This window comes from Dendrobates tinctorius, unplaced genomic scaffold, assembly GCF_039654945.1.
Source record: "Dendrobates tinctorius isolate UK_male_01 unplaced genomic scaffold, ASM3965494v1 ptg000027l, whole genome shotgun sequence".
Taxonomy (NCBI): Eukaryota; Metazoa; Chordata; class Amphibia; order Anura; family Dendrobatidae; genus Dendrobates; species Dendrobates tinctorius.
In genome coordinates this window covers 18,219,769-18,357,500 of record NW_027361695.1, presented here as the reverse complement: position 1 = coordinate 18,357,500, position 137,732 = coordinate 18,219,769, and the positions used below count along the sequence as shown (strand labels likewise).

The 137,732-nt window shown below is 44.1% G+C and overlaps 2 protein-coding genes across 3 annotated transcripts; both read left to right on the top strand.

Moving 5' to 3' along the window:
- The first annotated feature begins 16,585 nt into the window (after positions 1-16,585).
- On the top strand, positions 16,586-97,594 carry DNAH12 (dynein axonemal heavy chain 12). Its single transcript, XM_073569820.1, has 73 exons — positions 16,586-16,758; positions 16,839-16,929; positions 17,717-17,743; positions 19,390-19,579; positions 22,036-22,111; positions 22,202-22,360; positions 22,477-22,672; positions 23,776-23,964; positions 24,718-24,874; positions 25,332-25,423; positions 26,785-26,963; positions 27,208-27,343; positions 27,737-27,862; positions 28,183-28,317; positions 29,413-29,606; positions 30,835-31,084; positions 31,623-31,808; positions 32,638-32,838; positions 33,119-33,313; positions 33,588-33,709; positions 34,556-34,838; positions 35,096-35,215; positions 38,310-38,466; positions 42,405-42,577; positions 42,705-42,857; positions 42,951-43,190; positions 44,489-44,734; positions 45,641-45,760; positions 48,871-48,980; positions 49,080-49,260; positions 50,484-50,624; positions 51,212-51,295; positions 52,650-52,838; positions 52,929-53,048; positions 53,666-53,854; positions 54,191-54,342; positions 54,798-54,936; positions 55,482-55,648; positions 55,748-56,003; positions 56,182-56,481; positions 56,778-56,956; positions 57,918-58,110; positions 58,191-58,352; positions 58,761-58,955; positions 59,046-59,179; positions 59,737-59,899; positions 60,516-60,596; positions 62,758-62,934; positions 63,008-63,139; positions 63,211-63,300; positions 63,387-63,527; positions 63,625-63,866; positions 66,529-66,676; positions 67,122-67,267; positions 67,397-67,611; positions 70,022-70,214; positions 74,620-74,812; positions 75,876-76,048; positions 77,032-77,172; positions 77,262-77,420; positions 79,496-79,640; positions 80,187-80,337; positions 82,399-82,655; positions 83,717-83,857; positions 83,936-84,073; positions 85,667-85,900; positions 86,353-86,541; positions 89,465-89,568; positions 89,992-90,196; positions 90,653-90,790; positions 92,096-92,187; positions 92,956-93,023; positions 95,961-97,594. Exons 1-73 carry the CDS (start codon positions 16,601-16,603, stop codon positions 96,149-96,151), a joined length of 11,889 nt encoding a protein of 3,962 aa, XP_073425921.1. The 5' UTR covers positions 16,586-16,600; the 3' UTR covers positions 96,152-97,594.
- A 134-nt stretch (positions 97,595-97,728) lies between these two features.
- ASB14 (ankyrin repeat and SOCS box containing 14) lies at positions 97,729-114,780 on the top strand. 2 transcript variants are annotated; one of them, XM_073569819.1, is made up of 11 exons: positions 97,729-99,342; positions 99,634-99,692; positions 100,810-100,940; positions 101,069-101,121; positions 103,607-103,738; positions 104,055-104,213; positions 104,684-104,929; positions 105,596-105,767; positions 108,677-109,220; positions 110,505-110,658; positions 112,274-114,780. In XM_073569819.1, exons 3-11 carry the CDS (start codon positions 100,819-100,821, stop codon positions 112,450-112,452), a joined length of 1,761 nt encoding a protein of 586 aa, XP_073425920.1. In that variant the 5' UTR covers positions 97,729-99,342; positions 99,634-99,692; positions 100,810-100,818; the 3' UTR covers positions 112,453-114,780. The 2 variants fall into 2 exon arrangements, with proteins under 2 accessions (XP_073425920.1, XP_073425919.1); XM_073569818.1 differs by having other exon boundaries at positions 97,729-99,692.
- Positions 114,781-137,732: the final 22,952 nt, after the last annotated feature.

The following is a 137,732-nucleotide window of genomic DNA, read 5'->3' as shown; positions in this document are numbered from 1 at the left end:
TGCCCCACTGTATGTATATATACTGTATATGTGTGTCTGTATGTATACTGTGTGTCTATATATATTTACACTATATATGTGTGTGTCTATATATATACTGTGTGTCAGTGTGTCTATACATATACACTATATATGTGTGTGTCTATATATATATATTTATATATACTGTATATGTGTGTCTGTATGTATACTGTGTGTCTATATATATATACACTATATATGTGTGTGTCTATATATATACACTATATGTGTGTGTCTATATATATATATATATATACTGTATATGTGTGTCTGTATGTATACTGTGTGTCTATATATATATACACTATATATGTGTGTGTCTATATATATACACTATATGTGTGTGTCTATATATATATATATATATATACTGTATATGTGTGTCTGTATGTATACTGTGTGTGTGTCTATATATATACACTATATATGTGTGTGTCTATATATATACACTATATATGTGTGTGTCTATATATATATATATATACTGTATATGTGTGTCTGTATGTATACTGTGTGTCTATATATATATACACTATATATGTGTGTGTCTATATATATATACACTATATATGTGTGTGTCTATATATATATATTTATATATACTGTATATGTGTGTCTGTATGTATACTGTGTGTCTATATATATATACTATATATGTGTGTGTCTATATATATACACTATATATGTGTGTGTCTATATATATACTGTGTGTCAGTGTGTCTATACATATACACTATATATGTGTGTGTCTATATATATATATTTATATATACTGTATATGTGTGTGTCTCCTATATATACTTACTGTATATGTGTGTATATACTGTATGTGTGTGTCTATATATATACTGTGTGTGTCTATATATATATATATATATATACTGTATGTGTGTGTCTGTATATATACTGTGTGTCAGTGTGTCTATATATATATATATATATAATAATAAATTTTATTTCTATAGCGCCGACATATTCCGCAGCACTTTACATTTCAGTCACTATATATGTGTGTGTCTATATATATATATATATACTGTATATGTGTGTGTCTCCTATATATACTTACTGTATGTGTGTGTATATACTGTATGTGTGTGTCTATATGTATATATATATATATACTGTATGTGTGTGTCTCCTATATATACTTACTGTATGTGTGTGTGTATATATATATACTTACTGTATATGTGTGTATATACTGTATGTGTGTGTCTATATATATACTGTGTGTGTCTATATATATATATATACACACTGTGTGTCAGTGTGTCTATATATATATATACACTATATATGTGTGTGTGTCTATATGTGTATATATATATATATATATATACTTACTGTATATGTGTGTGTCTATATATATATATACTTACTGTATGTGTGTGTATATATACTGTATATGTGTGTGTCTATATATATATACACTCACTGGCCACTTTATTAGGTACACCTGTCCAACTGTGTGTTAAGACTTAATTTCTAATCAGCCAATCACATGGCGGCAACTCAGTGCATTTAGGCATGTAGACATGGTCAAGACAATCTCCTGCAGTTCAAACCGAGCATCAGTATGGGGAAGAAAGGTGATTTGAGTGCCTTTGAACGTGGCATGATTGTTGGTGCCAGAAGGGCTGGTCTGAGTATTTCAGAAACTGCTGATCTACTGGGATTTTCACGCACAACCATCTCTAGGGTTTACAGAGAATGGTCCGAAAAAGAAAAAAAATCCAGTGAGCCGCAGTTCTGTGGCCGGAAATGCCTTGTTGATGCCAGAGGTCAGAGGAGAATGGGCAGACTGGTTCGAGCTGATAGAAAGGCAACAGTGACTCAAATTGCCACCCGTTACAACCAAGGTAGGCAGAAGAGCATCTCTGAACGCACAGTGCGTCGAACTTTGAGGCAGATGGGCTACAGCAGCAGAAGACCACACTGGGTACCACTCCTCTCAGCTAAGAACAGGAAACTGAGGCTACAATTTGCACAAGCTCATCGAAATTGGACAGTAGAAGATTGGAAAAACGTTGCCTGGTCTGATGAGTCTCGATTTCTGCTGCGACATTCGGATGGTAGGGTCAGAATTTGGCGTAAACAACATGAAAGCATGGATCCATCCTGCCTTGTATCAACGGTTCAGGCTGGTGGTGGTGGTGTCATGGTGTGGGGAATTTTTTCTGGGCACTCTTTGGGCCCCTTGGTACCAATTGAGCATCGTTGCAACGCCACAGCCTACCTGAGTATTGTTGCTGACCATGTCCATCCCTTTATGACCACAATGTACCCAACATCTGATGGCTACCTTCAGCAGGATAATGCGCCATGTCATAAAGCTCGAATCATCTCAGATTGGTTTCTTGAACATGACAATGAGTTTACTGTACTCAAATGGCCTCCTCAGTCACCAGATCTCAATCCAATAGAGCATCTTTGGGATGTGGTGGAACGGGAGATTCGCATCAGGGATGTGCAGCCGACAAATCTGCGCCAACTGTGTGATGCCATCATGTCAATATGGTCCAAAATCTCTGAGGAATGCTTCCAGCACCTTGTTGAATCTCTGCCATGAAGAATTGAGGCAGTTCTGAAGGCAAAAGGGGGTCCAACCCGTTACTAGCATGGTGTACCTAATAAAGTGGCCAGTGAGTGTATATATACTGTATATGTGTGTGTCTATATATATATACTGTGTGTGTCTGTATATATACATATATATATATATATATATACTGTGTATGTGTGTCTGTATATATACTGTGTGTCATTGTGTCTATACATACACTCACTATATATATGTGTGTCTATATATATACTTACTGTATATGTGTGTGTGTATATATATATATACTAGCTGAAGAGCCCGGCGTTGCCTGGGCATAGTAACCAACTGTGGTTATAACAAATTATGATGATTATATTGCACATAAAAACATTTCACATCATATATTCTAACACTACAGATTTGCAACACAAATTAACTAAACGATTACCCAAGTACTGATAGTATTTTATTTTCAACTCATTCAAGATTTTTGGTTTTTCCTTTCGGTGCAAAGATGAACAGATTTTTGGCAGTTCCAACTCTTGAACAGACCACGTAAAGTTGACCATGAGAAAAGCATAGAGATTGCAAATCGATCCCTACTACTTTCAAGGACTGTCCCTGAGCATTGTTAATGGACATTGCAAATAGCAGTTGAACTGGAAACTGGAGGCGTATAAAATCAAAAAACAAATCAGATGGAATGAGTGGAATTCTTGGAATGAAAATGTCCTCTCCTTTGGCACATCCTGTTTCTGAGCCGTGTATCTAACACTATCCTGTGTGATAATGTCTGCTGAGCTGTGTATCTAATCCTCTCCTCTGTGATATTTTCTGCTGAGCCGTGTATCTAATCCTATCCTGTGTGATACTGATTGCTGAGCTGTGTATCTAAACCTCTCCTGTGTGATACTTTCTGCTGAGCTGTGTATCTAATCCTCTCCTGTGTGATACTGACTGCTGAGCCGTGTATCTAATCCTATCCTGTGTGATACTGGGCTCCCCCTGCAGTCTGTGTCAGAGGGTGGTCTGTGTTGGCACGGTAATAAATTGTGTTATTTCCAGCTTTACAGAAGGACGATAACACCATAGAAGTGATAAGAATAATAGGCAAAATTGGTGAATTGGAACGCGCAGTGTTAACGCTCTCGGGGTCCAGACAAGTGACTGTGCAAAATTTTGGTGCTGTAGCTGCGACGGTGCAGATGTCAATCCCGGACATACACACATACATACATATACACACACATTGAGCTTTATATATTAGATATATATGTGTGTGTACTGTGTATATATATATATATATATATATATATATACAGTACAGACCCAAAGTTTGGACACACCTTCTCATTCAAAGAGTTTTCTTTATTTTCATGACTATGGAAATTGTAGATTCACTCTGAAGGCATCAAAACTATGAATTACCACATGTGGAATTATATAATTAACAAAAAAGTGTGAAACAACTGAAAATATGTCTTATATTCTAGGTTCTTCTAGACTACCTCTTGAAGCTCATCAAGAGAATGCCAAGAGTGTGCAAAGCAGTAATCAAAGCAAAAGGTGGCTACTTTGAAGAACTGAGAATATAAGACATATTTTCAGTTGTTTCACACTTTAATTATATAATTCCACATGTGTTAATTCCGGTTTTGATGCCTTCAGAATGAATCTACAATTTTCATAGTCATGAAAATAAAGAAAACTCTTTGAATGAGAAGGTGTGTCCAAACTTTTGGTCTGTACTGTATATATATATATACTGTATATGTGTGTCTATATACAGTTAGGTCCATATATATTTGGACAGAGACAACATTTTTCTAATTTTGGTTCTAGACATTACCACAATGAATTTTAAACAAACAATTCAGATGCAGTTGAAGTTCAGACTTTCAGCTTTAATTTGAGGGTATCCACATTAAAATTGGATGAAGGGTTTAGGAGTTTCAGCTCCTTAACATGTGCCACCCTGTTTTTAAAGGGACCAAAAGTAATTGGACAATTGACTCCAAGGCTATTTCATGGACAGGTGTGGGCAATCCCTTCGTTATGTCATTCTCAATTAAGCAGATAAAAGGCCTGGAGTTGATTTGAGGTGTGGTGCTTGTATTTGGAAGGTTTTGCTCTGAAGGAAACATGCGGTCAAAGGAGCTCTCCATGCAGGTGAAACAAGCCATCCATAAGCTGCAAAAACAGAAAAAACCCATCCGAGAAATTGCTACAACATTAGGAGTGGCAAAATCTACAGTTTGGTACATCCTGAGAAAGAAAGCAAGCACTGGTGAACTCATCAATGCAAAAAGACCTGGGCGCCCACGGAAGACAACAGTGGTGGATGATCGCAGAATAGTCTCCATGGTGAAGAGAAACCCCTTCACAACATCCAACCAAGTGAACACCACTCTCCAGGAGGTAGGCGTATCAATATCCAAATCTACCATAAAGAGAAGACTGCATGAAAGTAAATACAGAGGGTTCACTGCACGGTGCAAGCCACTCATAAGCATCCAGAATCAAAAGGCTAGACTGGACTTTGCTAAAAAAAACATCTAAAAAAGCCAGAACAGTTCTGGAAGAACATTCTGTGGACAGATGAATCCAAGATCAACTTCTACCAGAATGATGGAAAGAGAAAAGTATGGCGAAGGCGTGGTACAGCTCATGATCCATACCACATCATCTGTAAAACACGGCGGAGGCAGTGTGATGGCTTGGGCATGCATGGCTGCCAGTGGCACTGGGTCACTAGTGTTTATTGATGATCTGACACAGGACAGAAGCAGCCGAATGAATTCTGAGGTATTCAGAGCCATACTGTGCGCTCAGATCCAGCCAAGTGCAGCCAAACTGATTGGTCGTCGTTTCATACTACAGATGGACAATGACCCAAAACATAAAGCCAAAGCAACCCAGGAGTTTATTAAAGCAAAGAAGTGGAATATTCTTGAATGGCCAAGTCACCTGATCTCAACCCAATTGAGCATGCATTTCACTTGTTAAAGACTAAACTTCAGACAGAAAGGCCCACAAACAAACAGCAACTGAAAACCACCACAGTGAAGGCCTGGCCGAGCATCAAAAAGGAGGAAACACAGCATCTGGTGATGTCCATGAGTTCAAGACTTCAGGCAGTCATTGCCAACAAAGGGTTTTCAACCAAGTACTAGAAAAGAACATTTTATTTACAATTATTCTGTCCAATTACTTTTGGTCCCTTTAAAAACAGGGTGGCACATGTTAAGGAGCTGAAACTCCTAAACCCTTCATCCAATTTTAATGTGGATACCCTCAAATGAAAGCTGAAAGTCTGATCCTCAACTGCATCTGAATTCTTTTGTTTAAAATTCATTGTGGTAATGTCTAGAACTAAAATTAGAAAAATGTTGTCTCTGTCCCAAAATATATATGGACCTAACTGTATATATACTGTATATGTGTGTCTATATATATATATATATATATATATATATATATATATATATATCTATATCTATCCAAGAAGAAAAGAAGACCACACTCCTGGAGCTGGTGGAAATAGTGTTGTTGGATTTATTGGCACATGTTATACATGTCGGCCGGGGGAGTGATAACAGGAGAGGGAAAACAGCTGACAACGGCTGTTTCACGCTACCACAGCGCTTCAACAGGTTCCATACAATGGGTATGGGGGCCAAGATCTGCACAGGGGCCCACCGGGGGGGGGATTCCCCTGTTACCCTGTGGGCCAGTCCGAGCCTGTATATCAGTGTGTGTATATATACTGTATATGTGTGACTATATATTGTATGTGTGTATATATATATATAGACTGTATATGGGTGTATATATATAGTGTGTGTGTGTGTATATATATATATATATATATATATATACTGTATATGTGTGTCTATATTTATTGTATATGTGTGTCTATATATGATGGTATTACTGATTGGGTGGATCAAGGAAATGCTGTAGATATAGTATATCTTGATTTCAGCAAAGCATTTGACAAAGTCTCTCATACAATCCTTATTGAAAAAATGGCTAAGTATGGAATGGACAAGGCAACTGTTAGGTGGATTCATAACTGGCTTAGTGATCGGACCCAAAGAGTGGTAGTAAATGGCTGCACATCCAGTTGGAAGAATGTCTCAAGTGGGGTACCACAGGGCTCTGTCCTGGGCCCTGTATTGTTCAACATCTTTATCAACGATTTAGATGAAGGAATTGAGGGTAAACTGATTAAATTTGCTGATGACACAAAGCTAGGAGGGATAGCTAATACTAGAGAAGAGAGAGAGAGGATTCAAAAAGATTTAAATAAACTGGAGAAGTGGGCAGCAACTAACAGAATTGTTTTTAACAGGGAGAAATGCAAAGTACTACATCTGGGCAATAAAAATGAAAAAAGCATATACAGAATGGGAGGAATAGGGCTAAGCAACAGCACATGTGAAAAAGACTTGGGTATACTAATAGATCACTGACTGAATATGAGTCAACAGTGTGATGCAGCAGCAAAACAGGCAAATGCAATTCTAGGATGTATTAACAGAAGCATACTGTTACACCGCTCCGCCATACTCACCCGGCCTCCGCTCCCACGCCGCAGCCTCTCTCCACCCGACGGCCGCGGCGGTCACCTGAGACAGACCCGCGACCGATGCCTTCCCTGCATGCTATGCGCATGCGCCATAGGCCGCGGCCGCGCCTCCTTCCTGCTTCTTATGCTCCGGCTGTGCCCTGACCCGGAAGCACATTTGGACCAATGGCTGACCAGACGGGGCCATATCAGGCCGCTTCCCCCTGAGGGAGGCGCCTGATCGTTGTGTTTCCTGACACTCTGGCCTCGCTCCATCGTGCACACTCTGCTCCTGCAGTTCCTGTCTCGGCTGCTCCTCACAGCAGCTTCTCAGTCCTGCTACCCGTGTTCCTGTCGTCCTACTCCAGTCCTGCCTTGTGTTCCTGCCGTCCTACTCCAGTCCTGCCTTGTGTTCCTGTCGTCCTACTCCAGTCCTGCCTTGTGTTCCTGCCGTCCTACTCCAGTCCTGCCTTCACTGTTCCTGCCGTCCTACTCCAGTCCTGCCTTGTGTTCCTGCCGTCCTACTCCAGTCCTGCCTTCACTGTTCCTGCCGTCCTACTCCAGTCCTGCCTTGTGTTCCTGCCGTCCTACTCCAGTCCTGTCTTCAGTGCTCCTGCCGTCCTACTCCAGTCTCAGTCTTACTCCGGTCCATCCTGAGCCGCCCCTCTCGGTACCGGCTACCGTGGTACTCGAACCCCTGGGCCTGCTCCTAACGGTCCCTGTATAGGGGTCGGTTCCACCTGGCAGCTCGCCCGGGGTCCCTCGGTGCCACGGTCCAGAGGGTCCACTCTCGGAGCTCCCGCTCCTGACCACCCACGCTAACAGTACGATCAGGCCATGGACTCCGCCGGTACTACGGCTGCTACCCAGAAAGAGTTGCTATTCCTACGGGAGAATCAGGGGCGCATTATGTCAATCATGAAGTCGATGGACACCCGTTTGTCTGCCTTACAGGTGGCCGATCCTGGAAATGCCACTCAGCTGGCCAGTCTCCAACAGGAGCTGGGCCAGCAGCAAGATACTCAAACCCACATTTTGTCCTACATGGCCTCCTTTGATAGTCGCTTGTCGGCCCTCCAGGCTGCCGCTGCAGTGCCGACTCCTCCCCCTGCGTCTGCTGCTCATCCGACGCCCCGCCTCGCCAAGCCGCCTCGTTTCACCGGGGATCCCAAGCTCTGTAGGGGGTTCTTAAATCAGTGTAGTCTCCACTTTGAATGGCTGCCGCAGCAATATCCCTCGGACCGGGCCAAAGTGGCCTTCATCATGTCCCATCTGGAGGGAGAGGCCCTTTCTTGGGTAAACCCGCTCTGGGAACGTGACGACCCGGTCGTTTCGAGTCTCCCGGTTTTCCTGGATACGTTTCGTAAGGTTTTCGATGAGCCGGGCCGGTTAGCCTCTCTCACTGAGTCACTCTTTAACTTACACCAGGGCTCTCTCACGGTCGAACAGTACGCTATTCGCTTTCGCACTATTTCCTCTGAGCTCGGCTGGAATAACCCAGCTTTGGTGGGGGCATTCTGGCGCGGTCTTTCTAGTAAAATAAAGGATGAACTCGCTGGTCGAGATACCCCGTCCACCTTAGAGGACCTTATCTCGCTGGCTATCCGCATTGACCTGCGCTTCCTGGAGCGCGCTCGGGAGTCAGTGAGAGACAGGCGCTCCTCCAGGTCAGTTCCTCCTTTCGCTCAGTCGGCCAGCTCACGTTCAGTCGGATCTTCTTCCCTCTCTTCGGGTGAGCCCATGCAGATAGATCATCTTAGGTTGGCCGAGTTACGTCAGAGAGAGAGACGGGCACAAGGTCTGTGCCTCTATTGCGGTCATTCGTCACACTATATCCGCACCTGTCCTAAGAGACAGGGAAACGACTCCACCTAGGTCAGGTAAGAGAGGCCTTCCTAGGTGATGATGATGATTCCTCTCAACCCCTTACGATTTCTGTGCTTTTGGTTTCAGGAGGGAGGCGTGGTTCCGAGGTGGCCTACGTGGATTCGGGCTCAGCGGGTAACTTCATTCGGCCGGAAGAGGTAGACAAATACCAAATTCCTGTAGTCACTCTATCTAACCCAATTCAGATTGCCACCGTGGATGGCAAACCGCTACAGGTGACCGTCACCTTGGTCACTGAAGAGGTGGAATTGCAAATCGGAGCCTTACATCGAGAGAAGATAGCCTTTTACGTTTTACCTAAGCTCTCTCACGCCATTCTACTCGGTCTTCCATGGTTAAGGACTCATCAGCCTGTTCTCGACTGGTCTTCTGGGGAGATACTCCGCTGGGGGCACCCGTGCCAAGCTCGCTGTCTGACTCCTGTCCGCCTGGCGGCCGCTCCACGGTCACCTCCAGACCTCCCGGGTCTTCCTCCAGCTTACAGCTCCTACGCCGATGTTTTTGATAAGAAGGAAGCAGAGGTCCTCCCTCCACACCGGCCGTTTGACTGCCCAATTGAACTTGTTTCTGGTTCAACCCCCCCAAGGGGCAGAATCTACCCTCTGTCTCCCGTGGAGACCACCGCCATGTCCGAGTACGTCCAAGAGAACCTCGCCAAAGGCTTTATACGGAAATCCTCTTCGCCCGCGGGAGCCGGGTTCTTCTTCGTCAAAAAGAAGGACGGGACTCTACGGCCATGCATTGACTATAGGGGCTTGAATGAGATTACCATCAAGAACAGGTACCCTCTTCCACTCATTCCGGAACTGTTTGACCGTCTCAGAGGGGCTCGGGTCTTTACCAAGCTGGACCTCAGAGGAGCCTACAATCTGGTCCGTATCCGTGCAGGTGACGAGTGGAAGACCGCTTTCAACACTCAAGATGGCCATTACGAGTACCTGGTCATGCCCTTCGGTCTTTGCAATGCTCCTGCAGTCTTTCAAGAGTTCGTCAACGAGATCTTCCGGGATCTCTTGTACTCCTGTGTGGTCGTGTACTTAGACGACATCCTCGTCTTCTCGCCGGACCTCTCGTCCCACAGAAAGAGTGTCCGCCTGGTGCTTCAGCGTCTTCGGGAGAACCGTCTGTATGCAAAGATCGAGAAATGTCTCTTCGAACAGACCTCTCTGCCATTTCTGGGATACATTATCTCCGACGCTGGTCTAAGGATGGATCCCGAGAAGTTGTCTGCCATCCTCAAATGGCCTCGCCCCGTCGGATTAAAGGCGATACAACGATTCCTCGGGTTCGCCAACTATTACCGGCAATTTGTCTCCCACTTCTCTGCGATCACAAGACCCATTTCTGTGCTCACCCGTAAAGGGTCTACTTCCAAGGATTGGTCTCCTGAGGCAGAGGAGGCCTTTCTGTCCCTAAAACGGGCTTTCTCCACGGCTCCGGTCCTGCATCGCCCTGAGAGCGATCGACCTTTTGTACTCGAGGTGGACGCTTCCTCGACTGGTGCCGGGGCGGTGCTGTCCCAGAGAACCGCCTCCGGTCGCCTGCACCCTTGTGGCTTCTTCTCGAAGACCTTTTCTCCATCCGAGTGTAACTACTCGATCGGTGACCGGGAACTTTTGGCCATCAAGTTGGCCTTGGAGGAATGGCGCCACCTCCTGGAAGGAGCTGTCCATCCTTTTGTCATCTTCTCGGACCACAAGAATCTGGCCTATCTCCAGTCTGCCCAGAGACTAAACCCTCGCCAGGCCAGATGGTCTTTATTTTTTGCCCGATTTGATTTCGAGCTCCGATTCCGTCCCGGCAGCAAGAATTCCAAAGCCGACGCCCTGTCCAGGGTCTTCCAACCACACGAATCCACGGAGGAACCGTCACATATCATTGATCCCACTAGGATCATCACCGTGGCTCCAGTGAACTGGCTTACTCCTCCGCCTGGCAAGACGCTTGTGCCAGAGAATCTCAAGCAAAAGGTTCTTCTATGGGGGCACTCCTCCAAACTGGCCGGCCATGCCGGAACTAAGAAGACCCTTGATCTTATCAAACGTCACTACTGGTGGCCCTCACTTCGCCAAGATGTACTCGATTTTGTGGCTTCTTGTCCATCCTGTGCAAAGAACAAGGTACCACGGAGATCTCCATCTGGCTTGTTGCTTCCGTTGCCTGTCCCTACGGTTCCTTGGGAGAACATCGCCATGGATTTCATCACCGACCTACCCTGCTCTGCGGGCTGCTCAGTCATTCTGGTGGTGGTGGATCGTTTTTCCAAGATGGCTCACTTCATCCCTCTGCCCGGTCTTCCCTCAGCGCCGGAGCTGGCCGAGATCTTCATTCATCAAGTCTTCAGGCTTCATGGACTACCTCGACGCATTGTGTCTGACCGAGGGGTTCAGTTTACCTCCAAGTTCTGGCGTTCGCTTTGTAAGCTTATGAACGTTTCCCTCGACTTCTCCTCGGCCTACCATCCACAGTCCAACGGACAAGTAGAGCGTACCAACCAGACGCTTACGGGATACTTACGCCACTTCTCTAACGCCCACCAGAACGATTGGGTCAGCTTACTCCCCTGGGCAGAGTTTGCTTATAACAACCATGCTGGTGAGTCTTCGGCCAAGTCTCCGTTTTTCATTGTTTTTGGCAGACATCCTGGTGTCCCTCTTCCGATAACCCCTGCCTCTGAGGTACCCGCGGCCAATGCCTTGTCCTCGGAATTTTCTAAGATTTGGGCTGAGACCAACACATCACTCAAGAGATCCGCTGATCAGATGAAGAACTATGCAGACAAAAAGAGGTTGGATTCTCCTCCGTATCGTGTTGGCGACAAGGTCTGGCTCTCCTCCAAATTCGTCCGACTAAAACTGCCCTCCTACAAGTTGGGTCCACGCTACATCGGTCCGTTTGAAATTCTGGGACGTATTAACGAAGTTGCCTACAAATTGAGGTTGCCTGCTTCGCTCCGGATCCCGAACACCTTTCACGTCTCTCTCCTGAAGCCTGTGGTGCTGAATCGTTTCCATTCCTCGCTTGATCTTGGTCCTCAGCCGGTGGGTGCCGACAACGTTTTTGAAGTGCAGGACATCCTCGCTGTGAAAAGGGTTAGAGGTAGGACTTTCTTTCTCGTTGATTGGAAGGGCTTTGGTCCTGAGGAGAGATCCTGGGAGCCTCGGGAGAATATTAATGCTCCCCGTATCCTCAAGAGGTTTCTTGTTAATCTCCGGGGGGGGCGGCTTAGGGGAGGGGGTACTGTTACACCGCTCCGCCATACTCACCCGGCCTCCGCTCCCACGCCGCAGTCGCCCTCCGCTCCCACGCCGCAGCCTCTCTCCACCCGACGGCCGCGGCGGTCACCTGAGACAGACCCGCGACCGATGCCTTCCCTGCATGCTATGCGCATGCGCCATAGGCCGCGGCCGCGCCTCCTTCCTGCTTCTTATGCTCCGGCTGTGCCCTGACCCGGAAGCACATTTGGACCAATGGCTGACCAGACGGGGCCATATCAGGCCGCTTCCCCCTGAGGGAGGCGCCTGATCGTTGTGTTTCCTGACACTCTGGCCTCGCTCCATCGTGCACACTCTGCTCCTGCAGTTCCTGTCTCGGCTGCTCCTCACAGCAGCTTCTCAGTCCTGCTACCCGTGTTCCTGTCGTCCTACTCCAGTCCTGCCTTGTGTTCCTGCCGTCCTACTCCAGTCCTGCCTTGTGTTCCTGTCGTCCTACTCCAGTCCTGCCTTCACTGTTCCTGCCGTCCTACTCCAGTCCTGCCTTGTGTTCCTGCCGTCCTACTCCAGTCCTGTCTTCAGTGCTCCTGCCGTCCTACTCCAGTCTCAGTCTTACTCCGGTCCATCCTGAGCCGCCCCTCTCGGTACCGGCTACCGTGGTACTCGAACCCCTGGGCCTGCTCCTAACGGTCCCTGTATAGGGGTCGGTTCCACCTGGCAGCTCGCCCGGGGTCCCTCGGTGCCACGGTCCAGAGGGTCCACTCTCGGAGCTCCCGCTCCTGACCACCCACGCTAACACATACAGTCTAGATCACGTGAAGTCATTATTTCCCTCTACTCCTCTTTGGTCAGACCTCATCTGGAATATTGTGTCCAGTTTTGGGGGCCACATTTTAAAAAAGACATCAACAAACTGGAGCAAGTTCAGAAAAGAGCGACCAGAATGGTGACCGGTCTGCAAACCCTGTCTTATGAGTAAAGGTTGCAGGATTTGGGAATGTTTAGTTTGCAAAAGAGAAGACTGAGAGGAGACTTAATAGCTGTCTACAAATATCTGAAGGGCTGTCACATTGTAGAAGGATCAACTTTATTCTCATTTGCACAAGGAAAGACTAGAAGCAATGGGATGAAACTGAATGGGAGGAGACACAGATTAGATATTAGAAAAAACTTTTTGACAGTTAGAGTGATCAATGAGTGGAACAGGCTGCCACGAGAAGTGGTGAGTTCTCCTTCAATGGAAGTCTTCAAACAGAGGCTGGACAGACATCTGACTGGGATGATTTAGCGAATCCTGCTTTAAGCAGGGGGTTGGACCAGATGGCCCAGGAGGTCCCTTCCAACTCTACGATTCTATGATTCTATGAATGTGTGTATATACACTGTGTGTGTGTGTGTGTATATGTGTATATATATATATATATATATATATATACACTGTATATGTGTTTGTATATACAGTATACTGTATGTGTGTCTATTGTGAGACAGTAACCGGTATTGTTGCAAATGGCCAGTGTGTTTCGCAGCGGAGGACGTTCCACAAGCCTTGTTTTTGTATATAAAGGGGGGCTTACAGGGTTAGCCGGAGAGCTGGGCGGGACTGGCTAACTACACACGCCTCCCACCTATGGGGGTGGTTTCAGCTACATAATGTGACTGTGGTTTGGTCACATGATCTGTGTTGTAAGGTCCTGGAGGTGGACCTGAATGGTCTCTGTGTTGGAAGGTCCTGTGAGTGGACCGGATTCCTGAAGAGCACAGGTTGAGACTATGCATCTGCAGAGCCTGTGATGGCTAACTGTGGTGGGGAGGCTACGGTCCTTCTGAGGATCTGCACTGTTGGGTTTGTCCTGTGGTACAAGTCATTGTCCAGGACAGTGATCCCTGTAAGGCAGCTTCCCCAGAAGCCAGGACTGACAAAAAGTCAGTGTGTGTGCCGGAGCTCCTGGAAGGTAACCCAGAGTATGGGGGACTGTGTGCACTAAGGAGGGTCAGTTAATGAACTGTGTGGTCCCCCACATAACTTGACGAAGTGAGGTCCAGCGTGTGTAGTGACTGCAACCTAATGTCGTGTGTCATGGAGTAAAGTTGTGAGAGACATTGGCACAGCGTGCGGTTGCCCACGGTAACTGGACAAAGAGAAGAAGTCCAGCGTGTTTAGTGACTGCAAGCCAGCAGCTTTTGTTTTGGCCAAAAGATTTTTTAAGCTGCCACCACAACAAGGTAGACTCTTGGCCGATCTCTACTCTATCCTATTAATCATTTGTTAAAATATCCAATACAATTAGGTATATTTTTATTAATTTTTAAAATGACAAATAATATCACCTACAAGGGACAAATACCACCGCACCATGACCAGATCACATATTACCACCACATGGTGACCAGTAATACCACATACAAGGAACAAATACCACCGCACCATGACCAGACACCATATTACCACCACATAGAAACATATAATACCACATAAAAGGAACAAACACCATGTCCAGACCACATATTACCACCATAGTGACTGAATATCACATACAATTGACAAATACCACTGCACCATGTCCAAATCACATATGACCATCACTTGGCGACCAATAATACCACATACAAGAAGCAAATACCACCACACCGTGACCAGACCACATATTACCACCACATCGTGACCAAATAATAGCACATACAAGGAACAAATACCCCCACACCATGGCTGGACAACACATTACCACCACAGAGTTACCAAGCTCTTTCTTTTATGGCATGTACTACACTGTTGATTTGACCACTCCTAACACTTCTGCTATCTTTCTGATCGATTTCTTCTTTCTTTTTTTTTCAGCCTAATGATGGTCTGTTTCTTTTCAATTTTGACCGCATTTTGTGAGTTCACAGCAACAGCTTCCAAATGCCAATGTCATACCTGGAATCAGCTCCATACCTTTTACCTGCTTAGCTGATGATGAATTAATGAGGGAAAAGCCCATTATAGAGCTTTTGAGATACCGGTAATTATCCAATTACTTTTGGTCTCTTTAAAAAGAGGTAGCTACAAAATGAAGAGCTGTAATTCCTAAACCCTTACTACAATTAGGATGTGACGTCCCATAAATTAGAGCTGAGAGTCATATAAATTGAAACCCCCAGATTGTTGTGCATTTTTTTTCCAAAAGCTAGCCACCTTAGATCACACACCCTATGTCCATCTTCATGAAACTGTTGCGCTACCTTTATTTCTCCGAACTTTTTTTTCCTATTAATTTAATCCTCATCCTTCTTTGTTTATTTCTTCTCTTTTTCATTTATTTCTTTTCTCATATGAACAAATCGTCAAACGATGTTCCGCCAAGCGGATTTTAATTGGACGTGACGTTTCGCTCCACTTAGGCTTTTCCACAAGGGCAATTTAAAACATAAATTACATTCGCAGTATTGCAAGCATATAAAACCTTTCACTGGACTTTTAGAAATTCTGCCCGAATCAGTTGATTGTCCAATGATACCCCCCTTGGTGGGTAATCTTTAAATAAAGCCTCAAATTTAGTGTCCTTTTGTAACATTTTCCAGTGTTTTTTTATGACATATTTAATCAAACGGATGCAGAGACAATCAGAGTATTATTTCACATTTTAGTGTTTTTTTTCACACCTTTTCATCTCGTCCCTATTTTTTTTTTTTTACCTCTCTCTTCACCAATTTTGTAAAATTTCCTCTTCATTATTTCCCCTTTTAACAAACTTTGTAATGTGATCCTTACGATAATGATGATTTCTCTCCTCACTACAAAGTCTCCGGACACTGGTAAATTGTCCTCTAGGGATACTTTGGAAGACTTGAGGGGCATGATAGCTGTGTCTTTTTAATAAGTAATTATGGTCAGAAGGTGTAGACTATAAGGTAGTTCGCAAATTTCCATCAATTTTATTAATTTCAATATCAAGGAAGTGTATACTATACGAGGAGGCAATGTGTAATCATTGGGGGCGTGGTGGCTTTTTACTGCAGAACCAACGAGGCGACACATATGGCCATGCCACCGAGTCTCGGGCCGCAGCTCAGTTGTGTGCCTTTTTATGCATTTTGTTTTATATAAAGCAATCAGTATCCTGCCTGGTCAAAAAGGGAGCAAAACCCCACATAGTTTTACAGTAAATTGTTGCAGTTTTACAATACAGTTTTTGATATATGAAATATTTTTCAACAGGAAAAACTTCCCAGCTAGAAAGCCGCAGTGTAAAACCATTCCAGGCAGTGAAGTCTTATGTCTCAAAACTCGCCTTTACATGTGTCAGGCACCCACCTCCTCAAGGTCTCCTGTATTTATCCTCAACCCCTTTAATATTTCCTTAACGTTTGTTCCTTTAATAGATGGCATCCAACAGAACCTCGCGCCTGCCACCTGCGGACCGCCTCACCGTTCACCTGCCTCCCCTCCCCCTCCCGACCACCTCTCTGAGCACTACAGGCAAGAAGCTGATGAGACACAAGAGAAGCCGGGAGACACAGATGACCCTCAATGGCATCATGTACGTTACTCGTGATGGGAGTCAGATGTGTAGTCGTCTCTCCTCTTCTCATTTCTTACCGTCATGTCTTCCCTTTACAGCATGAAGGAGGCTTTAAAAGCTTATGAAGAAACTGTGACCGAACAGAAGCGCAGAATCCCCTCACCCCCTGAGCCGCAGTTACCATCTACTGTAAGATCATATGTCTGTTTTCACTCAGATTAGATCACTTATCCAACTAATTAGTAGTTAAAAAAAAAAAAACACAAATAGAAATAGTACTCACCCTCCTCCTATCCAGCGTTTGGCTGCAGCGGTAACATAACCACTGCTACCAATCACTATGCTTGGCGGCTTATGCCGTTAGCAACAGCAAAGCAAATACGTTCTGTGATTGGCCACAGCAGTGATGTGCACTGTAGTCATGATGTTACCGCTGCAGCCAAACACAGACGCCACCGGAAATGACAGGGATCAGAGGAGGGTGAGTACTGTATCTGTTGGTTTCTTTTTACTGCTATCTGATTGGTTGAGGACTACTTTTCTATAAGGAAACCCCTTTAATAATTGTGTATTTTGTGGTTACTCCATCTGGAAATGTAGGAATACATTGACAAATGGTCGCCGCCGTTCTCCTCTCACACTTTCTGATATAGGAATACACGGCTTTTGTGACTTATATAGAAGACAGAAATGAGTGTTGGGATTTTTCTTCTTCTGATTCTCTTATACCCGGGGCGGGTGCACCATTCAGTGATTAGGGCCGTACCGAAAAACTGCAAGTGATAAGTGCGACTTTTTAACCCAAACCATGTGAATCTTGATTGTAGTGATGGGTAGTACAGCACACCTGTGACCCGCAATGCCCCGATCACCTCCTATACTACTCTCAGGAATCATCTACATTACACGTCTCTTGTTATTGATAACATTTACTGTATTTGAAATATTTCATGTGAAATTCTATTTTTTATGACAGATGAACAGTGAACAGAGAAAGCTAAGGGTGAGTTTTACTTAAAGAATACCTATGTTTTTTATTCATTCCCTTTTCCTAACTTACACGTCCTGCAGCTGAGTGGGGTCCAAGACCTGAGATCTTCCCTGATTGCTCAAAAAACACTTGGCAGCAGCTAATCAGCACTAAGATCCTGCATGAGCACAGACACAGAGCGGAAGTGGGCTCATAGACTTTCTGTGCTCAGCGAGTGAGATGCTTTTTCTATGTATTTCTTATCCTGTACTGATCCTGTCTTACATCCAATATTATACAGCGGAGCTGCACTCACTATTCTGCTGGTGCAGTCACTGTGTACATACATTACATTACTGATCCTGAGTTACATCCTGTATTATACTCCAGAGCTGCACTCACTATTCTGCTGGTGCAGTCACTGTGTACATACATTACATTACTGATCCTGAGTTACATCCTGTATTATACTCCAGAGCTGCACTCACTATTCTGCTGGTGCAGTCACTGTGTACATACATTACATTACTGATCCTGATTTACATCCTGTATTATACTCCAGAACTGCACTCACTATTCTGCTGGTGCAGTCACTGTGTACATACATTACATTACTGATCCTGAGTTACATCCTGTATTATACTCCAGAGCTGCACTCACTATTCTGCTGGTGCAGTCACTGTGTACATACATTACATTACTGATCCTGAGTTACATCCTGTATTATACTCCAGAGCTGCACTCACTATTCTGCTGGTGCAGTCACTGTGTACATACATTACATTACTGATCCTGAGTTACATCCTGTATTATACTCCAGAGCTGCACTCACTATTCTGCTGGTGCAGTCACTGTGTACATACATTACATTACTGATCCTGAGTTACATCCTGTATTATACCCCAGAGCTGCACTCACTATTTTGCTGGTGCAGTCACTTTGTACATACATTACTGATCCTGAGTTCCATCCTGTATTATACTCCAGAGCTGCACTCACTATTCTGCTGGTGCAGTCACTGTGTACATACATTACATTACTGATCCTGAGTTACATCCTGTATTATACTCCAGAGCTGCACTCACTATTCTGCTGGTGCAGTCACTGTGTACATGCATTACATTACTGATCCTGAGTTACATCCTGTATTATACTCCAGAGCTGCACTCACTATTCTGCTGGTGCAGTCACTGTGTACATACATTACATTACTGATCCTGAGTTACATCCTGTATTATACTCCAGAGCTGCACTCACTATTCTGCTGGTGCAGTCACTGTGTACATACATTACATTACTGATCCTGAGTTACATCCTGTATTATACTCCAGAGCTGCACTCACTAATCTGCTGGTGCAGTCACTGTGTACATACATTACATTACTGATCCTGTACTGATCCTGAGTTACATCCTGTATTATACTCCAGAGCTGCACTCACTATTCTGCTGGTGCAGTCACTGTGTACATACATTACATTACTGATCCTGTACTGATCCTGAGTTACATCCTGTATTATACTCCAGAGCTGCACTCACTATTCTGCTAGTTTCCATTTGTTATTCTCATTAAGCCGGTTGACAGACCGGACTTTCACTTTCCTGATCACTATGCCTCACATTTATTTGGGTGTCAGGGTTTGTATTTCTTTTGTGGTCAAGTTCTTATTGTCTCTTGCAGATGAATTATCTGTTCATGAAGAAGAGTGTAGAGAGCAGCCCCGTGGTGCCCATCCAGAAGCACTGGCTAGACGCCATGCTCAGCTTTGTGCCACAGTCTCTCCAGAAGGGAAAGGCTAGAGAGGCTCTGGTCGCAGAATTGTTGGAGGAAGTTTCCCAAGATTTTGAGAAAAGTATGAAGACACACTTGGGTGAGTCCATCCTAAATCTAAATGCCCTGCAGGCAAACATTCCCCCGTACTTGTAGACTAAAGCCCCCATTACTTATCATCTAATGGCAGCACCATTTGCACAAAGCCAATACTGCGGCCCATGGAGCCGCTACAATTCCATATTAGGACACATGCACATAGAGCATCAATGCGGCACAAATCTGCGCAGAATATATGAGGCAGATTACACCACCAGCCACATATTGGTATTTTTTAAAATTCACAATATGTCAATTTCTGTTGTTGTTAACCCCATTTTTTAATGTTCAGGGGCGTAAGGGGTAACTTCTCTCCTTGTGCAGAGTGACATCCTGACATTGTCAGTGTAAGGAGACTTTTAGGCCATGCTATGCTCCACTAGCGTTCTAGTCCTCTGATGAGGCAATTTACTTACGGTATTTAATGTTGAGGGGTGAAACGTCAGTTTTGCCATCTTAACAAGCCCAAATAATATCTGCCTGTTACGCACATTTGAAACCTGTCATCAGAAAATGACCTGTTGATTAATTAGGTTGCTTCGTTAGGAATTTCTCGAAAAATTTGAATTTATTTGCTATTAAAAATTATCTCTCAAGAACGGAGGAATTTTTAATGTTATAGATTACTGCTTGTTGTCTATGTTGACGGCCGCCACTGCAGTCTATCAGCCCTGGCCGTCCTCTTGGCAAGGAGCGCAGTGTTTACAAGGTTTTCTCTAGAAAGCTTACATCCAGCCAGATTCAGTGCCCCTGTGCGCCCCTGATTCTGCTTCGGAAAAAGCACAGTACGTTACAGCGACGCCACCATACTACTGGTCAAAACTGCTAGTCAGGTGCGCCAAATCTCCTGGCAAGCAAGCTGCCGGGAGGCAGGAGATTGGTGCTCTCTGGGACACAGGGGATCATTGCGCTCTGGGAAAAATAGGGGATCAGAGCTCTCCGGGAGGCAGTGGACCAATGCGCTCTGGGAGACAGGGGATCGGTGCACTCCTGGATGCAAGTTATCAGTGCACTCTGGGACGCAGGGGATCAGTGCGCTTCGGGAGGCAACAGATCAGTGCTCTCCAGGACACCTGGGATTAGTGTGCTCTTGGAGGCAGGTAGTTAGTGCTCTCCAGGAGGCAGGAGATCAGTGATCTCCGGGAGGTAGGGGATCTGTGTGCTCCAGGAGGCAGGTGATTAGTGCATGGCACCAGTGTGCTCTGGGAGACAGGGGGTCGGTGCGCTCCGGGAGATACAGGATCGGTGTGCTACGGGAGGCATGGGATCGGTGCACTTCTGGAGATAGGGGATTGATGCACTCCAGGAGGTACAGGATTGGTGTGCTTCAGGAGATAGGGGATTGGTGCGCTCCGGGAGGTACAGGATCAGTGCGCTTCGGGAGGTAGAGGATCGGTGCGCTCCGGGAGGTACAGGATTGGTGCACTCCAGGAGGCTGGAGATCAGTGCGGTCCGGGAGACAGGGCATCGGTGTGCTCCGGTAGGCAGGGGATTGGTGTGCTCCGGGAAGCAGGGAATCGATGCGTCCAGGAGGCAGGGGATCGGTATGCTCCTGAAGAATGAATATATGACAACTCATTTAAGCAGGGGATCGGTACGCTCTGGGAGGCAGGAGATCAGTGCGCTCCGGGAGACAGGAGATCGGTGCGCTTTGGAAAGCAGGGGATCGGTGTGCTCCGGGAGGCAGGAGATCGGTTTTCTCTGGGAGTGAGAGGTTTGGTCCGTTCAGGGAGGCAGAGGTTTGGTGCGCTCCAGGAGGCAGGGGATCAGTGTGTTCCAGGAGGCAAGGGATTAGTGTGCTCCAGGAGGCAAGGGATTAGTGTGCTCCAGGAGGCAGGGGATCAGTGTGCTCCAGGAGGCAGGGGATCAGTGTGCTCCAGGAGGCAGGGGATCAGTGTGCTCCAGGAGGCAGGGGATCAGTGTGCTCCAGGAGGCAGGGGATCAGTGTGTTCCAGGAGGCAGGGGATCAGTGTGCTCCAGGAGGCAGGGGATCAGTGTGCTCCAGGAGGCAGGGGATCAGTGTGCTCCAGGAGGCAGGGGATCAGTGTGCTCCAGGAGGCAGGGGATCAGTGTGCTCCAGGAGGCAGGGGATCAGTGTGCTCCAGGAGGCAGGGGATCAGTGTGCTCCAGGAGGCAGGGGATCAGTGTGCTCCAGGAGGCAGGGGATCAGTGTGCTCCAGGAGGCAGGGGATCAGTGTGCTCCAGGAGGCAGGGGATCAGTGTGCTCCAGGAGGCAAGGGATTAGTGCTCTCCGAAACACAAGGGATTAGTGCACTCTGGTAGGTAGTTAGTGTTGTCCGGTAGGCCAAGGATTAGTGCGCTTGGGGAGGCAGAGGATCGGTGCACTCTGGGAGGTAAGGGATCCATGCGCTCCTGAGAATGAATATGTAACAACCCATTTAAGCTTTCTGCTATGTGGAATAATTTACATCTTTTTTTCCCTTTTTACATTTTCAGTGAAAAGTATTCTAGTTAAGCCAGAGGTTAAAGGATTAGAAGCAGAAGAGTCGGGTCTATTACCTGAATTTCCCACGTGAGTCTTTCTTTATCTGCTCCTTACGTCATGTCAGACATGAGCGCTCATTAATCAATAAATCTACAATGTTATTTCTTGCCCTTTCAGAGGTCTGGATTTCTCCAAGCCGTGGCATCAGAGCTTCCTCCAAGCAAGAAATGAGATCATGAAAAACCTACATCTGGTCCACCCGACCATTCGCACCATGCTTGATTTGGGATACACAACTTTCTCCAATCTGCTAATTGTTGATCTGTCTGGATACAGGTTGGACAGATGTTGATTGATCCGTTCCCCCATTTTTATATATAATTTAGCAGTTATAAAGGAATTAGGTATGCGCTGTCATCACAAATATGATAAAGTTCTTTTTTCTTTGTCAGGTCCAGGGGTCCTGTAGAATGTGAATCCCTGAGGAACAGCGTTTCCTTGGCGTGTGCCAAGACAGAAGAAAAGTTGCTGAACACCTGGTACCCCAAAGTGATCAATCTGTTTGCCAGTCAAGATGCCCTGCAGTTGGTTAAAGCGGACAAATGGGATTCTTTTTATAACTGCGTCTCGACGCTTATGTCCAACCAGGTAAAGGCGGCTGTAAGATCTGTGATCTATGAGGATTCATATTCATTATTGTGTCTCTGGATCAAACATAGACTCAAAGGGGTATTCCCATGTTATACATTTATGGCATATCCACAGTCCCCTCTCCGATTAGCCAAAATGGCACACATTTGGTTAATAGGGACAATGAAAGAATACAACAGACACATCGTCTGTGACTCCATTCACTCAGTCATCCGCTCTCTGTAGCCGTGATTGACAGGCTTCCATGTATTCAGTTACACAGCAGAGGGGATCATTATACAAGGAAGGGGCACAGGATGAGGGACAGTATACCAGAATGGGGGGACATTGTTAAAGGATCGGTGACGTTATGCCAGTAAGGGGCCCAGGATGTGGGACATTGTTATAGAATGGGGGATATTATACCAGAATGGGGGACTTTGATACAGGAAAGGGACAGAATGGGGGGTATTATTACAATAAGTGACCCAGGACCAGGGACATTATACCAGGAAGGAGCCCAGAATGGGGACAATATTGTTGAAAGGGGCTCAGGATGTGGGACATTATACCAGGAAGGGGATATTATTACAGAAAGAGGCCCAGCACTTGGGGATATTATAACAGGAAGGGTCACAGGATGGGGGACATTATACCAGGAAGGGGCCTATAATGAGAGACATTATTACAGGATGGGGGCTACCACGGGGGAGATTATTACAGGAAACAGCTAGAATGAGGAGAACACACATGTTGTTAGGATCTAGAATGTCACAAGGGCCCATACATCTGACTAACATGCAGGTGGGGACTCAGTTCCAAATTTTGCACATACACAGGAACATGACATATGGCGTACCGTACGAGTATGTCATATGTGGGGAAGGGGTTAGGCGACACACATGACATAGCCTCTTGTAGTTATATAAATTGAAAAATAAAAAAAATTGTGGCTTTTTAAAAGAAGGGAAGGAAAACATGCAAAACAAAAAATAGCACAGTAAATGTCTGTCAGCCAGTTTTCTTCTCCTCTTATAGCCGAGACCGTCTCCCTGTTTTCTGCACCACTCTCTCATGGATTTGATTTTTCTCATCAACACTAATATTTGCTGATTTCACAGGTGAGAGACCTTCTGCAGAAAACCGTAGAAGCTTTTGTCCAGTTATTTGACCTGAAAGACACGCAATTTTTACCAATCTTCAAAATGCAACTTACATTTGATGACGAGAAAATGGATTTCTATCCAAGCTTCCAGGACGTAGAAGAAGTTGTACTCTTTATAGTAACTCGGATCTCCAAGACCCTTCAGGTATTTGGGATTTTTTTTTTGTCTGCAGCCACCACTAGAGGGAGCTTGGGATAAGACTGTATACTATGATATCATTGAGCTCAATGTATAGCAGTGTGCATTCAGCTCATAAATGATGTCTGTCGGCCCAAGACTCAAATTAAACCACTTATACATATAGGGGGTGTTTATCGCCTACAAAAATCATACCTGTAGTATAGATTTCACTCATTTCATTTTACATAAAAACAATTTTGTCACATATGTAAATGAGGGGTTTTCCCGGCGCGCTCATTGCTCCGTTCTGCCCACCCAATTGCAATCCTGTGCACCTCCTCTTATGTTGATTTACATTGCTCGCTTTGGCGCGCTTACTGAATTGAATCCCTAGCCCTGCGCACACTGACACTGCAGGAGCCGAGAGCACACAGTGTCGGTGTGTGCTGGAGCATTCTCATTCCTCTCCTGTCTGCAGCTGCTGCTGACAGGAGAGAGGGATGCGAGTGCACACAAGCTGAAATTGTACACTTGCGCGCTCAGCTCCTGTAGTGTCAGTGCGTGCCCGTTCTCCTCTCCCTCGCCTGTCAATATCGGCCGCCTGCTTACTTTGTGATCCTGTGTGCAGCAAGCAGTCGCTGCAGACAGGAGAGCAAGATCAGAGCTGATCTCCACTGACACTGTGTGTGTTCTCTTCTCCTGCAGTAAATCGGGGGGTTTATATTATCAACTTCTGCAATAATCATGTCATTTTATAAAACGTTCTTCTTTGTCCAGAACATTCAGACGGTTCAGTCGTGGCTTTCTGGTAGTAACACGGTTCAGATCATCGAGGCCAAACTCCCTGATTACATCTTTGATTCTGCCGTGCTGAAGCTGAAGGAGGCCGTCAGCCACAATCTACGCGAGCCATTCAGGCATTTCCAAACGTACGGTAAGCTGGACCTAAATCATTAATGGAATGGTACATACAGTAAGCTGGACATGGGTCTTAAGTATTAATGGGATGGTCCATACAGTACGTAAGTGGTTGGAGCAATCATAATCAGAAATCTCCTGCCGGCACTTGGAGTGTACTCTACCTGTCCATGCTTTGATCCTGATATCTTTCCAAAAGCCATTTAACCCAGGGTCAGGGGTTCCCAGACTGAGACATTCATCTGTCAGACATTATCCTTCAGAAATAATATACATATGATTGGTCTAAAAGGCACGTCAAAGAGCATCTGTCACTAGATTTCACTATATAAATCTAGATGATTAAATTGATCTCTTAGACCTGATGAAGCAAGTGAACTTACTTTTAAAAATATTTTTTTTTACGTTTTCTCCGCCTGATATTATGATGAGTCTAGATACAACTAGCAATTCTCTGTTCTATTATTTGATAGTTGAAAGCTTCAGCTGGCTGGTGGATGGTTCAGCCGCCGAGAAGGTAGAAACTTTCTTATCTGAAGAGCACAGTTTTGATGAATACACAGGGGTACGTATGTGTGGACCTGCTTGCATGTTATCTCCAACCGCCTTTATGTTAAATTGGCTGATTTCTGCACGGCAACACTGTCATTGATGTTTCTTGTAAAAATCGACTGCTTATGCACCGTTCATCATATGCAAGTTATCTAGGACTAGTCCAGCGGCACATCACTTCCCACAGACAAATCCGGTCTCAGATGCTGTGATCACACCCTGGGGGGCATGCATGATTGGCATCTTAGAACTTACAGAAATTTCACCTGCGTCCTGCTTTCTTACCTGGGCATGTGCAATGAAGACAGGCTTACGCTTACTGGTTTCATTGGCACACTGAGCATACTCAGGAAGGAATATCGACAGGTATATTGACGCCAAGTCTTGCTCAGGCCAGCAACCGCAGAGGAGATCTTTATATTTTCACAATGCGTCGCTCTCCTTTCCTGAGCATTCACAGTGCACCAATGAATCCAAGGAGGGCACACCCAACTTAAGGGTTAGGCTTACCTGGTGAGGTGGATCCTCTAAGTCTCAGGTCCGGGTGGGCACACGGACCCCGAGTGTAGATGTGGCAAGCAGGTAGGCACATGGGAAGCAAGGGCTTGGCACACTCAGGAATTAGGACAGATGAAGCATAACCCAGCAGGAATGGAAAAAAATTTAAAGCAAAAGGTGGAGCACACCAAACAAAAGTCTAAAGACTCAATCCTAAGACCCAGGCGTTTGTCCTACTGGTCCTTAAACAGAAATGGGGAGAGGTGTGTCTCTGAGCCACTCCGGAACACCTGCAAAACCCGACGCGGAGCACAACAGAGGGCAACAGACCAAGGAGGAAAGAAGCAGAGCCCAGAATACCCGGGATAGGTGTGTAATACTTAATAAACACATGCCCAAGCAAGCAGGACATAAGTGACATTTCCAGCATTCATAAGATGCCAGTGCTAATTTGCATATGATGACCGTCATATAAAAAGTTTTGTTTTGCAGTTGAGAAACATTTTTGATAGACATCAACTGTGGACGTCAATGCAGGAATTTTCCATTATAGTAGCAGTTTGGCAAGCCTGGGGGACCTGAGAGGTTTACTTTTCGGGCGACCCACTTTGGTTCATTGGAAGAGTCCCTTGATAATAAGAGTGCCCCAACATCAGCTGTAGTCAGGAAGGGACGGGGGGGACACAGCAGCAAGGACTAAGTTGTGCAGCAGGAATCATTTTCTTGCCAGTCCCATTAGAATCAATACAGTTCTAAGTCCTACACAGCGAGGGGCGCTATCTAACCAATTACCCCCGATCAGGATAATAACTGAGGGTCAAATCAGAAATCTAAAGGGTAATCGAGACTGATTTATATCATCGGTTTGTATTTCAGTTTATAGAACAATTTCACACCCTGGCCAGAGATATCATGGGACTGCCCACCCGCGCTTACTTCACGATGGTCCACCTCGACTGCGATGACTTAAAGCAAGGCCTGGCCGACAAAGCAAAAAGTTTTGCTAACATATTACTGGATAGACTGGTGACAAACCACAGATTGGAGAACGAAGAGTGAGTAAAATCCTGGATTTAATCCTTGTGGCACCATAAAAAAAAGAATCTGTAATGGGCCCTACCTACCGTGTACCATTCAGGGGCCCTTGGGTTCGAGGTCAAGTGCTACTTCTGCTATGAGTTCATAAAGTCATATATAGATGCCGATGCTCCAATTATGAGTCTCACGTTACTTTCCTTATGATACTACAAAATATCGTCACCTTCCAGTGTTTAATACTGTATATGTAATAATCTTTAGGATCTGCATAGAATTTGAGAAAATCAAAGAACAAGCATTAAAGGTTCCCGAAACTACTGAAGATGTCATAGAGGAGATTGCGTTTGTGGAGCAGGCGAAGAATAAAAGCCTGGTGGAGCTAAAATCCCGAATTGCTGTACGTACGTCCCTGGGTACAATTAATTTATAATATGTAGGAATATTCCGATATTTCTTGTGTTTTGTTTAATATGTATTTTTTTCATATAGGTCACGTCATAGTAGCTATACTAACCAGTCCCCCTCCAGGTTCCAGTGATGAGATCTCCCAACAGGATCATGTGATTGCTTCAGCCTATCACAGACTACAGTTGTAACCTTCTACAGCTAGTGATTGGCTACAGAAATCACATGTCCACATAGAACAGGAAGAACACAAGTCGATGGGAGGGAGCTGGAGTTGTGGAGCATCAGTATAATTTAATAACCTAATATAATTAGTTGGACAACCCCTGTGATTGTAGATGTTAGATACATTAGTACATTGTGATTTTCATTTTTTTAATTTCAGGAGTGTCAGCGGAGGATGAATTATCTTCTAGATGTTCATTTATTTTTACCTGAAGATATCGCCTTGAACTCAACAGTGTTACTCTGGCCCAAAAATATCAACCCAGTGTTTGATGAAAATGACCAGGTATGTGGGTTCATTTCCGAAAAGGGGGTCTCGGGTGCCAGCGGTGGGTTTACGTGCTCCTCCCGCAGCAATGCTTCCAATAATAGTATGGCACAGCATTGTACTTTTAGATCGCGCTATATGAACTAAATACGTTTTATTTTTATAGTTTATAATCAAAAAATGTAGTTACATAGTTTGTACGGTTAAAAAAAAGCCACTAGTTCAACCTGGGAAATGGAAGAGGAAAAAGGGAATGGGGGTTAGGGACATCAATAATGCACCGGTACAACATATGTTTATTCTAAGAGCGCTTTTCGATAACTGTTCCTTGCTAAAAGCTGATTGAAAACGCCAAGCGTAAAGGAGAGAGTGAGCTGCTGGGGAAAAGAGAGAAACTTATGCTGGAACTGGAGAAAATCTCGCGTCGGATGGAAGAATTTGCAGAGTGCTCCGAGCTGGATATGATGCAGCAGGTATGATAATCATGGGCACTGTTATAGTTTTCCCGCTTCCTTTTTTCATTACTTTAAGGCCGGGATCACACTTGGGAGTGCAATGGGAGAAACACGCGCGAGTCTATCTCCTCGATACCCAGCACTGCCGCCAGCGGTTCGGACCGGAGCGTTCAGCTGCATAGAAATACATGCAGCCGCACACTCCGGTCCCGAGTGCCGGTGGCAATGCTGGGTATTGAGGCGAGTTTCTCGCATTGCACTCGCAAGTGAGACCCCAGCCTAAGGCTCTGTTTATATTTGTACAGGTCCTTATTACTCAAGACAATGTGATGCCGAGAACAATGACTTTTTGCTCATTTCACCCGACGAACAAGCTTTTTGCTCATTCGTCAGTGATTGGCAGTCTGTTTATGCTGCACAATTATCCTTAAACGACCGTTCAGGGGAAGCAGCTGTCAAATGCTCACTAACTCTGGTTTGGAATTGTTTTAGGCGTTTTTTTTTTTTTTAAACCTTTTTTTTGAAAGACTAAGAATATTGAAACTACGGCCAATGGTTTAACTTGAAGCTTGTGGGCTTCAGTGCAAAATTTCCATCAGGACCCCCAACTATTGCAGGTCTTTAATAGTAGTGGTCTTCTCATATGAGCCAAACAGATGTTTTGGGCACCCCATTAGCTCCAGGTGCGAACTCACTGTAGTTAGGCCCTTGACTGCAGCATTGTTTTTGCTGTACAAAAAAAACCTATAAAAAACATAAACCCTACTGAACATCATTATCAATCAGAACAGCCTTTATAGAGGCAGTCCCTGGTGCTTAACCAGAAGTGCAATCAAACCAAGGTGGGTCCTAGTGGACCGGTGTATAAAAGCGTCTACTAGGCCTGAAACGCGTTAGCGACTTTTGGAATTACACCTCTGTCATCAACTGTCTATTAAGTGGAGAATATAGGAGTCTGTATTCTGCAAGCGAGAAGTAAAGGACAGACATGAAGGAAGCAGCGGTGAGATGTCCCGTCTCATACAATAGCTTGTGAATGTAGAACTCATTTTCTTTAATGGAGGCAGTCCATTTAACCCTTTATTTATCTGTGTTTATTTGGTCTGGTTTCAGTACGTGACAGATGTGAGGACTGTACAGAAGCGAATAGCAGACGCAGAGGAGGCGGTGTCATATATTAACAAAGAGGAAGCCCTGTATAAATGGGATCTTACTACGTACCCTCAGCTGGATTCTTCGAAAGTCAACATCGAACCATACCAGAAGCTTTTTGCACTGATTTACAAATGGCAGAAAACTGAAAAAAAGTATGTGCACCGTATTGGGGAATTCTGAGTTAACTCTTGGCATACCTTCATTTAGTATCACCATAGCGCCATACTTTATTTGAAGTGGAGAGTAATTGGCACGTCTAGATAAGCTGATAATCATTCCCAACTATCGGCCCTTGTAAAGGTGCCTGTGATCACATGATGAGCAAGCAAAACACTAATTTGTCTGGATCGGATCATTTATGCCAGCAAAGATGATCTTTATTGACAGCACATCCCCCCTTGTAATGGCATGGGATAGAGCCTTTCTAATAACTGATAGTTCTGTCCCCATCACTGTTCTTCGGCCTGTGTAGATGAAAAAGTGCCAACGTCGTGTATATTTTACAAGGGCATTATGTGTTATTAAAGGTGTTTTCCCATAAACAGCACTGAAGGGGTTGTCCAGCCTTGGGGTACAAGTCTGCAGTCTCTCCATGTGACTGCAGACATGTAAATCCTCACAGCTATGAGAATTCTCCGGCAGCAGGAGCAGCAGGCGTGCAACCGCAAGTTTGTAATTTGCATACATGCGGTCACATGCCAACTAGACTTATCTGGCAAGTCTATTGATTGAGACTGGACACGTCTAGTCGGAATGTGGTTGGAAGTATATAAACCACATACTTGCCAGCACTAGAAAAACTTCACATCGTGCAGTGCTTGCAATGTGATGATTTACAAGTCTGAAGACCCGCAGAGTGACTGCAGCCTTGTACCGCAAGACCTTACAACCCATTTGACCCAATCTGCAAGATAGGTGATAAATGTTTGATTGGGAGCTCAAACAGAGACCTCTAGTAATCCTGAGGACAGGGGTCCAAAAGTCTGCTGTGTGAATGGAGTGATAGTGCACATGCCATAGCCAGTGCTCCATCCACTTCTATAGGAGCAGTCATGCGCATGCGTGACCACCCCTCCCATTGATGCACGCATGCTTCAGTCACAAAGCTGTCCCTAGGACCATCACTGCTGGGGGCTCCTGCAGTCGGACTCTCAGCGATCAGACATTTATCAACGACCTTGTGGATAGGTGATTAAACATTATTTATGGGACAACCCCTTTAAGAAAAATAAAATAGCCATAGATGAAGAAGAGGAAAAAAAGCAGAATAGACAGTAGTAGATGAACTGAGGTTGTGTTTTAGCTTTTAGAACCCAGTAATCTATAGATAAAAACACAAAACTTATCAAAATATGTCTCGAAAATATCTCATGCTTCCAGGTGGATCGACGGCGCTTTCCTTGACCTGAACGGAGAAAGCATGGAAGCAGAGGTGGATGAATTTTTCCGAGAAGTCTACAAGATGATGAAATTTTTTCAGCAGAAGCAGAAGAAGTTAGAAGAGGAGAAGAAAAAGGCGGCTCAACACCGAACACTGTCTGAAGATAAAGATGCGGTGGACGAGGAAAAGAAGGAAAGTCGCATAGTTCTCATGTGTTCTGCCGTCACAGAGCAAATCAAAGCTTTTAAGGTAGGCGCATCAAATAATGGATATATCAGTAATCCGGGCGAGGTTTTCTGGAGCGCATTGTTACCTCCTAATCCCAGCCAATTTCAGCTTAGTGCTTACTAGCCAGACAGCAGTGGTGGTCGGTCTCCTAGGCAACGATCTATGAACAGAAGAAAAGTATTGCTAACTCAAGAACGGCTGCAAATTGTAAGAAGCAGTAAATTGCAAAAGTGCTTGTTTCTTATAATATCTATCTAAGAAGATGAGGATATTAGAAAAAACTTTTTGACATTGAGGGTGATCAATGAGTGGAACAGGCTACCACGAGAGATTGTGAGTTCTCCTTCAATGGAAGTCTTCAAACAGAGGCTGGACACACATCTGTTTGAGATGATTTCGTGAATCCTGCATTGAGCAGGGGGTTGGACACGATGATCCTTGAGGTCCATTCCAACTCTAACATTCATTGGTTATGTGATTCAATGGTTATGTGATATCCTTTTAATTCATTTTTGTACCTGTAATCCCTAGACACTGATTGTGATTGACTCCTTTGCAGGAATATATCCCTCTGGTGAGCATCCTTTGCAACCCAGGAATCAGAACCCGACATTGGCTCCAGATGTCTGAGATAGTTGGCTATGACCTCACTCCGAATTCTGGCACCAGCCTGAGGAAGGTCCTGAAGCTGAGCCTGGATCCGTACTTAGACCAGTTCGAGCAGATTAGTGCGGCAGCTAGTAAGGTAAGCATCTTTGTCTAATAAATGTGTATCAGTGGTCGAAAATAATATCGAGTGATTTAAATTAATAGCAAAGAATGGAAAACGTAAAAAAGAATGAAGAAAAATTGAGTTAAAAAAACCAACAGCTGTCAGGGATAACAGCTTGAACTTTTTACATTTTAGCAGTTTTGCAAGTGGTTATCTCAAGAGTGTACAGGTTTCGCCTGTGGCTCTCTCAAGAGTGTGGAAGTTTCACCAGTGGTCCTCTCAAGAGTATCACAGTTTCGCCAGTGGCTATCTGAAGAGTGTGACAGTTTCGCAAATGTTTTCTCAAAAGTGTGACAGTTTTGCCAGTTGCTATCTCAAGAGTGTGACAGTTTCACCAGTGGCTTTATCAAGAGTGTGACAGTTTCGCCAGTGGCTATATCAAGAGTGTGACAGTTTCGCCAGTGGCTTTATCAAGAGTGTGACAGTTTCGCAAATGCTATATCAAGAGTATGATAGTTTCATCAGTGGTTATCTAACGAGTGTGGCAGTTTTGCCAGTGGTTATCTCAAGAGTGTGACTAGATGATCTTTTTTAAGAGACTGAAATCCGCTTACTCTACTTTTCATATACAAGACATATGTATGCTCAGATCAGATGAGCATTCATGTGTATTATGAGAGATGGGCTGGGAAAGATAGCCTTAATGACCAACCTAAAGCTTGCTCCTGCTAATGATAAAAGTCAACTATAGATCAGCCAATGATCTAATGTGTATGAAACCCCCCTCGCTATCCCCTGATGGCAGATGTCGGAGGAAAGAGGAATCTGCTACTAACGAAACGTTTCTGTGTTTTCTTCTTAGGAGTTTTCCCTGGAGAAAGCAATGCATACCATGGAAGAAATGTGGGAGTCCATATCCTTTAATACTAGCGCCTATCGAGAGTCTGGGGTTTCTATTCTATCAGCAGTGGATGAAATCCAAACCACTCTGGATGACCAAATTGTGAAGACTCAGACGATGAGAGGATCGCCTTTCATCAAGCCCTATGAGAAAGAAATCAAGGTATAAAATATTCACTTCCGTATTAGCAGATGCTAAGGTTTCATTAGGAGCTCTGAGGCTAAAGTTACATGCGTCTCCAGCTCACATACAGTGCATGTAATGGGGATGGCATCAAGGAATCTCACTCAACTTTGCCGACAAATATCCAACAATGTCCAACATTGATAATTTATCTTTTAAAATGATAAGACTTTTTTTTCCCATTAATTTGCATATTATCAAAATTTTCATTTTTTGTGTAATTAGACTTTCTGTTAACTTTTTACTCTTCTCCTTTAAGCAATGGGAGGAACGACTGATAAGGATCCAGGAAACCATTGATGAATGGCTGAAGGTGCAGGCCCAGTGGCTTTATCTAGACCCCATCTTCTCTTCTGAGGACATCATGCAGCAAATGCCTGAAGAAGGACGGTTATTCCAGACCGTGGACAGAAACTGGAGAGAGATCATGAAACATTGCGTTAAAGACCCGAAGGTAAATGGATGCTTCATAGTGGAATGATACAAGAAAGCAAGGTCATCAATCATGTATCCAGCGTTGATGAAATCCGACGTTGTCCACGTTCATCTAGAAGCTCCTGATACTTCCAGGACTCGTGCGTCATGCTGCATCTTCCATTTTCTATCCAAATAGGTTTTAATATTTTTTATATGAACTTTCAGTACAATATTTGATGAACGCGGGGTTTTTTTCAGTCTATAGAACTATATAATCGAATCTTACTTATGGGCTATCTACTTTGTTTTAGGTTTTAATTGCGACTTCTCTGACCGGACTTCTGGAAAAACTTCAGGACAGCAATGTGCTTCTGGATAAAATCATGAAAGGTCTGAATGCCTATTTGGAGAAGAAGAGGCTTTTTTTCCCACGGTATAGTCCTTTCACTTGTTGCAATGGTTCTGTATATTCTTTAAAGTGGTCATTTTTATTTATTTTTTTAAAATCATTTTTGTAATTGGGTTTTATTAAAAATGATGTCCCGTTTGCTGTCTATAGACTCTGCGTGGCGCTGGCTATTGTTGGTTGCAAAATGGGCTTTTTTTTTTTATCTGTCTTTTTTTTTTTTTAGCCGATTTATGACCACAGACCACATCAAAGCTGAGTGTGCAGGAAACAAAGAGCCTAACGGTGCAACATTTATAATAAAACTGAATTGCCGTAATGATTTTTAGCTGCAAATACTCGCATTTAGGTAAAAAAAAAAAGTCCTCAAAGCTGGACAGCCCCTTTAAGCTGATCATAAGATATGAGATACCTGTTGTCTGAACAGTTATGTGTTTTTAATGGGGAGAGAGGTAAAGCCAGTATCGGACACATCTGGCATCATACCGGGTATTGATATTCCAACTGCGTGATCCTTGTGGCCCTGACATCCTCAATTGGGGGAGAGTCGGGAGACCCCCATATGCCCATCAGTGGATAGGCTGGTCTTGTGGCAATCATCAGGTTTGACCTACTTTCATCCAATGTGTATAGGGACCTTTAGAACACATTAGACAGTCGACCGGTCCCACCAATACCAACAGTTTTTCCCGAAATTCATCTCCTGCACCCTATGTGTTATTAGTCTAATTAATAGTATTTCTCAAGGTTTCAGTAAACGCGGCTGAATCTTTACTGTTAAGCTTTGCTTTTCTAGGTTCTCACCTAGACATGGCGCCTGACTCAATGATTTAATGACATTTTTATCACATCGCACATTTTTTTTTGTTATAGCTTTTACTTCCTGTCCAACGACGAGATGCTAGAAATTCTCTCTGAGACTAAAGATCCTCTGCGGGTCCAGCCACATCTAAAGAAGTGCTTTGAAGGGATCGCAAAACTAGAGTTCCTTCCTAACCTGGATATCAAAGCCATGTACAGCACCGAGGGGGAACGTGTAGAACTCATCCAGACCATCTCCACCTCTGAGGCTCGGGGGGCCGTGGAGAAGTGGCTCATCCAAGTGGAAGATGTCATGTTAAGGAGCGTGCATGATGTTATCGCTCGGTCACGAATGGTACGGATCTACGGACGGACCAAAAGCCTTAATTGGAACTAATCTAGTACTTTTATATTTCTATAGATAGAATTGATTATCTGGCAGCAGTGAATGATTTGGGGATGATGTAGAGGTATCTTCCACAATGGAGCCGGGTAGTAGATCTTTTTAGGGTGACACTCCAAAGAGTAGAAGTTCATTTGCTGGGTAATATTTGTAAGGTTGTCTCTCTCTTAAATGTTTTTATCAATGTAATTTAACTTTTTTTTTAAAAGGCATACCCTGAGACTGCAAGAAAAGACTGGGTCAGAGAATGGCCCGGACAGGTTGTGCTCTGTGTGTCTCAGATGTTCTGGACAAGTGAAGTGCATGAAGCTATCAGCAGTGGCCCAGAGGTATGGTATAGGGCTCCATCAAGTTTACTTCACTATATATGTGTATACACAGTGGGTACAGAAAGTATTCAGACCCCTTTAAATTTTTCACTCTTTGTTTCATTGCAGCCATTTGGTAAATTCTAAAAAGTTCATTTTTTTCTCATTAATGTACACTCTGCACCCCATCTTGACTGAAAAAAAAACCCAGAAATGTAGAAATTTTTGCAAATTTATTAACGAAAAACTGAAATATCACAGGGTCATAAGTATTCAGACCCTTTGCTCAGTATTGAGTAGAAGCTCCTTTTGAGCTAGTACAGCCATGAGTCTTCTTGGGAATGATGCAACAAGTTTTTCACCTCTGGATTTGGGGATCCTCTGCCATTCTTCCTTGCAGATCCTCTCCAGTTCCGTCAGGTTGGATGGTGAACGTTGGTGGACAGCCATTTTCAGGTCTCTCCAGAGATGCTCAATTGGGTTTAGTTCAGGGCTCTGGCTGGGCCAGTCAGGAATGGTCACAGAGTTGTTCTGAAGCCACTCCTTTGCTATTTTAGCTGTGTGCTTAGGATCATTGTCTTGTTGGAAGGTGAATCTTCGGCCAAAGGCCCTTTTACATTTAGCGATGCACCAGCGATCCGACCAGCGATACGACCCGGTCAGGATCGCTGGTTCATCGCTAAATGATCGCTAGTGAGCTTTCACACAGAAAGATCTCACAGCGATGCAGCAGCGACGCAGCGGACGATACTCACCTTTCACAAACAGCGATCCTGACGTCCTCCCGCCCGCCTCCAGCGTCGCTCGTCTCACACAGCAGGAAGCGCCCGACGAGAAATGGAGCCGCCCGATCTCGCGCGATCAGCGACAGTCAGTGGGGGAGCCGGTCGGAGGTAAGTATCACACATAGCAATATCGCTAGCAATATCGCTAGAACGTCACAAAATCAGTAACGTTTTAGCGATATTGCTAGCGATATCGCTATGTGTAAAACCCCCTCAAGTCAGAGGTCCAGAATACTCTGGAAGAAGTTTTCATCCAGGATATCTGTGTACTTGGCCGCATTCATGTTTCCTTCAATTGCAACCAGTCGTCCTGTCCCTGCAGCTGAAAAACACCCCCATAGCATAATGCTGCCACCACCTTGCTTAACTGTGGGGATTGTATTGGGAAGGTGATGAGCACTGCCTGGTTTTCTCCACACATACTGCTTAGAATTATCACCAAAAAGTTCTAACTTCGTCTCATCAGACCAGAGAATCTTATTTCTCATAGTCTGGGAATCCTCCATGTGTTTTTAGCAAACTCTCGGCGGGCTTCCATATGTCTGGCACTGAGGAGAGGCTTCTGTTAGGCCACTCTGCCATAAAGGCCCGACTGGTGGATGGCTGCAGTGATAGCTGACTTTGTGGAACTTTCTCCCATCTCCCTACTGCATCTGTGGAGTTCAGCCACAGTGATCTTGGGGTTCTTCTTTACCTCTCTCACCAAGGCTCTTCTCCCACGATTGCTCAGTTTGGCTGGACGGCCAGGTCTAGGAAGACTTCTGGTGGTCCCAAACGTCTTCCATTTAAGGATTATGGAGGCCACTGTGCTCTTAGGAACCTTGAGTACTGCAGAAATTCTTTTGTAACCTTGGCCAGATCTGTGCCTTGCCACAATTCTGTCTCTGAGCGCCTTGGCCAGTTCCTTTGACCTCATGATTCTCATTTGGTCTGACATGCACTGTGAGCTGTGAGGTCTTATATAGACAGGTGTGCGCCTTTACAAATCAAGTCTTATCAGTCTAATTAAACACAGCTGGACCCCAATGAAGGAGTAGAACCATCTCAAGGAGGATCCCAAGGAAATGGACAGCATGTGACTTTAATATGAGTGTCTGAGCAAAGGGTCTGAATACTTATGACCATGTGATATTTCAGTTTTTCTTTTTTTAATAAATTTGCAAAAATGTCTAGATTCCTGTTTTTTTCAGTCAAGATGGGGTGCAGAGTGTACACTAATGAGGGAAAAAATGAACTTTTTTGAATTTACTAAATGGCTGCAATGAAACAAAGAGTGAAAAATTTAAAGGGGTCTGAATACTTTCCATACCCACTGTACTGTATATATATTTATAGACAGAATTCATGCGTTCTCCTGCTGATAGACCGTCATACCTAGGGACGCAGCATATAGGGGTTGCCGGGGGCGGACATACCAATGGTGCAACTTGTGCAGCCACAGGGAGGCCCAAGAGGTAAGGGGGCCACATCCACATCAGAAGATGCAAGCAGCTTCTGCCACGGTACATTATGAGACTGCAAAGGGCCCACGTACTGTTCTTGCTCAGGGGTCCTCTTCTGTATGTGACCACCCCAGGGGGTTGCAGCTGTACATTGGCTCAATATCCTGGACGTACCCAAAAGGTCCCTCTGTCGCACAGTATTTGATAGATGGGATTTTGCATTGATTCTTGCCTCTTGTCTAGAGATGAGCGAATACATTTGCAGAATCATGGTCCATCGAGCAGGTAAGTAGTCTATGGCTGCTGGATGGGAGCCTTGCCAACCTCCCTGTGAATGGTCTCCTACCTGCCGGCATCTCTGGTTCCTCTTTTAATTAGCCGGCCGGGCGCCATGTCATTTGTGCATCACACCACAACTATGACATTGCGTCAAACCGGCTAACCAAAAGAGGAGCCACCAGGGATGCCGGCAGGTAGGAGGCCGTTCACAGGGGTCCGATCCTGCAGCCGTGGAATACTGACCTGGCCGCTGGACCAGAGTCCTGCAAATCAATTGCTCATCATCTTGTCATATCTTCCACTAAGGGAGGACATTGTATGGAATTTCCCATAGTATTTGCATAAAATTAATCCATATATTTTGAGTTTTCCCTGCAGCGTGACAGAGTTTTCTAGTTTGTGAGGTACAGCTGGGTATTTGAGCTCCAACTTCCATAAAGATATGTTGCAAAATTCCTTTGTACATAATAAGTGACTGCGTATTCTGGAGTTCTCACTTTAGGGTCCAGGCTTATAATTTGTATATATTTCAGCTCACTTGTAATATGCATGTTTTGTGTGTGTTTCTGCAGATGATTTTATAATTTTACCGTTACATCCTTCTTCTAGGGCCTGAAAAACTACTACGAAAAGCTGCAGCTTCAGCTAAATGATATCGTTGAGCTTGTGCGAGGCAAATTGTCCAAGCAGACACGTACCACGTTGGGAGCTCTCGTCACCATAGATGTGCACGCCCGTGACGTGGTCATGGAAATGATCGAAACAGGTTCTTGCAAAAATTATTAATGATATGAAAGTTTCCAATACAGTGTTTCTGTATTCTACACTACATGGATAAAGGTGTCGTGTCCCCTCCACATTACACCTACAGGAGCTTTTATAACATCCTATTCTAAATCCATATACAGTATAATAATAAGGAATCGGTCCCGCTGCAGATATAAGAGCTCCCGCTCTTCTGGGAAGGTTTTCTACAAGATTTTGGAGAGGTCTATGGGAATTTTTGCCCCTTCATCCAGAATAGCATTTGTGAGGTCAGGCCCTGATGTTGAGGAGAGGTTGGTCTCACAATCTCCGGTCGAGACCATCCCACAGGAGTTTAGTGGGGTTGGGGTTGTGTGAAACAGTCATGTTCTTCCACACCAAACTTACCCTTTCCTATTTCCTTAGGGTTGGAAGTTACAGTTGTTTAAAATGTCTTTTGCTGAAGCATTAAGATATCGTTTCATTGGAGCTCAGGAGCCTAGATAAACTCTTAAAAACAAGGTCATACCTCCAGGACCAAACTGTACAGCGGGCACAATGTAGTCAGGCGGGTAACGTTCTCCTGGTGTCACCAAACCCACACTCGTCCATCAGATGTCAGATAGTGAAGTGTGATCCATCCCTGCATAGAACACATTTACTTCAGAGTCCAGTGGTTATACCACTCCATCCGACGCTCGAATTGTGCAGCTGATCGGCCATGAAGCTCCTGGCGGGGGCACAGTGTTTGTGCTGATGTTACTGGGTCGCCCTCCCAGGGCTGTGGGGTACTTGGTACCGGGCCGGTGTCAGGGGGATGTGTCACAGCAGCGGTGACCCGGTCCGTGGCCCTGGGCGCCTAAGCAATGGGGAGATGTAGTTAATGGTAGGATAGTTCGTGACGCCACCCGTGGTGTTTGGCAAATATGGTGTTAGGCCAACGCTGCATACAGATCCGCTGGGACTGATGTTATGTGCAGCTTAGATGGTAAAGCTCCCCACAGGTGGAGCTGTAGTCCTAGGGCAGTGTAGATGTAGCTGGCACGGGGATGTAGCAGTGCCAAAAGCGTAGGGAACAGACAAGACACAGCGGTTGTAGTTTCTTTACCTTTACTGAGTATATGCAGTCCAGAGTCCTGATTACAGATGGTATTGGAGCAGGCTAGCCTGGAAGCAGATCAGGATTCTCTCTCAGCAGAAGGGCTGTGCAGTCTCCTTCCTAGCGCTTTGTAGTGTGAAGCACTCCAGTACTTAGTTACTCTGAAATGCCTCTGTTCAGATGTTCCTAGAACTTTACTTGTATGACAGACACCTGTAGCCTCTCTCGGGGACTTCTCTCCTGAGTCCTGGCTCACTAGTCAATTGCTGTTGTGTCCCAAGTCTTTGCTGGGAGCAGGGCATTTACAGTCTCCTACTCCTCTGGTATCTGTGGTAGGACCGTCAGTATCCGTACCACCGTGGAGACCAGGCTCCAGTTCTGTGCGCTCTCAAGCTGAGGGAGCTCGCCTTCTGCAGCTCAACCTCTCAGCTTCGCACCTCCCGTCTGCACACTTCACCCTCCGCAGACTATCTGATCTCTTTTCCTCCTGACCCCCAGAGGACACCCCTTTCTAGAATCCTGGTTCAGAGTTCCCCCTGCTGGCCCGGAGTGGAACTGTGTTGCATGCATTAGGTTAACTGCTGGAGAGACCCATCACTGCTTCCAAGCCTGGCATTACCCTCCCCTGGAGGAAGGCAAAGCCAGTGTGGCGACCATACTCCTGGGGGCGCCACATTAACTCCAGAGGTTATTTGTACTCTGAAGTTTTGGAGTCAGCAGGACGTTGGTGACTTTTCTGTCCTCTGCCCCTCAGCACTTAGTGACCCCGCTGTGTGACGTTATGGGGTCTCCACTTCATGGCTGAGCTGCTGTGGTTTCTTCCATCAATCAGTAATATCCCTCACAGGTGATGGGGATGATTTAAGAGGAAGAAATGTCATGAACAGACTTGTAACTGGAGACTCCTGTTACAGGACCATGCTGGTATAAGGAGCTCTTTACCACACGCCAATATGTCACATGTTAGTAACAGCACACACCGGGAGAGAGAGGCTGGATATTATACACCGGGAGCGAGAGGCCGGATGTTGTACACCGGGGCTGGGGGTCAGACATTATACACCAGGTGCGAGAGGGCGACGGGCTTGAATGTTATACAATGGGGGGGCGGGAGTCTGGATGTTATGCAGCAAGGGAGAGGGGCCGGATGTTATTCACCTGGGGGGGGCGAAATGCCGAATGTTATACACAGTGGGCAAGGTGCTGGATGTCATTCACCGAGAGCGAGAGACCAGATGTTATACACCAATGAAGAGGGACTTGAATGTTATACATTGGGGGGGGCGAGAGCCTGGATGTTATACAACAAGGCAGAGGGGCCGTATGTTATTCACTCTGGGGTGAAGGACCGAATGTTATATACAGATGGGCGAGGTTCCAGATGTTATACATCGGGGGGTGAGGGCATGGATGTTATAACCGGGGGTTGAGGGCATGGATGTTATTCACCGGGGGGTTGAGGGCATGGATGTTATTCACTGGGGGTGAAGGCATGGATGTTATACAGCGGGGGGTGAGGGCTTGGATGTTATACACCGGGGGGTTGAGGGCATGGATGTTATTCACCGGGGGGTGAGGGCTTGGATGTTATACACCAGGGGGCGTGGTGCCTGATGTTACACACTGGAGCTTGGGGGCTGAATGTTATATATCAGGGGGCAAGGGGATGGATGTTATACACCGGGGAGTGACGGCTTGGATGTTATACACCAGGGGGCGTGGTGCCTGATGTTACATACCGGAGCTTGGGGGCTGAATGTTATACATCAGGGGGCAAGGGGATGGATGTTATACACCGGGAGAGAGGGGCCACATGTTACACACTAAGGCTGGGGGGCTGAATCTTATACACGCGGGGTTGAGGGCATGGATGTTATACACCGGGGGTTGAGGGCATGGATGATATACACCCGGGGTTTAGGGCATGGATGTTATACACCTCGGGGGTGAGGGCATGGATGTTATTCACCGGGGGGGGTGAGGGCATGGATGTTATACACCGGGGGGGTGAGGGCATGGATGTTATACACCGGGGGGTGAGGGCTTGGATGTTATACACCAGGGGGCGTGGTGCCTGATGTTACACACCCGAGCTTGGGGGCTGAATGTTATACATCAGGGGGCAAGGGGATGGATGTTATACATCGGGGGGTGAGGGCTTGGATGTTATACACAGGGGGCGTGGTGCCTGATGTTACACACCGGAGCTTGGGGGCTGAATGTTATACATCAGGGGGCAAGGGGATGGATGTTATACACTGGGAGAGAGGGGCCACATGTGACACACTAAGGCTGGGGGGCTGAATGTTATACACCCGGGGTTGAGGGCATGGATGTTATACACCGGGAGGTGAGGGCATGGATGTTATACACCGGGTTGTGAGGGCATGGATGTTATACACCGGGGGGGTGAGGGCATGGATGTTATACATTGGGGGGTGAGGGCTTGGATGTTATACACCGGGAGGTGAGGGCATGGATGTTATACATTGGGAGGTGAGGGCATGGATATTATACACTATGGGTGAGGGCATGGATATTATACACTACGGGTGAGGGCATAGATATTATACACTACGGGTGAGGGCATGGATGTTATACATCAGAGTCGAGAGGCTGGATGTTATTTAACCTGGGCAAGGGGACAGATGTTCTATGTCGGGGATGGAGAGCGGATGTTAGACACTGGGATACTGGGATGAAAGTTATACACTGTGGGAAATAGGACTGAATGAAGAAACAGAATTCAGTGATTAGCAGTTTTGTCTTATAGTGTTTGTGTCTTTGTCTTCACTTCAGAGATTCTTCCTTGTGATTCTGCAGTGTTTTAGATGTTGACTTTCTTCTCCTACATTCCTCAGGAGTTTCCCATGAAACAGATTTCCAGTGGCTTGCCCAACTCCGCTATTACTGGGAGAATGAGAATGCGAGAGTGCGAATCATCAACTGTAATGTGAAGTACGCCTATGAGTACCTGGGCAACTCTCCACGCCTGGTCATTACTCCGCTCACTGACAGATGCTACCGGACTCTGGTATGATGTGATGGGTTATGCTCGGAAAACCATTTGACTTGTGTGATACCAGGAAAGCAAAATATCATGAAACTTATTAACAAGGTTATTGCCATTTCTTATCGGTTCTTTCATGTTTCATTGGTAGATCGGTGCTTTTTATCTAAATCTGGGTGGAGCTCCAGAAGGTCCGGCTGGTACAGGAAAAACCGAGACCACCAAAGATTTGGCCAAAGCGCTGGCTGTGCAGTGTGTGGTCTTTAACTGCTCTGATGGTTTGGACTACATAGCAATGTCGAAGGTACATACAATGATAAGCTGCTCCATTGCTGATAATAAACGGACTCCAACCGAGGTTTAGCTGACATCTTTTCATTATATATATTTTTTTTAGTTTTTCAAAGGGCTGGCGTCATCGGGAGCATGGGCATGTTTTGATGAGTTTAACCGTATTGAGCTGGAGGTGTTGTCCGTGGTGGCCCAACAGATTCTCTGCATCCAGAGAGCCATACAAACGAAGATGGACATGTTCAACTTCGAAGGAACAGAACTGAAGCTTAACCCAAATTGCTTCGTAGCCATTACCATGAATCCTGGCTACGCGGGACGTTCCGAGCTGCCGGATAACCTCAAGGTGACCTCCTTCTGCAGCAATAACTTCATCTAAACGTTTCCAATAATTGTTGATTAGTCCTACAAATCATCGTGGAGGAATTTTAGCCTTTTTCTCATAATGCAAGCAGTTCATGTGTTTTCTCCCATGAACTGCTTGCATCATGTCTTTCCACAACATTTCTATAGGATTAATGTCTGGACTATTACTGGGCTATTCCAAAACGTTACGTTTATTCTTCTTGAACCGTTTTTTTTTCCTTTCTGCAAACATATCACTTCTCATTTTAAGCCAAAAATCTTTATTTTTGTTTCATCCGTCCACAAAACATTGTTGTCTCCTGGCTTGTCCAGGTAAGTTTTAGCAGTGGAAGTTTAGAGCTCATTGAGTTTCTCCTTGCAATCCCGCCATGCTCACTACTGTTGTTCAGTGTCCTGATGCTGAACTCATAAACATTAATATTAGCTACTATGAGGCCTTTAGTTGCTTAGAGGTTACCTTGAGTTCCTTTGTGACCTTGCAGACTGTTGTAGTATTAGGTCATATTTATGCAGTATTACATGCATTTTTGAGGGGTTCACAAACTTTCAAGTAACACTGTAAAAAAATGTAGGTTTACAAAACAAATATAAGATTTCATCAAAGTGACTATTCACCCCCGAACCTATATGTGATTATATGTTTCACATGTATAATCACAACACCTGATCCCCTCCTTTCTGCAAGATCCGTAACATCGATGGCCCATTCTCCTCTTTTCCAAAATGGACACAACAGAGGCACAGAGAGAGATTTGGAAAGTGCTAAAGGGGTATTACCATCTCCAAGATAATATCCCAATATGTAGTAGGGGTAATAATGATAGTAGCAAATACCTCCAATTAGAAATGTACTATAGTTCTTCTGATTAACTATGTCACTTACCACATGTGCAGGGCATTGTAATAGGTTAGTTATACTTGGTTACAACCACTAGCAAATAACTAACTGTTACTATGAGTGGTCGTAGCCACGGATACCTAAGTGACTGCATTGTCCTGCACATGGGGTAAGTGACATAGTGAATCAGAAGAACTATACTACATTTTTAATTAATTGGAGGTATTTGCTAATATTATTATCATTACACCTACTACATATTGGGATAGGATATTGGAGATGGGGATACTCCTTTAACCACACCTTGCATGACTTTCCTTTGCTGCAAAATAGATGCATAACTTTTGGGTTTAGGGTGGAGATGAGCGTAAACGGACATCATGGATTTAAAGTAATTCAGTTTCATTTGTTGACTGACTCATCTGGTTTGCTCATTTCAGGTTCTTTTTCGGACTGTAGCTATGATGGTCCCTAACTATGCCCTGATTGCGGAGATCTCCCTTTATTCTTACGGTTTTCTGCACGCTAAACCTCTCTCTGTGAAGATCGTCATGACTTACCGACTGTGCTCGGAGCAACTCTCATCCCAGTTCCACTATGATTATGGGATGCGTGCAGTAAAGGCCGTGCTGATCGCTGCTGGGAATCTGAAATTGAAGTTCCCCCATGAAAATGAAGATATACTTGTAAGTTCCGAGCTGTTGGACACTTTATATCTTGTATAGAATAACATTACCATCTTACCCAGAGGCATTTGGATCACAAATCACAAAAAATAGAGATGTGTGATTTTACAATAGGAGACAGAGACTTTGCAAATTATTTCTACACATTGCTGTTCCTGGCTTTTTAGATCTCATCAGTGCAAAAATATAAAAACTATAGTCGTTTAATGTGTAGCTTTAAATGGTTGTTCATCTTTTGGGACAGTTTTTATTTTTAACTTAAACACATGTATTTTAGGCAAAAAAATCATTTTTGCAATTGGATTTTATTAAAAATTTGGTTTTCACCGGCTCTTTGAATCCATGCACATTCAACTTTGATAAGGTCTGTGGAAATAAATAAGCTGAGAGGAGCTCAGGAAAAGATGAAACATTTACAAACCCCAAACGAGTTCGCTGACAGAATCTCCCTTAGCTCATTCTGCAACACAAAGTGATATGTATTCCCTAAGGAAAAAAAAAAACAAATCTGCAGGATATTTTCTTGCAACTCAGCAGAGTCCCATTCCTCTTTTATCACTCCTGGAAATGTACAAATAAATTGAAATCTGTCTATAACGAGTATCCCCGTATCGCTACACAGTCTGACAATGTCACCACTGTTTGGGCACAGTCAGATTGTGTATTGTTGTCCACTATATACCGTACATTATATATATAATTTATACATACATTTCCAAGAGGTATAACAGAGGAATGACACAATGTGGAGTTTTAAGAAAAGGTTTTTCAAACTTATTTTATGGAGAATACTATTCTTTACTAATACAGACACACCACAAGGACTGACTTCTCCTTTTTAATATAGTTTGATGTCATATTGTATATGAATAATTTTATAATTTAATAATTTTTCATTCTTTTTAGCTCTTGCGATCAATTAAGGATGTAAACGAGCCCAAATTTTTGTCTCATGATATTCCTCTGTTCAATGGGATTACCAGTGACCTGTTTCCTGGCATTCAGCTTCCAGAAGCCGACTATAAGGTATAAAAATATAACAATGTCTTAAAGGGATTTTCCAAGAATAAAGTTCTCCTGAATCCGGCATGGTTTTTCTTTTCTTCCTGCTCCTCTCCATTCCTGACATCTGTCACTCTCCTCCCTTTGTGTAAATCTAGCCTTTTAAGCCAACTGGGCATGGCTTTCTTGAAGACTCCCATAGAGAGGACTTGGTGACCACGCCCACTTGGATATTAAAAACATTGAACTAGATTTGTATAAAGAGGCCATGTCTCAGGAACGGAGAGATTCAGGAGAAGAGCGACATTTACATCAGGTAATAAAATGACTTGTTAATGGCGAGAGATAGCTCCTATTTGGCTGGCCTGCTATTATTTAGATGACCATTATTGTTCCCGGGTCCCCCATATATAGGAACGCTCCTGTTTTCTCTATGAGAGAGTCCCCACTAGAATCATGTGGCTGGTACTAATTTCGGGGTCGGAAACAAAGGATCAGGTGATTCAATTCCAATCGCCCATTTCTTATGTCCCTCAACATAATCAGTCAGGAGACCCCCATACACAGTAGATGGCACACCAATCTCATCGAAATCGCCAGATCCTTACCACTGCTTCGGAATTGGGTTGCATACTTTCGAGGAACAGGCAGGAGTCGCCCATACACAATAGATGGCAGACCAATTCCATCAAAATCGTCAGATCCTGATCCACTGATTTGAATTGGGTTATATATTTTCGGGGGACAGGCAGGAGTCGCCCATACACAATAGATGGCAGACCAATCCCATCAAAATTGCCAGATCCTGATCCACTGATTTGAATTGAGTTACATATTTTCGGGGGACAGCCAGGAGTCCCCTTTACACAATAGATGACCACTGCTTCAGAATTGGGTTAAATGACCCTGTCACTCATTGTCCGGTCCCATTAGTGCCACCTGGGCAGCCGCACAGGGCCCCAAGAGGTAAGGGGGCTCACGTACCTTCAATGACGGATGATCCGATGTAGAAAAAAAATGGTTAAAACATCTGTTAGTGATTTATCACTAGTTTGATTGTGGGTACATTTTATTTTCATGTCATTTCGAGATGAATGAATCGATTGGCATGCCATGGTCAGTACTCCATGGGCACTTATTGGGACCCCCGAGAGCCGCCTTATATTTTCCGGCACCCCCGGCTTCTCTTCTGATTAGCCGGCCTGGCATGGCATTATGGTTGCAGCATGACGTACACTAGGCTAATCAGAAAAGGATCTCTCCCTCTCCTCTGGCATCTTCCCCTCCTCCTTCAAACACTCTATCATTACTCCATTACTAAAGAAACCCACCCTCGACCCATCCTGCACAAACAACTACAGACCAGTCTCCAATCTCCCCTTCATCTCTAAACTCTTGGAGCGCCTGATATACTCACGCCTTAGCCGTTACCTCTCCACTCACTCCCTCCTAGACCCTTCACAGTCCGGTTTCCGCCCCCTACATTCGACAGAAACTGCACTCATCAAAGTGACCAATGACCTTCTGACAGCAAAACGTAATGGTGACCACTCTCTGCTCATTCTTCTCGACCTTTCTGCAGCTTTCGACACTGTTGACCATCCTCTCCTACTCTCTAGGCTCCAGTCACTAGGCATTAAGGACACTGCTCTTTCCTGGTTCTCCTCCTATCTTTCCGACCGCTCCTTCAGTGTTCTGTTTTCTGGCCTTACTTCATCTCCTCTTCCTCTCGCTGTTGGGGTACCTCAGGGCTCAGTCCTTGGCCCCCTTCTCTTCTCTCTCTACACGGCCCCAATTGGACAGACCATCAGCAGATTTGGCTTTCAGTACCATCTTTATGCTGATGACACACAACTGTACACATCATCCCCTGACCTTACCCCCGCTGTACTACAGAACGCCAGTGACTGTCCGCAGTCTCCAACATCATGTCTGCTCTCTATCTGAAACTCAACCTCTCCAAAACTGAACTTCTTCTGCTCCCACCATCTACCAACCTCCCTAAATCTGACATTTCCCTCTCTGTGGGTGGCACCATAATAACACCCCGACAGCAGGCGCGCTGTCTGGGTGTTATGTTTGACTCCGATCTCTCCTTCACCTCCCATATACAATCTCTTGCCCGCTCGTGCCGCTTACACCTAAAGAACATCTCTAGAATCCGCCCTTTTCTCACCATGGAAACAACAAAAACTCTCACTGTCACCCTGATCCACTCCCGCCTGGACTACTGTAATGCTCTATTAATTGGCCTCCCTCTCACTCGACTATCCCCTCTCCAGTCTATCCTTAATGCAGCAGCCAGGGTTGTCCATCTGGCTAATCGTTACTCAGACGCGTCCGCTCTTCGCCAGTCGTTACACTGGCTGCCAATTCATTACAGGGTACAATTCAAAGTACTTGTTCTCACCCACAAATCTATCCACAGTGCGGCACCCCCTTACATCTCCTCCCTCATTTCTGTCTATCGGCCTAACCGACCGCTGCGCTCTGCAAATGACTTTCGACTAACCTCTGCCCTAATCCGTACCTCCCACTCCCGACTCCAAGACTTCTCCCGTGCTGCGCCAATTCTCTGGAATGCTCTACCCCAAGATATTAGGACCATCCACAATTTGCATAGTTTTAGGCGCTCGCTCAAAACACATTTGTTCAGAGCGGCCTATCACATTCAGTAATCAAAGTCATGTTATGTTTGTGTGTGTAGCCCATTCACTATCTCCATCTAACCCCCACCCCCTGAAGATGGTTGGACCGTCATTGTAAATACATCATTGTAAATACAAACCTGTGCTTTGTATCTCCCCACCTCATTGTAGATTGTAAGCTCCACAAGCAGGGTCGTCTTATTTCGCTTTAATTATTGTATTGTTAACGTTGTTACTTATGACTGTTGTGTTTGAAACTGTTCAACTGTAAAGCGCTGCGGAATATGTTGGCGCTATATAAATAAAGATCATTATTATATTATTATTAAAAGGAGCCAGGGGTGTTGGCAGGTAAATGGCGCCTCTCAGGGGTCCCGTCCAGCAGCCATAGAATACTGATCAAGGGTCCTGAAAATGTATTCTCTCATCTCTACTTGGATCCACTGGAAACAAACTGATGAAATATTTTACCTTCCCTTTGCTCAGGATTTACTCGAATGCGCACTCGAGTGCTGTGCCGGACACAACATCCAGCCTGAGAAGGTCTTCTTGGAGAAAATGATACAGACATATGAAATGATGATTGTCAGACACGGGTAAGCTGTAACTACAGAAATCAGTGGGGCTGGTGTTTTATTCTTCACGGCTCCCATTTTATACAGTGGACCGTGCTGCGTTGTGTTTATCCCGTACAGTTTTATGTTGGTTGGAGAACCGTTCTCTGGAAAAACGAAGGTCCTCCATGTCCTCGCTGATACGCTGTCTCTTATGAACGAGCGAGGGTGTGAAGAAGAAAAAGTTGTTTATCGGACAGTCAATCCTAAAGCCATCACCATGGGACAGCTGTTCGGACAGTTTGATCCAGTCTCACATGAGGTTCGTCTATGGTTGGAATTATTCTTTAAAATGGTACTGGTAGCTTTGCCGAAAATGGGAAAATCTCCCCTTTTATGGATTATGGACATGGTAGAAGAGGTTCCTTCAGAGGCATAGTGGAGAGGAGCCTCCTGAGAGACCCCAGACATGCATTTTATTATGGCTTACTCCATGTTTGCAAAAAAAAATTGAAAACTTTTATTTTCCCCATCAGACATGGTAACCACAAATTTTATATCATTTATGCCAGAAATTAGCATAAATTATAGCACAAGTCTATGCAAGCCTGAGGCTGCCATTGATTTTATTTTCTGGCACTCGGTCTGTACAAGCCTGTTGATAAATTAGTTGCCTCTTACATCAGCTGGCTTTTAAGTAAAGGGGTTGTCCCGCCTTGGGCTACAAGTCTTCAGTCACTCTTTGTGACTGCAGACTTGTGAATCCTCAGATTGTGCGCACTTCGTGCTGTGAAGATTCTCCTCTGCCGAAGCTGAGAGTGGGCAGTCATGTGACCGCAAGCATGCGATTTGCATACTTCCAGCCACATTCCAACTAGACTGAGTGGAGCCTCACTCAATATACTTGCCACACAAGTCTAGTTGGCATGTGACCGCATGTATGCAAATCACATACTTGCAAGTGCGCTCCCACCTGCTCCCAGCACCTGAGATTCCTCCCAGTGCGCAGTGCTTGTGATGTGAGGATTCACAAGTCTGCAGTCACATAAAGCTCCTTTAAGTCTGGCATATAAAAACCCAGTATTATCAATTTGCCCCATGGGACCGACTTTTGATCGCTGTGTCTCATGGAACTATTAATGTTTGTGCCCTGATAATTGGGAGTTTCATAAACATCATGGGGTGCATGTGGCCCCTGATATGCAAGTTGTGCGCCCTTGATCTAGCACATTTGTGTTAAAGGGGTTCTCCAGGCCTATGTTATTCTTAGGATTGGTCATCAGGAACAGAGCACTCCACCAATCAGCTATGTTAGCTCCGGTAAACAGTGAGTGAGTTGAAACAGCACAGCTCCCTATACTGTGTAGTGACCATCGCCAAGAACCGCAGCTCCGCTCTCGTTCACTTCAATAGGGGCCATGTGTAGTCCATACATAGTGTATCATCAATATCATAAGCCCAGACATTCCCTTTAATAATCCATTTGTTACAATTGTGGGATTTTAGAGTAAGCGCAGTTTCATTGATGCCCCTCTTCGTCTGCAGTGGACCGATGGGATAGTCGCTAACACTTTCCGTGAGTTTGCATTATCTGAGACCCCGGAAAGAAAATGGGTTATTTTTGATGGACCTATTGATACTCTATGGATAGAAAGTATGAACACCGTCCTAGATGATAATAAAAAGGTAACTCTATATTTTGTAAACTATTTTTTTTTCACTTCCTTTTATATTTCCTCACCATGTAGCATAACAAAAAGTTACCGAAAAAGTATTCTGCCATATATATCTATAACCACGCAGGAAAATATAAAACATGTCTGCTTTAATCCTATAATTATTGAGATTTTATAGATAAAGAGCTATTCCCTTTTTCACAGATGAATGTTGCAATTTTTTTGCTTATTAAAATTTGCAGCCGTTCTTGAGATATCAGCACTTTTATTTTGTTTAGCGTTCGCTGCCCAGGAAACCGACCACCGCTGCTGTGTTGCCTTGCAAGCACTGTGAAAGCGCACTTCTGGTCGGCTACAAAACAGTGGTTACAAGCTCAAAAGAAGAGCGCTTGCACATGTTTGTTTTTTTTTTAACAGCGGTGGTCGGTCTCCAAGGCTCCGAACTGTAAACAAAAGAAAAGTGTTAACATCTCAAGAACGACTGAAAATTTTAATTAGCGGTAAATTGCAAAATTGCTTGTAGTTATAAGAGCTATCCGACACTTCTTTCAGATATTAATTTGTGCACATAATGATTGTATGTCCCTTTCTTTTTAGCTTTGCTTGATGAGTGGGGAGATCATTCAGATGTCACCTCAAATGAGTCTGATTTTTGAAACAATGGACCTTTCCCAGGCATCGGTAGGTTTTCACCCATCCTATAAGAGAGGAGTTCCCATATAATGGTACATCGGGGTAACTAATGAGATTTAGTTATAGAGTTGACTTTTAGAAGTATTCTCATCTCTTATAGCCTATTCACAAAGGAAGCCATAAATGTCTGGTAGATGAGGGTCTCACCTCTGGCACACACCTGAATCTGTTTTGAATTTGAGGCCCATCTCGTGTAAAAGGAGAGTTGGCAGCACTTGCAACACTTCCCATTCACTTTTTGGAATTCCCACATTCACAGTCACCAACGGTGTTACAATGCAGTCACAGAGGTCGCAACCAGGCACCCCGTGCAGGTTAGAGGCCCGCCGACACCAGTGCAAACTTCAACTGGATGTGTGTCCTCGGACGCACATTCAGCTGAAGTGTATTGCGGCACAGAGACCCGCTGAGTCTGTGCACTACAATACATGCTGCCGGGCAATCAGAGGTCAGCAGCTGATGTCGATGTGCACATGACTAGGGGCGCATCATGGCAGTGACATCATACGCTCCCGTCGCTTGCATGTTGAAGTCGGCTGCCGGCTTCTGAAGAGGACACCGCTTGGTGGGGGAGCAGAAAGAAGGTGAGTAGAATCATTTCCTTTTTTTCGATGCATTAAAGAACAGCGGCAGAATGGGGGACATACTGTATATGCCAGGATGGGTCACAGGATATGGGACATAAATACCAGGGTGGGAGATACATACACACACACATATATATATATACCAGGGTGGAGCCACGATGAGGGACATATATAAATATATACCAGGGTAGAGCCAGGATGAGGATGAGGGACATATATACCAACATATATACCAGGATGGAGGACATATATATATTTACCAGAACAGGGGCACATGTACCAGGAAGGAGCCCAAGATGGGGGGACATTACTACATAATGGTGGAGAGCGTGGTGCAACCTGTATGTCCTTATAGGATTTAGAAGGCTACAAGGGTCCATACATCTGACCAACCTGCGGGGGCCAGGGGGTGAAAAGAGGTCCAAATCTGGCATCGGGACCCATCGGACTCTAGTTACGACACTGACAGTCATCTCTACATTCACTTAAGTCACTATAATTAAAAGGGTTGTTAATCCCTTTCATTCTGGTGCTACATCAATCAGCTAAACCATGAGGATCCAGTTTCGGACACCAGAACTGAATGTAAGGAAAAGGTAATGTTACATAGCTGCTACTCTAATAAATGGATGACTGTGTAATATATGGACAGTGGAAACATCAGGACACTTGGAAATGACACAGCGTGACAATTAGATAACTGGATGATCATATGTGTCTTAGGTAAACCCTACTCCGTATATTTCTCTCTCCAGCCTGCCACAGTAAGCCGCTGCGGTATGATCTATCTGGAACCCCAACAACTGGGCTGGGCCCCCCTGGTGAAGTCCTGGCTCAACACCCTTCCCGATGCACTGAAGGCTAAGGAACACCTCGCTCTTCTAGAGGAACTCTTTAAGTGGCTCGTCCAACCTTCCCTCCAATTCCTCCGAAAACAGTGCAAGGTGAGCGCCGCGTGTTCTCTAAATTGTGGGTGCATCGCACAAGTTAATGGTCTACATCTACCCTTAATGTCCCAATGTCTTTCCGCTCAGGAACTGGTCACAACCAGCATTGGTAATGTGGTGATATCACTCACCAGATTATTGGAGATGCTGATTTTTGATGTGGTGAGAGAGGATCCGAATAATAAGAACATTCGTATCTGGATCATGGTAAGTGGAAGATCTCCTGATCCCATACACAGTATAACTAATGCTTATGCAGATATGGACAGTGCTTTCCTATGGCACATTCTACCTTGCATAAGCTACATTTTATTGTCAAGTCTTACCTCTGAATTATGGCCTCAACAGTGCTTACTGGAACCTTCAGTAGTTTAGAAATTTTTCTGTAACCAGTGCCCTCAGTATGTTTTACATCAATAAGGTTGTGAAGGTCTTGAGACAGCTCACTGTTTTCATCCAGCATGAGATGTTTCTTGTGTGGTACCTTGGTAAAGAGACACCTTTTTATAAGCTATCAGTTGAACCAGCTGATATTATTTTTCACTAAGTGGCAAAATTGCTTTCTAATTACTGATAATGTCAGCTGGTGTCATGACTTTCCATGGCTTTTTGCACCTCTCTTGACTGATGTGTTCAATACTTTTTCCCTGTGTCATTTCTTATTATTGCACATACCTTAATTAATGGACATCTATAGATGATTTCTTTGCCTGTGTGGATTGGATACCGACATCTGTTGAGAATTTCATGTCAATAGAACCTTTAGAAATAGATTTCCTTAGAAAATACCCACTGTGTATTGTGACCCTTTTCTTTTCCTTTAGGCCAGTTTTGCTTTCTCTCTGGTTTGGTCCATTGGCGGCTGCTGTGACACCGACAGCCGAGTGAAGTTTGATGCTTTTTTCAAAGAAATTGTGTCAGGAAAGAACGATCAGAACCCTCTCCCGTCCTCCGTGGGGAAATGGGAATGTCCTTTGGATGATAAAGGCCTGGTCTATGACTACATGTACGAGGTAAAGTGATTTAATGGAAATCTAACCTAATGCTCAACAACGTATACTTTGGCCCTTGGGTTATTAGTTTAGGTCTCTCAGGACTTGTTCACACTGTTTATGAAGTACGTCGATGACTCTGCCAGAGGTTCTGTCTGAATCCTCGAAAAACTGAATTAAGAAGGAGACATAGAGTGTAATGATGTAAGCGGCAGAGTAATAGACGTGCTGCATAAACGCAGTGTGAACAGGACCTAAATGTCAAATTTATTTCATGTGTCAGTGCTCTCCCAACCCTACATCAAATGTGTTCGAATATGGTTTATCAAAGTTGTAACTTTTTTTTATTCTTTGAAGCTAAAAGGCCGCGGGCGCTGGGTTCACTGGAATGAGTTTATTAAAGGCACCGCCACGTGGGACAAAAGCACCAAGATCCAAGATATCATTGTGCCAACTATGGATACCGTCAGATACACCTACCTTATGGATATGTGCATCAAAAACACCAAGTAAGAGCAACTCAATGACTCTTATTAGGAAGTCATGTTGAAAGAAAATCATCCATTTTGCCATCACAATTACTTATTGAATGGGAAAACCATATGGATAATGGAGCAAGAAATCCAGGAATAATTCGGAAACCCTATGGGTCTATTAACAGAAAACTGGCCACCATGCCCACCTGTCAGTTTTCTGTCTGGAGCAAACACAGTTTATATAAATGCATATAGTTTGCTAATTAATTAAGGCCCTGATACACGGATCACAATGGACGGACCGGACGCAGGACCCCTGACCTGAAATTGACAGCCTCATAGGCAATCCTAGGGCTGGTGAGTTCGGGTCTGGAGATCATGGTCCATGCATGGATTAACAGAAATCTACGGTAGTTTTGGGCCTAAATAGTTAGTTTTATTATCTATATTTTATGGTGTTCCTACAAACTATTTTCCATTTTTCGCAGACCGCTCTTATTTGTGGGACCGACGGGGACGGGCAAATCTGTTTATGTCAAAGACAAACTGATGAACAGTCTGGACAAAGAAAAATTCTTTCCCTTCTTCATCAACTTTTCTGCTCGTACCAGTGCCAATCAGATTCAGGTTTGTCTTCTTTTTATCACCCTGGTTTCTGACAAATGAAAGAGGTTGCCTCATTAGGATATATAGATGTCATTGGGGGGAAACGCCACTTCGGACCCTCTGCTATGAGCTACAGAGTAGGCCCACAAACAACAGAGGTCTCTCTTGCAGACTCTCAAGATCCATGTATCACATGGTCAGCCATACATTGAAATAGTTGATAGATCCATGTGTATCTTAAAACAAAAAAACAACCCCAAAGACCCAATCCCCCCGGCCGCTTCTCTGCGCTTCTGCCTGTATCCCCCATCGGTATCTTCACTTCTTTTTCTACCAGATGTTGTCAAAAGAGCCAACCAATTTCTGATGATCGCAAGCAGTGGTGCCTTTCTTTCTGAGCTAGCAGGCTGGTTCTTCTTATTCTGATGAAACATCAATGCTGCAGCCAATCAGCAGCTGCTGATTGGCTGCAGCGGTTATGTGATGTTTCCTACCTGAAAATGAGACCCAGGAAGTAGTGGTCAACCTATTGAATCTTCCTACACATGGTTTGCATCATTTTCTAGAATATCGTCATGGACAGACTGGACAAACGGCGGAAAGGCGTGTACGGACCTCAGATGGGGAAGAAATGCGTCATATTTGTGGATGATATGAACATGCCAGCATTAGAAAAATATGGTGCCCAGCCACCTATCGAGCTCCTGCGGCAGTTCTTCGACCACGGGAATTGGTAATATTCGCAGCAAAAAAATGTTATGTATTTTTCATTTGTAAGTTATTTTCTTTTGTCTTTTGCACTATATATTAAAAATAAAATCATACCTTTTAGGTATGACTTAAAGGACACCTCCAAAATCTCATTGGTTGATGTACAGCTGATTGCAGCAATGGGTCCCCCTGGTGGCGGAAGAAACGCAGTTACACCTCGATTTTTGCGTCATTTTAACATCTGCACTATAAACGCCTTCAGCGATGAGACCATGGTCCGCATCTTCTCCGCCGTGGTGGCCTTCTATCTACGAAACAATGACTTTTCACCCGAATTTTTTACTGTTGGGAACCAAATAGTTAACGGCACCATGGAGGTGAGAAATGCCACATTTTTTTTAATATAATTTAACTATGACTCGTACAGTGCCACTTTAAAAAGAGTAATCCCGTGGTGCTTCCGTTCAGATGATTGGTGGGGTACCTGAATTTGGACCCCAACTTATCAGATTTTGATGGCTCATCCAACTTTCTTAAGGTTTTACTTCATTCTAGGTGTACAAGAAAGCCATGGAGAACCTATTACCCACCCCGGCTAAATCCCATTATACATTTAATCTGCGGGATTTCTCTCGGGTGGTGCAGGGATGCTTACTGATCAAGAAACAGTCAACGGAAAATAAACGCGTCATGGTGCGACTCTTTGTCCACGAAGTCCTGCGGGTGTTTTATGACCGCTTAGTCGACGACCAGGACCGATCCTGGCTATACAGACTATTGAAAGATGTGGTGAAAGATCATTTCAAAGAAAGTTTCGATTCTGTTTTTGATAACCTAAAGCAAGAAAACAAACCTGTAAGTATTGAAATACTGTCTAGGCTAGAATCAGACGTCCACATAGCGGATATATTCTACAGTCCGTCGTGTCATGGATGCAATTCCCTGGCCGACCGTCCTGAATTGAACTAGCATAGCCTCATAACCCATCTATGATCCTGTTAGTTTGGGACCGGCAGATCCTTGGTAGGATTGGGAATTGCAATGTAACATAGAGTGTAAAATACATTTGCTATCATTGCACAAGCTGTGATACTGTAATATTTGGTGTTCTGTAATAATCGGATACATAATTGTGGGGGCATTTTTTGCAGCTCGTAGAGGAAGATATTAGAAATTTGCTGTTTGGCGACTACATGAATCCTGATCTCGAAGGCGATGAACGTTTGTATGCCGAGATACCAAGTGTGCAACAGTTCAACGATGTTGTGGAGAGATGTCTGGATGAATACAACCAGACCCACAAAACCCGTATGAACCTTGTTATATTCAGGTATGCCTGTAATTGGCCTGTAGATAAGCAACATAGGACAATATAGCTGCATTCATGTACTGACAGTGGTTCTGGCGCTGCATTCATGTACTGCCGGAGGTTCTGGCGCTGCATTCATGTACTGACGGTGGTCCTGGCGCTGCATTCATGTGCTGACAATGGTTCCCATGCTGCATTCATGCTGACGATGGTTCTGATCTTGTACACATGTAGCTATCTGTAACATGCTTCATGGCTATGTTAAAACGTAAAAATTCTCAAAGCTTAGAGATTTGGTATTATGAAGAGGATTTGGCGAGTTTCTGCTCCAAAAACTCGGTTTAAGTTAGTGTGTGTCCACACTGTTTTTTTTTTTTTTAGCATAAACTCTCCAAATCCATCTAAAAAACTCAAAACTTGGTTCTGGGGATGTATTAATGTACTAACAGTGGTTCTGGTGATGTATTCATATTATTACCCCTTTAAATTTTTTTTGCGGCTCTTGGCAGTGGTTCAGTATGGCAATGTGACCTTTTGACCAAAAAATGTTGTACACCCTGCTTTAAGTCAATATCCAACTCTTTAATTGAGTTATCAAACTTAGATATTGATGACCTGTCAGGATAAGCTCTGTAAAGGGTCAGACATTGACTTCTAGGGTAGCTACCTCCAATAAGTGGCACTAGAGAGACATTGTCTTTCTTCTGGAGAAGCGCTTATTTGCACGTGCAGATATAGCATACATGCTCAGCAAAGCCAAACATGCATGTTACTTGATGCATCAGGACTGATCGCTATGAGCTCTGTCTTTCCGACGGATATCATGCTAAACCTCCAGGACCTGCGTGGTGGGCACATTCAGAAATAGCCTGTCCCCGCACTGACCCAGTCCGACACGGCATCATTTGCATGTACCGTCAGATGTAGCAATAACAGCTTATTTGCTATGTCATTCCATCTTGTCTGGATTCTCCAAAAACAGATACGTATTGGAACATTTATCTCGGATTTGTCGGATCCTAAAGCAGCCCGGGGGTAACGCCCTGTTGGTTGGGGTTGGCGGGAGCGGACGTCAGTCGCTGACTCGCTTGGCCACATCTATGGCAAAAATGAATATCTTTCAACCTGAGATTTCAAAGAGCTATGGTATGAATGAATGGAGGGAGGACCTGAAGGTAAGTCTTCAGGAAGATGGTTGATGTGGGCACGCAAGGTGCCATGTTGTAATATTCCCTCCGCGGTTCCTTCTTTTCAGAGTTTATTGAGGAGCGCAGGAATGAAAGGACACAAGACGGTTTTCCTGATCACTGACACTCAAATCAAACAGGAGGCCTTCCTGGAGGATGTGGACAGTCTGCTCAACACCGGGGAGGTTCCAAATCTTTTTGCCGTAGATGAAAAGCAAGAAATAATGGAGGTAAAGTGTTATCAGTGACTGCCAATCTCCTATATACAAATCAGACATCACTCGGCATTTTAGAGAAAACTTTGAAAAACTGGATGAGGACTATAGGGACTGACCTGACTAGTCCGGCACGGACCGTGGCTGTCTTCTCTCTGCTCCACTCCAGTTGATTGATCGGGAAAGACCTGTCAATCGACTTAAGTTTTGATAGGAGACGATGGCTGGGGGCACCGTTAGGCTAGTCAGGCATCAGTTGTCGGCCCAGCTTCTTCTCTAATCTCTCTGATTCTTTATTTTATGTTAAATTCTATAAATTGTGAAAAATAATGTAAAAACAAATGTTCCAGCGAATAAAAAGCAGAAAGTTGACTGTTCCTCATTTCGTGCCTCCTTTATCCCGGATTATATTGATGATTACAGGGAGTTCGTCCTGCCGCCCAAGCTGGAAATAGAAACATCGAGCTCAGCCCGTTGGCTCTCTTTGCCTTTTTTGTGAACCGCTGCAAGGAAAACCTTCACATTGTGGTGGCTTTCAGCCCAATTGGCGATGCTTTTCGTAACCGCCTCCGACAGTTCCCGTCACTTATCAATTGCTGCACTATTGACTGGTTCCAGGTGAGTTCAGAGACCGCACGATGACACTTCTAGACTGTTAGAAATTCAGTTCTTCGCTCATTGACTGCTTATTGTTTTCTTTTCTTACAGCCATGGCCAGAAGATGCCCTCGAGAGGGTGGCCGTAAAGTTTTTGGAAACCCTTGAACTCTCCAATACTGAGCACCAGGAAGTGGTTCCCATCTGTAAATACTTCCACACATCTGCCATAGCGTTGTCAGACAAGTAATTCATCTATTTCTTGTATTATGGATCTGTTCAAGTATAATTGTGAAAGTAGGAAACACTTCCCTATTGAGTGCGTCCACTACTAAAGCCTCATATTTCCTTCATGTAAAATAATAACATTTAGTCTGCAGTCAGACGGCCGTATAACACGGACAGCCATATTTCAATGCCTGGACTGGCTGGCAGCTCTTCTGACTGGAGTGTGACAGCATGTATTTCTATGCATCTGTCAGGCTTGAGTGAGAATAGCCGATGGCCAGTCCGAGCATTGTGATGCGATCCTCGTCCGTGTTACACGGCAGTCTGACTGCGCCCTTATACTCCCGTCCGGTGCCGGCGCCATTCCAGCGGTGTAATGAAGTGAATCAGGTCACCTTACGGAAACCACATCTTATTGTATTGTTCTATACTGACAAAATCATCTGGTGCAAGCGATTCATGCAAGCAGCAATTTCTGCAGTGTGTGACGTGGCAGGAGCCCAATGAAAACTTCTGTATAGAAAGTAAAATGAATGCTTTTACTACTGTATGGATGCTTATTTTACCTTATTCAGGTTTTTGAGAGAATTGGGAAGACACAATTATGTCACACCGACGTCTTACCTTGAGCTGATCGCTGCTTTCCGACAGCTGTTATCTCAGAAGCGAGACACCGTGATGAAAGCAAAAAAGAGATATACAAATGGGTTGGACAAGCTGGCATTCGCTGAGTCTCAGGTTGGTATTAGGGTGATTTCCACCCCTACCATTTGTTCAGCAGGATTTTTCCAATACAACTAACAGTAATGGCCACAGGTATAGTTCCTGTAACAATAAGGTAAAAGAAAATCTATAAAATCATGTGGCCAGATTGCATTGTGCCAGTTTATGCCTTTTATAGTCTTTAGAGAAGGAATAACCAAAAGTAGGAATTACCCAGTTTTGTAAACTAACTGCTATCAACGGGGACATTATATATGGTTCTCCTAGGCCCTTCCGCCTCCTTTTCAGAGCCTTATATCAGGGTTCTATTTAAAGGGGTTTTACAATTTTGGAAAACTCCTTTCCCTCAGCTGCAATTTCTAAAAAAAAAAAAAAGGTTCCTTACTCACCCTCCCCTGGTCCGGCGCTGCTCTCGTAATCTATTTGTGTCTGTAGTTCTGGCATCACATAGAAAGGGCTGCAAGCCATAACCGAGCTCGGCGGCTCATGCCGCCTTCCCGCGCGGAGCAGCTTTCGCTCGCTAATTGACTGCAGCACTGTCAACGTGACGCCAGCGCTGCAGACAATAACAGACACCGGAGACTCCTCTAGTCCCTAAGTTATCATTTATTCATTACTATGTTTTACTTAGGTTGGAGAAATGAAGAAGGAGCTGGTCGACCTACAGCCCAAACTGGAAGAGGCCAAGATTGAAAATGCAAATATGATGAAGGTGATTGTGATATTCGCAGTGAACATCAGCGATGCAGAATACAGTAACACTGGCTTTTTTATGATATTTGTATTTGTCACACATCAAATGTGCACGGGTTATGTGCTTTACATGCCCATTTCTTTCCTTGGACTAAGTGATCCAAGGAAAAACAAATCGGTAACATGTCTTATTTTGATCTGAGTGTCAGGTCAAAATCACCAATGCCAGTCTGTGGGTCCAATGGGTCCGTGAAAAACATCGGACAGCAACGGATGACACAGACCGTTAGAATAGAGCAATCCAAACTAAAGCGGAATATAATCAGATTGTTTTTCTTGGATGGAGAAAAAAGTTTCGTGTGAACCTACCGTAATAGGTGACGGTGAGCAGGTTTGGCCAAGGTGTTGTGAGTTCATTTTTCCCTTCACCATTGAGGTCTGATGAACTCCCTCCTCTGGTGAAGGAAGGTAGTGAGGCTGATTACCAAACACCTGGGCAGCTAGATGATGACTGGGTGGCTGGAATTGAGGACTGGATATAAGGCAGCTGACGCCCTTCTTCCTGGCTGGTGATTTTCCTGCTGGATTCTTGGAGACCAGTCTGATTCCTGCATCTCAAAGCTAAGTTTTTCTGCTCTGCTTTGTACTCTTCAGTTTTGTTTTTGTTTTGCCTTGTTTTTTGGGAGTTCTGCCATCCCCGGCCGGGGATGAGCTGAATTCCATTTTTGTCTCTGATCTGTTGATCTTTTGCTCTGTCTTCAGAATATACCTGAGTGCTGATATAGTCTTTTGAAGCGTAGCGACTTCAGGGCCTGTTTTTCCTATCAGTCGGTTGGCTCATTTTGATAGGGTTTTTGCGGATGGCAGACAGCAGCTTTCCTATCCTGTCCTATGTAGTTAGCTTGGGCCCCATCATTTGCTCAACCTATCTTTCTATCTGTGTTAGTGTTTTCATCTTGCTTCACCGTCATTATATGTTGGGGGCTGCCTATTGCTTTGGGGTCTGCTCTGGGGCAGTTTAGTTTTTCCCCTTTCTGTCTTTAGGCTTTGTAGTTCTCCGGCTGTGATCGAGGGGTCTAGGGCACCGTAGGAACCCCCCACGGCTACTGCTAGTTGTTGTGGATAGGTCCAAGGGTCTGCAATCCGTTAGCTGCCAACCTCTCTGGTTTTTCTGGACTTAGCTGGTATTTTGTTTTTTCCTCCTTCGGTGACTCATCATAACACCAAGGCCAGTAATTCAGAAATTGAAAGAGATGTGTTAAAGGTTCTCATATCCTTAAGATTCCTGCCAACCAGGCCATTATTTAAAGGGGAGAGAAAGACCAGCCGGCAGCCGCTGTCAGACCCTTGTAGGAAGCAGAATTACTCGGGGCTCCTGTCTGACGGCCACAGATTACTGATCGTGTCCTGCGAATCAATTTGCACCAACTCTACTCATCTGATACAGATTAGAAAAGGTATGGTGAATGGTGGTGCTCAGGGGTGGGATGGATATCCCAACAATAATATAAGAATGACCACGGCACTCTTTAGTTAGATGCAGTGGAGAAATGGATGCATGAGCATGTCATGTTCCGGGGTGCCAAACTTTACAAGATGGCCAAAAGTTTGATCCACCCCAACCTTCGTCAGAGACATGCAGACAGGTCAATAATGTAACGCCATACACATTAGGACCCTCACACGACCATTTTTCACATAGAGAACGCGCACCCTTTGTAGTCTAGGGGGCTGTTCAATTGTCTGGGGGCTTTTTTTGTGTGGATCAATTGCGAAGCAAAACTGAGAAATGTCCGATTTTGTTCCAAGCCACGGATCAAAATCAGTCATTCAAATCTATGGATCTGTGAAGCAATGGACAGCAGACACATTTCACCCGATGCCGTCCCTTCTTTACTGCTTAATGGGTAGGAGAAGACCGGATTTTGTTGTTTTTTTTGCATACAGGAAAATTGATGGTAAAAATCTTCACACGGACCAAAAAAAAATGGGTGAAGAATCGTACTCAACTCCCTGAAGAAAAGCATGAAAAATTATTGCGGAAAATTATTTCATTTTTCACTGTAAAATGAATAATTGTTTTATATCATGAAAATATATTGCACAGAAATTGGACCTTGTAGTTTACGTTTTTATTTTTTTAGTCTTAACTGTCTTTACAACTTGTCTTATCTTTATAGATCATTGAAAAAGAGTCGGCGGAGGTGGAAGCAAAAAGCAAAGTGGTCCGATCAGATGAAGAAGTGGCCACCCATAAAGCCACCGAGGCCCAAGCGCTAAAAAACGAATGTGAAAGTGAATTGGCAGAAGCCATTCCTGCCCTGGAGGCGGCCATGTCTGCCCTGGACACTCTGAAAGTAAGATCTGCAGAGACACCACTTTATCTGCTAGTATCATAGTAATGTAGACTGATAATTACTATCTATACAGCCAGCAGATATCACCATTGTAAAAACCATGAAGAATCCCCCATCGGGGGTGAAGCTCGTCATGGCTGCTATTTGCGTCATGAAAGAAGTTAAACCAGAAAAGATTAATGACCCGGCAGGGACGGGACAGAAGGTAATCGCTTCCTATAGTGTGGTCAGTGATGTGATTTTATATTAATTTTTATAATTATTAATATTTTCTAGATACTTGATTATTGGGGACCAAGTAAAAAAGTGCTGGGAGACATGAACTTTCTCAAAGACCTGCGGGAATACGACAAGGATAATATTCCAGTAAATAAAAAAATATATATATATATATTTTTTTTTAATAACAAAGACTATACCTGCTCTGTATGTAATAATTTCATTCTTTGCAGGTGTCAGTGATGCAGAAGATCCGCAGTGAATATATCACCAATCCCGACTTTGATCCGGCCAAAGTAGTGAAAGCGTCTTCTGCAGCCGAAGGGTTGTGCCGATGGATTCTCGCCATGGAAGTCTATGACAGAGTGGCAAAGGTAGCGGGATTGGTCACGACTGATAAATTGGCGCCTCGGATATTCACCTTCTAAGGCTTCTTCATGTTCCTCTCACTTATGATCTGCCATGTTATAGGTTGTCGCACCCAAGAAAGCTCGTCTAGTAGAGGCCCAGCAGTCACTGGCTGAAACAATGTCAGTGCTCAACCAGAAGAGGGCAGAACTGAAAGAAGTGGAAGATCGACTCGCCGCCCTCCAGGAGACATTTCGAGAAAAAACAGAGGAGAAAGTTCGACTTGAGTTCCAAGTAGATCTTTGTGCTAAAAAACTAGAACGAGCAGAGAAGCTGATAGGAGGGCTTGGTGGAGAAAAACACAGGTTTGTCTTGTTAAAATGACTTTTTTTTAGGTTCTCTGCACATCATGCCTAATTGCTAAGCATATGCTTGCAGTTCAGTGCAGTAAAAGTTTTAAAGTGTTATTCCCAAGAAACAATTTATCCCCTATTCTATAGAGCACAAGAGTGAGCAATTAATTTTCCCGAGGAGCCACATGAGAGACTGAGACTGTTGTGGAGGGTCGAACCAATAGGCTGAAATTAATTCTGCTCAGTATTAATAAGAACATATTAATTATAATTTTTTGTAGTAATATTAATTTTATCACTTAATATTGACCAGAATTAAGTATGCTGATTCCCCCTGTATACCGTATGAGCACGCATATATATAAAGTGTGAGCCCCACATAGCCTCCTATATACAATGTGAGCACACATAGCCTTAATATACACAGTGTGAGCCCCACGTAGCCTTCATAGCCTCCGTATATACAGTGTGAGCCCTACATAGCCTCTATATACAGTGTATGAGCCCCATATAGCCTCCTATATACAGTGTGAGCCCACGTAGCATCAGTATATACAGTGTGAGCCCCACATACTCGCCATATACAGTATACAGTGGGAGCCCCACATAGCCTCCATATATACAGTGTGAGCCACACATAGCCTCCTATATACAGTGTAAGCCCCACATAGCCTCAATATATACAGTGGGATCCCACATAGCTTCAATATATACTGTGAGCTCCACATAGCCTCCATATATACAGTAAACCCCACATAGCCTCCTATATACAACGGGAGCCCCATATAGCCTCCTATATACATTGTGAGCCCACATAGCCTCAAATATACTGTGAGCCCCACATAGCCTCGTATATACAGTGTGAGCCCCACATAGCCTCCTATATTCAGTATGAGCCCACGTAGCCTCAGTATATACAGTGTGAGCCCCACATATCCTCCATATATACAGTGTGAGCCTCACATAGCCTCCATATATACAGTGTGAGCCCCACATAGCCTCCTATATACAGTGTAACCCCCACATAGCCTCCATATATACAATCTGAGCTCACATAGTCTCATTATATACAGTGTGAACCCCATATAGCCTCCATATATACAGTGTGAGCCCCACATAGCCTCCATATACATGTATACACAGTGTGAGCTCCACATAGCCTCTGTATACAGTGCATGAGCCTAATATAGCCTTGTATATACAGTGTGAGCCCACATAGCCTCAATATATACAGTTTGAGCCTTACATAGCCTCCATATACAGTATACAGTGTGAGCCCCACATAGTCTCCATATATACAGTGTGAGCCCCACATAGCCTCCTATATACAGTGTAAGCCCTACATAGCTTCCATATATACAGTGTGAGCCCACATAGCTTCAATATATGCTGAGAGCCTCACATAGCTTCCATATATACAGTGAATCCCACATAGCCTCTTATACACAATGGGAGCCCCATAGAGCCTCCTATATACAATGTGAGCCCAGATAGCCTCAATATATACTTTGAGCCCCACATAGCCTCGTATATACAGTGTGAGCCCCACATAGCCTCCTATACTCAGTGTGAGCCTACATAGCTTCAATATATACAGTGTGAGCCTCACACAGCCTTGTATATACATTCAACTATCCCATATAGATGAAAAAAAACAGCAACACATACTCACCTTGCTCCCATTACCCCGACTCTCTGATCCTATATCCTGTGCAATGAGTCTCAACGGGAGATAAAATGACATCATTTCATAAGCTATCTCACACGCTAATTAGAGGAAGATGGAGCCGGCGGCCCTGTCCTCCACCAATGTATTTACCGCTGTCTGCATCCTGAGGAGCGCCGGATGTGGCCTGTGGGCCGCAGTTTGCCCAGGGCTGCTATAGCGGAAAACTTGATGATCGTGGGGGAGTCTAACCATAGGGATCTCCCATGAACTAAAGGTCAAAGATCTTAAATCTCGAGAAAGGGGCTTTTGATTAGAACGGAGCTCAATTTCTGCTCCATTCATTGTCCATGGAACTGCTGTAAATGGGCAAGTTGTGTACTTAGCAGTCCTATAGACAAAGGATCGAGCAGCGTCCAAGCAGGCGTTCCTGCGCTCCATTCAAAATGGCACAGCGTAGCCTCATTCTCCAGTTCCAGAGTATTGATCTCGGGATTGCTGGGGTTTCCATTGATCAGATGGATCTTCAGCGATCCCAAGGAAAACCTCTGTCCTCTAAATGTGCTTTATTCACCATCCCTGGGTCCAGCCATGACATCACATAGACACAATGCAACCAATCAGTGAGCTTAGCAGCTCTTGCCATCCACTCACACAGAGCTACTGAGCTCAGATATTGGCTGCAATGCTGGCGACGTGACATCAGCGCTGCAGACAATAACCGACATCGGGGGCAGTGGCGGGGACTCAGCACTGGACCCATGAAGGGTGAGTATGGCGCATTTTTAGAAAACAAAATTAAGCTGGGAAACAGGATTTATGAAAAAAAAAAAACACTTTCATTCTCAATTTATATTTTACCACTAACCTATAAATTCTAGATATCATTTATGAGGACCAGCATCTGCCCTGTTATTGTTGGCATTATGCTACTTGTTTCTTTCTTTATGGATATTGGATGTTGTATTTAGCACTGTTTTTTTTTTCTTTTACCGCGTCGATCATTAGATGGTCCAATGCTGCTGATTCACTTCAAAACATGTATGATAATCTCACCGGAGACGTCCTGGTATCTGCCGGCGTCATTGCCTACCTGGGAGCTTTCACGGCCGGCTTCCGGCAAGAATGTACCAGAGAATGGAGCAAGCTGTGCAAGGTGAATGTATCGGGAGGGGGGTATTTCTTTCTTTCTGTGCTATACTGTACATTTATTTGATAAGAACCAATCAAAAAGTTCATCATTTTCAGTCCCATCCACAAGATCTGTGTTATTAGCATTAATTAAAAGGGTTTTCCAGACTTGGTCTTGGTCAAAATAACACAATCGGCGTTACTCCATTATTTGCTAATAGGCTGCATCGGTGCGTGCAACCGCTGCAGCCAATCCTAGGCTTCAGCTGTCTTGTGTTAACTAACACGACATCACTGCTGAGCCCAGTGATTGGCTGCAGAGGTCATATGTGCTGCAGTTCTAACATCACCCTTGCAGTCTATCAACAAATATTGGGGCCTGTAACTGCGAGGCGTCACAAAAGCATAAAAAAACCTAATCTTGGAAATCCCCTTTAAGTTAAAGGCAATATATATATATATTTTTTTAGAGTAAAAACATTCCATGCTCCGATGACTTTTCATTGAGTAAGACTCTCGGTGACCCGATCAAAATCAGAGCCTGGAATATCGCCGGATTACCGACGGACAGCTTCTCGGTAGATAACGGAGTCATTGTCAGCAACTCAAGACGCTGGTCAGTACTGTGTTGATTTTAACAAATGATTAATCTTATTTTTTTTCAGTGTTTTATTACATATTAGTTGTCGAGTTTTGAAGGAGAGTTAAAGCCAAGATGAATGTCCCCTGTGTGTCTCTTCTTCAGGCCTTTAATGATAGACCCTCAGGGCCAAGCTAACAAGTGGATTAAGAATTCAGAGAGAGACAACCAACTGAGCGTCATCAAACTGACAGATTCGGACTACATGCGAACCCTGGAAAACTGCATACAGTTCGGGACGCCACTTTTATTGGAAAACGTGGGAGAAGATTTGGATCCGTCACTGGAGCCTTTACTATTAAAGCAAACGTTTAAACAAGGCACGTGCGTCAATTTCTCAATGAACGTGGTCACTTTGTAATGTTAGTGGTCACTGCAGGTAGTATGGTGGCCACTTATATGAGTGGTCATCTACGTGGCATATAAGAGGCTCTAGTCCTCCCAAACAAAGGCTATTGCTTGTTAGCTGTTATCCACTCTCCATTAGGGCGCAGTCTGACGGCTGAATAAATCGGACTGAGATTGTATTGCAGTGCACGGACTGTCCTGCGGCTCTCCCAACCCAAAGAAATACAGGAAGCTGTCACACTCGGATTGGGAGAGCCACCTGCTAGTCTGACGGCTGTATAAATCGGACTGAGATCGGAACGCAGTGCACGGACTAGCTGGCATCCTCTCCCGAAAGAAAAACATGAAGCCTTCACGCTGTGGTCAGGAGAGCCGCCGGCCAGTCTGTGCACTGCATTCTGATCTTGGTCCGATTTATACAGCCGTCAAACTGGCCGGCGTCTCTGCCGACCCAACTGTGACAGTTTCATGTATTTCTCTGGGTCGGGAGAGCCGCCGGCCAGTTCAACGGCTGTGTAAATCGAACCAAGATCAGAATGCAGTGTGCGGACTGGCCGGCGGCTCTTCCGACCCTTAGAAATACATGAAACTGTCACACTTGGGTCGGGAGAGCCGCCGGCCAGTTCAACGGCTGTGTAAATCGAACCAAGATCAGAATGCAGTGTGCGGACTGGCCGGCGGCTCTTCCGACCCTTAGAAATACATGAAACTGTCACACTTGGGTCGGCAGTGACGCCGGCCAGTTCAATGGCTGTGTAAATCGAACCAAGATCAGAATGCAGTGTGCGGACTGGCCGGCGGCTCTTCCAACCCTTAGAAATACATGAAACTGTCACACTTGGGTCGGCAGTGACGCCGGCCAGTTCAACGGCTGTGTAAATCGAACCAAGATCAGAATGCAGTGTGCGGACTGGCCGGCGGCTCTTCCAACCCTTAGAAATACATGAAACTGTCACACTTGGGTCGGCAGTGACGCCGGCCAGTTCGACGGCTGTATAAATCGGACCAAGCTCGGAATGCAGTGCACGGACTGGCCGGCGGCTCTTCCGACCCAAAGAAATACATGAAACTGTCACACTTGGGTCGGCAGAGACGCCGGCCAGTTTGACGGCTGTATAAATCGGACCAAGGTCGGAATGCAGTGCACGGACTGGCCTGCGGCTCTCTTGACCCAAAGAAATACATGAATCTTTCACACTAGGTTCAGGAGAGCTGCGGGCCAGTCTGACAGTTGTATAAATTGAACCAAGATCGGAATGCAGTGCATGGACTGGCCGGCGACTCTACCAACCCAAAGAAATACATGAAGCTGTCACACTCGGGTGGGGAGAGCCACCAGCCAGTCCGTGCACTGCTTTCACATCTCGCTCCAGTTTATATGCCCATCTGACTCTGCCCGTGTAGAGGGGGTAATTTCTTCTACGGTGCCCATAGGCCCTAATTGGGGATATACTGTAGACAGGGGTGGTCTTTCTGAAAAAAAAAACCTTTTAGAATTAGTTATGGAAAAAAATTTGACATCAGTTCTTCATCCACTTCTCTTTAATCACTTTTTATTGTCGCCATTCTCTCTATTTCTGCCTCCTTGGAACAGACGAAGGTAATCCACATCTTGTCATTAGATGTTCCTGCCTACGAACTATTAGAGCAGTGTCATCCGTGTTTTTATTTGTCAATTTGTGTGACCCCACTTGTGGGTGAAGCATGTAAAAAATTAGCTATATTGTGCTAAAGGGGTTGTCTTGTGTTGTCTTTAGGAGCGCAACTGATTTTTAATAATGGGTAAGTTGCAAAGTTGCTTATTTCTACATGCAATTTGCAATGTTAACCATTTATCGAGATGAGACGACCCCTTTGAAGGGTTATTTTCATCTCGTCAAGCTTTGCACTAGGGGTCTGGCCGCTTTGTATGGCCACGCATGCAGTAAAAATGATGTGTAGAGATCTGATGTGCCAGTCATGAGAATTCCAGCATAAAAGCCATATGCAAATCAGACTGAATGTGCACTGGGGGCGTGTGAGTGCACTGGGGGCGTGTCTGCAATGGGGGCATGCCAGTGCACTTGCAAAGTTTCTGCCCCTTGTGCACTTCCAGTGTGATTTGCATATGGCTTTCTACTCTAGATTTCTCATGACGGATCCCTACACAAAAGATATCATCTTTATTGGGATACAAGTGCTTATACAGCCATACCATATGTTAAAACATTCCCTTTAAGTAATGTAGCACGCAATATATAAAAATTACGGCTGGGGTATGATTATTGTGCGGATAAAAGAGCTCCTTTTTCTCTGTCCCTAAGAACAAATGTATGTTCTAAAGTCTCCATGTTTGATTCCCCTTTACGCCCGTCGGATAATGAAATGCTTTTGCACTCACAGGCGGCATGGACTGCATCAGACTCGGAGAAACAATCATCGAATATTCTGCGGACTTCAGATTTTATATCACAACGAAGCTCAGAAATCCTCATTATCTACCTGAGTTAGCAACAAAAGTGTCCCTGCTAAACTTTATGATCACCCCCGAGGGACTGGAAGATCAGTTACTTGGCATCGTGGTAGCAAAAGAGAGGTCAGTGGTCCTTGCTGCAGTCCTGGAAATGTGTCTTCTCAAGATTTTCCTATTATTCTGCTCAAACTCAAAACACAAGTAGCGCAGTCCCTACATTGTCAGCTTAGTGGTGGTACTGTTGCTCTAGTCTAGGGGTATTTCTTAACGACCCAATGCCAAGTGTCTTCAACTGAAACACATGTCATCAAGGTACCCCAAGGGCTGCCATCTTCCCAGTGACCTTCCTTACCTTAACTCTCGGCTCTGGTTATTCTGGAATGACTAGAGAGGAAAGAATTGAACCATAACAAATCCAATCCATTACAACTTTCCTGAAAACTTCCATTCTGGTGGATCTGAAATTTTTGAGATTCGATGCACGTGAACCCCGCAAAATTGCGGTTAGTGGTCTGCCATTATTTTTTTTTACTGTCAGGAAGGGGTTAAAATAATAGAATACATTATACTCACCTGTCCTAGGCCTTCTACTGTCTTATGCCACCTCCGCTGTTGCAGCTCTCCAGTCCTCTGCACTAGTGATGAGTGAACGTGCTGGGATAAGGTGTTATCTGAGCATGCTCGGGTGCTAACCGAGTGACTTTGGCGTGCATGAATAATCTGTTTGAGTCCCAGCGGCTGCATGTCTCGTGGCCATTCGACAGCAGTGACATATGCAGAGAAACCTGTTTGTTAGGAAATCCCTGCATGTGTTGTGGCTGTCAAACAGCCGCGAGACATGCAGCCTCGGGGACTTGAACATATTTTTCGAGCACGCCGAAGACACTTAGCACCCGAGCATGCTCAGATAACACCTTATCCCAGCACGTTCACTCATTACTACTGCCATTGTGCGGTGAGGGAGGCAACATAACACAGGTGAGGGTCTGTGACTGGAGGGTATAGTGAATTTTATCACTTCTTAACCCTTTCCATCCATTTATTTTGCTCTGGGGTCTGGAGAGACCTATGAGCATATAAACATCCTTTCAATTTGGGCCAATTTTATTTGGACCAAGTTAAGTCTGCCATCCAATTTAAGGAAATCTGCTCAAGACGAATTTTGGGAAATTCGATCCTTTCTACTGGTGCCCAACTGCAAAAAAAAACTTTTGTGTCACTACCAGTGCTCAACAGAGTAACACAAAAATGTTCTTTTCTATCAGAACGATGCTACTGCGCAGGCACCCCCGGCACCATCTTGATGGAGCGTATTTTTTTTATTTCTAGCAAAATGGCGCCTGCGCAGTAGCAGAGGCGACTGCCAGAACCGTTTTGATTAAGATAAACAAAAAATAAAAAAATTTCCGACAAAACTGTATGTGGTCCACTGTGATACGCACTTCCAACAATACTAAATCCAAACAGAAAAATGGAAGCAGAGAGTATATAGATTTCTAAAAGTAAAAGTTTCTTATTGAAAAATACACATCAAAAAATATTCTAAAACAAGGAGAGGTGTCAGTGAGTGCCACATCACCAAGGGTATATGGGATTCCTCAAAAATAAATACGGATCAATCATATGATCTGATGGCAAGCAGATATAGTGGGGAAAAAGTATTTAGTCATCCGCCAATTGTGCAAGTTCTTCCACTTAAAAAGATGAGAGAGGCCTGTAATTGACATTATAGGTAGACCACAACTATGAGAGTCAAAATGAGAAAACAAATCCAGAAAATCACCTTGTCTGTTTTGGCAAGATTTATTCTGCAAAATATGGTAGAAAATAAGTATTTGGTCACCTGAAATATATAAAGTGCTTTCAGTGAGAGAAACAAAATAGGAATCTTGTGGGTGTGATACCTTTTAATGGCTAACAAATAATAGTAAATGGTGTTAGAAAGCAAGCTTTCGGGACTGCTTATGTCCCTTCATCAGGCTGATATAACAAAATATTTGAAGAAACCTTATTTATATACAGTTTAAAGCACATTCTGGCGTGATACTTGGACATTTCAATAAACAAATACTGAGCTTGAAGAGAGAATCCTTAATTAGGTAATATTACATCAGTGGTGTGAAAGTTCTGTGAGATCAATGGGCTGTTTGGAGGAGATAGCTCAGATATGGTAATGGGCCATAAAACCTTCTGACAAATTGAGTCCTGTGTGAATAGAATCAATGATTGTAATGAATTTGTGATCCCACACTCTCCGGTGTTTCTGTGATTTAAAATTGCCTTTTAAAATGACAACTTTCATATTGTTTATATTGTGTCCTGGATCACAGAAATGTTTCGCCACAGGTAAATGGTTTTTTTTTGTCTGTAATTGTATGACAATGAGACCTCATTCTTGCTCTCAGTCTCTGTCCTGTTTCTCCAACATAGAGGCCACCTACAGGACATATATTGCATAGAATTAAATACACCACATTGGAAGAGGAACATGTGAATGTCCCGGGGATCTTATAGTCCTGCTGTGTGTTGGGAATTTGGATTTTGTCTTTGGTATCTATATGAATGCAGGTTTTGCATCTTCTCTCATTGCAAGGATATGTTCCTCTTGGTGAATCTGAGGGCATTGAACTTCGGATAATGATGTTTCTTAGATTGGGAGGTTGTCTGTAACATAGCAAGGGGGGGTCTTTGAATAGTGTTTTTAACCGGTCATCCTTGTGTAGGATATGGTGAAGTTTCTTAGCCATTTTTCTCAGTATTTCAAGCTGTGGGTTGTAGGTCACTACCAGTGGTACACGATGATTTTCCTCTTTTTTTCTGTATTGAAGTACTTGACTTCTAGGGATCCTTGTGGCCCTAACGATCTGATCATCAATGGAGGTGGAATGGTAACCTTGATTTAAAAATGACATTTTAAGCTGGGTTAGGTGTTCATCCCTGTCTTTGGGACTGGAACAGATATGGTTATATCTGAGGGCCTGGCTGTAGACAATGGACTTTTTAATGTGTTTAGGATGGAAACTGTCCCATTTGAGGCATGTGGGACGGTCAATTGGTTTCCGATATACTGATGTTTGGAATGAACCATTTTGGATTTTTATGGTGGTGTCTAGGAAGTTGATTTTTGTTTTTGAGTGGTCTAATGTCAAGTTTATGGTTGGGTGAAATTTGTTGAATTTGTCATGCATATGAAGGTCCTGGAGTGGCCTAGCCAGTCTCCAGATCTCAACCCCATAGAAAACCTTTGGAGGGATTTGAAAATCCGTGTTGCCTAGTGACAGGCCCAAAACATCACTGCTCTAGAGGAGATCTGCATGGAGGAATGCGCCAACCTACCACCAACAGTGTGTGCCAACCTTGTGAAGACTTACAGAAAACATTGGTCTCTGTCATTGCCAACAAAGGACATATAACAAAATATTGTTAATGACCAAATACTTATTTTCCACCATAATTTGCAGAATAAATCTTGCCAAATCAGACAAGGTGATCTTCTGGATTTGTTTTCTCATTTTGACTCTCATAGTTGTGGTCTACCTATGATGTCAATTACAGGCCGCTCTCTTCTTTTTAAGTGGAAGAACTTGCACAACTGGTGGCTGACTAAATACTTTTTTCCCCACTGTGTATGCAAAAGACAATAGTCATCAAATATACAAAGGGAAATGAATTCATCAAGACATAATGCAATTAAATAATCATAAAAAGGTCAATTTTCATATAAAATGGTTGCAGGAAAAAGATCAAAATTGACAGTAGAAAATTCCTATGCAGACAGTGCTCTATGTTAGAAGGGAAAACCTAAGTGATGCAGTGAAACTACGTCTGTCATAAAAAAGTTTTATGTAAAGCCAACCACAATCCTAGCATAAGATATATGAAAAAGATTAAAAAATCAACAGATCAATATACAATATTATAAATCCATATACAACCTGGTGGGGAGATACAGCTAACCCCCAACGCGCGTTTCGCGTCGGCTTCTTCTTTTAAGATGTGAGTTCCGGCCTTCGGTTGGATTTTTGCTATTACAGGAGTATTTTGCTGTGCCGCCAGACAGGTGAGCTGATTGCTCCTTTTTTCATAATTAAAATGTGCCTTATGTCTTGTGTTGTAAACGCTCTTCATAATTCTCTCATATGGATTCCGAAATATTGTTTTAGAAAAATGCGCAATATTTCCAAGAACTTGGTTTGGAAGAAGGACATTCCTAGAACTTAATTAGAAAAGCTACCATTACCTAAAATATTTTTTTCAAAGCTGGTGTGATCTTGTCACCCATCTCTAAATATCTGGAGCCAAGAAGAAAAATACGAATAGATACATCTGTAATTATTAAGATCACACCATGAGCTCCGAGGAAATGCCCCATAAAGACAGACATGTGCCCCCGGAGATCCAAGACTGTGAAGAATACACGTGTAAAAGCAAAGCTTCATTGTGTTTTCTGCTCTGCTTTAGTTTTACCATTATATATATTTTTTCTTTCTATGTGACAGAATTTACCTTTATACTTTCCTCATTACAGGCCGGAGCTCGAAGAAGAGAGAAACGCTTTAATTTTACAATCAGCCGCCAATAAGAAACAGTTGAAGGAGATTGAAGACAAGATATTGGAGACCTTACAGTCCTCAGAAGGGAACATCTTGGAAGATGAGAGTGCCATCCAGATCTTGGATTCAGCCAAGATCATGAGCAATGAGATCACCAAAAAGCAACAGGTGAGCAAAAGGCCACAGAAATCATATGGCTGTAGCTACTCCCCGACACTTTGATTGACAGCTCTCCCTGCGCACACACGCTGCACACACACACTGCAGAGTGAGCTGTCAATCAGCATTCCGAGCAGAGATTATAACCGGCTGTAACCATTCCATGTCCACTTCCATGTCCAGCGGCTCCCAGGAGTATATAAGTTAATTTCCTCGCCGTAGCCGCACTTTCAGTAAAGCGTCCAAGCAGCATTTTAACGCTATTTACTAGAAAATTAACCCTATATATGCAGGAAAATAGCACTTTTGAAAATGACAGGTTCCCTTTAAATGACCAACAAACTTTGCCTAAATCTATAGTATAAGCAAAAATAAAACACTGTAATATATCTAATATCAAGAAATATACTTCTTTCTCCACTTATGAGCAAGTTCTCTCCACATCTCCCATTCCCCCACTTAATAAATTCATAATCCACTCTGAAAAACAGGTAAAATCCATCTTGGGCAAACCAATACAGACTGCTAGCTCACTGAGGGATCTGATTACAGCTGCCGGTTGAAATCTGTGGAGAGAGGGGGCGGAGGCTGGAGGATAGTGAGCACAGGCATTAAGAGTGAGAACAGGCAGATGAAGACAGACAGGCCATCCTGCTGTTTTCTAATAATGTTTTATTTCAGTGGTGGATTCACCTCTACACTGCTCAGTACTGCTGTATAATATTCTTCATCCTTATGCTGCTTCTTAACATGTGCTACATACAGACAGGACAGCAGGAATCCATCATATCTGTGTGTGCCGTGTATGGGAGACATCATAGGAGTCACTCTACATCAATAGCTCAGAGACAACTGAAAATTAGTGTCTGTAGAGGGGGAAATTAGTGATAAAAATGTGGGATACACGTCATATAATGAACAGAAATTGTATTATTTTTCATGTAGTGTATTCTGCAAAGTCATCTGAAAAGACAGGTGCGCTGAGCTAGGAGTCCTTAATAAAGTTGTATTTTTGGATAGTAATTGCTGGTTTTCTAGAATTTTTTATACTTTTTTTTGTCTGTTTCCATAGATTGCAGAGAAAACTGAACTAAAAATTGCAGAATCCAGAGAAGGCTACAGGTCCATCGCCAAACATTCATCCGTGCTGTTCTTCAGTATCGCGGACCTTGCTAACATTGACCCGATGTATCAGTATGCGCTCAACTGGTTTGTCAACCTTTATATCAACTCCATCCAGGACAGGTGAGGTTTTACTATTACACTTGGTCATGATGTATATCAGACCTATCCATTAAAGTAAATGGCTGCCCATTCTCTCCAGTCCCACAAGCTCTCTGCCTCGGGGTTATCCTTGACACTGATCTCTCTTTCAAACCACATATCCAAGCCCTTTCCACTTTCTGCCGACTTCAACTCAAAAATATTTCACGGATCTGTACATTCCTCAACCAAAAATCTGCAAAAGCCCTAGTCCATGCCCTCATCATCTCCCGCCTTGACTACTGCAACCTCCTGCTCTGTGGCCTCCCCTCTAGCACTCTGGCACCCCCTCCAATCTATTCTAAACTCTGCTGCCCGACTAATCCACCTGTCCCCCTACTATTCCCCGGCCTCTCCCCTCTGTCAATCCCTGCACTGGCTCTCCATTACCCAAAGACTCCAGTTCAAAACCCTACCCATGACATACAAAGCCATCCACAACCTGAGTCCTCCATACATCTGTGACCTTGTCTCCCGGTACTTACCTGCACGAAACCTCCGATCCTCACAAGATCTCCTTCTCTACTCCCCTCTTATCTCCTCTTCCCACAATCGCATGCAAGATTTCTCTCGCGCATCCCCCCTACTCTGGAACTCTCTACCACAACATATCAGACTCTCACCTACCATCGAAACCTTCAAAAAGAGCCTGAAGACCCACCTCTTCCGACAAGCCTACAACCTGCAGTAACCACCGATCCACCAAACCGCTGCACGACCAGCTCTACCCTCGCCTACTGTATCCTCACCCATCCCCTGTAGATTGTGAGCCCTCGCGGGCAGGGTCCTCTCTCAGCCTGTCATGACTTGTATTGTTTAAGATGACTGTACTTGTATGTATTATGTATACCCCTCCTTACATGTAAAGCGCCATGGAATAAATGGCGCTATAATAATAAATAATAATAATAATAATAATATGTGTACATATATATATATAATGATGTTCCTGTGTTTGTTTTCAGCAACAAATCTAAAATCCTTGAAAAGCGTCTCCGTTACCTGAACGATCACTTCACCTATAACTTATACTGCAACGTGTGCCGCTCTCTTTTCGAGAAGGACAAGCTCCTGTTCTCCTTCTTGCTCTGCTGCAACCTCCTCATGTACGTCTTCCTCCGAGCGCCAGCAGGCGGTATAAATTACGGGCACATAATTGTTTTCCCCACTAACTTTTTACCCGTTATAATTTTAGGGCAAAGAAGGAAATAGAACACCAAGAATTTATGTTCTTACTTACTGGTGGTGTCGGACTGCAAAATAATGTTGCAAACCCGGCGCCGGGCTGGCTTCCAGATAAAAGCTGGGATGAGATTTGCCGTGCAGCCGATTTACCTTCTTTTAAGGGAATGAGGTAAGAGTTCCAATAGATCGCAGCACCTTTAAGTAGCCACTATTTTATAGATTTCAGTTGTGCCCTTTTTACAGGGGTTGTTATGGTCCTAAATTACCAAACGGAATGTGGTGATACATTCTATTTTTATTTGTGGGTACGTTTGACTATAATGCATCATTACCACGGATTTAATTTTGTGTATTACATTGCACCAAAGTTCTATAGATCTATCTTTCAGAATTGCATTATTATTAATTTTGTGGATATACACATGCCTGTTATCATTCCTTGGTAGTCCTCTGTCATCTAGGGCGGCACGGTGGCTCAGTTGGTTATCACTGCAGCCTTGCAGCGCTGGGGTCCAAGGACAACATCTGCAAGGAGTTTGTATGTTCTCCCCGTGTTTGCGTGGGTTTCCTCCGGGTTTTCCGGTTTCCTCCCACATTCCAAAGACATACTGATAGGGAATTTAGATTGTGAGCCCCATCGGGGACAGCGATGATAATGTGTGCAAACTGTGAAGCGCTGCGGAATTTATTAGCGCTACATAAAAATAAAGATTATTATTATTATCTAGTGGCTACCCCTTGTTCTGTCTTCTTGTTTTCATTATTTTGTGTCTCTCATTAGCCTCCCCTTGCTTTCATTGTTTCTTGATTTTAATGATCAACTTTTAATTGTTATTGTATAGTGGTGTAAATCAATTAAATATTTATTGTTTCTATGCATTTGTTTGATTTCTGATTATTCTGGAGTAATCACTGATCTGATATTTTAGGCTTGCTCTGTGTGCTCTCGTTTTTATTGGAATTAGTTTTTGAGAAATAGGTTTCTTTAAACTGAACAGTCACTTGGTTATACAGCGATGCTTCCTCACCTCTAAGGCTAGTTTCGCATTAGCGTTTACGGCCGCAGCGCCGGGCTGCGCACGGCCACCGCTAAGCCCCGCCCCATCACGCCTCCGCCAGTAGCTCCGCCTACAGACGCATGACGCTGCATGCGTCCTGCGTCCCCTATCTTTAGCACTGGGGACGCAGGCCGTGCGCAGTATGCGTTTGGCGGCGCATGCATCCTTTTGACGGGTGCCCCGACCAGCGCCAAACGCAACAGATTGCAATTTGGTGCGCTCGGCGCAGCGTCAAAAGGACGCATACGCCGCCAAACGCATACTGCGCACAACCTGCGTCCTCAGTGATAAAGATAGGGGACGCAGGACGCATGCAGCGTCATGCGTCCGTAGGTGGAGCTACCGGCGGAGGCGTGATGGGGCGGGGCTTAGCAGCGGCCGTGTGCAGCCAGACACTGCGGCCGTAAACGCTAATGTGAAACTAGCCTTACTGCAGCCATTTTGCTTCTCAGCAAATTTATTAGCCACTTGACAAGTGAATTCATGGACCTGTATGGACACTTTCTTTTTTCTTAAGAGAATCCTAAAGAGGACTTTTAACTGCATTTTATATGCTAAACTGGCCCCACCATGAAAATCTGAATAAAACGTATTTCTTATCGTTTTTGTTTCTCATGTCCATTGCACAGATATTAGCTCTTCCATTATAATCAAAGGGGACAAACAGCAGTAATTTTTCACTTGGGGACAATTACTTTTTTCCCCTGTTTGCCGTTGCCCAATCATAAGCAGGAGGCATCATACAGGGTGAAAATAGAAAACACCCACCAGAGAAAGCCAGACCTAGCTTTCTCTGTGTGATAGGGTATGACTGATTAGGCTGACTGGGTCAAATAGATGTCACTGCCAACGCTTACTGCATGGAGGAAGAAGAGTAGAGCTGTGTGTCATTACAAACACCGCTCTACATCTATCCAAGGGATCAGAGAATAATGCCCCAGTACCTCAGATAGATGCAGAGCGCTGAGTGTGACCAGCACTGATCGAAGAACTGCAGCTTTCATCTCACAGCATGACAGTGCTGGGAGATAAGAGCTGTAATCATACATTCCCCAATGCCTGGAATAGATGCAGAGCGGTGTTTGTAATGACGGATCCTTATATTTTTATGGTTACTATAAATGTGTTGGCCTATAAGTAATCTATTGTATTTCATCACGGCCTCTGTATTATTGCATGGATGCAGAGAACATTTCACTGAAAATCCCGATGAATGGCACGTGTTGTATGACAGCAGGGAACCTTATAATGTCCCATTACCTAATCCATATAATGAGAAGCTGAATGAGCTGCAGAAGATGATTATTCTGAGATGCCTCAGACCAGACAAGGTAAGAAATATGTATTGTCCATTGTTTTTAATTATGGTTTAATTTTACCAGCATTGTTTTTTTTAGTTGTTGCCCTATATTTGCTTTCATATTACATTACAAATAGGAGTTATCTGATGAAGAAAGTCCCTTTCCCTATCACCTATTAGAACATATGGATGTTATTGACAGGAGGGCTTCCACTCAGGACACCCCTCTACTAGCCAGAACTGAGATCTATTAATAATAATAATATTGCTGGCTGCAGAATGAGTTAACTGAGAATCCACCAGTGAGCTCACTATGGCAGTTTTGTCTTTTTCTGAGCTCCTCTCAGCTGATTTATTACCACAGACCACATCAAAGCTGAATGTGCAGGGACACAAGAACCAAAACGTCAAAAAAATTTAATGAAGCCCACTTGCAAAAATGATTTTAAACCAAAAATACAAGTATTTAAGTTAAATAAAAAAAAGAAAAGTGATTGGTTGTCCACTTTTTGGTGATAATTGTGTTGGTAAATATGCGATACTTAAAGCAATGCATTTCCTTTTTTTGTACTTTTAGATGAGCCCGGCCGTGACCAACTACGTGACTGACAAACTTGGAAAGAAATTTGTGGAGCCACCTCCATTCGATTTATCTAAAAGCTACCTGGACTCTAATTCCACAATCCCGCTCATCTTTGTCTTGTCTCCTGGAGCTGATCCAATGGCAAGTAAGTATATAAAAAAAAAAAAATCAGTAAAAATACCAAAAAAAGCGTATCTGCTATTCCTAAACTACTGAAACCTCTGCACAAGAGTAACACACAGAGCACTGATCTGTCTGTACAAGGTAAACTAAATCAGCCGTCCCGAGGGACCGACAATGCACATGTTGTTTGTACATGCACTGTAATAGGGCTATGTTGCAATACCACAGTTAGCCTGAGGACAAGGGTGGCGCTGTTTCTGAAAAAAAAAAAAAAAATCTCAGTTGCTCCATAGAGAGACAAAGGGGACCGTGAGCTTCTCCTGGGCTCTTCGCTGCACCTGTCACCAGGACCTCTCCTCCAACTTCTCAGTACAGGTTTCAGTCAAGTAGGTTGCCTGCCCTGGGACCCTGTACAATGGACCCGGGCAGGCTCATACTCTCCTGGCCATACATTGCCCCTGTGGCACCCCTGAGGGTTCAGTCGCCACAGAGGTACTGCTCCTCCTCCTGAGGTGTGGTACCCCACTATTCAGGTAAGGTGGAGACACCTGACCACGCTCCAACACCTGCATCCCACACAACATAGTAGTGTAGCAAAGCACACTTTGGTGGCTCCCTGCTTGGAACACGAAGCGTGCTGGGAGGCGGGTGGAGTTTAGTTTGCACTCAAAAGAGCGGGAAGAGGATAGGATTTAGTTAGTTAGTCACAGGAGTCTGACGAGGTCAGTCTGTGAAAGGAGATCCCTGAGTGGGATGGATGAAGGAAGTGCTGCAGCCGACCTCAGTGACCTGGGTCCGCTGGCAGAGGAAAGGAACATTGATAGAAAGACTGACTCTCCATAAGAAGGAAAGGATTAGTACGGAACGTGAGGAGAAGAAGAGAACCAAGGATCAGGGTTAGGGCAGAACCCTTCCCAAGTTCTAAGCGCATGGCCGGTGTCCGGTCCCCGAGGTTGTATGGATACTGATGGTCTGCAGCAGACACCGGAGGAATAGAAGTAGTGACCACTTTATTCCCACACCAGACTTGGGGGCACAACAGCAACGATAGTGAGCCGGGACTTGGTAGCAAGGAGTCCCTGAAGCAGGCTACAGCTGTCTGCCGTACAAGTAGAGTTCATAGGAACATCTGACAGGAGGAACTCCAGTGTAACTCAGTACTGGGAGTACTTCACTAAAAGGCGCAAAAGGGAGACGTTCAGAAAAGGCACATAAGTTGGCGGAGTGTTGGAAAGAAGTATTTCATCTTGCCTGGAAGTTGGCTGAGCTCCTGACCTGGAGGACACGGCATGGATGCGGGCTCTGGTGCCACAACAGACTGTGAGTAAAGCTTTGGAACTACATGCCCTGGTGTCCTCCACTTATTCCTGCGTCAACCCACCCGGCACTGCTACATTCCCTTGCGCCTGACACTACACCATCTAAGTGTCACTTCACCTACACTGCCCTGGGACTACAGACCTGCCTGTGGAGGGCTATAACATCATTGCTGCACCACACCATCTGTCCCAGAGGATCTGTCTGCAGTGTCGGCTTAACATCATTCACTGCCGAACACCACAGGTGGTGTCACGACTCATTCATTCTAATCATCATAAGCACATTGAAAATTCCCCCTTTTACAATGGGTGCCCAGGGCCACGGGCCGGGTCCCAGCTGCCGTGACATCTCCCATTGAAGCTCATCGGGCACGGTACCGAGTACCCCCCACCGCCCTGGGAGGGCGACCCACCACTTCTTGCCTCTCCCTGTTTCTTCTCTAACCATGTCTGGCCCCATAGAAAGACATATACGTTCTGCCAGCACTCGCTGGTCTTGTACTTTGGCATGTCCTGAATGCAAAAGTTCCCGTCGGGCCAACCCGTGGCGACCTGCGCTGTAGGGGGCCCCAGGTCAGACAGCCCATCAGACCAGACTGAGGAGTGCTGGAGGAGGAGTAAATAGAAAAATCTTTTTATATTCTGCGCCTCTTCCTCCTCTTTTGGTACAGTTTACACTGTACATAATGCATTTTTTTATATATTTCTTATAAATAGATCTATTCCTGTATCGCTAATAAAGAAGTGAAACTCTTCTGTTTCAGGTTTGCTAAAATTTGCCAATGATAGAAATATGGGAGGAGGTGACAAGTTCCAAGCCATCTCCCTAGGACAGGGACAGGGGCCGGTAGCTGCAAAAATGATCAAGGAGGCCGCAGCAAACGGGACGTGGGTCTGTCTGCAGAATTGTCACCTGGCCGTGTCCTGGATGCCGACGCTGGAGAAGATTTGCGAGGAGTTCACCAGTGACACCTGTCACCCAGACTTCAGACTGTGGTTAACTAGTTATCCTTCACCCAAGGTAATAATAATCTGTCATGTATTACTGTATTCCGGCTCAGACTGGCCCACTGGAGAGCAGGAGAATCCTACGGTGGGCCGCCATGCAAATGTGGTAGGGGGCCAGGCTAGGGGGGTGGACCACTGCTTACCAGACAAGGCAAAGATGAGACGGAGACAGCTTCCACTTGTAACAGTTCCGGATTTATTTGTCGTCCTCCTGACGACCACCAAACACGCACCACAGCTTCTTTACACCACTGTATCGCCAGGCCCGGGTGCCTATTCTTCAGCTCCAGTCACAGTAACGCACCTCGCGGATCTTTCACTGGGGGCTGTCCTAGACCAATTTACCCCCAGCGCTTCACCTGCCCGAGGTCGTCTTCCAATCGGTACCCCAGGGGCCTCGTCTGTTCTGCGGTCCGTTAAGTGAGGGCCTCCCCCCTGGCTGCCTCTTCTCCTTGCCTGTACTGCAGTCCGTCGGGTCAGGGCCACCCCCTGACTGTCTCTCCTTTGTCCGTCCCCCTGGCCGAGCTCTTCTCACTTTCTCCTTCTGAGCTCCTCCCGAGCCCCGCCTTCTTCTATTTATCCCCTCTCTCACAGGGGAATTTCCCACCCGGGCTCCTATCTCCCCGCCCCCTATGACTAAGCGGATTCCTAAGCCCTAAGCTGATGTTAAATCCTGTACTACTCTCCTCTGCCATCTTGTGGTCATTTCACGGTACTGCACTCCCTTTTCTGTCTTTCCCTGCTGTTACCTTTCTAACCTGTCAATCTCTGTCATTAGTGCACAAACCGTCCCCTCCTTCTACCAGTCACGTCTGTCCGTCAAGTCATCTTCCCCACACAAGAATGCACTCTTCACACAGGGCCAGTCACGTCCACAGTTTGCAGACATGACTGGCCCGAGTTTTCGTACAATCTTCTGAATCCGAACTAAGGATTATTTCCAAAGTCCTTCCAGATTTAGGATGACGAGCACCAGCAAGTTGTTGGAAGACTTTTTAAAAAGTGTATATTTATAAAAATGCCGATACCTGGGATGTATAATATTAATTACCAATCTTTCTTATATGTCCCCAGTTTCCGGTGACCATTCTCCAGAACGGTGTGAAGATGACAAATGAGCCACCGACAGGACTGAGACTCAATCTGCTGCAGTCTTATCTCACCGACCCGATCTCTGACATAGAATTTTTCAGTGGATGCCCAGGAAAAGAGCAAGTATGAGACTCCATCTAATGATATGAGACGTGGTAGGGATAGAAAGTCTAACTCCATGGTATCTGCTTTTTCTTCTAGATATGGGAGAAGTTACTTTTTGGAGTGTGTTTCTTCCACGCTTTGGTTCAGGAAAGGAAGAAGTTTGGTCCTTTGGGATGGAATATCCCCTATGGATTTAATGAGTCTGATTTGAGAATCAGCATTCGGCAACTACAAGTAATTACGTTACATTTTATATCTCAGTTATATGGTGACACTACCCTCTCAAAGGGATTCTGTAACTAGGCTTTTGCTATCCCTTCTAAGAGCAGCATAATATAGGGGCAGAGACCCTGATTCCAGTGATGTGTCACTTACTGGGCTGTTTGCTGCACTTTTGATAAAATCTCTGTTTTAGCTGCTGAAGATCTAGCAGTTCTCTGAATGCTGAGCTCTGTATAACACTGCCCACATCACTGATTGGTTGCTTTCTGTGTACACTGTGCATAGGCAGAAAGCGTTCAATCAGTGGTGGGGGATGGGTTATACAGAGATCATGAATATAGAGAGCTGCATGGCAGAAGGTCTGCTAGTCCTCTAGTGATAATCTCCTGCTGATAAAACAGTGATTTTAACAAAACTACAGCAAGCAGCCCAGTAATTGATACTTTGCTGAAATCAGGGTCTCCGTCCATACATTACGCAGCTTTCAGAATAGGTGGCAAAGACCTGGTGACCGATTCCCTGTAAAAAGGACCTTTCACCAGTTTGAGCATGTTAAACTGGCCACATCATAGAATAATGGCTGCAGAGCTGAATAACACAAATTTTTTTTTCTAATTTCACATCTCCATTGTGGAGATTTTAGCAAGTACATTTTAGGACTCCTAATATGCTAATTTCTACTGTAACCAAGTGGACGGTAGCAGAAATTCTTCACTGGGGGGTCATTTACTTTTTCTCCTGCATGATATCAACATGCTTTCTCTTTGTGATATGGAAAGATCTGTAATGATGCACAACAGTGTGTCATTACAAACACCTCTCTACATTAATCCCAGGCATCAGGAATAATGCCTTGATAGTGGGAACAGAATCAGAGTGATATGTGCGACCTGCTGCAGCTCTCATCTCACAGCACTGTCAGATCTGCTCGCCTCTCCCTCAAACTGTCACTGCTGCGAGATGAGTGCTGCACCATGTGGCACATATCACTCTGAATCTGTTCCCACTATCGGGGCATTATTCCCGATAACTGTGATAAATGCAGAGAGGTGTTTGTAATGACACATATTACAAACACCTCTCTGCATTTATTCCAAGCTTGCTGCAGCACTCATCTCACAGCACTGACAGTTTAAGGGGGAGAAGAACAGATCTGCCAGTGATGTGAAATGAGAGCTGCAGCATGTTGTACACCGCTCTTGATCTGTCTTACGATATCACACAGAAAAAGCCAGGTCAGACCATCTATAGGGGCATTTTCTTTTCTATCCTACATGTCAGTGCCTGCTTCTGATTGGTCAACCTTGTGCAGGGGAAAAAGTACTCACCCAGTGAAAAATCTTTGGTAACGGCCCTTTGGTTATAGGTAAGAAATATAAACTAGAATTATTTTATTTATTTTTGCAGCCACTATTCCATGATGTGACCAGTGTAACTATCTCAAACTGGTGAAAGATCCTTTTTAATACACCCTCATATACAAGGGCTATAGTGGCAGCGCACACCCAGTAGTAACCTAAAAGTTCCTTAAAGTGTAAATTCACACCTGACAAAGTGTGCAGATTTTTTTTTTCATAGTAATGAAATAACGTTTTTTTTTTCCAGCTCTTCGTGAACGATTATGAACATGTACCATTTGAGGCCATATCGTACCTAACCGGAGAGTGCAACTATGGAGGTCGTGTGACCGATGACTGGGACCGGCGCCTCCTTCTGACCACTCTGGCAGATTTTTATAATAATAACATAGTGGAAAATCCACGTTATTCCTTCTCTCCAAGTGGGAACTACCTAGCGCCCCCTAAAGGCACGTACGACGATTACATTGAGTTTATCAAGGTGATTGTCAGACTCCACTATACAATGTACAATCATCAAAAGTGCTGCTGTTGGCATGATTACTGTCATTTGTGAAAGCATATGATTAGTTCTGCCTGCCTGCAGTTATTGGAAACAGTCAGCATGCTTGTTGAAGTTTACACTCTCAACAACTTGCGGTCATCTAGTGACAGTGCTCATTTTAATGTACGCCACCTGGCCCTAAAGAGTTTACATCCTAGAATGGAAATAACCAAAGTAAAAGAATGTTGTGGGATTTCAGCTCTGGAGCTGGGATCAGTTAAAGCAGCATTTTTCTCTCTATAGGACCTTGAAATACCCTCCTTACATGAGATTAGCAGAGGAATCTGAAAAGTGATACTACGGGCTCTCCGTCTCTAACACTCCGTCCTGTTCTCTACCCAGAACATCGTATTGTATGACTTTCTTCCATCTCTCTCCCTGTCTGGCAGAGACTCCCGTTTAGTCAGCACCCAGAGGTTTTCGGATTGCACGAAAATGTGGACATATCAAAGGATTTGCAGCAAACAAAGATCATTTTCGAATCGTTGCTCCTGACCCAAGGGGGAAGTCGTCAAGGAGGGTCATCCGGGGCCAGCGATCACACGCTGTATGAAATAGCTAACGATATACTCAGCAAGGTGAGACCTCGTATCAATCATCAACGATCATCAATTCCAATGAAATACTATAAGACACACCACAAATTTTGGGTTGGAAAATAAAGATTTTTATAAGATGGGGGTCCATCTTATATTTAAGGTATCTTACTTGGGGGCCGGCAGCAGTAGACTGGGGTCGCAGAAGGCATGGTCCTTTCCTCAGCAATCCGGCGGCGGCAGAAGTGGGGCAATGCTGGGGGCCATGGGTGGGAGGAGGGGGTATCCCAGCGGTGTAATGCTGTGAGCCATTTTCCTGAAGCCGTGGGCTGCTGGAGGCGGCGCATGCGCAGATCGCGATCTCAGCTGGGCCGAGATCCCAATCTGTGCACCCACGGCCATTTCCTTGAACCCCACAGCCTCAGAAAAATGGCAGACTCCGGAGGCACGTTCGCAGATTGAGTTCTTGGCTGGGAAGAGAACCCAAATTGCACACGCACTTCCTCCAGTGGCCCACTGCTTCAGGAAAATGGCCAGCAGGAAACCAATGATGCACTCCTCTCTAGTCACCTCCGACAACGGGCCTGCAGCATCACCACACTTCTGCCACAGCCGAGTTCCTGAGTAAGGGACCCTGTTTTCACTACCGCTGCAACCCCCCCGGTAAGCCTGCATTCGGACTATAAGACGCACCCCCCATTTTCCTCCCAAATTTGGGGGGAGGAAAAGTGCGGCTTACAGTTGTGGCCAAAAGTATTGACACCCCTGCAATTCTGTCAGATAATTATTGCAAACACAAATTCTTTGTTATTATTATCTTCATTTAATTTGTCTTAAATGAAAAAACACAAAAAGAATTGTCCTAAAGCCAAATTGGATATAATTCCACACCAAACATAAAACAGAGGGTGAACAAAAGTATTGGCACTGTTCGAAAAATCATGTGATGTTTCTCTAATTTGTGTAATTAACAGCACCTGTAACTTACCTGTGGCACCTAACAGGTGTTGGCAATAACTAAATCACACCTGCAGCCAGTTGACATGGATTAAAGTTGACTCAATCTCTGTCCTGTGTCCTTGTGTGTACCACATTGAGCATGGAGAAAAGAAAGAAGACCAAAGAACTGTCTGAGGACTTGAGAAACCAAATTGTGAGGAAGCATGAGCAATCTCAAGGCTACAAGTCCATCTCCAAAGACCTGAATGTTCCTGTGTCTACAGTGCGCAGTGTCATCAAGAAGTTTAAAGCCCATGGCACTGTGGCTAATCTCCCTAGATGTGGACGGAAAAGAAAAATTGTCAAGAGATTTCAACGCAAGATTGTGCGGATGTTGGATAAAGAACCTCAACTAACATCCAAACAAGTTCAAGCTGCCCTGCAGTCCGAGGGTACAATAGTGTCAACCCGTACTATCTGTCGGCGTCTGAATGAAAAGGGACTGTATGGTAGGAGAACCCAGGAAGACCCCACTTCTTACCCCGAGACATAAAAAAGCCAGGCTGGAATTTGCCAAAACTTACCTGAAAAAGCCGAAAACGTTTTGGAAGAATGTTCTCTGGTCAGATGAGATAAAAGTAGAGCTTTTTGGGCAAAGGCATCAACATAGAGTTTACAGGAGAAAAGAAGAGGCATTCAAAGAAAAGAACACGATCCCTACAGTCAAACATGGCGGAGGTTCCCTGATGTTTTGGGGTTGCTTTGCTGCCTCAGCACTGGACTGCTTGACCGTGTGCATGGCATTATGAAGTCTGAAGACTACCAACAAATTTTGCAGCATATTATAGGGCCCAGTGTGAGAAAGCTGGGTCTCCCTCAGAGGTCATGGGTCTTCCAGCAGGACAATGATCCAAAACACACTTCAAAAAGCAGTAGAAAATGGTTTGAGAGAAAGCACTGGAGACTTCGAAGATGGCCAGCAATGAGTCCAGACCTGAATCCCATAGACTATCTGTGGAGAGATCTAAAAATGGCAGTTTGGAGAAGGCACCCTTCAAATATCAGGGACCTGGAGCAGTTTGCCAAAGAAGAATGGTCTAAAATTCCAGCAGAGCATTGTAAGAAACTTATTGATGGTTACCGGAAGTGGTTGGTCGCAGTTATTTTGGCTAAAGGTTGTGCAACCAAGTATTAGGCTGAGGGTGCCAATACTTTTGTCTGGCCCATTTTTGGAGTTTTGTGTGAAATGATCAATGTTTTGCTTTTTGCTTCATTCTCTTTCGTGTTTTTTTCATTTAAGACAAATTAAATGAAGATAATAATACTAAAGAATTTGTGTAGTCCTTAAAATATGGTATACCATTATTTTCATCTTAAAGAGGTTTCTGTAAAAACTTATCCAAGATTAGGGAATATTATAGAATTAAAAATTACAAGCAAAACTCACCTGTTGAATCCAATGCTGACTCCCCGGTGCTCCCCACCTGTTTTAGAGCAATGACGTCCCACCCATCAGTCACGATTGCCTTAGCCAATCACTGGTCTCAGCTGTCATGTGCTATGTATGTCAGCATCACTGCTGACACCAGTGATCGTCTGCAGCGATCGCGTGATTATGAACGGGACATCCTTTGTGGCGGCGCTATGGAATTGGATATGTTAGGAGTAGTGATTCCTTTTAAGAAAATGTCATACTTATCAGAAATTTTCCTAAACTTGTGAATTTGAGGGGGATACAGAAATGAAATATGGGAACAGCCAAAAAAGTAATCATCGATAACACGACGACACGGCATTATCCTGAGCACAGAGACAACTATAATTTTCGGGTGAGAATTACAGAATTTGCTCAGGAAAAGCCGAAAAGTGATTCTTTGTTTTCTAACATTCCTTACTAATGGATAGCTTTTTGTCAAATCCCAGAAAATCTCTTTAAATCTGGTAAAAAAAAATAAATAAATAAAAAAGATGGAAAAATGAAATAATATAAGTACAAGAAATCCTAATGTTGTATGTATTTCTGCAGCTTCCTAAGGATTTTGACATCGAGGCAGCTTTGCAGAAGTTTCCGGTGCGGTATGAAGAGAGTATGAACACAGTGCTGGTGCAAGAGATGGAGAGGTTTAACAAGTAAGGGGTTTTTACGAGTGACTGTAAGCTCACGGGGGCAGGACTGGCACCTGGTGTACGAGTTTTGAGTGTTAAGTATTTGATGCAGAAATCTCGGCACCGTTTCTTAGCAGGAAAACACTGCGTAAAATAGGTGCGTTTCTGCAGCGTTTATGAAAAATTCCACATAATGAAAAATAAAAATAATTATACTCCAAATATACATACATACATACATACAGGGTAGGATTTACCAGCAGGGGGCACACTAATCCTCGTAACACTGCAGGGAAAAGTTTTATAATTTTCTGTACATGGAGGTAATGAATATTTATTGATTAGTGGCATTTTGCCGTTATCGATGGCATTATATGGAGGCACAGTGTATTATATTGATTTAGTCCTCGTGCTCTCACTCAATACGTCTCATCTTATACTTTCCAGTTTAATCAGAACTATAAGGACAACGCTCCAGAACCTGCAGAAAGCCATCAAGGGTCTGGTGGTCATGGACTCCGAACTGGAAGCCCTGTCTGGCAGCTTAATCGTAGGGAAGGTTCCCGAAACCTGGGCAAAGCGATCTTATCCCAGCCTAAAGCCTCTAGGAAGTTATGTCAGTGATTTCCTGGCCCGGCTTAGATTCCTGCAGGTGAGTGATCATTGCTGGGACCCCGTCCCATCTATAAATGGGGTCTTTGTGCTGCTGCCTCTTTTAGGCCCCAGCTGTAAGCCATCTTCTATTAGCATTACGTGATACCTTTAGGCTCGTCTGTGGAAACCATCGGACTGAAATCGGATGACATCTGAGTGCAGTCCGATTTGCACGCACTGACAAAAAGAAGAAGATGGAGACATTTTTCTCTCTTGTCTTTTCCTCATCCAAGAACATCGGATCACACCATGATCAGATTCTGATCAGAGAGTGATTAGCAAAATTGATCCGACACCGCCCCGAAGGGAGATCTCCCCATACTGACAGCATACTCCATCAACCACAGTAAAGCATTGCATGATTATTAATCATTTTAGCCAGCGCTATAGGAAAGATATCGAGCCACTGTTCATTATTAATTACATACCGCCATATGTTTCTGGTTTCTTGTAGACCTGGTTTGACTGTGGAAAGCCTCACGTCTTCTGGCTGTCGGGCTTCTTCTTCACACAAGCATTTTTAACTGGAGCCATGCAGAATTATGCCAGGAAATACAGAATCCCCATTGATTTGCTAGGTTACGAATTTCAGGTGTGTTCGCATGAGTACGTTGGTCCTTATGGATTCATTAAAGGGATTGGCCGCCTTTTATGCAATCTACGTGGAAGGAGAGTATAGGCCGAAACCATGCTTTAAAGAGAAAAGACTTGGCTAACAAAGCTGCTACAGGGTCATAGCGTGACCAGTGAGGCTAATGATCGGCTGAAGGGGTCACATGTACGCATTTGGAACAGGGAGTTTTATAAAGCGAAGGTGCACAGACTGCGGCCCACCATGACATTCCACATTGCCCCCAACCGTTTGGTCACAGACATGCTTGACTGTGTGCGGTCGCTGCTCACATGTATTTTTCATGCTAAAATACACCATAGCAGCACGTAAAATGGGACTAAGGATGGGTAAGAACTAATAGTACAGTGCATGGTCATGTCTATCAGAATGGGGGTCCCCTGGCCCCCCTGTGGCAATCAAGAAAAGAATGGCGGCCATGCATGAGAGTGTATTATCACTATAGTATATGGGAGCGGTGAAACACTCCAGCATTTCAGCACTTTCCATAAAGTAGAATGGAGAGAGCCACATGCATGGAGAATTCATTTTTATGGTGCGAATGTAAAAGAAGGAACATATTTTCCCATTTTCCCAGTAAGTGGGGAGCCTGGAAGAGGAATCGGCACCTACGAAATGCAATAAATGTCCCAAATGGTAATTTCTATTTAAGTTTTATTTTTGCTCTTGGTATTGGCTCAGTGTAACAATGTGACCTTCAGACCAAAAAATAAAAATAAATACAGACATGGCCGAAAGTAATTTAGGAAAATTATTGCATTTACACATGTTTTGTTATGCACATGTTTATTTTGTGTGTATTGTAACAACACAAAAGAAAAAAACAGAGAAAAAAAGGCAAATTAGACACAAAACCCCAAAAATGAGCCAGACAAAAGTGTTGGCCCCTTTCCTAAATTGTTTCCAGCATGTGATACTCGTAAAAACTCACCTGTGGCAAGTAACAAGCAATATGAAAATCACACCTGAAACCAGATAAAAAGGGAAAAGTTGCCTCAATCTTTGCATTGTGTGTGTGTCACACTAAGCATGGAGAACAGAAAGAGGAGAAGAGAACTGACTGAGGACTTGAGAACCAAAATTGTTGAAAAATGTCAATAATCTAAAAGTTAAAAGTACAAGGTACTCCTTTTTCTGGAAACAATTTAAAGGATGTGTAGACTTTCAGCCATGACTCTATAGCAAATTCAATATATGATATCCAATGATTTCATGTAATAAAGCAATTTATCATAAACTCAAAGAGCCTTTTGTCTTTTTCACCAGGTTTTGCCCTTGGACACCTCTGACACATCACCAGAGGATGGAGTCTACATCAATGGGCTGTTCTTAGACGGAGCTCGCTGGGACAAAGAGAGGTCGGCGACTCCAATCTCTGCACGATTTATACACTGTCATTATATATTCATCATCAAGGATAAAGACAGAGTTTACTCCTCTCTTATGTCTGATAGGAAGGCAGATTGACACCTCCCTGCTTTTTTTCCACCTAGTTTTTTCCTGCCTGACTTCTTACGTTTGCTGCCGCAGATTCCGGCGATCATATAATTGCATCCACTAGTAATGAAAAATTAAAGGAATCTTCCAGCAAAAGCTGATATTGATATATCATGGTATGCCTAGTGTGAGTCATCAGACGAGCGGTGCATAGCTACGGAAAGAGATCACTCCTGCTCCCTCTCAAGCCCTGCACTCGGCATAACGCAATCACTTTTGCCCGGAGTCCTCTTTTATGAAACTGAAAATGGAGTAATCAATGACTCTTCCAATACTTCGTGAGAACCATTTTGATGCTTCAATTGAATTTTTTTCACCTATAACTTAGAACCCTGTTCAGACTGCATCACCAAATAACCAATTACCAAGTCCTCAGCTACTATCCTGATTTTTTTTTGGTCTGCAAAAGATTCATCCCAAATCCGTGGGTTTCCGGTCGTTACAAAGAAGAACCAAAATTCTGCATTGCACCGAAAAAAATACGATGCAAAACCCTCCTATAATAAGGGATTATAACACCAATTTTGTAATAACATTTCAATGATCTTTGTATATTAATTAGATGGGTAAAAGTTGTGTTTTTTCTCATATTAATTCTTCTCTTTCTCTCCTTAATACCGTTTTTCCAGTGGAGTACTCGCAGAACAGCACCCCAAGAACCTGTTTGACTCCGTGCCAATAATCTGGATAAAACCAAGTAAGTGGCTCATGGCAAAAATCTATTTACCCATTCAATTCAGGACATTTGTACAATACACGGCACAGCTATGAGTTCTGCTGGTGATGGATCTGTCTTGTTGACTCTACTGGGTGGCTTTTATGGTGGATACGCTGATGGACACCGCATGGGAAAATAGGCAAATGGCCATTTCTTTGGTTTGTACCAACATTATGATGCTACTGTCCATGAAGTCATCACGTAGATCCAACCTCGGACATTTGGAAATGCCAGAAATGTCTGATGGGGCACCGGTGTCACCTTTGGGATCGGCACCTATCCTGAGAACGGGCCTGTCTCGTGTAATCTGGAAGAGAGAAGTGGCTGCACATTCGCAAAGTTGAAGTTCTGAGAAATACCCTAGCACACTAGAGCTCTCTATGGCCAGGCACCTCTACAGGACCAGGAGGCAGAACCGAGAGATGGGAGCGGAACCACTAGCAGACATGTATAGCAGATCCTATGGATAGGCCATAAATGCGCAAATTGGGAATACTCAGCTCGCCTTCACTAGGTCCTGCTTGTGACCTTACTTCAGCGCACAGGAAGAAAGGACAAGAAATTGTGGATTGTCCTTCACATGATTTGGAATCTGGAAGTCGTCCACAATGAGAACATTACTGTACACTCCGGATCCAGCTGGCATTAAATCCGCAGTGTTAGATATAGAACTTTGTCTTAATAGGAAACACATGAGCGACCCTGCAGCTGTTGTCATTAATTCACCCTACACCAATGTGAGAGTAATTGCACGTTGTGTGGTTTTTATATTGCTAGGTCAGACACACTTCAAGAGCACTTGATCAGGAGCACCCACTTCATACGTTTTCTGGCTACTTTTTGCCCCATCTCCATACATTGCAATCCTCAGTATTGTACTATACATTGCTCAGTTAAGTCGAACATGCATATGTTTTCTATGGGGAAAGGTAATAAGCTATTGTCAGACATCTCTGGCACCAGCTTATTGCCTGAAAAAAAATAAATAAATAATAATCAGTAGTTTTAACCCCTTCGTGCTATTTGAAGTATATATCCGCCATGTATGGCTTAGTACAATCCCTGCGATCAGCTGCAGGAGCCCGAACATTTGGTAGACTTACAAGGAGTAGACAGATGGCAAGGAGAGTATGACTGCAGAATCAGACTACACAAGGTTCATGTGTTTTCTGTTACCATGGTTACACATTTATAATCAAAACAAATTGTAAAGTTTTTACATTTTTCTTTTTAAATGCATTGGAATTATGGAAAAAAAAAAGGAAATTACTATGGTAAATGGCGATAAGGGATCACTGTGTTGTGCAGTTTGTGAATGAACTGTATGATCCCAATTAAAGTGACGCGTGTCATCACAGGACACAGTGACCTCTATGTTGCTGATGTCCGGGACATTCAGGGACCCTACTGTGAGCGCAATCCTTGCTCAGCGGAGCTAGTAATAGATCTATATTACATTTGCTGCAATGAAAGACGCTCCTGGTCAGCTGTACAAAGACCGGCACACATGGAGATATACTGAGGATCGCCTCCGGGCTGCTGCGTGCTCTCCAGAGATGAGCGTTCAGTATATAGGCAGAAGCGATCTACATAAGATAACATACAGATTCTTCATTACGGAGTGTATTATGGTCCACAACTGCATTCACAGTTCTGTAAGTCTCAGAGTTGAAATCTCATAACTTTCAGATCTCTGGTGGTCCAACCTCTGTGGTCCCCACCAATCCAGAGAACAGTGGCTGAATGGAGCAGAGTTGGACTGCGGCACCATTCATTCTAATAGGAGCATGAAGATCGGGCGAGCGCTGCGCTCAGCAATCCCTGGTGCTCCCACTGTGGATGAATGGAGCGGTCGTGCGCAGGATCGACCACCCCATCATTCAGCCAGGAAAATACCCAATTTTCAGTATCTTTGGGGGCCACGGCATTCAGACCCCGCAGTGATCCTGAAGTTATCCCCTATCCTGTGAATTGGGGATAACTTTTACAAGAAGTGATCCGACCATAACTCCTAGCATATTCCATTAGAAAGATACTCTACACTTTACAATAAAAGTCAATGGGAAGGCTAAAAGACGCCCCAGGCGACGGTTTTTTTTGCACTTTTTTTTTTTACGTTTCCACTTAAAAATAAACTACCAGTTTCTTCATTGATTACTGAAAAAAAAACAGCCAGAAAATGATGGGAAAAAAAAAACAACACACAAAGACCACCAGTGAGACAAAACACTGCAAAAATAATAAAAAACCTAGCAAAAGATACTCTAAAAAAGGAGCGATTCCTGGAGCGTATTCTGGTTCAAAAACACATTTTTCACCACTGAAAAAAGGCGCAGTGTGAACACACCCTAGGAAAAGGTGATGAAATGGCAGAGAAGATAAGATATAAGAGTCTGCTGATCCCTACTGATCTCTGTAAGGCCGACCTGACATGGACTAACACATCATTGTTTTGTTTTGTTTTGTTTTAAACATCTTTTTATTGGTTTAACAAAGAGAAATAACATTACATGTGACTGATATGATCACGCATTATTAGTTTCTCACATTTCAAGTTTGATCTTACTAATCGTATATTCACATCTCATATATTACTGCTTGATACTTGTTGCTATGCAGTAAACCAGGTAGTGTCCGTCTAAGTTTTATTGCTTAAACTCATGAGTCCCAGACAAAATCTTTGACGTAGATCCCTGGAAAAGATGTACACATCAGTCGTAACAAAATACAAACTTTTAACTGAGTAGAAAGAAAAGTTAGGTAGAGAAGTAGAGTGGATAGAAGGGGGAGTAATTAAGGGTGGGATGGAGTAGGAATTCCAGTCAGGGGGGTGATGTCCATTCGGCAGGGGGTTTTGCCCTATTGTCTGAATGCTAACACATCATTGTATTTTCCATTTTATTGTCTCTTTTTTAGATAAAAAGTCAGACATAAAGAAGACCAAGTCGTACGTGTGTCCACTCTACAAGACCAGTGAGCGGAAGGGCACCTTGTCCACCACGGGACACTCCACCAACTTCGTCATCGCCATGCTGCTGCCGACAAGTAAACCCGTACAGCACTGGATAAAGAGGGGGGTCGCTCTTCTCTGTCAGCTCGACGACTAAGGAAACACCATATTGTATTTATTTGTTAAAGGGAGTCTGTCATCACAGAATGACTGTTCACACCAAGCACAGGCACTCGGTGCATCACGGCAGCCAAACATTTAGGGTGCAGTCAGACGACCGCATAAATCGGACCTCAATGCACCGACTGGCCAGTGGGTACTTAGTTTGAACAGTCATTCTGTGTTGACAAAGTCCCTATAATTACCTTTTTTTGTCATCAGGAAATAAGCCCTCGAATCCCCACTATCCTCTTATCCAGTCCGGTAGCCGGTTCCCAAAGATGTTTCTTTATTTTCTGGCAGGTGCGGCACCTTGCAGAATAGCAAATTTAAAGGCTGTATTTCTAGACCTGTATACAGTTAAGGGGTGAAGCCATTCACCAGCGAAGTCAGTCTGGCCGGTCACCGACTAAGTCAATCTGGCCAGTCACCGGCGAAGACAGTCTGGCCGATCACCTGAGAAGTCAGTCTGGCCGATTACCTGAGAAGTCAGTCTGGCCGGTCACCGGAGAAGTCAGTCTGGCCGGTCACCGGAGAACTCAGTCTGGCCGGTCACCGGAGAAGTCAGTCTGGCCGGTCACCGGCGAAGTCAGTCTGGCCGGTCACCGGCAAACTCAATCTGGCCAGTCACCGGCGAAGTCAGTCTGGCTGATCACCTGAGAACTCAGTCTGGCCGGTCACCGGAGAACTCAGTCTGGCCGGTCACCGGAGAAGTCAGTCTGGCCGGTCACCGGAGAAGTCAGTCTGGCCGGTCACCGGCGAAGTCAGTCTGGCCGGTCACCGGCAAAGTCAATCTGGCCGGTCACCGGCGAAGTCAGTCTGGCCGATCACCTGAGAAGTCAGTCTGGCCGGTCACCGGAGAACTCAGTCTGGCCGGTCACCGGAGAAGTCAGTCTGGCCGATCACCTGAGAAGTCAGTCTAGCTGGTCACCGGAGAAGTCAGTCTGGCCGGTCACCGGAGAAGTCAGTCTGGCCGGTCACCGGAGAAGTCAGTCTGGCCGGTCACCGGAGAAATCAGTCTGGCCGGTCACCGGAGAAGACAGTCTGGCCGGTCACCGGAGAAGACAGTCTGGCCGGTCACCGGAGAAGACAGTCTAGCCAGTCCCTTTCCTGGCTTCATAGATGTCCCTCAGTACATCATACACAATCTATCTCTAGCGCACTCGCAGTGCACAGATGGCGCCGGTCAGACACCTCACTGCACTGCACATGTGTCGGAAGTTGTGCTGTGTATGAAATACAGAAAATAAAAGATCACCACCGATAGCAGGTTGGCGATGGCTCGAGGACGTAATTCCTGATGACAGGTTCCCGTTAAATGTTAATTTGGATGCAGAATAGAGGGCATCATACAGACAAGACAGTGAATATGTTCCTTATACTTTCCTGTATATATGTCTAAAAATAAAGTCTGAACAATGCAAACATAGCTTCAAAAATACAGTACGATTTATGGTTAATGTACATTACAAGTAATTTAAAGGGGTTGTTCAGGTTAAGAAAAATATGTCCGTTCTTTTTTTTTAATACACTTTTCATGTGTCTGGCTTAATGACAGGGAATGGAGCTGAGTTGCTTCTAGGAGAAAACAGCCATATTTTTCTTATCTTTTAAAGCCCAGCATAAACTTGTTCTGTTAGAGCAATGAGGCAGCCACTAAGCCAGGGACGGTAACGCCTGTGGTGATGGACAAAGCACAAATAGGTGGAAGCGCCAGATTTCGGTTACAAGGTCAGGTCCTACACAGTTTGGGGGTCCCCACAGTCCCTCACTCAGTATAGGAGCCCCCCACGTAGTATAGGACCCCTGAGTATAAGAGTCCCTACACAGTATGGGGGCCCCCACAGTCCCGCACTCATAGGAGCCCCCACTTAGTATAGGACCCCTTACTTAGTATAAGAGTCCCTACACAGTATGGGGGCCCCCACAGTCCCTCACTCAGTATAGAATCCCCCCACTTAGTATAGGACCCCTTACTCAGTATGAGTCCCTACACAGTATGGGAGCCCCCACAGCCCCTCACTCAGTATAGGAGCCCCCCACTTAGTATAGGACCCCTTACTTAGAATAAGAGTCCCTACACAGTATTAGGGCCCCCACAGTCCCTCACTCAGTATAGGAGCCCCCCATTTAGCATAGGACCCCTTAGTATATGAGTCCCTACACAGTATGGGGGACCCCACAGCCCCTCACTCAGTATAGGAGCCCCCCACTTAGTATAGGACCCCTTACTTAGTATAAGAGTCCCTACACAGTATGGGGGCCCCCACAGTCCCTCACTCAGTATAGGAGCCCCCCACTTAGTATAGGACCCCTTACTTAGTATACGAGTCCCTACAGAGTATGGGGCCCCCACAGCCCCTCACTCAGTATAGGAGCCCCCCACTTAGTATAGGACCCCTTATTGAGTATAAGAGAACCTACACAGTATGGGGGCCCCCACAGCCCCTCACTCAGTATAGGAGCCCCCCACTTAGTATAGGACCCCTTACTGAGTATAACAGTCCCTACACAGTATGGGGGCCCCACAGCCCCTCACTCAGTATAGGAGCCCCCCACTTAGTATAGGACCCCTTACTGAGTATAACAGTCCCTACACAGTATGGGGGCCCCCACAGCCCCTCACTCAGTATAGGAGCCCCCCACTTAGTATAGGACCCCTTACTCAGTATGAGTCCCTACACAGTATGGGGGCCCTCACAGTCCCTCACTCAGTATAATGGCCCCCATCTCTACACATTATATATGACAGCACAGGATATATTCAGATTTTCAGGCAATATTTAGACGTATCGGGAGTTATCAGAGCTGTAATCAGCTGGTGTTCCTGAGCAGCGCTGCAGATCATCTTTGCAGTTTTCTAGCAGATTTAGCCCTTGTCGTGCTGCGCGGAGAAGCGAGGAGTCCGGCATCTTCAGCCTCCTCTAATTCCTCTCCTGTAATCCACCTGATTGTGTTACCAAACATAGCTCAGCCACGTGACGGGGGGCAGGAGAAGGTCTCCGACTGTCCCATGATCCGGTATTTATAGGTCAGCGGCAAAGTCCCTGTTCATGTCTGCATCAAAACAAAACCAATGCTGGGGAATGGAGCCGGCACGGAAAGAAGAGAAACTTTCTGCCCTGTAAAGATCGGATCGGCGAAGGCGGATGAAGAATTCCCCAGATCTGCTGGATACAGAGAGGCAAGGTAAGATGTCAGAGCCGTATCGGGGGGCTTATAGGAGATGTAGGGGGCTATGGCCATGATGCAAATGTCACGGACATACAACACGATATAAGTCCCAGTGACCAGTGCGAAAAATGGAGTTGTCTATATATGACTGATTAACGTGGCGCTATGTCTGCACTGCAATGGTTAATTATAGACCTGTTAATATGGAATATCGGCTTTTATTCTCCTATTATGTGAGATATGTGGCCAAAATCACCATTAGTCACCAGTTAAATCCCTTTCCTCTTCCTCCCCTCTCACCTCCAGTCCTGTACTGATGAATCCCTAGCCATCGTCCAACTTATAACCACTGCAGACAATCACAGGTAATAAATAATATATCGCGTGACTGCTAAGGACATGGATTGGCTGCATCGTTCACGTAAAGAATGATGAATCTGGGTCACCGGACTGGCAGCAGATGGGGGTTTAATAAGTGAGAATTGGTTGTTTCCTTATCTTATAAATCGTTTCATTCCCTTATCCCGCTTTCTTAAAATCCTGGACATCCAAACCTTTCCATGTACCTACATCATTTTATATAATCATGCACAAGCATTTGTTTATGTAGGATATGAAAAGTGTGCATGTGTAAGATATAAAGACATTATTTCTAAATCAATTTGTGCATCGATTGTTGTTTTCCGATCCCTAAATTCATTAAATGATACATTTCTCCTTTCCTGCAGCCTCCACTAGGGGGAGCTCTTACTGCATACTGTTTATATAGTGAACATTATAAACAGCATGCATCAAGCTCCCCCTAGTGGTGGCAAAATTTTATGATTTAAAGTGAACATATCTCCAGAAAATGACATATTATTATTTCACATCAAGGGCAAAAAGAAAAAGAAAAAAGTCTTCTAAAATCTGTTATAATAAAGTAAGTCACTAAGATATCATTTCAAACCACAAGAAAAAGGAGTACTTTAACCACCAAAGAAGTTAATAAGAAATAACAATTTTATTACACTGATAGTTACAACAATCAATACCACATGCAATATAAATAGACACAAAGGAGGAGACCTAGGTAAACTCTCAGCGGGGGGATAACAGGCACATAGTATGGCTTGGGTAAACAGGGAAAGTGTCAGTATAGAAATGTTAAATTAAGGTGCACACAATCAACATCTCCACATTTCTGACAAAAGTCTATCCCATCAAGCACCATAACAATAGTCAGCATATACTGCTACCACTAAAACATGCTTACCCATAATTAGCCAGGACAACACAGTGATCCTCCCGCACCCTGACGCGCGTTTCGCGTGGAAGGCGGTCTCAAAGGGGATATAAGCAAGTTCTCCAATGCTATGAACCACCATAGACAAAGGGAGCCAGCAATATTGAACATTTTAGACATTTTGCATAATATTATAGCATCTAGTAATATAGAGGGACAGATCGGATCATTTCTTGTTTCTCCTCCCCTATAACCAGTGTGAAATCATGGATGTGTCTACGTTCAGTGATGATCTGGATGATGATATCGCGGCTCAGTATGTTATACATCAAAGCCTTCGAGAGGTTTACAAGAAGGATTCCATGGTGGAAGCCGCTGAGACCTGCAGGTACGGTGTCATTCTTTCTGCATTATTTTAAGATCTGCTTCAACAAAGATGAGTTGCAAAATAATAATCCTAGATGGCGCTGTGAATTTTTCATTAATAATATGGATTTTATTTTCTTTCTTTCTCAGCTCCTACTCCATGAGTTCTGCACATGACAAGATAGTAGCGGCTATTCGGGTCGGTACGTATCAATGCACAAGAGGTTGTACTGTATCATAATCCCAAAATAAATAGTGTTCTCATATTCCGAGCAGTCGGGTCATACAGAGAAATTTATATATAAATGTACTTTGGAAAAAAATTAAAAATTCCCAGGGTATTCCCATAATAAAATGTAAGATCACAAGTGTAACCCTATAGTACACGCTCAGCCTCCCGTCCACATAAAAATATGAGACGTTCCCAATTGGCAGACTAAAATTACCGTGAACCTTTAACAACTGACCAACTTTTTTTCTTGGCTTCTAAGTCTACGATCACACATTCTGTATTTTTCTACAACCATCTGCATCGATAGAAGTGAAATACAATCATGGCCGAAAGTGTTGGCACCCTTAAAATTGTTCTAGAAAATAAAGTATTGCTCCCAGAAAATTATTGCCATTACACATTTTGTCATACACATATTTATTTCTTTTGTGCGTACTGGAACAACACAAAAAAAAAATGGCAAATTGGACATAATTTCACACAAAATTCCAAAAACTGTCCGGACAAAATTGTTGGCATCTATCCAAAATTGTGGGTAAACCACTTCGTTTCAAGCGTGTGATGCTCGTTCAAACTCACCTGTGACAAGTAACAGGTGTGGGCAATACAAAAATCATACTGAAACCAAATAAAAAGGGGAGAAGTTGTCTCAATCTTTGCATTGTGTGTCTGTGTGTGCCGCACTAAGCATAGAGAACAGAAAGAGGAGAAGAGAACTGTCTGAGGACTTGAGAACCAAAATTGTTGAAAAATATCAACAATCTCCAGGATACAAGTCCATCTATAGAGATGTTGATGTTACTTTGTCCATGGTGCACAACAAAATTGTGAAGTTTACAACCCATTGTTGTTAATCTCCCTGAACGTGGACGGCAGAGAAAAATTAATGAAAGGTTGCAACGCCGGATAGTCTGGATGGTGGATAAGCAGTTCCAATCATGTTCCAAAGAAATTCAAACTGTCCTGAAAGCACATGATGCATCAGTGTCAGCGCAAACTATCTGTTAACAATGAAAGGAAACGCTATGGCAAGAGTTCTAGGAGGACCCCATTGCTGACCCAGAGACATAAAAAGCTAGACTAAAGTTTGCCAAAATGTATGTAAGTAAGCCAAAATCCTTCTTGGACAGTGTCTTGTGGATAGATGAGATAAAAATAGAGCTTTTTGGTAAAGCACATCATTATACTTTTTACTGAAAATGAAATGAGGCCTAAAAAGAAAATAACACAATACCTACAGTCAAATAAGGTGGCAGTTCAAATATGTTTTGGAGCTGTTTTGCTGCCTCTGGCACTGGGTGCCTTGACTGTGTGCAAGGCATTATGAAATCTGAAGATTACCAAAGAATTTTAGGTCGTAATGCAGTGCCCAGTGTCAAAAAGTGCGGTTTGCGTCTAAGGTCACGGGTCTTCCAGCAGGACAATGACCCGAAACATACTTCAAGAAGCACCCAGAAATGGATGGAAACAAAGTGCTGGAGAGTTCTGAAGTGACCAGCAATGAGTCCACATCTAAACCCCATTGAATCCCTGTGGAGAGATCTTAAAATTGCGGTTGGCAGAAGTTGCCTTCAATATGAGAGACCTGGCGCAGTTTGCAAAAGACGAGTGGTCCAAAGCTCCATTTGTGAGGTGTAAGAAGCTTGTTGATGGTTACAGGAAGCGACTGATTGCAGTTATTTATTCCAAAGAGTGTGCAACCAAATATTAAGTTGAGGGTGCCAACAATTTTGTCCACTCCATTTTTGTTTTTTCTGTGTGAAATTATGTCCAATTTCCCATTTTTTCCTCCGTTTTTGTGTTATTTCAATACATACAAGGGAAATCAACATGTATATAATAAAATATATGTAATTGCAATAATTTTCTGTGATTAATACTTCATTTTCTGGAACAGTTTCGGTCATGACTGTAGATAAGATCCTAATAAATTTCATCTGCATGTTGCTAAAAATCATCAGTGAAAATTTACATGGGGCACGGATTTTGAAATCTGCGGAATGTCAATCTTCAGTGTGAAAGAATTGCAGCTATTACCCAAAATCTGAAAATCTGCCGCAACTCCAAAACTGAACCCAAGGTAATAATCAACTCCTCTGGATTTTGCCGCAATATAACCTAGAACAACCAACAAGATCCTCGGGGGAGGAAGTTGCAGTGGTCATTTTTGGGGGTTTGGGAAGAGGGGCTACTGGCAGCAGAGTCACTGAACTCTGTGTATTTGTGACACGGGAGTAGAAGAGGCTTGGTGAGGCGAGTGCACAAATTTATTCTATATTCTCCCAGATTATCGGCATTTGTATATTTTGATGCAGATCTATAGAAAATCCACAGCAAAAATCTGCAAAACTCTCCATCCTCCAATGCTGAGAGGTGCAGCCGGTCCCAGTGGTGGGAGCCACGTTGATCAGACGGAAATACCTTTATTGAGTCGGTATTACTCGATGTACTTGCAGGCGATGAACAAACGTTAGAAAAGTTGTGCGTCCATCAGTCGGCATTTGAGGAGGCCGATGACAGAGGCTGGACTCCACTTCATGAGGCCGCGGCTCAGAGAGATAAAACCATCCTGGAAACGACATTCAAATGTGAGGAACTTGGGCGAACCTACAATTTACAAAAACAGCCGATCATTTGTAAGGCCACGTTCACACGTTCGGGCAATCCCCCTGCATGTGTTGCGGCTGTCGAACAGCCGCGGGACTCAAACATATTATTTGACACTCGGTTAGCACCCGAGCATGCTCAGATAACACCTAATCCGAGCACGTTCGCTCCTCACTGCTCCTGACCAATACTGAACGTGTGAACATGGCCTTAATATTAGGACAAAATGAGAAAAATTGGCAGTCAAGCTCAGACAGGTTCGGTCTATATTACATTTACCCAATTTTATTCCCTCAGCTTCCAGCTATAGGGTTTGGGAGCAGGAGACCCTGAAAGGTGAAACCCCCCTGTTTGTTGCCGTTGATCACAGCAGACTGGACAATGTCTCCTTTCTCCTGGCAAATAACTGTGACCCGGACGCCAAAAATGACACGGAAGATTCTCCGCTTGTTATAGGTAATTAAAGAGGTTTTCCTGGCTGCACTTTGTTAAAAAAAACAAAAAACTTTAACTTTCACCACCCTCCCCAGGTCCACGGTTGAATCTCCTAGCTTGTTGTTTGCAGTGCTGACGTCACATCGAAAGCACTGCGGCCAGTCAGTGAGCTCAGCAGATCTGCCGATGTAGATCACTGACTGGCTGCAGCACTGACAACATGGCGTCAGCGCTGCAGACAATAACAAAGACTGGAAGTAGCGGCAGAGATTGAGTGTTGGACCTGTGACGGGTGAATATAGGACTTCTTAATTTTTTTAAATGCAGCTGGAGGACGGGGGGGGGTTTCAAAATGTGTACCGAGGCTACGACATAAGAAAAAATAAAATAATTGCAAGGGCCATAACAATTAGTTCTGCTCAGCCTGAACGTGCCGTGGGCCGAGCGCTCGGCACATACTAATTATTCCTTATTTTCTCCTGTCTTTTCAGCGATACGTCATGGATCTTACGATATAGCATCGCTCCTACTGCGCCATAATGCAAGCGCAAATTTAGCCTGTACTGATAACAGGATTGCTCTCCACGAGGCGGCGAGGCTGGGGCGCAAGGACATTACAGGACTACTACTCCGGTCAGGAGCTGACCCCGACTTCACCAGCAACTTTGGGTTTACGCCTCTGGCTCTGGCCGCGCAGAACGGACACACAGATGTGATGGAGCTGCTCATTCAAAAAGGTATCTGGTTTTATCCTCCTCATATTAGGAATCAAATTTGGCTTGAATTTTTTGGGGAATTTGCTGAACCTGAAAAATGTGAAAATTTGTGCAAACGACAAAAATTGGCCGTCACCATTTTCCACATAGCTGTTAATCAGGAGGAACAATCGTAGCCACGTACCCCGGTAACACTGACCTGTGAGGGGGCAGTATGCAGATGGTGTCTGCACATTTGGCATCCAGGCTCCTTGCCAGGTCATGAGGTTATGTAAGACTTGGCACACGGTATGAAGTGGGCGCAGGTCTGTAAGTGGGTATCGCGCTTTGCCCAATAAATCAGAGCGGGTAATGACGTGATATAGATAGCCCACCTGGTTTAACCTGGGGTGACCCTGGCCTATTTTAGGGTAACCCAACTGTTGATACAAGCTAGACCAGGTTCAGACAGTAAATCGGGCCAGTCATAACCACAACTTGCAGACGTGGCCAGGTCCTTGTGCTCATCCGCATGGCAGACAGGTGCTGGAGGGGCCTTAAATTTTGGCCCGTAGTCCGTTTTACATAGCCCCGGTACTGACACCGGACTATCAACCTGTAGACCTGCCGTGTTATTCCATTGAAGGCAAATATTGCTTCCCCCATATATTCCGTCCCGACTTACCAGTCCTTATTCTCGCCCTGTAGGAGCCAGCGTTATGGCACAAGCCTCCGACTCTGCATCTATCCTGTTTGAAGCAGCCGCCGCTGGTAACCCGGACGCTGTATGTCTTCTCCTGGAGTATGGAGCAGACGCCAATATACCAAAACACTCAGGTCACTTACCCATACACAGGGCTGCGTACCGAGGGCATCTCCTGTGAGTACGCATTACTGCTATACTATTCTGCACTATTTTTTTTAATTAAGAAACAGCGCCCCTTGTCTGGTAGGCTGTGTTTGGGATTGCGGTTCAACCCTATTCAAGTAACTGCATAAGGGCGCTGTGTCTGGAAATTAAATGATACCAGTTACCCACTCTAGGGAAATCTGCCACTTACCCTCAGGAGATAAGAAAACATATAGCTGTCCGACACTGGTCGTATTGTCCTGTATATGAAGCAGATAACATGGATTAGTCAGCCTGCAGAACATGTCTGTCATTTACAGGAAGAAGTGCTGACAAGTGGAGCTGTGCAGTAATAATCATTCTCCTCGACCAATGTTATAATCCATTAGTGTTAGCGCCCAATTAAAATAGCTGCTAGACGACAGGGTCAGCATCACCCAAACATTAAATGCATTAATGCTGAGTTATCTTAAAGTGCTTTGCTTGTAGCATTAGTTAAAATGATCCCACTGATGCCCTTCAAAAAGCTCATCAGACCCTCATTAGCGATCAGGCCACTCTGGGACATTTAGGGTGTGTGCACACGCTGCGGATTCTGCTGCGGATCCGCAGCTGATTTGGCCGCTGCGCGGTGTACAGTACCATTATTCCCTATGGGAAATGGAAACCGCTGTGCAGACGCTGCGGAATTTTCCGTGCGGATTATCTGCGGTTTCTAAACCGCAGAAAGAATTAACATGTCAATTCTTTCTGTGGATTCCGCAGCGGTTTCCTATCTCCACCATTGTGGAGATGGTGAAACTGCAGGGCCAAACCGCAGGATAATCCGCAGATAAACCGCAGGTCTTTGACCTGCAGATTTATCTGCGGATTTTGCAAAATCCGCAGCAGATTCTGCAGCTAGAGTTGAGCGACTTTGGTCGGATCTGGTTTCATGAAACAAAATTTGTTTCAGATGAAACTGGTCCAACTAGGGCAAAAAAAGTCGGAGTTTTGCCCGAAACCCGACCCCAATGCAAGTCAATGGGGATTAAGGCTGTGTGCCCACGTAGCGATTTTTAAGCAGTTTTGCCGCGATTTTCGGCGCAAAAACGTTTAAAAATCGTGTACAGAACGCCCCCCATGCATTCCTATGGCATTCCGCACATGCTGTGCTAATGCTGCGCTTTTTTCCGCGGCGGAATCGCATCGCGGAAAAAAATCGCAGCATGCTCATTCTTTTGTGCGGAATCGCAAAGAATTGCCGCGATTCCGCACCCAAAGGAATGCATGAGAATCGCTTACTTCCCGCATGTGGCTATGGCCACCATGCGGGAAGTTAAGCGTTTCATGTGCGGTTGGTACCCACGGTGAGGAGGAGAGGAGACTGTCCTCCAGGCCCTGGGCACCATACCCCTGTAAAAAAAAGAATAAAAAATCGGGGTATATTTACCTTCCGACGTCCCGCGCTGCCTTCCCGGCCTAAGCGTTCCCAGTAATGCCTTGCGGCACGGTCCAGTGATGACGTGGTCTCGCGAGATCGCTATAGCAACGCGAGACTACGTCATCACAGGTCTCGCAAGGCATCGCTGGGAACGCTGAGGCCCGGGAATGCAGCGCGCGACGCCGGAAGGTAAATATACCCCGATTTTTTATTTTTTTTAGCATTTTAACATCCTATCTTTTACTATTGACGCCTGGTCACACTTGTCAAACACTATGTTTGACGAGTGTGACCAACCTGTCAATCACTTTCCAAGCGATGCTTCAAATCGCTTGGAAAGTGCTTGAATATCGCACGCGAAAATCGCGGCAAAATCACGATCATAATCGCGGTGAAATCGCGCCGAAAAAAATGTGCGATTTCTGGGAAGGAGTCCGGTTTTTGGTGTGCGTTTTAACACGCACCGTGGGCACATAGCCTAAAAGATGAATGTCATCCGCTCAATGCCGACTTTTATTCCCCATTGACTTGCATTGGGGTCGGGTTTCGGACGAAACTCTGACTTTTTTTTGCCCTAGTCGGACCAGTTTCATCTGAAACAAATTTTGTTTCATGAAACCCGATCCGACCAAAGTCACTCAACTCTAGTAATGACTTCTAATTCACCGTTACCACCAGTGAATTTTTTAGTTTTTAGTGATTTTGTGGAAAGGACAGAACCTGGGGGCTGGTCCACTGATGACCAGTGGTCCCTTACCTGCCTCTTTCCACACCGATCCTTTCCTTTTGCTATAAAAAGCCCATGGGAGGTTGATTTTTTGAACTTGACTACTGTTTTCACACCAAGGAAAGGAAAGTGTCATTCTACAAGATACATATAGGGACGTACATAGGTGTCCAGGGGCCCTAAATCAATGGTCCTCTTTGGACCACCCTCAAAAGTCCCCATATTACATGATACAAGAGGATCCCGGGACCCTCTATGTAATCCCTTAGATGATATGGTCAATTTTCACCGTGGCATTTAAGGTGTAATAAGCCAACTCCAATCGCACCAGTTATCAACAGGTGTCCGTTGTGTAAAATAGCTGACACCTGCCAGGTATGGGGTAAGCTTAGCGAGAGTGCCCGCTCCACACATCTCCTCCTGACTCAAGCTATGTATTTTTTTGCGCTAATGAACAGCACAGACCTGAAATAAGCTCATCTGGAGGCCAATTTCACACGTCCAACATTCACGGTCTGAGTATGGACAGCAATATTTGGGACGCTGCCGATCTCCTCAGCCTCATAGACCATACACTCATGCCACTTCCGATCACGGGACCCACATTGAATCCGTGCATGGCGGTCCATACTTCCACCGTGAATGTCAGATGTGACAATATGTTCTCCTGATGTTTGAGGACTGCAGAGATTCATATCTGGGCATTGTCTCGGATAGTTCTGGGGTGGCGGTACCGATCCCATACGTGCATGTCCCCTGTTACTAAAGTTTTCCGTCTGTCATGTCCAGGGCTTTACGGAAGCTGATTCCAGTTACCGACATTACCGCGATCAGAAGAAGCGGCATCAGTCCGGTTCACTCCGCCGCGGCAGGCGGACACCCCGAGTGCCTGGATCTTCTCCTCCGATCTGGTTTTGATGTCAATTTTATGCTGGCCCAAAGGGTTCGCAAAGGTTACGATGATGAGAGGAAGTCGGCCTTGTACTTTGCCGTTAGCAATAGTGATATTTCTTCAGCTAAGCTTCTCCTAGACGCTGGGGCTCTCCCCAACCAAGACCCCATTAACTGCTTACAGGTGGCACTAAGAATGGGCAATTACGAACTGGTGAACTTACTGCTTCGCCACGGGGCCAACGTCAACTACGTGTGCAGAGTTAACCCTTTGCACTTCCCGTCGGCCCTGCAGTACGCGCTCAAGGATGAAGTCATGCTACGGATGTTACTGAACTATGGATACGACGTCTACAAGTGTTTCGAGTGTCCGCATGGAAATAATATACATTCTATACTCGGCTATGAAGGATGGACTTCTACAGTTATCAAAGATACCATGGTATTTATTACATTCATCTGGTTATCTGAGATATCTGCAGCGTGACATTAAGGCCGGGGCTACACGGCCACATTGGTCGCATGGTCAAAGGTTGCTGTACGCCGCTTCTCCATCGCAGCATCGCGCAAGTGAATGGGATTATATTGCGACCCGAAAGGTACCGGGACAAAAAATTGGATTTTTTGTGACTTGTTTGTTGCAGTCGTGGTACCTTGCATGTCACAGTGCAGCCCGGCTCACTTACACTATGCTGCCATGTAGCAAACTTTGGCCAAGTGACCCGTGTCACATTCTCTATAGCCGTGTAGCCCCTGCCTTATGAGTGCCAAAATAGGAATGGTCTCCAGCCTTTACTTGAAACTTTCCTGTACAGACATGAAAAAAGGGCGCTAGTGGTCATTCCACAATTGTATGTTCTGCTCCAAAAATCCGTATCAAAATACTCTTTGCATATTCTTCCAATTCATTCCAATGGGAAAACACTTCTAAAGTACACACGGAAAAAGAAACAATGTTTTTCTGCTTGGAAAAACATTAAAAAATATAAATCCAAATTCAACTTCTGAATGAATTGAAGCAGAAAAAAAAAGCTACCAAAAATGTGGGAGTTTTTTCTATGTAGATTCTTGGGCCTGAAAAATCCACATAAAGAAAACTCCTTTGTATTTGGGGTATGAGAGGTAAGTAAAGTTCAAGCTTCATACTACAGTTACATTCATCTTAAGTTCTTAAGTTTTTCTTTTTCTACCAAATCCAAAATGTTCTTCCTAAATACAATGCTAAATAAATAAAATTTTAGAGATTGTCGGGTGACATCCAATACGAAAACCACCTGCTAAGGTGATTTACATGAAATAAATGCCTTTTGATTTATGAATAGATTGCAAAAAAAAAAAGATCTCTAAAGACCTGATGAGACAGGTGTACTTACTCAAACTTCAATTCAGAAAGGACAGCTGGATAATCCTTTGCGCTTCCCTGCCTTATATAATATACTCGCCTTAATATTATCAGGATCCAACGGCCGTTCTGATTTGGAATTTTCTAAGTAAGCGCCCCAGCCTCATCAGGTTTAATAACCTTTGTAGCTCAGATTGTTAAATCTGGTAACAGATCCTCGTGAAATAGAGAGGTAGAGACCCTGTAAATAATTCGAACTCACAATGTCACACACAACTTTTTCCATCCAATTGCTGCTCACGACGGCAGTTACCATTGGGCGCCATTGATCATGAACCACAAGTATATTTCACCAATTCTCCTCCATATCTGTCGCTTTCTCAGTTTTGTGAGGTCATCACTCTGACGTGGCTCCGGCACCTCTCTGGGAACGTCGTTCGGGTCATGCTGGACTACGTTGACCACGTGGACATTTGCTCTAAGCTCAGAGACACACTGATCAAGCAGAAGCTCTGGCCTGAAATTCACTCCATTGCAAGTGAGTAGCTGATGGTCTTCGGTGAGCTCTACATTCATTGCTGTAGCACACATATATTAAAACTGAGCAGCAAGACCTTTAAAATCCCACACCCTATTACTGTTGACCCACATACCCTTTAAAGGGAGCCTTTTCACCTCTGAAAACACTATTTATCTGGCGGTAAATAATGTCACAATGCTGCCTGGCCGCCTTACTGAACGTGCAGCTACTGGGAGAAAATGAATGTATTTCCTCCCAATAGCCGCCGGCTTTCAGTCATACAGGTGCGCACAGAGCGGCTACAGTCAACGCTTACTATTCTGCAAGCACGACCCAGGACCTTGATTGACAGCTAGACACGCTGCACTGCAAGCTGTCAAAATCTCAGGGCGTGCTTATAGCTGACACTTACAGTTTAGTTTCCCTATGACTGAAAGCCGGCGGCCGGGCAGCATTGCAATGCTATTTACCTGCAGATCAACTGTTTCTACAGGTAAATCGCGTTTTCCGAAGTGACCGGTTCCCTTTAACACTTCCAATTGATAAAATTAGATGTAGAAATCCCAAGAAGAAAGCTCTGTCCCTGAAGTTTCGTAAAGTTCATTACACTCCTTAAAGGCCATGTACACCTTCACACAGATTTTCATTATTATTATTGTTCACTTTGTTTCCTAAATGCAAAGTTAAGAAATTTTCCAAATAGTACTCATTAAAATTTTTCTACCACTTTGCAGCCGCAGACTCTGTACATCCTTTAGCTTAGCGATCTGTAAAAAAAAGATACAAATCATCAGAGCTCTGACTGCTCTCTCCCTTCTCTCAGTGTTAGGGATAGCAAAAGGAAGTGGGTTGTGCATAGATTTCCACACTATAGAGAGAGGAGAAAGTATCTCAGGGAGGGAAGAGAAAACTGCTTTTCGAAAAGGGAGGAAAACACAGAGATGCAAGATAGAAACGGTACTGCTATAGGAGCAGAGAATACAGCAACACCTGGAAACACACAGTACTTACATCCAGCCTATATTACAGAGAGAGGCAATCCCATAAGAAAGGATTCTGAAAGTTGGATCAAGCTGCAAACTTTGTATCAGAGGGTTGAAAACAAAGGAATACATATTGCAGATTGAAATTTAACTAAAGCCATGTACTAACATGCGTAAAAATATCCTCCCCCCATGTCAAAAGTATACATGCCCTTTAAGGTAAAATGTGTTTCTGTTCTGTATGTTTTCCTTACCTTTAATAGTGGCGTCCTGAGCAGCGTCTACCACTCTTCCTCTAAACTGACCTCCATCAAAAGCTACGGGTATCCAATATATAGTCGCTCAGCTCTATATACCTTTCGTTCTAGGCTTTCTGCATTTTTAACGTCCACATTTTTCTACTTTGCCCAAACTTCAAAGCATAGCACTATAAGGGGGTATATTGTGCCAAGAAATCCCCCTTCATAGGAGTAACTAGACCGAATGGGTCCGGTTATCTTCTGAGGGATAGGCACCCAGGAGCACTTGGAACTGCTGGGACCCCTATGGAAAAGGGAACACGATATGTTGTTATGCAGGAACGGAGAAGTAAAGGGGAACATAAACATTTTGGATAGCACGTTTCCCAGTTTTCTTTTTTTTCTTCCCAGCCAATCCGCGCTCCCTGAAGCACTTGTGTCGTCTGAAGATCCGGAGGTGTATGGGGAGGCTTCATCTGCGCTGTCCGGTTTTCATGTCATTTCTGCCACTGCCCAACAGACTCAAAGATTATATCCTGTACAAGGAATACGATCTGTACGGACAAGGGAACTTTGTGCGGAGCTGGTGAGAAGCCACAAGGAGCGGCGGCGCCAGCATCCGGCCCTTCCCTGGATGAACTCTCTACTACTTCATCTTTCATGAACATCCGAAGGTAACTTTCCCTTATTGATGGAAGCAGAGAATCAGTCGGGTCGGTGTTCACTTTTTGAGCTTTTTTTGGACAATCCATTTTACTTTTATCATCAATCAGGTGGTTATTAAACTTGGGGTCCAACTCCTGAGACCCCCCCCCCCGTTGCTTCGGAGAATCTGTGTTTTTAGAATTGTGCATAAAGGTTACCAAACTCTTTGTCGTCTCTATGGAAAAGAATGGTGCAAGAAAAGATATTGGTGGTTCCTCGAATCGGCAGGAGCTTCTCTCCTCCAACTTATTGGGCCTCAGCCTTCCTCTGGAGCATCATGGTCCGACACGAAGGACTTGTGTCTTCTTTTCTATGAAACTGACTTCTAAAATCAGGTTCTATAAGTAATAAACAACAGCGGTCATGGACAGCCCCTTTAAGAGAAAACTACCAACATGGGCTGAAAATAAAAAAAAAAATAAAAATTGTCTTTCTGGTAAACGAATAAATAAAGAACATCGGAGGACGAGGATATCTTGCTGATCATTGCGCACAGTTTCCATATATGTCATTATTGCGTCATGTTAATAAATTGCATTTAATTTATTATTGGATGCTGTCAATATCTGGGAAATTCTTCAGGCCGGGGTCACCGTACAAGCGTATTTTCTCCCATCCAATAGAATAGGGCAGATTATGCTGATCAGAGTGTGATCCAATTATCTCAGATGAGGAGAAGATGGAGGAAAAAAAAACAACTATTTCTCCATTCCGTCAATCTGTGGAAATCAGACCGCACTCAGATGTCATCCGAGTGCAGACCGATGCTTTCCACAGACTTATTGGCTTGCATGGCTGAGTGCGTGCGATCCGAATATCAGATGCAAATCAAGTATGCTGCGATTTTTTTTCTTTGACAGATTCTGTCAAAAACAAAAGTCTGACATTGGCGCAGCCCCATAGTCCAACGTTGATCCCCAGTGCGATCTCGTGTGTTATTAGATCAAATTCGGACTGAAAAAACAGCCATGTGCACGATCCCTTATACTGGAAAATATCCAACTGGGTGCGAGTACAGCTATAGAGCAGGGGTACACAAGGGTCTTAAGTGATGAGCGAGCATGCTCCAAAAAAAGGTGTTACCCGGGCATGTGCGTGCGTAGTCGAGTATTTTTGGCGCGCTCAAGTTGAGCGGGCCAGCTGTATGTCATGAACAGCCGCACGACATGCAACCACGGTGTCTAGAGCATATTTTTCGAGCGCACCAAAATGCTAGATTAGAGCAGTGCAATAAACTCGGTCAAAAAGGAGCGCAAAAAATGGAAAGGGGGAGTTAAAAAGCTTCTCTATTATCCACAACGCGTTTCAACAGAATAATCCGTCTTCATCAGGTGGCAGTACAAATCACAGGGGGAAGGGGAAGTATTTAAAGGAACAATAGCCAATGAGAATGGCTAATAATTAAAAACCACAATCACATTATAAATAAAATAAAAGTTATAAAAACCAAGAAGTATAAACAAAAAATCAAACACAACAATTACAATAGACAATCAATAATATTGTAAAAAAACAATAAAAATGGCAGCGTAGGCGGTTCCTCAGAATGGTTTCTCAATAGTGAGATTTAACCCCTCGGGTGTTAAGGTCCCTAATTTAAAGATCCGGAAACTTTCCCTCCTGACTAGATTCTCATAACGGTGGATGACGTCATCCTTGATATGTTCTGTAATCGTCAATGTCAACGCACCAGGATCCTTATTATGTGTGAGTAAAAAATGCTTGGACAGGCTGTGTAACAAATACCCATTTTTTATATTCTGGCGGTGTTTATTCAATCTATTATGCATTGATTGAATAGTTCTACCAACATATTGCAACCTGCAGTCGCAATCAATTAAATATATAACAAAGTTTGACTGACAGTTGACCCGACTGCTAATTTTAAAAGAAGAACCGGTGGTGTTAGATTTGAATTGTTGCACGCCATTGCAAATGGAAGTGCAACAGAGGCACTTGGGGCCCTACAAGCAAAAGAGCCTGGATTCAGTGGTTCCTGTGCGATTGGTGAGGGTGGCTGCCTCATGTAGGTATTGCTTGGGGCCACAAGGTTGCGGAGTGTACGGTTCTTCCTAAAAATAGTCATGGGTTGTGCCGGTAAGTGTTTCGACAGAATGGGGTCCCCTTTCAAAATGAACCAGTATTTTTTTTTTTTTTGTGTAAATCATGTTTATTGAATTAACAATATTAAAATAAAACATTGCTTTCAACAATATCATGTCTGGTTCTTGAATGAAAAACAAATTGCATATTAATTCCATTGTTGCGTACTTAACACCAATATTATCTTCTAATTGGAATAACAACTATTAATACCATTCAGTCCAGAAAATTGTCATACACAAAACAACCTCTGTGTTGTGTATTCTCATGAAAATTAAAATAGAGGTTTGATGAACATCATTAAAATAACAGGAAAAAAAAAATTAAAAAGAAGTCAGAGGGAAGAAAAGAAAAAGGAAAGAGAGGAAGGAAGAGAGGGGGAGATAAAAAAATAGGGGGAAGTAGAGGTAAGGAGAAAGTTATAAGTAGAGGGTCAAGTAATCCAGACCCCCCCCTCGAGCACTTTTGAGTCCTCTGTCCCATTCGGAGGGGATAATAAGTTGGTGAAGACCATTCTAAGCCAAAGACAAACAGGTCAAACCAAGTGAACAAGATCTAAAGTGTACAGAATATTTCTGATGCTATCCTGTATATGAACCAAGGTCCCGATAGCCAGATATCTAATTCCGGGGTTTCCCTGAATGCTAGCCAGGAGGCCCAAGTGTTAAATAGTCTGTTAGGGTTCCCTGTGGTTTGAATAAGCAAATACTCCATTCTATAAATATCATTGAGTTCTGCAACAAATTCAGAGCGAGAAGGGTATTTCTCTTGCTTCCCAAACCGGGGAATCAGATTCCGAGTAGCCGTGAGAAAGTGCCTGAGGAGATTCTTCTTAAACCTGGAAATCGACCTATCACATAAAGATAAAAGTGCAAGTTCCATTGTAGGTTGAATTTGACATATTGATAGCCTGTTGTAGAGATCAAAAATCGACAACCACAACTTCTTTATAGGCGGGCAGTCCCACCATATGTGAACATATGTTCCTTTATCCTGTAAGCATCTCCAACATGTGTCCGGAATCACCGGAAACATAGAATGCACCATAGAGGGACACCGGTACCACCTTGTTAAAATCTTATAGCTCCTCTCCTGTGATACCGAGTGTAACAACGTTCTAACTGTAAATAGAAGCACGCTGCCCCTCTCCTCTTAGGATAGGGATCTCCCCAAGTCATGCTCCCACTTTGAGAAAAATAATGGGGGGGCGTGGCCTAGCAGCTCAAGCAGAGTGACACGTCTTCCAGGAGCTCCTGACAAATGCAGTAATAATCTACAAGAAGATAAACTTCAAGTAACCACAGATATAATGGGAGGAAGCAGGACACTCACAGCATCATCTGATACAGCTACGAGGCAAAAGGAGGAGGAATAGACCGTCCTAGCTGCTGTTCAGGGGAGCGGTGGGAAGAGGCCTGTGGAGCCCCGGACTGGAGTGGCGGGAGAACACCTTGTCCACAAGCCCAGGACTACAGTGCGGGAATAGCGCAACCCGCTGAGGTACCGAACCACCGAACCGCCCACCCGCGCTGCCTGGAACCGGGCAGAGGTGTCCCACGCTACCGTCACCCTCCCTCCCCCCTACCTGAGAGACCAGTGGGAGCGCACGGAGTGTGAAGCTGCCTGACGTGCTGCGGGTGTCTCTCCCTTACTCCCAGCTTGACCGCCCTGAGGGGAGATGGTGACTGAAGACAGCGATCGGTGCACGCTGGCCTTGGGGGGTAGAGGCTCCCTATATTTAGACTGTCACGCTAGTCCGGGGACAAGGAAGCTGAACACAAGAAGGGGGCGGGAAATTTTGCGCCCTTTTGTGAGAAAGGGCGAGCGCCATATTGCCTCTGGTGCTGCGGTGTATGAGGGGGAGGAGAAAGAGAGGACATTGAAAAGAGCCTCTGCTGAGTAGAAGAAAGCAGCTGCGTCTGGTCTCCCATCCTTTCTGCCCCGGGGGGAGTGCATCTTATTTACAGCCATATTACCCCCAACGGCAAATCAGGTGCCATCATTATTAAAGCAGAGGCTTGAGCTCGGCTTCTGAGGAACATACTAGCCGCATAGTGGCCATCTTGGCATCAAACAGTGAGGACAAGGCAAGACTTTGATACATAGAAGAATCACTTCTTCAACCCCTCAGACAAAAACGGGTTCCGAAAAGAGAGAGGTGTAAAACTCTCAGTGTTCAAAGAAGGATTGTATTTCTTCAAATTCTAAACAATCATAATAATAAAAAAAAAAAAAAATCTTTGATATACCCATCCTCTAGGCCTAATAGCAGCTGTAGCAGGACTGCGTAAGAAAACAGCAACCTCATATCGCCTTGAACTAAGGCTTGAGTCACCAGTTGTCTCTATCTAATGTCGCAGGAAATCTCATTTCCCCCAAATGGAACTATTACTTGAAATGCTCCTCTAACTTTGAAACAGTAGGTGGAGGGAAGATTGTATCATAAAAACGTAAAACAAATCTCAGAGCCCAGCAGCCATAACTATGGGAAAGACCACGGTTAAAACTCTAAAAAGCACTACAAGAGCCACAAAATCCAAGCGGATGTAGACAAATTCCTGAAGAAACAGGCCTCCTTTCCGGACCCTATTAAATCTTCACGGCAAACAGACTCTCAAATGGAAGATGATTCAGAAACAGATCTAGAGAGTGATTCAGATAGAGGGGGTCCCACGAAAGATAACTTGGTCACCCGCTCATTCATCAAAAGGATCCTTTCAAAAGCTTTGGAACCTATTGGAAGAGAATTGGCGGAGATAAAGCAAGACATCACACAGCAAGGCCACAGGCTTGAAGCGGTCGAAAGTCGCCAGACAATCTTAACGCAACAAGCCAACGTTTTGCATGACTGTCTTAGCGAACATGAAAGCCAGATTCACATGATTCAAAATACGCTAGACGACCACGAGAACCGTGAGAGAAGAAATAACATTCGTATAAAGGGGCTGCCAGAGTCCGTGGCTATGGAAGCGTTAACCAAAACGTCCATTGAGATCTTCTCTAATCTTCTGCTAGATGACGATCCCAAAGACATCGAACTTGTAAGAGTGCACAGGTCTTTACGCCCCAGACCAAAACAAGGAGAACCCCCAAAGAGACGTGTTGTGCCGTTTCCTTGCCTATTGGGCGAAGGACTTGATCCTTCGCAGAACCCGCAAAACACAGGAAGTACTCTATGAAGGCTCGCAGATAAGACTTTTCCAAGATTTGTCAGCCACAACGCTTAAAAAACGAAAAATCCTTAAACCACTGATATAAGCTCTAACACAAAAAGGCTACAGATACCGCTGGCTGTTCCCATTCGGTTATATAACAGCAGGAGACAAAAAACTACAAGCCAGGTCATCCACAGACATTAAAGACATTTGCAAGACTCTGGACATCTCTTTAGAGCCGTATCCGGACCTAGAGTCGTTTCATGCTGCATCAAACTACCGACACCTGCCAAACCCTCCTTCATGGCAAGTGGTGGGGTCTCCGAGACTCCAGAAGCAAAGGAAGAAAACTGCGAAGTCACCAAGCTCAAAAGGAGATGATGGAGCGACTTGAATGTGTGCGCCTTCAGTTTGTCGACCGTGGACTCTCCCGTAGATAATTAGTTCCAAACTTGAAATTTTTGGGTTTGAGACCGGTGTCGCTGTTTAGTGGCGAAGGCGGTAGTCATAACGTTATTGGTACAATAAGATAGATTTTTCCCAACGGGCTTTGAATCTTCTAGAATATTTTCCCTCAAAAGCCTACACGATCAATGATTAAGTTCAGTAGATCTGTTAACTGTAATTTTTTTCTTGTTTGTCACATTTTACATGACTCTTAAAATGACTTTTCTTCTTCTCTCTTCCTATTTAATCTGCATCTCCTGTCCCTCCCCCCCATCCAATCTATAACCAGGATCCAGCACCAAGAAGTGTCTGAGTCAGCAAGTGTTAACGAAAAGATTCACCCGCCAAACCTCTCAACATGATGGCAGTACATAACAAGGTATTTACTTTCGCCTCCCTTAACGCAAATGGCCTAAACTTACCGATCACCAGACGACAAACATTAGACATGCTAAAAAGGCAAAAAATAGACATTCTGATGGTTCAGGAAACTCACTTTAAATCAGAGAAACTCCCTAATTTTGAACGCTCGCATTACAACACATGGTACCATGCTACAACTACACAAGCGGGGTCTAGGGGCACTTCGGTTGCGATAGGTAAAGGAATACCATTTCAGATACATGACATTAAAGCAGATCCAATTGGGAGATATATATTCATTAAGGGACTATTAGCGGGAAACAAATACACTATCTACAGCCTTTATGCCCCAAACAAGAAACACGTAAAATGGCTACTAGCAACCTTTGGGAGAATAGAAGAATTCAGAGAGGGGACACTGGTTATAGGGGGAGACCTGAATGTAGCGCTAGACCCCCAACTTGACACCACAAAAAAGAAAAGCTCAATATCTCAGAAGGACCTAACTAAAATTAAAACAAAAATTAGGTCAATGCAGTTGATATATATATGGAGATATCTACAGCCTAGCGACAAGGACTTCACGTACTATTCCCATCCCCACAAGACTTATCATAGGCTGGACTATATACTGATACAGAGAATACTACTCCCCAACGCCGTAGCCTCAAAAATACTCCCAAATGATCATTCTGATCGCTCTTTGGTTACACTCCAAATGACGTTGCCCAAACCTTTTTCCCTCACAAGGACATGGCGACTAAGTGAATCAATTTTGACAGACCCAGCAGTACGCATCCGTATATCCAAAACACTTGAACAATATGTTGCACAAAATGACACAGGAAAAGTTTCAGTCTCTATTTTGTGGGAAGCTCATAAATCAGTAATAAGAGAACTAATCTCAATCACTTCGTATCTAAATAAGAAACGACAGCACGAAATAAACACACTCTACAAAGAGATAATCGAATTAGAGACCCGACATAAGAAACAACCACATACAAAATGGCTAAATGAGCTAACCGAAAAGAGACAAAAGTGGAAAGATTTTTTTTAAATAAAAAAATCAGCAAAATGGTACGTCACATGGCGAAACAGAATGTACATGGGGACAAACCTTCTAAATTTATGCTCTCATGCATAAGAAAGCGTCAAAACCGCACATATATACATTCAATCAAAAAATCGGGAGGACTAAGCACTCAAAACTATGCGCAAATAGAGTCAGAGTTCCTAGAATACTACAAACAACTTTACAATATACGCCAGAAAGAGTCGGACGTTGACCAACATAATTGGAAGAGAACAATAGAGAGATTTCTAGCCCAACTAAACCTTCCTCAATTAAACGAAATGCAACGGATTCAGTTAATTAGGCCATTTGGAGTGGAAGAGCTCCGGTCCGCCCTGTCGAGGAGCCCAAAAGGAAAAACACCCGGACCTGACGGATTACCAATCACTTATTATAAGATCTTCTCCCTTATCCTCAACACACACCTGCTGAGATTGTGTAACGCTGTCCTGGGCAGAGATCATTTCCCAGCCCAAGCTTTGGAAGCTAAAATATCCTTAATATATAAGGAAGGCAAAGACCAGGAACAATGTAGTAGCTACAGGCCAATCTCACTACTCAATGTTGACCTGAAGTTATTTGCAAAAATGCTGGCAAGTAGACTAGCAAAAGTCCTACCGTCGGTAATCTCCCTAAACCAAGCGGGTTTTGTGGGGGGGGAGAGAGGGGAGAGACAATGCATACAAAATAATACATCTTATGCAACATGCGAAAAAGAACAAACTCCCTCTGGTTCTGCTCGGTACGGATGCCGAAAAGGCCTTCGACAGGGTAGACTGGACTTACTTAGAGGAAACACTGCTGGGGTTCGGATTTCTGCGACAAACAGTTTGTACCATAATGAAATTATACAAAAACCCGAAGGCCCGCATCGACATTAATGGCTCACTCAACGACACATTCACTATTGGAAACGGCACACGCCAAGGATGCCCGTTGTCGCCACTGCTTTTTGTGCTGACAATGGAGCCTCTTCTATCTGCTATACAGCAATGTCCTGAAATAGAGGGCATAAAAATTGGAAAGGAGAATTACAAAACCGCGATTTACTTGTCACAATGACAAAGCCTCCAAGAAGCTTTCCAGCCCTCAAGAGGATATTGGAAGAATATAGCAACGTCTCCAATTTTAAGGTGAATGTCTCTAAATCCGAGGCATTGGATCTAAACGTCCCAACACACGTCCTCGGTAAATTAAAAAGGGATTATCCGTTCACCTGGCCCAAAAACTTTATCACGTATTTGGGAGTTAAAATAGCCAGAACAGAAAAAGAACTGATAAAATATAACCAAGATCCATTGCTAGAACAGGCCATAAACACAATCGTTTCATGGAGAGACTCGTTCCAATCTTGGACAGGGAGAAAAAATTCTTCTAAAGAGCCTGATATTACCAAAATTTACCTACATGTTCCATATGCTCAATAAATATAAAATACCTACAGCAGCAAGTAATAGGACAAAAAAACACTCAATTTGTCCAGAAACATATAAAATAAAAATATATAGGGTTAACTTGCGCTAAAGTGTACACAGGTTATATGCAAAATATCCAGCAAAAACAAGTACAATGACCCCATGAGAGGGCGAATTACCTTGAATAAACTTTAGTTGGCAAGGGAGGAATTATACAGAGGAAGAGAATCTTCAGGAGTGAATCCAAGGAAAAAGGTCCTTTCCTCTGATAATCAGTTGCTCTGAGATAACAGTTGTCTCTGATGCAAACAAGGGGGTCTAATCTCCCTGCACGCTGCTGTCCCGGCCGGAAACTAGCGTGTGGCTGGAGATATGAAGCGCCGACCTATGCAGCTTACAGACACTGCATAAGGGGCAAACCTGCAAGGTCCAAAAACGCTGCAGGACCTAGCGTGACGTCACACTCACGTGATGTCACGTGACAGGCAGAGAATAGCTAAGGAGCGCTGTGAGAGCCAAAAACAGGCAGAAATCCTACGCGTTACGGAATTCTCTGATTCCTTCTTCAGGGAAGGCTCCAGAGAGTGAAAGTAACCCTTATATAGCCAACAGAGACATATCAGGACCAGGACCAAAAGTAAATGGATTTTTGAATTAGACACTCTGATTCCAAATGGTCTCAATAGTGAGATTGAATTGTTCGCTTTTAATGTGTGATGATATGTCTCTGTTGGCTATATAAGGGTTACTTTCACTCTCTGGAGCCAACCCTGAAGATGGAATCAGAGAAACCGTAACGCGTAGGATTTCTGCCTGTTTTTGGCTCTCACAGCGCTCCTTAGTTATTCTCTGCCTGTCACGTGACATCACGTGAGTGTGACGTCACGCAAGGTCCTGCAGCGTTTTTGGACCTTGCAGGTTTGCCCCTTATGCAGCGTTTGTAAGCTGCATAGGTCGGCGCTTCATATCTCCAGCCGCACGCTAGTTTCCGGCCGGGACAGCAGCGTGCAGGGAGATTAGACCCCCTTGTTTGCATCAGAGACAACTGTTATCTCAGAGCGACTGATTATCAGAGGAAAGGACCTTTTTCCTTGGATTCACTCCTGAAGATTCTCTTCCTCGGTATAATTCCTCCCTTGCCAACTAAAGTTTATTCAAGGTAATTCGTCCTCTCATGGGGTCATTGTATTTGTTTTAGCTGGATATTTTGCATATAACCTGTGTACACTTTAGCGCAAGTTAACCCTATATATTTTCATTTTATATGTTCCATATGCTGCCTATCCAAATTCCTGATTACTATCTGACTAGGGTTAATTCACTTTTTTCCAAGTATATGTGGAACAAGATGAGGCCACGAATAGCTTTTCGCACATTGACCCTACCTAGGACGAGGGGGGGAATGGGAGCTCCTGATATAAAAAAGTATTATCACGCAGCGGTGCTGTCGCGATCAGTACATCTGATTCGTGATTCTCAAGACAAGCAATGGGTGGCAATAGAAAAAGTACTCTCACCTTTACCCATCAGAATACTTTTATTGACCTACTCAAGAGGGACTCCCCTTCCTCCCCTCTCCAATGCACTTACACGGTCATTGCTAAAAGTATGGGCCAAAACATACAGTACTTTGATACCCCCCTCATCGCCAGTTCTAAGGCTATCAGACGTCTTGACTCACTTTAGTGATGCTAAGTCCGAAGAGATCCCACCAAGGTTGAAAATTGCAATTGACCAGTTGTTAATTGATGGAGTGCTCCCTTCACATCCTGAACTATGCAAAACACCCGGACTAGCCAACATCAATTTTGTACAATATTCTACAATAAAAACGACATTGAAAAGAATACACTATAACACTGACCTCACGCGCAAACTCACATCCTTTGAAAGCCTATGTTCTAAACTAAATAAGCCCACAAAAATACTATCTACAATATATCATGAGCTCCTTCTCGCTGAACAATGCCTTAAACGCGCATACATAGTAAAATGGGAAAAGGACCTGGGTTACACTTTCTCAGAAGAACAGGTACTTCACATCTACAGACATTCTCATGGTCCGACTAAATGTATTAAAACCCAAGAGAATTCTTATAAGTTAGTGTCCAGATGGGATATCTCACAAACACAATACCAGGCCTGGCGGGTGAATCATCACACGAAGTGTTGGAGGTGTGGCACTGGAGAAGGTGGCTATTTCCATATATGGTGGTCCTGTCCAGTTATAAAACGCTTTTGGGCACTTACAGAAAGTGTCATTCAAGAGATAACTGGAGAGTCAGCTACCCTTATGCCTGAAACCGCCCTCCTAAACTTTTCGGTATGGCCAAATAACAAAAAATGATCCTCATTGGTTAATAACATTACAGCAGCAGCCAAACTTTTAATACCCATTCACTGGAAATCCGAGATTATCCCCACACGTAAACAATTGCTGTACAAGATAGACCAGCTATACTATACAGCCGAATTGGCGGCGCATGTAAATCTTTCTTTGGCGCCATTCCGGGAATCCTGGAAACCTTGGATTAGTTTCAGAACACGTATACATTCGGAATTGACGCAGGACGTTATCCATTGACAAATTGTTGCCCCCCCACCTCCCTTTCCCCATCCCACTCACTGTGAGTCCTACTTTTCTACTTTACTATCTTTCCTCCTTCTCGTACTAACTATAATTTCCTTATGTTGCTGTCCCAAAAGACTCATCAGAGAAATCGTGTGTTAGAGAGAACCGGGGACACTAGTTTTGTTACTTAACACTAAACTGAATTGAGTGTTCCTTTTCAGATATCAAAATGTATTTCTTTAGCAAGAATGCATAACGCAAGCCAGGAATGCTTAATCTGTATCGGATTCGTCTTGAATAGATCGTTATGTATATGCCGAGCACTGAATTCTTTAAATATAATATTGTTTCATTATAGGTCTGATTTTTTTGAAAAAGATTGTACAGCAAGGAACCCGTGTGGGTCGGAGGGTCCCCTGTGACACAGAGCTCCTCGAAGGGAGTTAAAGGTCTCCTGATATCATTTTGTTTGGATATAGCAGTTATAAAACTTCTTAGTTGTTCATAAAAGAACCAGGCACCTGTGGGTGGTACTCCGCCCTGAAATATCTCATCCAATGACCTCATATCAGATCGATCCACGAAATCATAAACAATAGGACGTGAACTCCTACACTTATCTAGATAAAATTTCCTATTAAAACCAGCAGGGAAATCAGGGTTATCATAAATAGGAGTCAGTGGCCCAGGAGATGTTGAGGTCCGAAGAGCCCTGTGCCTCTGTTTAGTAAATGAGATCATGTTCCTGGTCAGGAACGACAAGGTGGCTCCCCCCTTCCCGACACCCCCCGTGGACCACAGTATAATTTGAGGATCACTACCATTAAGATCACTTTCCAAATTGACCCATTTCTTACTATCCCTGCTATGATATAAATCTAGAATACAAGTTCCCAATGATGCACGGCTATAAGTTAGAAAGTCCGGTAGGCCAACTCCACCCATTCTTTTAGGACAACTTAATAGGTGGTATGATATTCGAACCCGTGTATGGGACCACACAAACCGGGAAATCGCTTTTTTAAGGCGGGAAAAAAAAGGAGGCAGGTAAATATATGGGGATCGTTTGGAAATAATAAAGAAGGCGTGGCAATAAGTCCCATTTTAATTACGTTGGGTCTACCAAACCATGATAACGGGAGTTTGTGCCATTTTTCTAGGTCCGATTCTGCTTTATGTAAGGCAGGCTTGAAATTGGTGTCATATAGCCTGGACACCCTAGGTGTTATTTTGATTCCCAAATAGGTGATGGAGTCAGAACGCCATTTAAAGGGGAAGGAGGTGCACAACTTTTCCACCACGGAGGGTTGTAATGATATATTCAGAATCTCAGATTTATGTGAGTTAATTTTAATATTACTTAGTAGGCCAAATTCATGTAGCTCTGAAATAATGTTTGGTAAGATTATTGTGGGGGAGGTGACATACAAGAGAACATCATCCGCGAAAAGTGCCAATTTGTGTTCTTCTGATCTCAATTTAACCCCTTTGATTAAGGGGTTATTTCGTATTGCGGTGGCAAGGTACTCCATTGTTAATATATATAGAAGGGGGGAGAGTGGATATCCCTGCCTCGTACCGTTCCTAATGGAGAATGCGTCTGAGAGAGCACCATTCACCTTAACTCGTGCGCTAGGACATGTATACAAAGCTGAGATCCTCTGGAGCATTACTCCTTTCAAGCCAATTCCTTGTAGAGCTTGAAACATGAAATCCCAGTGTACCCTGTCGAAGGCTTTCTCAGCATCAATCGACAGGATACACATGGGGTCCCCTTCCGTCTCCGCCCTATCTATCAATTATTTAGTCCGGATGGTAATGTCTCTCGCCTCCCTGGAACAAAGCCCACCTGATCTTGATTTATCATTTTCGGAAGAAGGGGTCCCAATCTTTTTGCGTAAATTTTAATATCTAGATTTATTAAGAATATTGGCCGGTAATTGTTACAGTAAGAAGGGTCTTTGCCTGGCTTAGGTAAGACCGTCATGTGAGCGGTCAAAGCCTGGGAAGGAAAGGAACCTCCCGAGAAAATAGAATTACACATTGCGAGGAGCATTGGGCTCAACAAGTCGGAGAATGACTTATAAAAAACAGCTGTATACCCATCCGGGCCAGGACTCTTTCCCTGTTTTAGTTCTTTAATTGTTTCAGACACCTTCTCCAATGTGAAATCTTTTTCTAAGTCTGTCAGTTTGTCCTCTGATATGGGAGGAATACTTTTTTGTTGTAAGTACATGTTAATTTTATTGTGAAGTGACTGTACTGGTAGATGCCTATAATGACCAGCTATATTATATAAAGTTTTATAATAGTCACTGAAGCCCACAGGAATATCCCCGGTACTGTGCACCTTCCTTCCCCCCCCCTTGTTATGATAAATGGTATATAAGTGTTTAAGTCACGCGGGTGTATAGCTCTGGCCAGTAACTTGCTGCTTTCATTTCTAAGTTGATAGAAACAGTTCCTGAGCCGCTCCCTAAAGCATCGTGATTTCTGGTCCAATAAAGCCAACATTTTTGTCTGGCGATAGAGAGATGTGCAAATGTAGCGGGGTCTAGATCACGTTTATGTTTATTTTCTAGTTTGTAAATTTGATCTGATAGACCAGATAACTCCACGATTCTCTATTTTTTCAGTCGAGCACCATGGGAGATAAATACCCCCCTCACAACACTTTTTAAAGCTTCCCACTTGATAGGAGGGGATGTGGGATCTTCACCATGATCAATTATAAAATTGGATATTGATCGTTCCACCTCTGATTTGCACAAGGCGTCCTGAAGTAAATTCTCATTCAGGCGCCATGAGGACCCCAATTTTGCATTTGAGTGTAATATGATGGAAAAAAATATTGGGGCATGATCTGACCATAGTATCGACCCCACATCCGCCTCCACCGGCAGATCTAGCAAGTTGTGTGATATAAAAAAATAATCTATTCTACTGTAAATGTTGTGAGTTTGTGAGAAGAAACTATAGTCTCTAGTGTCAGGGTGCAGGACCCTCCAAATGTCCACCAATCTCATGCTGCACATCTGTTTCTTAATTTGATTAAGAGGATAAGAGGTATGATGTCCTACCTGAGGAAACGTCCACCGCGGGGTTTATGGGGATGTTAAAGTCCCCCCCTAATATCACAGGAGCCAGCAAAGTCCTCAAGGCGTCTCTTGCATTCTGCTCCAAATTTCTGCTGTCCTTAGTTAGGGAAATATACGTTAGCTATAACCAGTTTGCGGGTTGCGCATGATATTACCAAGAAGATATATCTGCCTTCTGGGTCTATTAAGAGTCTAGAACCTCAGGCATGAAAGTTTTATGAAAGGCTATTGAGACTCCTTTGGACTTAGAATATGGGTTAGAACTATGGTACCATTTGGGGTAATGTTTTGAAGCGCATTGTGGTATAGCACCAGTTTTAAAGTGGGTCTCTTGAAGCATTAAAACCGAGACCTGTTGCCTATTATTTGTGGTCAGGACCTGTCTCCTTTTCTCGGGTATGTTCAGCCCCTTAACATTAACCCCTTTACCCCCAAGGGTGGTTTGCACGTTCATGACCGGGCCAATTTTTACAATTCTGACCACTGTACCTTTATGAGGTCATAACTCTGGAACGCTTCCATGGATCCCGGTGATTCTGACATTGTTTTCTCGTGACATATTGTACTTCATGCTAGTGGTAAAATTTCATTCAAATAGCTTGCGTTTATTTGTGAGAAAAACGGAAATTTGGCAAAAATTTTGAAAATTTCACAATTTTCCAACTTTGAATTTTTATGCCCTTAAATCACAGAGATACGGCACACAAAAAACTTGATAACTAACATTTCCCACATGTTTACTTTACATCAGCACAATTTTGGAACCAAAATTTTTTTTTGTTAGGAAGTTATAAGGGTTAAAAGTTGACCAGCGATTTCTCATTTTTACAACACCATTTTATTTTTACGGACCACATCACATTTGAAGCCACTTTGAGGGGTCTATATGATAGAAAATACCCAAAAGTGACACCATTCTAAAAACTGCACCCCTTAAGGTGCTCAAAACCACATTCAAGAAGTTTATTAACCTTTTAGGTGCGTCACAGGAATTTTTTTGAATATTTAAAAAAAAATGAACATCTAACTTATTTTCACAAAAAAAAATACTTCAGGTTCAATTTTTTTTATTTTACCAAGGGTAACAGTAGAAATTGGACTGCAAAAGTTATTGTGCAATTTGTCCTGAGTACGCTGATACCTGATATGTGGGGGGGAACGACTGTTTCGGCGCATGGCAGAGCTCAGAATGGAAGGAGCGCCGTTTGACTTTTTCAATGCAAAATTGGCTGGAATTCAGATCGGACGCCATGTCACGTTTGGAGAGTCCCTGATGTACCTAAACAGTGGAAACCCCCTACAAGTGACCCCATTTTGGAAACTAGACCCCCCAAGGAACTTATCTAGATATGTGGTGAGAACTTTGAACCCACAAGGGCTTTACAGAAGTTTATAACGTACAGTGGTACAATTAAAAAATCATATTTTTTCCACAAAAATAATCTTTTCACCCCAATTTTTATTTTCCCAAGGGTAACAGGACCCTAAAAGTTATTGTGCAATTTGTCCTGAGTATGCTGATACCTCACATGTGGGGGTAAACCACTATTTGGGCGCATGGCAGAGCTCGGAAGGGAAGCAGCGCCATTTGACATTTTTGGCTGGAATTGAGATCGGACACCATGTCGCGATTGGAAAACCCCTGATGTACCTAAACAGTGGAAACCCCCCACAAATGACACCATTTTGTAAACTAGACCCCCTAAGGAACTTATCTAGATGTGTGGTGAGCACTTTGAACCACCCAGTGCTTCACAGAAGTTTATAACGCCCGGGCGTGAAAATAAAAAAATCGTATTTTTTCCACAAACATGATCTTTTAGTCACCATTTTTTTTATTTTCCCAAGGGTACCAGGAGAAATTGGACCCCAAAAGTTGTTGTCCAATTTGTCCTGGGTATGCTGATACCCCATATGTGGGAGAAAACTACTGTATGGGCACACGTCGGGGCTCGGAAGGGAAGTAGTGACCTTTTGGAATGCAGACTTTGATGGAATGGTCTGCGGGTGTCATGTTGCCTTTGGAGAGCCCCTAATGTACCTAAACAGTGGAAACCCCCCACAAATGACCCCATTTTGAAAACTAGACCCCCTAAGGAACTTATCTAGATGTGAGGTGAACACTTTGAACCCCCAAGGGCTTCACAGAAGTTTATAATGCCAGGGCATGAAAATAAAAAAATCGTATTTTTTCCACAAACATGATCAATTAGTCCCCAATTTTTTTATTTTCCCAAGGGTAACAGGAGAAATTGAACCCCAAAAGTTGTTGTCCAATTTGTCCTGAGTATGCTGATACCCCATATGTGGGAGAAAACTACTGTATGGGCACACGTCGGGGCTCGGAAGGGAAGTAGTGACGTTTTGGAATGCAGACTTTGAGGGAATGTTCTGCGGGTGTCATCTTGCCTTTGGAGAGCCCCTGATGTACCTAAACTATTGAAAATCCCCACAAGTGACCCCATTTTGGACACTAGACCCCCCACGGAACTTATCTAGATGTGTGGTGAGCACTTTGAACCCCCAAGTGCTTCACAGAAGTTTATAACGCTCGGACGTGAAAATAAAAAAATAATTTTTTTTACACAAAAATGATATTTTTGCCCCCAATTTTTTATTTTCCTAAGGGTAACAGGAGAAATTGGACGCCAAAAATTGTTTTGCAATTTGACCTGAGTAGGCTGATACCCTACATGTGGGGGTAAAACACTGTTTGGGCGCATGGCAGAGCTTGGAAGGGAAGGAGCACCATTTGATTTTTTCAACTCAGAATTGGCTGGAATTGAGATCAGACGCCATGTTGCATTTGGAGAGCCCCTGATGTGCCCAAACAGTGGAAGGCCCCAATTCTAATTCCAACCCGAATCCCAACACACCCCTAACCCTAATCTGAGCCCTAACCCTAACCCTAGCCCTAACCCTAATGCAAAAATGGAAATAAATACATTTTTTTTATTTTATTATTTTTCCCTAACTAAGGGGGTGATAACGGGGGGTTTGATTTACTATTTATGGCGGTTTTTATGTTTGGCGGCTGTCACACGCTAAAAGACGCTTTTTATTGTAAAAATAGTTTTTGCATCACCACATATTGAGAGCTATAATTTTTCCGTATTTTGACCCACCGAGTCATGTGAGGTCTTATTTTTTGCGGGACGAGTTGACGTTTTTATTGGTACCATTTTCGGTCACGTGACATTTTTTGATCGTTTTTTATTCCGATTTTTGGGACGTCGATGAACAAAAACCAGCGTTTCATGAATTTCTTTTGGGGGGGTGCGTTTACACCGTTCCGCGTGCGGTAAAATTGATAAAGCGGTTTTATTCTTCGGGTCAATACGGTTATAGCGATACCTCATTTAGGTAGTTTTTTTATGTTTTGTCGGTTTTTTGCAATGAAAACTATTTTATATAAAAAATAATTATTTTTGCATCGCTTTATTCTGCGAGCTATAACTTTTTTATTTTTTCGCTGATGATGCTGTATGGTGGCTCGTTTTTTGCGGGACAAGATGACGTTTTCAGCGGTACCATGGATATTTATATGCGTCTTTTTGATCGCGTGTTATTGCACTTTATGTTCGGCAGTATGATAATAAATCATTTTTTGCTTCGTTTTTTATTTTTTAAGGGGTTTGATAAAGGGGTTAACTAATGGGACAGTTTTATAGGGCGGGTCGTTACGGACGCGGCGATACCCAATATGTGTACTTTTATTGTTGTTTTTTTTATTTCCAAAAAATGGATTTATTGGGGGAATATTTTTTTTTTTTTTCTAATTTATTTGGCGATTTTTTTAACCCCTTCACCACCAAGGGTGGTTTTCACGTTCATGACCGGGCCAATTTTTACAATTCTGACCACTGTACCTTTATGAGGTCATAACTCTGGAACGCTTCCATGGATCCCGGTGATTCTGACATTGTTTTCTCGTGACATATTGTACTTCATGTTAGTGGTAAAATTTCATTCAAATAACTTGCGTTTATTTGTGAGAAAAACGGAAATTTGGCGAAAATTTTGAAAATTTCGCGATTTTCCAACTTTGAATTTTTATGCCCTTAAATCACAGAGATACGGCACACAAAAAACTTGATAACTAACATTTCCCACATGTTTACTTTACATCAGCACAATTTTGGAACCAAAATTTTTTTTTGTTAGGAAGTTATAAGGGTTAAAAGTTGACCAGCGATTTCTCATTTTTACAACACCATTTTATTTTTAGGACCACATCACATTTGAAGCCACTTTGAGGGGTCTATATGATAGAAAATACCCAAAAGTGACACCATTTTAAAAACTGCACCCCTTAAGGTGCTCAAAACCACATACAAGAAGTTTATTAACCCTTTAGGTGCGTCACAGGAATTTTTTTGAATATTTAAAAAAAAATGAACATCTAACTTTTTTTCATAAAAAATATACTTCAGGTTCAATTTTTTTTATTTTACCAAGGGTAACAGGAGAAATTGAACTGCAAAAGTTATTGTGCAATTTGTCCTGAGTACGCAGATACCTGATATGTGGGGGGGAACGACTGTTTCGGCGCATGGCAGAGCTCAGAATGGAAGGAGTGCCGTTTGACTTTTTCAATGCAAAATTGGCTGGAATTCAGATTGGACGCCATGTCACGTTTGGAGAGTCCCTGATGTACCTAAACAGTGGAAACCCCCTACAAGTGACCCCATTTTGGAAACTAGACCCCCCAAGGAACTTATCTAGATATGTGGTGAGAACTTTGAACCCACAAGGGCTTTACAGAAGTTTATAACGTACAGCGGTACAATTAAAAAATCATATTTTTTCCACAAAAATGATCTTTTCACCCCAATTTTTATTTTCCCAAGGGTAACAGGACCCTAAAAGTTATTGTGCAATTTGTCCTGAGTACGCTGATACCCCACATGTGGGGGTAAACCACTATTTGGGCGCATGGCAGAGCTCGGAAGGGAAGCAGCGCCATTTGACGTTTTGGGCTGGAATTGAGATCGGACACCATGTCGTGTTTGGAAAACTCCTGATGTACCAAAACAGTGGAACCCCCCCACAAATGACACCATTTTGGAAACTAGACCCCCTAAGGAACTTATCTAGATGTGTGGTGAGCACTTTGACCCCCCCAGTGCTTCACAGAAGTTTATAACACCCGGGCGTGAAAATAAAAAATTTGTATTTTTTCCACAAACATGATCTTTTAATCACCATTTTTTTATTTTCCCAAGGGTACCAGGAGAAATTGGACCCCAAAAGTTGTTGTCCAATTTGTCTTGAGTACGCTGACACCCCATATGTGGGAGAAAACTACTGTATGGGCACACGTCGGGGCTCGGAAGGGAAGTAGTGACGTTTTGGAATGCAGACTTTGATGGAATGGTCTGCGGGTGTCATGTTGCCTTTGGAGAGCCCCTAATGTACCTAAACAGTGGAAACCCCCCACAAATGACACCATTTTGTATACTAGACCCCCCAAGGAACTTATCTAGATGTGTGGTGAGCACTTTGAACCCCCCAGTGCTTCACAGAAGTTTACAACGCCCGGGCGTGAAAATAAAAAAATTCGTATTTTTTCCACAAACATGATCTTTTAGTCACCATTTTTTTATTTTCCCAAGGGTACCAGGAGAAATTGGACCCCAAAAGTTGTTGTCCAATTTGTCCTGAGTACGCTGACACCCCATATGTGGGAGAAAACTACTGTATGGGCACACGTCGGGGCTCGGAAGGGAAGTAGTGACCTTTTGGAATGCAGACTTTGATGCGGGTGTCATGTTGCCTTTGGAGAGCCTCTAATGTACCTAAACAGTGGAAACCCCCCACAAATGACCCCATTTTGAAAACTAGACCCACTAAGGAACGTATCTAGATGTGAGGTGAGCACTTTGAACCCCCAAGGGCTTCACAGAAGTTTATAATGCCAGGGCATGAAAATAAAAAAATCGTATTTTTTCCACAAACATGATCAATTAGTCCCCAATTTTTTCATTTTCCCAAGGGTAACAGGAGAAATTGGACCCCAAAAGTTGTTGTCCAATTTGTCCTGAGTACGCTGACACCCCATATGTGGGAGAAAACTACTGTATGGACACACGTCGGGGCTCGGAAGGGAAGCAGTGACGTTTTGGAATGCAGACTTTGATGGAATGGTCTGCGGGTGTCATGTGCGTTTGGAGAGCCCCTGATGTACCTAAACTATTGAAACTCCCCACAAGTGACCCCATTTTGGACACTAGACCCCCCACGGAACTTATCTAGATGTGTGGTGAGCACTTTGAACCCCCAAGTGCTTCACAGAAGTTTATAACACTCGGACGTGAAAATAAAAAAATAATTTTTTTCCACAAAAATGATATTTCTGCCCCCAATTTTTTATTTTCCTAAGGGTAACAGGAGAAATTGGACCCCAAAAATTGTTTTGCAATTTGTCCTGAGTAGGCTGATACCCTACATGTGGGGGTAAAACACTGTTTGGGCGCATAGCAGAGCTTGGAAGGGAAGGAGCACCATTTGACTTTTTCAACTCAGAATTGGCTGCAATTGAGATCAGATGCCATGTTGCATTTGGAGAGCCCCTGATGTGCCCAAACAGTGGAAACCCCCAATTCTAACTCCAACCCGAACCCCAACACGCCCCTAACCCTAGCCCTAACCCTAGCCCTAACCCTAGCCCTAACCCTAATGGAAAAATGGAAATAAATACATTTTTTTTTATGTTATTATTTTTCCCTAACTAAGGGGGTGATAACGGGGGGTTTGATTTACTATTTATGGCGGTTTTTATGTTTGGCAGCTGTCGCACGCTAAAAGACGCTTTTTATTGTAAAAATAGTTTTTGCATCACCACATATTGAGAGCTATAATTTTTCCGTATTTTGACTCACCGAGTCATGTGAGGTCTTATTTTTTGCGGGACAAGTTGACGTTTTTATTGGTACCATTTTCGGGCACATGAAATTTTTTGATCGCTTTTTATTCCGATTTTTGGGACGCAGAGTGAACAAAAACCAGCGTTTCATGAATTTCTTTTGGGGGGGGTGCGTTTACATAGTTCCGCGTGCGGTAAAATTGATAAAGCGGTTTTATTCTTCGGGTCAGTACGGTTACAGCGATACCTCATTTAGGTCGTTTTTTATGTTTTTGTCGGTTTTATGCAATGAAAACTATTTTATATAAAAAATAATTATTTTTGCATCACTTTATTCAGCGAGCTATAACTTTTTTATTTTTTCGCTGATGATGCTGTGTGGCGGCTCGTTTTTTGCGGGACAAGATGGCGTTTTCAGCGGTACCATGGCTATTTATATGCGTCTTTTTGATCGCGCGTTATTACACTTTTTGTTTGGCAGTATGATAATAAATCATTATTTTTTGCTTCGTTTTTTATTTTTATTTTTTAAGGGGTTCGCTAAAGTGGTTAACTAATGGGACAGTTTTATAGGGCGGGTCGTTACGGACGCGGCGATACCTAATATGTGTACTTTTATTGTTTTTTTTTTTTTATTATTTCCAAAAAATGGATTTATTGGGGGAATATTTTTTTTTTTTTTCTAATTTATTTGGCGATTTTTTTTTTAATTATTTTTACACTTTTTTTTATTTTTTTTTTTTACTTTATTAAATAGTCCCAGGTGGGACATCACTGTCCTGTGACAGATCGCTGATCTGTCACATCACAGATCACTGTGACAGATCAGCGATCTGTCACAGGCACTGCTGCAGACTTCCTCATGCCTGCGCTTTGCAGGCACTGAGGAAGCCAGCTTCCGCAGGCCCCCGAAGGCCCCCGTCGCCATCTTGGATTCGGGGGCCTGGAGGAAGGGAGTCCCCCGCAGCAGCGCTGCACATTGCGCTGCCGTGGGGGGCTCAGGGAAGCACGGAGGGAGCCCCCTCCCTGCCGATGCTTCCCTTTAACCCCCGGTACACCGCGATCGTGTTTGATCGCGGTGTGCAAGGGGTTAACGTGTCGGGGGCGGTCCGTGACCGCCCCTGACACATTGTGCCGGGTGTCAGCTGTGATAATCAGCTGACACCTGGCCGCGATCAGTGGCGCTCACCACGTGGGCGCCGCTGATCGCGCCGACGTACTATCCCGTCCCCGGTCATACGGGCCCGGGTACCGTGGACGGGATAGTACGTCGGATGGCAGAAAGGGGTTAAAATCATTTTAACACTTTTTTTTTTTTTTTACTTTATTACATAGTCCCAGGTGGGACATCACTATCCTGTGACAGATCGCTGATCTGTCACATCACAGATCACTGTGACAGATCAGCAATCTGTCACAGGCAGTGCACAAGGCTTCCTCATGCCTGCGCTTTGCAGGCACTGAGGAAGCCAGCTTCCCGAAGGCCCCCGTCGCCATCTTGGATTCGGGGGCCTGCAGGAAAGGAGCCCCCCGCAGCAGCGCTGCACATTGCGCTGCCGTGGGGGGCTCAGGGAAGCACGGAGGGAGCCCCCTCCCTGCCGATGCTTCCCTTTAACCCCCCGGTACACGGCGATCATGTTTGATCGCGGTGTGCAAGGGGTTAACGTGTCGGGACATTGTGCCGGGTGTCAGCTGTGATAATCAGCTGACACCCGGCCGCGATCAGCGGCGCTCACCACGTGGGCGCCGCTGATCACGGTTGACGTACTATCCCGTCCATGGGCATAGGGGCCCGGGTCCCATGGACGGGATAGTACGTCGGATGTCAGGAAGGGGTTAAAGGAGCAAAACTTAATTTTATCCATAATCTGATGGGAATCGTACGTCTCCAATTATTAGATATCCGCTCGAGGGAGGGGCCATGACACCTATATAGAGATTGGGTAAAGTAAGGGGTTGGAAAGGGAACAAGAGGTAAGAAGTGAAGGATTTAGAGTGAAGAGAGTATGGGATAAGAGGGAAAAGTAAGGAATACCTGAAGAGTCACATGGGAGTAAACACTCCAATTTTTATGCATCACTGATGCTGGTTCTGGTAGAACACTACCCAGATACCCCACCAGGAGAGAGGAAGCCCAGAAATGACTCGAGACTCCCTCCCCAGCCTAACAAATCTAGAAAAAACATTCAGTTATCGCTGAACATCTGCATATATCAAAAACATTCAAACAGATATGTCAAATCAAAGCAAAACTGAACACTTGTATATATATCCACGAGAGTGTATACTTATTCTTATCCAGACGGTGTTTCTATTTGGGGAACACTCCAATTGTATTCAGGCTTGTCGCAACCCAGGACATGACAATACCGGGAGAAGTCCTCAAGTCGGATTAGAGGACTCTCCTCTGCTGCTTCTCTTTTTGGACTGCTGAACCTTTAGCCATCTGGGTGGTGCCCCTGGAAGTGTTGGGCCCACATGCCACTCTGGGAGATCTATCATGGGGAGTTCAAAGGCACCCAGAAAATTTGTCAGGTCACCAATCCATCGAAAAGAAGCTGTTTTGCCTCCTTTGAAGGCTGTTAATTGAAAGGGATAGCCCCATCTTATATGGAATGTCTCTTTCCTTGAGTTCTGCTAACAACAGCTTCAAGGCTCTCCGCAGTTGCAGTGTGCGCCATGACAGGTCTGACAAAATTAGGATTTGTTGATCTTCGTATCTGATGGAACCCTTTTTCCTGGAAGCTGTCATTATGGCCTCCTTGATTCTGTAATAGTGAACTCTACAGATTACGTCTCTAGGACGCGTATCTGAGGTAGATTTAGGTCCGAGTGACCTGTGGATCCTGTCAAACTCAATAGGTCCACCATCTTTTTCATCAAGTATGTCCAGGAAGATCCTCTGAGCTGTGCGATCCAATTCGGCGGGGCCAATAGACTCTGGTAGGCCGCGGATACTTATGTTGTTACGTCTATTGCGGTTTTCCAATTCCTCCAGACCCGATGAGAGTTCCTCCATCCTGAGAGTGTGGTCAATTATGATATCCCTATGTGCCTGTAATTCTTGGGAAATATCTTCCTGTGTTTTCTCCACATCCTCGATTCGTGTGGTAAATTCCTTCTGTAAATTGTGGATTTCTTGCTTATAAGCATTTTCTAATCTGCACGCGAACCCTTCAAGGTCTTTTTTAGTGGGAAGTGCTTTTATAAACTTGCTTAAATCGGCAATACTCATTTCTTCATTGGCTGCATTATCTTCGTTCTGTTCATCAAACATTGTTACAGGAGAGCTGTGTGAGGTGACTGACTCTCTGGAAGTGGAACCATCTCGAGATGTATATTGTGATAAAGATGATCTGGTGTTTCTGGCCTGGGGGGTTGGGTTTAGGTAACGCTTCACGTCTTTTAGAGTGGCCCCCTGATTTGAATCTGCGTTAAGTTCAATAGCCCGTCTGGATTTGCCCATAGGTGTCTGTAGTTTGTTTCAGTTGCTGTTATTTTAGAAAGGCATGGGGAGGTGTAGTCGTCACTCCATTAGAATCGGTCCTCCATCAGCAAGCCCCTCTCAAGTAGAGCGTCTATGTATTTGAAAATGCGTTAGGGTCGTGCATTCAGCTCCAAAAACATAACCAAAGGGGAATATGATTAATGAAGAAAAATAGATCAGAGTATTATTCCAAGTTCCAACACTAGGCAGCACTCAAGTCTCTGTATTGACAAGCTAAGCAGAGATTTCTGTGTATAATCATATAATATTCACCCGTCCAAATGAGATATAAATAAAGGCTGACAATTGTTGGAGATGGATGTCAAGAGATTTAAAGGCAAAAGAAACTTTAATATGCTGGTAAGTGTGCCTTCATAACTTTCAGTTCCAGTTGAGGCAGGTAAATATACCTTTTTATATCCACTGTTCTCCAAAATGCCGGCCGAAGCTCTCGGCGGGAAAAGTCCTCTGTACTAGAGGGTAATGGCGGGGGCCGTTCTATATCGGCTATCCCCCCCTGTTCCACCACAGCTCTCTTCTCTTAGTGCCCAATTCCACAGCAGCTCCCAACCAGCAGTCTGCCAG

Bases quoted from the DNA above. Each gene is read 5' to 3' on its own strand.
- ASB14 (XM_073569819.1), top strand. From the start codon at position 100,819: ATGGATGTGTCTACGTTCAGTGATGATCTGGATGATGATATCGCGGCT. The intron at 101,122-103,606 runs GTACGTATCAAT...ATGTACTTGCAG, and splicing joins AGTAGCGGCTATTCGGGTCG to GCGATGAACAAACGTTAGAA. The intron at 103,739-104,054 runs GTGAGGAACTTG...TTATTCCCTCAG, and splicing joins CCTGGAAACGACATTCAAAT to CTTCCAGCTATAGGGTTTGG.
- DNAH12 (XM_073569820.1), top strand. From the start codon at position 16,601: ATGGCATCCAACAGAACCTCGCGCCTGCCACCTGCGGACCGCCTCACC. The intron at 55,649-55,747 runs GTAATATTCGCA...CATACCTTTTAG, and splicing joins TTCTTCGACCACGGGAATTG to GTATGACTTAAAGGACACCT. The intron at 79,641-80,186 runs GTAAGAAATATG...TTGTACTTTTAG, and splicing joins GATGCCTCAGACCAGACAAG to ATGAGCCCGGCCGTGACCAA.